Source organism: Podarcis cretensis (genome assembly GCF_951804945.1).
Source record: "Podarcis cretensis genome assembly, chromosome: 4".
Lineage (NCBI taxonomy): Eukaryota > Metazoa > Chordata > Lepidosauria > Squamata > Lacertidae > Podarcis > Podarcis cretensis.
The window spans coordinates 26,276,797-26,420,975 of NC_137173.1; the positions used below are offsets into that span (position 1 = coordinate 26,276,797).

General features: G+C 42.8%; 3 protein-coding genes and 2 long non-coding RNA genes across 9 annotated transcripts; 2 read left to right on the forward strand and 3 right to left on the reverse strand.

Moving 5' to 3' along the window:
* Positions 1 to 16,407: 16,407 nt before the first annotated feature.
* LOC307215170 lies at positions 16,408 to 20,899 on the reverse strand. Its single transcript, XR_013838343.1, has 2 exons — positions 19,913 to 20,899; positions 16,408 to 17,224 (listed from the first exon to the last, which is right to left on the reverse strand). It is a non-coding gene; the product is annotated as an uncharacterized lncRNA (long non-coding RNA).
* Positions 20,900 to 21,271: 372 nt separating this feature from the next.
* WASF3 (WASP family member 3) lies at positions 21,272 to 55,284 on the forward strand. Of its 3 annotated transcripts, none has more exons than XM_079973883.1 (9): positions 21,272 to 21,938; positions 36,808 to 36,950; positions 38,075 to 38,209; positions 45,704 to 45,857; positions 46,964 to 47,081; positions 49,397 to 49,572; positions 51,749 to 52,012; positions 52,606 to 52,976; positions 54,247 to 55,284. In XM_079973883.1, the coding sequence occupies exons 2-9, from the start codon at positions 36,818 to 36,820 to the stop codon at positions 54,402 to 54,404; spliced, it is 1,509 nt and encodes a 502-aa protein (XP_079830009.1). In that variant the 5' UTR covers positions 21,272 to 21,938; positions 36,808 to 36,817; the 3' UTR covers positions 54,405 to 55,284. The 3 variants fall into 3 exon arrangements, with proteins under 3 accessions (XP_079830009.1, XP_079830010.1, XP_079830008.1); XM_079973884.1 differs by lacking the exons at positions 21,272 to 21,938; positions 49,397 to 49,572 and adding exons at positions 22,037 to 22,807; positions 50,936 to 51,102; XM_079973882.1 differs by lacking the exon at positions 21,272 to 21,938 and adding an exon at positions 22,040 to 22,807.
* A 20,864-nt stretch (positions 55,285 to 76,148) lies between these two features.
* On the reverse strand, positions 76,149 to 78,766 carry GPR12 (G protein-coupled receptor 12). Its single transcript, XM_079974063.1, has 2 exons — positions 78,663 to 78,766; positions 76,149 to 77,785 (listed from the first exon to the last, which is right to left on the reverse strand). Exon 2 carries the CDS (start codon positions 77,768 to 77,770, stop codon positions 76,766 to 76,768), a length of 1,005 nt encoding a protein of 334 aa, XP_079830189.1. The 5' UTR covers positions 77,771 to 77,785; positions 78,663 to 78,766; the 3' UTR covers positions 76,149 to 76,765.
* A 5,903-nt stretch (positions 78,767 to 84,669) lies between these two features.
* On the reverse strand, positions 84,670 to 85,865 carry LOC307215165. Its single transcript, XR_013838338.1, has 2 exons — positions 85,647 to 85,865; positions 84,670 to 84,936 (listed from the first exon to the last, which is right to left on the reverse strand). It is a non-coding gene; the product is annotated as an uncharacterized lncRNA (long non-coding RNA).
* A 45-nt stretch (positions 85,866 to 85,910) lies between these two features.
* LOC307215085 (sperm microtubule associated protein 2-like) lies at positions 85,911 to 96,614 on the forward strand. Of its 3 annotated transcripts, none has more exons than XM_079974252.1 (7): positions 85,911 to 85,979; positions 87,843 to 88,117; positions 88,820 to 88,851; positions 90,239 to 90,305; positions 92,010 to 92,136; positions 93,920 to 94,004; positions 96,371 to 96,614. In XM_079974252.1, the coding sequence occupies exons 2-7, from the start codon at positions 88,080 to 88,082 to the stop codon at positions 96,385 to 96,387; spliced, it is 366 nt and encodes a 121-aa protein (XP_079830378.1). In that variant the 5' UTR covers positions 85,911 to 85,979; positions 87,843 to 88,079; the 3' UTR covers positions 96,388 to 96,614. The 3 variants fall into 3 exon arrangements, with proteins under 3 accessions (XP_079830378.1, XP_079830380.1, XP_079830379.1); XM_079974254.1 differs by lacking the exon at positions 85,911 to 85,979 and adding an exon at positions 86,629 to 86,719; XM_079974253.1 differs by lacking the exon at positions 85,911 to 85,979 and adding an exon at positions 86,755 to 86,918.
* The last annotated feature ends 47,565 nt before the right edge of the window (positions 96,615 to 144,179 follow it).

The following is a 144,179-nucleotide window of genomic DNA, read 5'->3' on the forward strand; positions in this document are numbered from 1 at the left end:
TCAGGAGGAAGGAGCGGAACCACTGTATGACAGTGCCCCCAGCTCCCAGCCCCTCAAGACGGTCCAGAAGGATGTCATGGTCGATGGTATCAAACGCCGCTGAGAGATCCAGCAGAACTAGGAAACAGCTCTCACCTTTGTCCCTAGCCCGCCGGAGATCATCAACCAGTGCGACCAAGGCAGTTTCAGTCCCATGATGAGGCCTGAATCCCGACTGGAAGGGATCCAAATGGTCCGCTTCTTCCAGGCGTGCCTGGAGTTGTTCAGCAACCACTCGCTCAATCACCTTGCCCAAGAATGGAAGGTTTGAGACTGGGCGATAATTGGCCATCGTGGCCGCATCTAGAGATGGTTTTTTAAGAAGCGGTTTAATAACCGCCTCTTTCAGCGGGTCTGGGAAGGCTCCCTCACGGAGGGAAGCATTCACCACCCCACGAAGCCCATCGCCCAGTCCTTCCCGGCTAGCTTTTATAAGCCAGGATGGGCAAGGATCCAGGAGACAGGTGGTTGGCTTCACTCGTCCAAGCAGCCTGTCCACATCCTCGGAGGTAACAGGTTGGAATTGATCCCACACAACTTGACCAGACAGGACTCTAGCACTCTCCCGCCCCGGCCCTGCTCCCACGGTGGAGTCTACTTCTTCCCGAATCTGAGTGATTTTATCTGCAAAAAAATTTGCAAAATCATTGCAGGAGAACATGTGGCCCGTACTGGGCCCCGATGTTACAGGTGGTTCCGCTAAATTGTGAACCACCTGAAAGAGTCTCCTGCTGCTGTTTTCTGCAGATGCAATAGAGGCGGTGAAGAAAGTCTTCTTCGCCGTCGCTATCGCCACTTGGTAGGCTCGACGTTGAGCTCTAACCTGTGTCCGGTCAGATTCAGAATGGGTTATCCGCCACTGGCGCTCTAGCCGTCTCAACGATTGTTTCATTGCCCTCAGATCCGTGGAAAACCACGGGGCTCTCCGGGCTCCATGCAATCGGAGAGGGCGCTTTGGAGCCAAACAGTCAATAGCCCTGGTTAACTCCACATTCCAGCGGGCCACCAGGGAATTGGCTGAAAGGCCATCAACATGGGATAAAGCATCCCCTACCACTCTCTGGAAACCATTTGGATCCATTAAGTGGCGGGGGCGGACCATCCGAATTGGTCCCACCTCCCTGCAGAGGGGATGGGTCGCAGAGAAGTCCAGTTGCACCAGGAAGTGGTCTGACCATGGCACTTCTTTCGTTTCACTTTTACTTAGTGTCAGATCACCAACATCCGTAGAGGTAAACACCAGGTCCAAGGCATGTCCGCGGCTATGGGTTGGGCCAGACTTATTCAGGGACAGCCCCATGGAGGCCATGCTTTCCACGAAGTCCCGAGCGGCCCCTTGTAAGGTCGTGTCGGCATGGATGTTAAAATCCCCTAGGACGACCAAGCTAGGTGTCTCCAGGAGAACATCCGCCACGACCTGAAGCAGCTCGGGCAGGGAATCCTTGGTGCAGCGGGGAGGTCGGTACACCAAAAGGAATCCTGTACTGCCCCTATTGCCCAACTTCCAGAACATGCACTCAGAAAACTGGGTCTTCCCAACAGGACGCCTGGTGCAAACTAATGACTTCCTAAAAATCACTGCAACCCCCCCTCCTCGCCCACATGACCTGGGTTGCTGTGTGTAAGAGAAACCTGGTGGACAAGCAGCGGCAAGGACAGGCCCATCTGCTTCATCCAACCAAGTCTCTGTTACACATGCCAGGTCAAGTCCTCCATCCATGATCAAGTCATGGATGGCAGTGGTCTTATGAATCATTGACCTGGCATTGCACAGCAACACTTTCAGGTCATGTGGGTATCCCTTGCTGATTCTAGTATTCATCCGGTCAGGGCCAGACCCGGAGGCAGGGATAGTCCTCAGACAACGACTAAACCTGCCTCCTCTGTAATGACATGGTCTGGTCTTAGCGTAACTCCTCCTCCTACCCGTGATCACTGAGATCGGTTGTCCCAGTGCATTCCCCCCCCGTGAAACATATCCCAGCCATTTTGTGGGCTGGGGCCCATTCCCTGGCAGTTGTTCTACTAACCGGACCCTATAAAAGGGCTTCTGCTAGTGCAACAGGACTTCCCCACCTTCTCCCCATGTACATGCCCCATATTGGCTCTTTGGGTGTCAGGGAGAATCTCCAGAACAGCACAAGGGGGGGGGGGGGAGAGAGGTTGCTTCATTGGGCAAGGAGAAATGCTTGCACTGAATGAAAGCCTGTTTTAATTCAACACTGAATTCCTCCATGTTTCTAAACTTGCATGCATGCATACAAATAAGCTTATGCAAAGTTCGTGAAAATCTGCACTCTCCTTTACGTTTTTATTGGACAAAGGTAATGCGCTTTCCTCTCTCTCTGGTATCAGGTTTAAGGTGCTGGTTTTAACCTTTAAAGCCCTATACGACCTAGGACCCTTGTACCTACGGGACCGCCTCTCCTGGTATGTCCCACAGAGGACCTTATGGTCTTCAAATAAAAACATCTTGGAGATCCTGGGCCACAGGGAGGTTAGGCTGGCCTCAACCAGAGCCAGGGCTTTTTCAGCCGTGACCCCGATCTGGTGGAACTCTCTGTCACAAGAGGCTAGGGCCCTGCGGGACTTGACATCTTTCCGCAGGGCCTGCAACACAGCTGTTCCACCAGGCCTTTGGCCAAGGCACAGTCTGACCCCCTACTTCTGTAAACCTCATAGAACTCTAGCCCAATGGTTGCCATTAATTTGATTCTGAATTGATTTTAGAATGAATTGATTTTAGAATGTATTTCAATTAATTGACTGTGATTTTATGTAAACTGTGCTATTTTTACTGTTGTTAGCCACTCTGAGCCCGGCTTTGGCTAGGGAGGGCGGGATATACCGGTAAATAAAATTATTAATATTATTATTATTACCCTTTTCCTATTATTTTTTGTCTCTCCTGCTGCTGAAGAAGGAGGGCCAAACTAGACAGGAGTGCATCTTCGTACTTAACCTTTAAAAATGGAAATAGCAGTCACTGGGGAAGGGGGATAATAGGAGATTTCCTCCCAAATGCGAATAATAGCTTCAAAGGAACATTTTTTGGTTAGGACTGCAGCAGGGCAGGGAAGGCATTAAATCCCCCCTCAAGGCCTGCTGCGATCCTGATTATGATTACAAACACCCAACAGCTGCTACTCCTGTCTAGATTGGCCCTTAGGTTGTAAGCTCCTTAGGTTAGGGGCCTAATATAATCAACTGTTTTATATTAAGAACTGCTGTTTCTATTACTAGAAGTGAACATTTTATACCATTTTATGACCACTGCTTAGAGGTTTGTTTGTTTGTTTGTTTGTTTAATTGATTAAGTGGTATATAAATGTTGCTAAATAAATAAATTTGAAACAAACCTTGCTAAGCAAACAGATTTTGGGGGCTGCTTCTTTAAAGCACTGTGTACATTGATTACAGAAATATGCTCTGTACAGGATGTTTGAAGATGGCATAGAAACTGCAGCTCAGTTACTGGCCAAGTCTAGTACATAGGTTAGAGCATGGTGCTTAGAATGCCTAGTTTGCAGGTTCAATCCCCATATGGGACAGCTGCATATTCCTGAATTGCAAGGGGTTAGACTAGATGATCCTCAGGGTCCCTCTCAACTCTACAATTCTATGATGCCTTAGAGCAGGCTGAGTGACCACTTGGCAAAGGAGTGAGTACCTGAAAGTCAAAGGGATCAAGAGGCTTACAAGTAAATGGCTCCTTGGGTGTAAGGGATCCTTCAATAGCAGCACTGAGTGCTTACTGCTGGTCCTGGGTGGAGCATGAGACACCAGACCATACAGCCCCTCGTTGAGGTCTGGTAGGTGCTGGAACAACACTGGGCTTTCACCTCCCAGACCATGGCAACCTGACTTAGTGGCTTTGCTGTATCCATCTATCTCTTGACTGGCCTGTGCTGCTGACCTCTAGATCTCTACTCCACAACTTTCCCTTTGGACTATGCTCAGTTTTGACCATAGTGTCACCTAGATTCTGCCTTGCTCCTGATTTGTGTTATTGCTTTTTGGAGTTGACCTGCAGTTGACCTTGTTGCATGGACTTGCCCCAACCAATGCTCAAGAACTGAAACATAACCTGGAGCAGGAAAGCCATTAGTTTTGCTTTATACCTACCATATGATGACTTTCCACATTATTTTCCCTATGTTCTGCCTACATAAAACACAACTGCATTACCGATTTTCTCGCAACATTCATGGAGAAGAATGGAAAGAAAATCAATGGATTTAAGAACTAAAGTACACTGAAATGTCAATGGCCCTTTTGAGGGAAGAAAATAAGCCAGGCAGGAAGCTGCAGTGTGCAGTTGTTATTAAGATAGATTTTTAAACTGAAATTTTGGTCTTATCCTACTTGATGTTTCAGTGAACTTTCTGTTCCCTTCTTGCTTCATTTTGAGCACTACATAAACACTGACAGATGGAGACTGTCGAAAGAGTAAAGAGATCTGAGGAGTGAGGAAACTGCTAAGAAGCTGAAGAGATGGAAACAAAAGCGGTCTGTGTGTGTCCTGATTTGGCTTCAGGGAATTAACAGCTGATCCTTCACTGAATCCAAGAGCTCTGGCTGTACATACACATACACACACACACTCTTTCTCTCTTTGTGAGAAAGTGGGAGAAATTTAGACTTTAGGACCCAATCATTGCTTGCTTAGTGCCAGGAAATACTTCACAAAGAAAGCAGTTAATCTGAGGCCATATTGTGCCTGTACATAAATTCATAACTAACAAGAAGTTCATGGTATATATGGATCACTGGAGAAAGGGTTCGACTATTCTCCATTGCTGCACCCCCAGCCCAAACTGGCAGCCCTTTCTTTAAAGGGGCAGCTGCTTCCAAAAGAAGAAAACAGAATATCCATCTAGTTAAGCCAAAAGTCTCTGATTACTGTTGCATCTAGGGGTGCAATATAAGGTAATGCAAAACAAGAAAAAAACAACAACAACAACAATTTCCCCACACAAGTATCTCTTCCATGAAAGGAAAAGCACATACATGAGATGACCACAGAGACACAGGTGTATCATATGGTGTGCGGAACCTTTGGCCCTCAATTTCAGCAGTAATCAATTCACAAATCCCCCCCCCAATTTATTAAGTGTTATGCATTCATTTGTATACTGTCCAGTCAACAAAAGCTTACTTCTTACGCATAAGTCCCCTAGGTGTAGGATGGAAGTTTATCAAGCATTCTGCATCCTTAGGAGTTATGTCTTTCTGTGTGCATCCGAAAGTGGCTCAGGTAGCACCTTATTAAAGTCAATTGGAGCATATCCAGTTAAGGCTGGGAGAGAGTCCTGTCTGAAATCCTGCAAAGACTATGACAGTTAGTGTAGCCAATACTGAGCTAGATTGACCAAGTGTCCAACTCAGTGTAAGGCAGCTTTCCTCTAATGTTCCTATATCTGGCTGCTTGAGGCAGAGCAGCAAAGGTCCCCCTGGCTCTCCTCCAAATCAAGGTGCAGAGAACACAGTAGAGCCAATTGGGTTATTTAGCACCTGAGACAGACAATCCCATAAGCACTACTCCCCTTCCCCGGCAATAAATTAAAAAATTGACAATTTCCTGCCATTTTTATGACACCCAAAGTCAGGTGCCTCAGGCAGCTGCCTCACTCTGCCTAGTGGTATGGCTAGCCTGTTCTCCAGTTTCACTCACTGCTCTGTAGATTAGACACTATTAGCTGAGCCAGAGATTAATGTCTCTAAAGAACACTCAGTTAATCCAAGTGACAAGCAGGCACTTGTAGGGCTAGAACCTGAAGAATAATAATAGATATTATGCATGTTTACATATTGGTAGTTCGCACTGACTGAAACCAATGCTAAATGTTATTTTTAAATGGTGGCCAAAAAAAAATGAAAAATATGTAAATTGAAATCCCCCAAATGCCCACAATCTTCATGTTTAATGCCTAGGAATTTGAAATGTTACAACCCTTTGCACAGCTGCTTCTTAGGATCTCTCTCTCTCTCTCAATAACTGCCCTAGAGATCCCTGGCATGTTACTGTAGGTTTCCACTTCTCGTGGAATGCTGCGAGATTTTGTATGACAAAGTGGAGATGCATAGTTTCTTTGTAATATTTTTATTTTATTTACAGATGCAGGACTTGTGGCAAACAAGCAGGCTCCTAAAAAATAGGCAGGAGATCTGCTAGGTGGACATCAGATTTCCAGAGTGTAATCCTCAATCAACTAACAGCTTTCTATTCCCCACAACTTTCCCTCCAAGTTGAAATGGCAAAACAAGCATTAAGCTATTTACCTGCCCATCCCTTTAGCTCTGAAGGGTGTCAGCTTCCCAAACTCTGGTGGATATTGCATCCCAAAAGAGAGAGGTGTCCCAGGTCATTAATGACTGACTATGTAGAGGTGAACAACATCTAGGCACACCTTTGGACTGATGTATTTTTCTTGGGTCTTTGGCTTTGCCATATCTGGTCTAGAACCCACTCACCACCCTTAGGTCCAGCATGCAATTGCTCTTACTGGCTTTTGTGTACAGCCACACAGTTCAATGAATGGTCAAATAAAAGGTTGCATGCAGCCAGTTGTAGTTCTGCAGCACTCTACTGGATGAGCATCACCCCGACTTCCTTCAAATTTTGTAGCAGGTGATGACCTCAAATGCACAAAGTTGATTTTGCTTGACACTACTTATTTGACCATTTTGAGGCAACTGTGGCTTGCAATTTAAGACAAAGTGGCTGAGAGAACAATTCATAAAATTCCTCCCTTAACCTTCTTGTCTAAAGCATTAATACTTTTAATCTTGGAAAGCTCTCTAAAGGATGAGCTGCCAGGAAACAAGTGGAGCTACAATGCCATTTGTACAAATTGCAGAGTTCTAAAAGACTATGCTTGACAGTAAAATTGCAGATTGTCTACCACTTCCCTTCTGCAGCTGTGAGCCGTTCCCTATTTAAATGTACACGGCTAGAGAAAGGATGAGAAATACAAGCAGGTAATTGCAAGAAGGTACAAAGGTTGGGCTGTGTGTATGCTGTACCGCTTGTCTTTCTTCATATAATACAAATTGTAGCTATGCAATTGCAGATGGTGAACAAGATTCAGCAAGTGGCTATAAGTGCGGTGGGATTTTTGACATTTCCTCTTTGAATGATAGATCCATAAACACATCAAAAAATGCTTAGGGAACTTCGCATGAGAGGCTCACATTTGAGAAATATCACTGACATGTACAGAACTACTTGTGTGACTCTTCAGCTAGAGAGATACTTCATAATTAATAGACTATATATTACAAAGTAATAATGGCACTTAGAATTATAATAGGTCTTAGGATAATCAAAGAAAGAAGGTACTTAAAAGATAATCAAGTCCAACTCCCATAATAGGAATACTCCTCAGACATAAGTGATTCCTGATTATGCTCCTTTCATTGATGCTTTAAACATTATTATTATTATCTTAAGGCAGAGCAATCATTTCCATGGAGAAAATCTGAATTGAGGGTAATATGCAAAGTGTGGTGTTTTTGGGGTTTTGTGTGTATGTTCCTTTGTATAGTGACAACAAAGACATTGTCTTGATAATGTATTAGTTATCAAGCTACAGATCAATCCAATTGTAGTGAGGAGGGGCATATCTATAGTGAAAGAACTGTCATATCCAAGCTCTGCTTGGCTTGTACTGGCCAGCCAGAAGCTGGAGGAAGACAGAATCTACTTTGATCATTCTAGCGTCCTCATGTTTCTTTCTTTTTCCATTTCCATTCTAGGACCATGCTGGGGGAAGAAGGAGCTTTGGATCCTGTGGATTCATCCAAGTCTTCCCTTGATCTTTCCCTGGCATGCTCCCTTTTCCTCCTTTGTGTTGTCAGCACCAACTGTAGGGTGGGGTGGTTGCAATCCTGTACCCACTTATCTGCAAGCAAGCAAGCCCCAGTGAGCTCAGAGGGACTTACCTTTGAATAGAAGAGCACAGGCCTGCACAGTCCAGTCTTTACAGAGTGGAAAATGCTTATTCACATACTTCAAGTTACATCAAAGCCTCAATCCATGACAGGAAGATTTTGCTTTCGAAAAGGCTGAGCTCTGTGCAAAATATTTAGTTTCATTCATTCAGTGCTCAAATATCACTCTCAAGGTCCCCACCCCCCAAGCTGCAAGATAAGCTCCTTTTAACTACATCTTTTCACAATAGCCTTTTCAAAGGGCATGACAACTATGTACAATATAATGAGCTTTGGCTGCTAAACCTCTGTCGTAAATAATGATGCATGCTATAAAATCTGACCCTCGTGTCATGCAAGAGGGCATGTGTTTTCAAGGGCTGGGTTAGGAAAATATGTGGCTGATAAAGCAATATTTATTACAGATGCAGATGGTCAGCTGAATGTGGAATGGTTTGAAAAAAATAATTCAGTTAGTTTATTTTTCAAAACTTTTTCTTGCCTTCACTGTACCTTCATTTGGAACTGATAAATGCCAGTCAGTATTTGAACCAACCAGTCTTCTTCCAGTATACAGTCCATCCACAACCACCATTCTCTGTCCCTGCCCAACAGACACTCAACATTCTGGGGCCACAGGGCATGCTCAGTCACCAATGGGTTGGTTGGGGATGGGGTCCTTTAATATTTCCCCAAAATATACATCTACTTCTGCAAACTTTAGTGTTCCTCCCAAGCATGCTGATTTATCTTGTTTTTCAGTGGTTCTGTTTGGGCTACAATTCTATCAGCACCCACCAGCTGAGTTTACTATTAGAGGAAATAATTAGTCAAGTATTGTCATTTACATGGTGTTTTATAGCAGGTTCCTGCCTGGTTTAAGGAGCTTATTGAATAATGACTAAACCAATCCTTATGTTAAGTAGCAAGCAGCACCTAAGAAACTCAGAAGAGTGGCAAAATGTGAGGAATCTACCATTTCACCTTAACTCCCTCTGCTATGATAGCGTGATTTATTTATTTACAAGAATCTTTATAAACCATCAATTCACAAAAAAGTATCAGGGTAAAATAATTACAGCATCATCAAACTTTAAAATCTTAAAAATAGAATCGAGAACAAATGGCCAAAACTGAATCAAAGTAATTCTTTAAAAATTTGCTTGATCATAAAATATAAGGATTTGAAGATAAGTTTTTGAGAGACCACGAAGAAGATCTTCAGAAAGAAGCAGAATCTGGAGAGGAGCCAATTTCATCAGGAAAAGGAATACTGGACATAGCAAACTTATCATTTGGACTGAAACCACCGACAGAAGAAGAACAACTACTTGGAGCAGTAGGAGGAGAAAGTAAATAATCTCACCATGGCTCTGCAACTTCTAAGCTGGAATTGTAATGGTTTAAACATACCCCGGAAGAGGAAAAGCGTTTTTCATATATTAAAGAAAGAACAATTGGACTTGATTTGCTTACAAGAGACACATGTGATGAGGTCACATAGGAAAATACTTATTAATAAAAGATTGGGACAAGAATTTATCTCATCTGACAGAGTTAAAAAAAGAGGAGTGGTGATATATGCAAAGGAAAGATTGTCGCCGAAATTAATTTTCAAAGATGAACAAGGAAGATTTCTGGCAATTGAAATTCAAGTTCAAGGAGAGAAGTTTTTGATTGTGGGAATTTACGCACCGAATGAGGGGAAATCTGAATTCTTTAAGAAGTTGCATGAGATTCTGTTGGATTATTTGGATTACAATTTAATTTTGATGGGAGACATGAATGGAGTAGTATCTACAAATATGGACAAAGCACAAAGACAGGTTGTTTCTAAAGATGGAAGACTACCAAAAACCTTTTTTGAAATGACTGATAATATGGATTTGGTTGACATTTGGAGAACAAAAAATCCTCTTGAGAGAGAGGGAACCTTCTTTTCTGAAGCCAAAATGACCTGGACCAGAATTGACCAAATATGGGTTACTAGAGGAATGGCACCAAAGATAAAAAAAGTGGAAATCTGCCGAAAAACTTGCTCCGACCATAATGCCGTAAAGATGGAGATGAAGCAAATAACAGCTGGCACCTTTAGATGGAGGATGAATGACACCTTATTTAGAGATGAAGAAGTTTATAAAAAGGCCCAAAAAACTTTGAGAGACTATTTTGAAATCAATATGAAGACCAACATTGAAAAAAGAGTAATCTGGGATGCAAGTAAAGCAGTCATGCGAGGATTTTTGATACAACAAAATGCAATAAAAAAGAGAAGCCAAAATGAGAAGAAAGATAAGATTCTAGAAAAGATAAAAGGAGAAAAGAAATTAAGATCAAAACCAAAGTCTCATGAGATCCTGAGAGAAATTAAGTTATATCAAGCACAATATATGGAATTGATGAATCAAGAAATAAAATGGAAAATTAAATGAGACAAAAGACTTTTGAATCAGCAGATAAATGCGGTAAACTATTGGCCTGGCAATTGAGGAAGAGACAAAAATTAAATACGGTGTAATGGGATAAAGGGGCTACTCGTGCGTAAGCGTTTAAGCCCTCAAGGCTTTGCAACCAGTTTCTAAACTCTCCCAGTCCGCGGAGCCATGGTGCATGGCTACCTCAATCGCTGGCAGAATCCGTCAGTGCGTGCTTCCGGAATTTACACCAACATAAGAGTTCCTTAACGGAAACTCTCCTTCTGGATTCTCTGCGTGACAGTTTCCTGCGCGGAGTAGGCGTCCCCAGCGGAGGTCCTGAGACCTCCCCGCTGTTCTCACTAGAAGTATCTTGGAGCCATCCCTCCGACTGAGTTTCTGCGGGAACTCTCCCTCTCCCCCTGCTGGTTCCTTCCTCAGCATCCGAGGGTCTCCTAGTCTCCTTGAGCCCTTCCACCACCTGACTCTCCGATGGCAGTTCCGTGACATACGGTTACAAATTTAGAAGTGGATGGAAAGAACATTTATAACCCAATTGAGATCAGAAACTGCTTCCAGAGATATTTTAAGCAGCTATACTCACAAGGGCCACAGAAGGATTTGGACATAGATCAATTTCTTGAGAAAAATGGATTAAAAGAAATCTCCAATGAAGGCAAAATAGTTTTAAATCAGAAAATAACTGAACAGGAAATAGAAGGTGCCATTCAAAACATGCAATTGGGCAAATCTCCGGGACCGGATGGACTGACTTCCAGATACTATAAAGCTTTGAAAGAGTGGTTACTACAACCTTTGAAGGAAGTCTGCAATGAAATTCTTGAGGGGAAAAGAGCACCAGAAACGTGGAAAGAGGCTTATATTACACTTATACCGAAGATAGAGACTGAAAAGACCCAACTTAAGAACTACCGCCCAATCTCGTTACTAAATGTGGATTACAAAATCTTTGCTGACATTTTGGCTAAGAGATTGAAAAAAGTCCTGATGGAGGAGATTCATAGAGATCAAGCGGGCTTTCTCCCGAGAAGACATTTGTCAGATAATGTAAGGAATATAATCAACATTTTGGAAATGCTAGAAGTGAATATAAATACTAAAGCAGTGTTGATATTTGTGGATGCGGAGAAAGCCTTTGACAATATTTCTTGGAGTTTTATGAAGAAGAATCTCCAGGGGATGGGGGTAGGCCAAGGGTTTGAAAATGGTATAGGTGCAATATACTCTGAACAGAAGGCTAAATTAATTGTAAATAATGTGGTGACGGAGGAATTTAAGATAGAAAAAGGGACACGACAGGGGTGCCCAATCTCCCCATTGCTTTTTATATCGGTCCTGGAGGTCCTGCTGAACATGATTAGAAAGGACCAACTGGTTAAAGGGGTTCAGGTCGGAGCTAAACAGTACAAATTGAGAGCTTTTGCAGATGACCTGGTACTTACATTACAAGAGCCAGAATCTAGTACTAAAAGGGTTCTAGAATTAATTCAAGAGTTTGGTCAAGTAGCAGGATTTAAACTGAATAAGTTAAAAACTAAGGTATTAGAGAAAAATTTAACAGTCATTGAAAAAGAGAGGTTCCAGAATGAGACAGGTTTAAATGTGGTTAAGAGTGTGAAATATTTGGGGATTAATATGACAGCTAAAAATGTGAATCTATTTAAAGATAACTATGAGAAATGTTGGATAGAGGTGAAAAAAGACTTAGAAATTTGGTCAAATTTGAAGCTTTCCTTGTCTGGTCGAATTGCGGTCATAAAGATGAATGTTTTGCCTAGAATGTTGTTTTTGTTTCAAACATTACAAATTGTGGACAAGATGGATTGTTTCAAGAAGTGGCAGAAAGATATCTCTAAATTCATCTGGCAGGGCAAGAAACCCAGAATAAAATACAAGATTTTAACTGATGCAAAGGAAAGGGGGGTTTTGCCCTGCCAGACTTTAAACTTTACTACGAATCAGCAGCTTTTTGCTGGTTGAAAGACTGGCTGCTCCTTGAGAACACAGACATTTTGGACTTAGAAGGTTTTAACAATTTTTTTGGGTGGCATGCATATTTGTGGTATGACAAGGTGAAAGCACACAAAGCTTTTAAAAATCATATTGTCAGGAAAGCATTATATAATGTCTGGACTAAATATAAAGACTTGTTGGAAAATAAAACTCCAAGGTGGTTGTCGCCAATGGAGGCAAAGGCAGTGAAAAGGCTTAATATGGAATCTAAATGGCCGAAATATTGGGAAATTTTAGAACAAGAAGGGGATAAATTGAAATTGCAGAGTTTTGAGAAACTAAAAGATAAAGTGCGAGACTGGCTTCAAATAATCAAATAATCAAATTATCAAATAATGGAGGCTTATAAGTTGGACAGGAAAATTGGCTTCCAGGTGGAAAAATCAAAATTGGAAACAGAACTGTTAGAATCCAAAACTGGGAATTTGTCAAAAATGTATAACTTGCTGTTGAAATGGAATACACAGGATGAAACGGTTAAATCAGCTATGATTAAGTGGGCACAAGATATCGGACACAATATTATGTTTGCTGACTGGGAAAGGTTGTGTACCACCGGTATGAAATTTACGGCATGTAATGCCTTGAGAGAGAATATTATGAAAATGATTTATAGGTGGTACATGACCCCAGTCAAGCTTGCAAAGATCTACCACTTATCAGACAATAAATGTTGGAAATGTAAAGAAAATGAAGGTACATTCTTTCACCTTTGGTGGACGTGCCCAAGGATTAAGGCTTTCTGGGAGATGATATATAATGAAATGAAAAGGGTATTTAAATATACCTTCCTGAAGAAACCAGAGGCCTTTCTTCTGGGTATGGTCAGCCAAGGGGTGCTAAAGAAGGACAGAACACTTTTTATGTATGCTACAACAGCAGCAAGAATACTTATTGCAAAGCATTGGAAGACACAAGATCTACCCACCTTGGAAGAATGGCAGATGAAGATGATAGACTACATGAGACTGGCAGAGATGACTGGCAGAATCCGGGACCAGGGGAAAGAGACGGTGGAGGAAGATTGGAAGAAATTCAAGGATTATCTTAGGAAATATTGTAAAATTAACGAATGTTAGAATGACATGGGTTTAGAAATTAAGCGGTTTTCAGCGGCAATGATTAAATAAAAACAAAAGAAAGGTTAAAAATTAAATCGAGAATAGGGGAAAGGATTTGCTGATTTAATAAATAGAAATTGGAATACAGAAAGGGGAGGTACGAGGAGGTTGGGAAAGTAAGTTACAAGAAAAAAAAGAGATTGAAATTATACTTGTTTTTGTTTGTGTTTGTATTGTTGTTTTGTTTGTGTGAAAAATTTAAAACTTTAATAAATACCATTTTAAAAAAAATATATATAAGGATTTGAGATGCCTGTCTGCATTCAATAAACACAATGATGGGGATACATTTATATTTACAGTTTTTGTTACAGAATTTGTGGAAGAATGATATACATTCAATAGCTATTTTTCTGGAGAGTTGTTCATTTATAGTAGATCCAAGTGGTGTTGAAAAAGCATTTCTTTTAACCCGGGGATAGAAAATGAACATGCCTGATTTTAAGGCTTATACTTAAGCAGGAAAGCTTGTGATTAGTTTGCTACATTTGCATTAAGTGAGCCACTCACAAGAGAACAATTGTTCCTCCAAATTTTAGAAGACGGCAAAGAAACAATGCCACTATTTCTGCTGTCTGTTCTATGGCACCTAGGTAATGGAGGTGGTACTCTCCATGGTGCTGAATAGATGCTTGTACTACTATTGAATGATCACTTGCTTGATAAATGAATGGAATGCACTTTAATCAAACACACAATTACATAGTAAAGCATTGGTGCTGTTTTTAAGCCCCATAAGTAATTAGCCTTACTGCCACTGAAGTATTGATTTCTCAAAGGTCACCACAAATTAAAGGGATACATATAATATTGTTGTTCTCTCTTGGTTATATGTAAATAAGGATATCTGCTAATGGGTTAATCTCACAGAATTTGCAACAAAGCTTAGACAAAATGATATATTCTACTGACCATAGGTGTTCACCACAGTAACAAAACACAATTTGAGGGTGATCACCATTAAAACCATTAATTACCAATGGTAATTCTGCTGCTGACTTCAATGGGGATATTTCATACTAATGGCTAGCCTCTGAAGCCTTGTTGAAATAAATTGACTGGAGGGCAGTAATTTCAAGTAATTTATCTGATCCAGAAAAGATAGTACAAGAAATGCCTTGAATTAGTAATGTTCCACAGTGACCATTATCAGTATTCCTGATGCTACTCCAATAATCTTTTATCATACACCCATAAAAATGCTGAAGCAATTTGCATATTTTCACTAAAAAAAAAAAAAACAGATCTGAGATTTACATGGTAGATGAAGTCATATCACACAATACTTTAAGCTTGTTTGTATTTTAATGATCATTTACTGCAAAGCTTTCCAAACTTTTAATGTGGGTGACATTTTTTAGACATGCAGCATTTGACTACACCGTAATTCAGTTTTACTAGCAAACTGGAGGTTAAACTAATCCCCTTCCAGCCCTGGAAAGAACATGGGGAGCATTCATGCAACACACCTACAGCAGTCGACACACTAACATGTCACAACACACAGAGTTTGGAAAGCTCTGATTTACTGCATATTTTCTCAATCTCTGAGTGTAGGAAAACTGGATGCGAATGACAAGGAACTGGATGTTGCTACTGCTTTAGTGCTCTTTCAGCAACTCAGTCAGCCAGGCCTTTTGTAAAATAAAGTACCAGTCTGGATGGAGAGTGGGTTTGACGTGATAAATTGGTTTTTATTCCTTAATCTGTTAAATGTGTGTACATTTGTCACTAAGAGAATGTAGATGGTAACACAATGTATCCACAGTGGCAAAACATGTTATATGTTCTCTTGCAAACACCTGCTACATTGTGTACTTGAAATGCCAACAGTTTTAATTTGGTCTGAATTCAAACCGTATTCCAACAGCATGGGGGCCTCTGACAAGGCAAACTGCACGTGCATACTCTGAATTGTTAGCTACTTACATGGTTTGGGTCGTTTCTAACTGAACACAAGAAATTCCTGGAAAATTGAATGGGTCTCTGGTGTGAACTAGAAGGGTGCCCCTGCATATCATGCAGAGCTGTACCCACACAGTTTGCCTTCAGTTAACATTGGCCATTGATTCATATTTATTTAATAAGATTCCAAGAGTGCCTAGGGAATATCTCTTCACACAATGCTGTGTAAACTCATCAATGCACAACAACAAATTCCACCAAAGTCTTGAATACTAGTCTTATAGCTACAACATGATGCAAAGTGCTATGTGTGTAAGTATTCAGCAAATGGTGTGATTCCATCCTAACATGCTGCCTGTTGGTGTCCTGTACATGATTGGTCCCTAGTCTTGCTTCTACCACATCCCTGTACTATGAAATGCCTTTGTGCCATGCCACATCCAGTAATGTTGATTGTTGTCAGCCTAATAGTACCAACCAATGACGGTGCACCAGATATCCAGTTCTTGATGCAACAGTTATTGTTTTGCCCTATTCTAACTACTATTTTCTAGATGTACGTTGTCAGGACATTAGGCTATGAACCTAAACACACAAGAGGAATTCATCTAATGAGTCCTGTCAGCACAAGTCCTGTATGAGAGCTTTCACTTGTGCAATGGGTTTTTCTCACCCCACCCCTGGGGCCCCCTAAAATTTGCTTTGGATGCATTGGGAGAACCCCCAGAACACTGTGCTTGGGGGGATCATTCTGTCTGACAAGCTTCAAATCTTGTGCTGACAGGACTTTCACTGTAGTGTGTCATTGAATTCCACCCCTGCATTTCTATTTACATAAGTAGGGCATGATGCCCTTTGAATATGTTTAAGAGTGAGACATTAGGTATATAAAAATTCAGTACACTATGGGGAAAAACCCACGTTGATAGTTACACACACACACACACACACACACACACACACACTGTATATTGTATTTTGTTATCTTTTTATTATTGTTAGCAGCTTTGGGAGCCTAGTGCAGAGGATATAATTAAATAATGATGAAATGCTTTTATTCATCCCACAAAGAACTATACAACATGCAAGAGTGTAAGTTCCCATCACAATAGACAATGTAAACATTGTAAGGTAAGAATAAATGAGTAGAATGTAGACACATTTGATGGCTAAAGATAATCTTCTGAAATTACTGAAAGGGAAGAAAATGTTTTTAGTAAGCCAGGTATTTTTCTGTCACTTGTCTCCTCCAAGTTCTAAGCAGACCCAGCCCTTCTAGAATGTTTTTATTCACCTCATGGGACATCAAATCTATGCTCCAAAACTATATAGCATAAAGTAAATTGAAACAGAATTATTTTGTTTTCTAGGAAATTGCCTGATATACAGATGATGTTGATGATGATAATAATGATAATCCGGTTTAAAAGTTAAATTAAACAATGTGCTTTACCCCTTCAAAGCTTTGCTCTCTGCCTGCTATTTGTGTTGCAGTTACTTTCCTTTTCAGTTTTAACAGCTACATTCTCTTATTTTTTTTCTCAAATAAGGGGCTTTCTTTGCCAAAAACGTCTACCTCTACCAGTTTAGCACAATTACAATTATTTTATCAGCTAAAGAAAAGATCTGCTACCCAAGACTTGACTTACATTTCTATAGCTTATTTTTCACAGTTATTCCGTTTTCTATTCTGCAAACAAGGAAGCCGTGTAGAGAGGTTTGTCTATATGTGCCAGCCGATCACAACTTTCTTTGACTGTGTTGTGTTTCTGGAATGCTCTAGAAAAAACAAACATGACAGGTTCTTACGTAAACCATCAGCACAAATTATGTTCACATTTTCATTAGAATTCTTGCAAGCTCTGGATTCATGTCTGGCTGCATATGTGACATAACTTGAATAGATATAGACATATTTGAGTAATTGGTTTGAATTGCATTGTATATTGATTTGCTTCATCTTAGATATTACCTTTCAAATGGCTGAACAGAAAAAAATTGAATAATATGCAGACCCGTGCAGAAGGGAGCAGCCAGGTACACTTGCTGCGGGCCTCAGAGAGTTAAGCTGGCCAGGAGCCTACTGGACTTACACTGTCATGCCAAGAACAAGACTCCTACTCCATGCCTTGGACAAGCTCTGCTCAGGCCAGAGAATATGCATCACTGGAACTATTACAGCATTTCCCTTAGGTGATTGAAGAGTTTGACCTTAAATAAATGTATGTTTTTTGTATACTGAAATGAAGTGATCTCTTACTATCTAAAAAGATTAAATAAAACGTATATTTCAATTGTGATTATAAAATTATTTTGACCAGTTACTTTCTGCATACTGGGGGAAAATAGAATTGCCACAATGTCAAGCAAGTACATGCCATATTTTAAATATATTTTATTTCTCTGTTTTCTTCCTGCAAAAGACATGGCTGACAACTATATGCTTGGGCAGCTGCCTTACTCTGTCAAGGGACAAATTATCAATAACTGAGCACTGTGCTAAACAAAGTGAACATTTTAAGCATTGTGATGTTTCGTGTGTTCACCCTGTCATTGTTGACAGATTCTATTGATTTTTTCTTGGGACCTTTTTATTGATTCTTCTTTTTAAAAAATTAACACACCTAGAAAAAAATATTGAACTGGAATGTCTCACATACAACTCATCCAATATGAAAATGAAATGCACACAGCAAACTAGAATAATATCACAATGTCTACCTTAGTAATAATACTGGAAGTAACACATCAGTTACATATCATTTGATATTATGTATTTTATATCACCCCCCCATTCAATCATCTCATTCAAGGCATGTAGACATTTTTGAAGAGTCTAGAAGGAAAAGTATTTTTTTTTTTCACAAGCTGATTCAGCACTAATCTCACCTTATCCACATCAATGTTCCCTTAATAATCATTGTGATACACTGATTCTTCTGGGAGCTGTAAATAACATATTTACTCAAATGTAATGTGCACCTTTTTTAGCCAAATTACCATGCATCACAAAAATTAGGGTGCACATTACATTTGATGGTGCATTAGATTTGTGTCAATACGGTAATTTACTCTATTTTAACACCAGGTAACTCTAACTGTTCTGATGATCCAGAAAAAAATATTTTTTGTTGTTGTTAATTTATAAACCTGTATATATGCAGAATATATATATATATATATATATATATATATATGAATGCAAGATAAAGTAACCAAGCTCTGCTTAAGTCAGAGGCGTATGCATTAGTAAGCATATAAAGAACTGGGGCACAAATAAGTATAGACTTCAGGCTTCGATAGCCAACAAATCTGCCAAGCTGCTTACTTTTAATCAGGCATGACAGAGGCCTTAATACCTTTTATTGTAGTCATTCTGCTACCTGTCCATCTCCATCTCTATACCCTTCCCACCTGCCTTCTCTCTCACAAATCCCCAGTCCTTTGCCCTTTTACTAAGGTTTACAGTGATTAACTGATGGGCCGTGCGTACTGCCATCCACATTTATCCATTTTTGGCTGTTTGTGGGTTATCATTTGATTTTAAGATAACTTAAATCACCATTACTATTAATATTATTATTTGATATATTTACCGGTATTTAAATGTTGTAAACTATTAAAGTTCAACTGGCTGCTGATTTCCACACCTGCCCAAATCTTACACACAAGATGTCTGATTTCCTTTCTTTGTAAAGGAGCCTGAAAAGTACTAAACAAAAGCCTCTGTTAACAGGCCTGGCTGCAAAGGACAAAACAAGAAGAAAGCAACCAAGGAAAGAGAGCTTTGACCACATTATTCAGGCACTGTTAGCTTTCACAATGCATGCACGATCGGGGCCTCCCTCCACTATTCTCTCCTTCTCTAACCAACATCTCACCCTCTCATATACTCAAAGCCTGGGGTCCTGTTAGCTGCAACAATGCAAGCACCCATGACAGCAGTGCAAAATTAAAACCCTTGCTAAACCCTTTGGCGCTCCAGTATGGTGCTTTTACGTTTTATAGATGTGGAGAAACAGGAACATTATGATCCTGAACATGGTTTAAAAAAGGTAAAAGGACCCCTGACCATTAGGTCCAGTCGTGACCGACTCTGGGGTTGCGGCGCTCATCTCGCTTTACTGGCTGAGGGAGCCGGCGTACAGCTTCCGGGTCATGTGGCCAGCATGACTAAGCCATTTCTGGCGAACCAGAGCAGTGCACGGAAACGCCGTTTACCTTCCCACCGGAGTGGTACCTGTTTATCTACTTGCACTTTGATGTGCTTTCGAACTGCTAGGTTGGCAGGAGCAGGGACCGAACAACGGCAGCTCACCCCATTGTGGGGATTCGAACCGCCAACCTTCTGATTGGCACGTCCTAGGCTCTGTGGTTCAACCCACAGTGCCACCTGCGTCTCTGAACATGGTTTACTGGGAAACAAATACAAATGATTTGAAAGGGAATCACTTCAGGTCGCCTTACCTCAGTGAGGATAGTATGGTGTTGGAAAAGGTTCAAAAAAGGGCAACCAGAATGATCATAGGGATGGAGCAACTCTTCTGTGGGGATTTGGGGCATTTAGCTTAGGAATAATGGGTAAGAGGTGACATGGTTGAAATGTATACAATTATGCATGACATGGAGAAAGTGGATAGAGAAAGGTTTTTCTCCCTGTCTCATAACACTAGAACTCGTGAACATATAATGAAACTGAATGTTGAAGGATTCAGGACAGATGAAAGAAAATGCTTATTCACACAGTGCATAGTTAAACTGTGGAATTTGCTCCCACAGAAAGCAGTGTTGGATGGCTTGAACCTTGGATGGATTTAAAAGAGGATTAGACAAATTATGAGGTAAAGTCTATCAGTGGTTACTAGCCATGATGGCTATCAGAGGCTGTATGCTTCTGAATACCAGTTGTTGGAAACTGTAGAAGGGGAGGGTGCTTTTGTGCTCAGGTCCTGCTTGTGGGCTACCCAGAGGCATCTGTTTTGCCACTCTAAGAACAGGATGTTGAACTAGAGGGTTGGATTCTCTGATGACTGCAATGAATGTAATGGTAGATGAGCAGAGAAGATGCCTGAAACTTTGAGGAGGCAGTCTAAGGCATTCATAATGCTGAGGCAGATATTTCAACTGGTGCCCCTCATAGCAATAAAAACAAACCGATTCTATATTTGTACAGTATCCAGAAAAAAAATGTGTTTCCTGAAGTGAGGTGCTTCATTCTGTCTAAGGTTCTATAAATAGTATTGCGTATTCTTTGGATTTTTAAAATTGGTTTTGCCAGATACGTGCATGGTAAGCTGTTGTTTTACAGTTCTTAGGATGTGTTTTTCTTTTGATAATATATTGGGGATTTTTAGTCTGTTCATTACAGCAATGAAATGAAGCTACAGAGAACCAGGCAGAGGACCTTCTTGGTAGTGGCGCCTGCCTTTGGAACGCCCTCTCTTCAGATGACAAGGAAATAAACAACTATCTGACTTTTAGAAGACGTCTGAAGGCAGCCCTGTATAGGAAAGTTTTTAATGTTTGATGTTTTATCGCGTTTTAATTATGAATATTCTGTTTGGGAGCCGCCCAGAGTGGCTGGGGAATAAATAATAAATTATTTATTATTATTACTACAATTCTAGGGTTACTGAAGTGATTTTTGAAATATTACCTGACATATAGACGCTTTAAAATTAAACCCCAGCAGGGGGGCTACTACTGTGGCTCCCCACCCAGCAAGGGAATCTCTCCTGCAAACATCCCCCAGCCCTGTTTGAGATGCTGGCCTTCATGGTCTAATCTCCTGACCCCTTTTAGACACAGGTACTGTATTTGACTTCCCCTAATTCTAAAGGGATGCGGCGTTTGAGGCCCTCGTGGCTTGTTCGGCTGACTTCCCTCCCCCGAGGTCCTGCCCTGAGGGCGCTCCTGACGGTCCTGAGTGAATAACGGAGGCTGGTGGGAGTCGTGAGGAGAAAGAGCCCTACAGGTTGTGTGTGTGAGGAAGACAAAACTTTAGCGGTCGGGGGAAAGCGATAATGTGCGGAAGGAAAGGAAGCGAAGCTTGTGAGAAGTCGGGATGGGCGAGAGCCCAGGAGAAGCCAATTCGGTTCAGCTGCCAGAACCTTAAAGCGAAGAGGAAAAGGGATAACGCAAACGCCGTTTGTGTGTGCGTGTGTTTTAAAGTAATCCCTGAGGCAGAAAGCAGCCCTTCTCTTTTCTGCCCCGCTCACTGGCTACTGAGAATGCCGATCAGTTCTGTTGCTCGGATACAAATCCTCCCTCCCTCCCGCCCTCGCTTTCTGCCCGCCTCCATCCTTAGCCTAGATAGGACCGAGTGGGCGGGGACTAGTCCTCGACACGCTCGAGGGCGCCGAGGGGGAGGGGATTGAATGGCTCCCGAGCTGAGCCCGCTGCCTGGCCGCCGTTGCCGCCTGTGGGGAGTAGACTGGGAGCCCCGCGCCCGCTTGCTGTAGTCGAGCCAGATGGAATGTGGCGCGCGCGCGAGGTATGCCGCGGGGGCGGGGGCGACGATTAGAACGCGAGAGAGGAAGCGCGCGCCCACCCAAAAGCCCGTTGGCGATGCGGTTGAGGGGAAACCGTAGGGAAGAGAGGAAAGGCGGCTGGGTGGGGGCGGGGGGCGGGAGAAGTGGTTTTAATTCGAAGCGTGTTGCTCCATGGCTTGGGAGCGTAGGCGGCCCGGCGTCTTCCCCCGCCCACCTTCCTTATCCATCTCATAATCCCGCAGAGTTTTGCGACTGGGGAGGTTTAAAGCGAAATGGTCACTCGATGCTTCCCGCCCGGAGAGTGAGCGAGAAGGCGCCTTCATAATCCCCCGAGGTCCCCTTCACACACACACACACACACACACGCCCCGCCTCGCGTGGGTTTAGCGCAACTCGGAGCCCCTTCGTGCTGTGTGAGGGGGACGAGGCTGGCCGACCCGGGTCAGACTGACATGAGCGGTATCTGTTTCTTGGGGCCAGCGAGTTGTGTCGCCTTGTCTTTCGGGACGGCTGCCCGCTTGATATATAAACGGCGCAACTCTCAGAAAGAGTTGAGACTCTCGTTCTCCCGCTCCCCTCCCTCCCAGACAAAGTGCGGGGAGGGGGGAGAGAGGGAGAGGCTGCGCCCCACCCCCTCCCCTCACCCCATATACACATACATTAAGTCGCCCCCGGGGAATTCGTGACCCGCTTTGCTGGCTGCTTTCTCCATTCTGGAACAGGCGGTTGTTTAAAGGGAGAGATTTGCATCATTCTTCAGGCTATCTTCCTCCCACTCCAGATCGAAGTTCCTTTATTTTGCTTTAAACCGGGCAAAGGGCTCGACCGCTCCATCTGGCTTAAGTGTGCAAATCTCTAGCCCTGAAAGCAGGTAAACCCACAGTCGTTAAGATATTTAGTATTGCTTTCTGTGGGTTTGTCTTTTCTTCTTTTAATACAACCAACCTCTAAAGAAATTTACTTAGGGTTTTGGTTTGTGTGAGATTAGGATCCTAGATAACGTTTTTAATTTTGTTAGAAATAGTTTGTCTGTGTGTGTTTATTGACTTGGGGTGTGTGTGTGTGTGTGTGAGAGAGAGAGAGAGAGAGAGAGAGAGAGAGACCCCCATAGCTTTGAAATCTAGGTCCCCCTTTAGCTCCCTAAGAAGACTACAAATAATTATCTTTTTAAAACTACCCTGTTCTTCCTTTTGTTGAGTGAGTGAGGGGTTGGTGTTTTTAGTTGCCTATTCTGCCTTTGTGCTGAGAAAATGGAGCAAGTGAAGGTTAGCTAGTGGTGAAGCAAAAAGTGAAGAAAAGTGTTCTCTAAAACTGTCAAAGTATGCAGAATGTTAAGATAACTTGCTATATCAGGATAAGATCCTGATTCACTAGAGAACAAGTTTGTTTATGATATCCGGTTATCTGAGCATGTGACTGGACAACCATAGTTCACTTTTTTTGGAGGTACTATTAAAAACAGACCTATTTAGCAGGCACAAAGCATTCTGGGTCAATTCAGACATGATGCCAAACTATGGTTAGGTAAACTTAATTGGTTAAGCATGTCTGAATACAATCATGGTTTGTCAGCTGTTTGCCAGCCATCTTCAGAAACCATGGTTTGGAGTTGTTCACCATCCAAGATCTGTGCTAATGGATGTTTGATGCAATGTCTGAATTCACAAACCATTATGACGATTGCTCTATTTCCTAAGGCTGCTGAACCATAGAGATGGTAGTGAGTTTATGAAGCTATGATGGTGAGTGCTGGGTAGATGGACAGTGACAGTAGCTTTCAGTCATGGTTTGCTTTCTAAACTGGGTAGTGCAAAACATGTTTGGTCATCGTGTTTGAACTGAGCCAGTGGATTATTTTTTTGGCAGTGTTGGATCACTGGGACTTTAACACTCAACATCTGTATTGCCTTCTCTACAATCATTTCAAACACCCAAAGCCAAGGGAATAGTTACTATGGGGTATGTGCAAATCTACCAAAAGTAGATGCACCCTTCTACGATTAAAAAATGGCAAACAACTTTTAACACCTTTAATAATTAACATATTAATACCTTGTATGCTCTCGCCTGTGCTCATCTGTTGCAGTTAGACTCCCGATGGGATGTGTACATTTGATGCTGAAGTACTCAGAAACATAAGAAAAATAAATGCTAAGTGTATGTGCTTGCCCATTAGTATAAAAAACAGTATGTTGTAGCTGTTGGTGACATCAATAGCAGACAGCACAGATTGATGGTAGAGCTAATGCATGAGCACTGTAGATGGATGAGTGCATCTCCCAAGGCACTGTAACAGATATGCCAACATGATCTGTGGCTGCTTTGACATAGCGAGACATTTCCTTTCAGCAGATTTTACTGTCCTCCTCATGTGCGCTCAAAGAAAAGTAGTTTGAAGTTGGTTAGTCAGCATTTTAGGAAGCTTGAGGAGAACCGTACACAAAGCTATGGAGTAAGGAAGGTATTGATACTTCTGAATTTTTTCCCAAGTCAGGAAAATGTCATAGAGATGCTGCTTTCCATTTGATTAATAGATCTGTGTGAAGTAGCCTTGGCTACTTAGGTGGAGTCCTTGTTTTGGGGGAAATTGTGACCTACTCTCAGAACCTAGAGCATTAATTCTAAATACAGTAGTAAAATTGGGGAGATAATAGTAAAAGTTATTTTTTACTTGCTATTATTAGGAATAATCCTTTGTTAATCATTATGCATTCTTGGCTGTCTCCTGTCTCAGGAAAAATACTTTGGCAATTCCACCTGCCACTGAATGCAATGTGTTTTGACTATACACAATTTTGGCTTTATGCTCTATCCTGAAATGTAACCGCCGCCTAAGTTGAGAGTCGCCTGTACTACATTTATTTCTCAAATTATTTGAACAAAGGTAGGGAATCATAAAGGCTGTCATCAGTGATATATGTTCTTGGTTTGTTTAACAAACCCTGATTCAAGAGATCTTAATTCTTTGGCTGTGGTAGTAAGAAGGTAAAATATGCAGAATATCATAGAAACTAGTTTCTATATTGTGATGTCAGCTTTGTTAGACTGTTGCCTTATTCTAAGTAAACCAGCTTATGTCTAAGGCCGTAGTTCTAAACCCATTTACCGGGGAGTAATTCCCATTGAACTGAATGGGTTTTACTTCTGAGTAGATATATATAGGCATGCAGTATAATAAATGTGCACCACCTGTCTTAAGGTCAGTGACACAGGCTATCTGGAAATTTTTGAATTGGAATACAGTCATACCTTGGGTTACAGACGCTTCAGGTTGCGTTTTTTCAGGTTACAGACCGCCAAAACCCGGAAGTACCGGAGCGGGTTACTTCCAGGTTTGGACGGTTGCTCATGCGCAGAAGCGCCGAATCACAACCTGCACGTTCACAGATGTGCCACTGCGGGTTGCAAACGTGCATCCTGCATGGATCACGTTCGCAACCCGAGCATCCTCTGTATGTAGTCAACAAAACTAAAAAAGTCTTGTGATTATCTGAAAAGTTTTTGTTACTGCAAAAAAACAACAACTGAAATATCTCGTTAGGGGGAAAGTTAGGGGAAAGAGTGTGGATGAAATGTAATATTCAAAGTGTTATTAGAATACTAGTAAATATATTTATATGCCAACTGAATAGAATGTACTTTTTACATTGGGGTCACTGATATTGTGCACTCAAGGTGTTCTGAGCTGCAACTCCCTTCAGCCCCAGCCAGCTGTACCAATTGTCAGGGATGCTGGGAGTTGTAGTCCAAAACATATGGAAGGATCTATATTGGCTCCCTCTGCTTTACATTATACTGTGTGTGTGTGTGTGTGTGTGTGTGTGTGTGTACACACACACACACACACACACACACACACAGAGTGGTACCTCGGGTTGCATACGCTTCAGGTTGCAGACTCCGCTAACCCAGAAATAGTACCTCAGTGAAGAACTTTGCTTCAGGATGAGAACAGAAATCGTGCTCTGGCAGCGTGGCGGCAGCAGGAGGCCCCATTAGCTAAAGTGGTGCTTCAGGTTAAGAACAGTTTCAGGTTAAGAACAGACCTCCGGAACGAATTAAATACTTAACCCAAGGTACCACTATATTAACAGTACGATCCTACATCACTCCTCCAAGCTCAGTGGAATTTGGTCCCTAGTAAGTGTGCTTAATTCTTCAGCCTCAGAAAGTGGTCAACACTGTTAGCATACTAATTTTAGCATGCCTAAAGAGCTTTATGCATAAATATATGTGCTTCCTAGGAATAGTCACCTGAACAAAAAGAGTTTGGCTTTAGATCTGTCTGGCATTTTATCTATTCCTGTTGTTCAGTTCAACTTGTATTGTGTTCCTGCTTTAACTGCATTAATGGTTTATTGTTATGTGAATGAGTCTCTGGCTTGTGCCCCCCCCCCCTTTCCTTAGATGCAGCTGTGCGAAGGAGATCAGAAGTTTTTCCTTCTGTTCTCAGTTAACAACATTTTAGTATTAGTTATAAACATGGAGAAACTGTGATTAATTTTAACTATGGAAGCAAGTTCAGGAACTATGATTTGAACTTGGTTTGTTTTAGTAAGCCACAGTAGTAACATCAATTTGTTCAAGTTCAGATAATCATCTCTCCCCCATGCCTGATGTTATTTTTTTTTTTAAAAAAAACCATTAATGTGTAGTTAAGCTGTTAGAAGAATCACAAAGCTTTTCCTAAGGCCACCTAATACGACATCTTTGAAAGAATGTGAGCAGTCATCAGTGGCAAGGGTAATTGTTTTAACTTTTGTCTGCTTAGATACCCAAACCTGCTTGTGAACAGATTTTGATGGCAGGTTCAGCAGCACTGATAGCGTGAACACAAAGTGGAATATGAAATAGCAAAAGGAATATGTTTCAGGGCATGGTCAGAATGCATGCAAAGCAATAACAGTACTAAAGCAAAACAGTTTTGGTCCTTATCAGTGCTTTGTTAAGTGCACATTCCAGCCAGGCAAAAATACTTAAGGAGTGTATGAAGCAGGCGTGGGGCCTTGGAAGAGGATGTAGCTGAGGAGAGGGTGGGGCCTGAGGAGAATCATGTGGGCCAGATAATGAGGACTGTATCATCTAAGGTTGCTTTTTTTAAGGAAGACCCCAAAATTGTTGAGCTTTTTTGAGCTGTTTCCACTGCTTTCCCCATCACATTTTCATACATTTTTACATCCGAAAACCAGGACATGTCAGGAATTTTCCCGACGTATGGTGAGCCTGAGGTTCCCACCACTTCTGTACATGCTTGCCTGGGATTAAGTCCCACTGAATTTAGTGAAATTACTTCTGAATAGATTACACTGTTTCTCTGCATTATAGTCCACAAAATATTGTGCCATAAGAAATTTTTTTAAGTCTTATGGTTCTTTGTTGCAACAAAAGCAAGCATACATAGGTACTCCACTGAAAATTGATTTGCCTTACATGTCTTGGCTTATGTTTTTAGGATTTTGGCAACATCTGTTTCAAGTGAGTGGTAATTAAACAGGTGTTGGAATACTTTTTTATGGTGCTGAATTTTTAAAAATTTATTTATTTATTTATATTTTTATACCTCCTTCCCACCTTTTTCTGCAATGAGCTCATCTAATCTCCCCTTTCTCATCTAATCCCCCACAACAACCCTGTGAGGTAATTTGGGCTGGGAGGCAGTGGCTGGCCTGAGGTCACCCAGTGTGCTTCATGGCTGAGGGGGGATTTAAACCATGAACTCTCAGTTCCTAGTATAATAATACCTTTATTGTCAATGTACGACCAGTGTACAATGAAATTCAACAGATTGAATTCCCTTCTCTTGTATACATGGACATCTCTTTCAACTTTCCAGAGGTGTTGGAATACTTTTTGAAGCCTTTATAGATTTCATATCTCAGTGGATATGAATTAAAATAATGGAGCTATTCATAATAATAAATTGTTTGTTATGTTAAATTGATTTGTCCCCATTTATTTCTGTGGAAAGAGAGCCACAGTTCTCAATCATTCTCTTCTCACCCTTTAAAATATATCCAGTATAACCTCATATTGTTTCTATATTCATGAAGTATGTTAGGAATGTGAGGCAGAGTATTCTTCGTGTCTTTTTTTTCTTTTTCAGTATTGTGACCCTAAAGTTCTGTGTGCATTGTTGGTAGTAGATAAATAATCATAATAATTAAACATACAGCTTCTATTCATTTGTGGGACAGTCTCTATTCAAAGTCCTTATGGTTCTCGTGCTTGGTTCTTTTCCATAATTAACTGAAAGAACTTGGACAAAATGCCCATACTGCTGAATAGCCTTTGTGCATATTTGGCTACATGCTAGCTTCACAATTTGTCTTAAGCATGGCCTGCATACAAATAGATCCTTTTGAATACTGCCTTCTGTATTTATTGGGAAGTTCTGCTTTGTGGAAGTGTGAAGTGACACTACACTTTTGAAATACTCTACCAATAACAGTAGAAAATATCACTGACTTTAGGAACCCACAGACTTAACAAATGTACTCTGATATAAAAAAATAGTGCTACAGTACGGTTACCATATTTTTTCAGTGAATCCGGGGACAGTTTTCAACTTCAATAGATTTTGCATGGGGACTGATCTGTAAATCCAGGGACTGTCCCCGGGAAACCTTATACTACAGTGCTCATAGTTTTGCTTCCCTTAAACTGGCAGTTTTCCTTTACAACTGATGCATAAAACCTGTAAATATATCTACACAGTGGTCTGATACCTCATTAATAATGGCTTATGATATGTGCATGGTTGTTGCTTCTTAATCAGTCTAGAACTGACAATCATTTAGTTCTATATTGTTGATTAACATCAAATATTAAATACTGTGCTATAGCAGCGAAAGTGAAAAATGTGTATGTAAAAGTACTTTACTACACTTTAGTCACTTTTGTAACTCTCTCTCCATAGATTTGTGTCTTGAGCTGTGGTGGCAATCATGGCTAACATTTCTCTGTAACCTTGATAATATTGATTAATCTTGCATCCTTATATTGCTCTTAACTGAGTTAACACTTATGGACCTTCATCCATAATGGAAATCTTTGAAAAGATTGAGTTGCAAAACATTTTGCCCTGAAAAATGCTTATGCATTAGCTTTGAAACCTGGTCTTAGGAGTTAGGCTAAAACGAATACTAGCGGTGAAGACCAAACAAATGAATGAATAATATCTAATATTTAGTAAATAAGAGATTGTGACTTCTATTAATAAGCTAGCAAATCATTCTTTTTAAAAAAAAAACTCTTAAAAAGTTTTAAGTTGTAAAGTAGATTTAATATTTGATGCTTAAAATATTTTAAAAAATGATACATCCAGTTTCTTTGCAGGCAGTTGAGCAAGGAGGACACAGAATACAAATAATATGTTCAACAATGTTCAATTTCTTTGTTGAGTCATGTGCATAGTTTCTACTCTTCAGTTTTACAGTAGTTTATGGTAGCATGTAAGTAACAAAGAGAGGCACCTCTGTTAAAAAAGAGAGCTTTGTTTCCAATTGTTCCTTAGTAGTGGGGGAGAGGGAAATCTGAGCATGTTTACTATGCAGACCTGCTACTTTCTTTCAGGAACCAAAATGTACCTTCTCTCTCCTCTGAGAGTAGATTGTATTGATTCTGCATCAGGATGTGTAGTTTCAATGCATTAGTTGTCTATTGTCTGTTCTCTTTTTGATTGTGGTTTTCTCCCCCACCCCATTTATTTTGCCCTTTCAAGCCACCTTCTCCTATACAAAAAGCAGTTATGCACCAACAGGATCTCCCTTTCGTTATGGACTGTTTGAAAGATCTTTAGTTTCTTAAGTTGCATTTTTTTAAAAAAAGAATTGTTTCTTCTTTGTATGAATTTATGTGGTCTTGAACTGAAGAGAATTCAAAACATTCCTGTTAAATGTATACATTCCATTTGACATCAGCCAGCAATATACATACTTCATGCAACTGCAAATTATTGTTCTTGGAGCAAAGTTCAGTGTGCATTTTCTTTTAAAAACAGTGGTTGTTGGGAGCATCTATATTGTCTGCCAAAACCATTGCATTTTTGTCATGTGGAAAATTTTCTCTTCAAAACATGTTGCAGCCAAGTGTTAAGTGTTTTGCAAGCACAACTTGAATTTAGAAATAGAATATAGCCCTTGTCTATCTTCTAGATAGAATAAATCAAACCATGAAGCATTTTGTTGCTGTGTCAGGGGATTCAGGAACAGTGACCTTTGTATTTGGAGCTGTAGATGCTCAGAATTCCCATTGTCAGCATATTTGACTGGAAAGCAATAAAAGGCTTATGATATCCAAATAGAATATAAATACCAGAAGACTAAACTTCTGTCCATACTTTGCCAATGGACCAGTAACACTCTGTCCTTTTGGGTTCTTTGCAGTTGCACGTATGGATTTGAGCCTTTGTTGACCAAAGTAGTTCTAGAACTCTAGTTTCTGAGTAGTTCTAGAACTTAGCTGATTTCCTCTCCTTGTTGGTGAACTTTGTTGCTAATATCATGAATTAAGTCAGCACCTTCTTGCTCAGACCATGTCATAAGGATTGCAGTTAAGAACTCCCTACTCTGACATTTCTCTGCCACTGGCCGTGATGGATGCAGGGACTGGGATGTGTTATCTGTCTTCCTTCCATATATAGAAGGATGGAATGTATTGTGCCCTCCGTTCTTTATAGTTGTAAGCAAATGCTGCCAGACAGTTATTGCCTGTTGTTAATAATCAGTTATAATATTGATTATTTTAAGGCATTTTTTGTTAATAACAAAAACCTCCAGAGGACATGCTGTGCTTATGTAATGACCTCTCCACACCAACTTTTTGTAGCCTCTCACCACAATTACTACCAAGCTGTCCTTTCAGTCCAGTTTTTGTTGCTCTGTGGTTTTTTCCCTTGTCTCTGCACCTGCTACAATATTTATTGTTTCATGCCAGCTGAGAACCACATTCCTTGATGATTAAGCAACTACATTTTTGCTTTTGTTGCTTTCTTCTTAATCTCTGGCATTTTTATCCACTTGGCCTCTAAGTTGATGATCTTTCTAAACATTTCATATATATATGAAGAACAGTTCTGGATCAGACTGAACATCCATCTTGTGAAACATCCTGTTTCCCACATTGTCCAAATGGATGCCTATGGGAAGCTGGGATGTTTAAGGTGTAAGTTAAGTATCAACAAAATCACTATCAAAATAGTTTTATGCTATTGAAATGCCCAATAAAATAAGAATAAAAATAAATATGAACATTTAATGTGATGAAACACACTGCGGACCACCTGAATGAAACTTGCAGGGTGGTCTGTGGTTAAAGTTGAGAACCCCTGAAATAGGCTATTGTCACTAGAGCATTAGTGGATAATTTAGTTAAAATTGTGCATATTTTCCTTAATTATTTCATGCTTGTGAAACTAGGATAGATGAATATGTCAGTTTCAGAATCTTTCAGTTTGTGTTTCATTTTTCCAATCTTAAGTTTGGTTATCCACTTTTTCACATCAGTTTTTGAATTTTGGGAGGGAAAGTTTTCATGAAAATTCATTAGCATTTTAGGGCAAAATATGCCTAATATACTCAATTTTGTATGTATTTTTGCAGAGTAAACACATTTTTGTGGAGCAGTTTGCCATGATATGCATTTTTGTGTTCTTTTCACCAATATATGCATTTCTATGCATGCGTTACCCTAGTATATGCATTTTTGCATACATTACTTGGAGACCACCATAGCAAAATTTGAAGGATGGCTGTAGTTTGCCTTTAAACATGAACTGAATAGAATTTCTTCTCCCATCCCTGTGTGCAGCCACTGGAGATAGAGCATTACTCCATCGTGTTAGGAATATAGGAACCAGCCTAAGATCTCAATGCTGTATGCTCCCACTTGTGTCTTAACTTGTGATCAAGGGAAACATTTGTGCTGACTTTAACTGCAGTTATCTTTTGATTCTCCTTAACCCAAGGTTTAAAATATATTAGAAGGTTATTGTTTATTATTTTTGGTTGTTGTTTTTTTAAAAAAGGCTTCACTCCCATTCAGAGGCAGCACCTGCACTGTCAAAATGTGTCAGGGCCAGGATTGAGTTGAATGGTAACTTAGTGGGTGACAGAATTCCACTGGTGATGAGTTGTTCTTCATATGGGACGGCATATGTCTGCTTACTTGCATTGTCAGCAGCAGTATCCTACTGTTAATAGAACTTTGTCTTAAAAGGTTATTAGGTTTAACATGACTATTTGTATTTGAACAGCATTTTCAAACTCCCTTCAGGCACCAAATGTAGTAAGTGCACTGCAGGAGTCATAACTATCTGTTTTGATTTTCAGGGCTTTTAATAGTGGCATAAAGTTTGAATGTTCAGGGAAAACCTGTTTAACATTATAAATATGATTTGCAGTACTTTGCAGTTTCCATAAGTGACTCAGAAGGTAAAATATGGGTATTCTATGTTACTTTGATGATTTAATGCAAGTCGAGGTATGTTTTAATTCAACAGCTTATAATATTCAGGAGTTCTGGTTGGTAGTCCATTCTGTCTTTGGACAGAGTTCATGGATGGTATAGTATCTTAGTTTCATACCTATAGGCAACTCTTCATGATACAGAATGTGTGAGGAAAGTTCTAGATTTATGTACTCAGTCTGAAGTACTTTAATAATGGCTCAGTTCACATGACTTTCTAAGCCAAACCTTGGCTTGACGACAGTACATGAATATGTGGGTTCCTGGAGGTCCTCCTGGACGATTTTGTGGAGATAAGAATGGAGGTCACAGTCCCTTTGCTCCTTTCTGGTCACTTTACTTCTATAGTTTTCTTATCAGGTACAGTGGTACCTCAGGTTACATACGCTTCAGGTTACAGACTCTGCTAACCCAGAAATAGTGCTTCAGGTTAAGAACTTTGCTTCAGGATGAGCAGCAGCAGGAGGCCCCATTAGCTAAAGTGGTGCTTCAGGTTAAGAACAGTTTCAGGTTAAGTACGGACCTCCGGAATGAATTAAGTACTTAACCCGAGGTACCACTGTATTGTTTTAGTTATCTTTAGTTTTATTATTTCTGTTCAGTGTTGCTAGAAAAGCTGTTGTATTCAAGTTCTAAGGAATGGGGTGGGTGCAGGGGGATAGTGCATTTGTTTCATTTGCTTGGTTGCTGATATGGACACACACAAATTCTCATTTCTATTAAGCAACATGAGTACCATAATGAAACACTGATTACAGTTGTACAGCGCTAGTTTACAGTTTGTCATTATTTTCATCAGGGGAAAAAGAGAAATGATTGTTTTGTTCCCCATTCCTCCTCCATGTTTTTAAGGGTCTGTTACTTATTTACTCTGTTGCCTGTCAAGCTTGGGCAAGAGCAGTGATTATTTGCTATTCCAAGTGGTTTTTCTGGGAAGATGGGGTACTCATTCTTTTTCAATTAGGCCAATTACAGTTTTCGTATCTTATTATTTAGATTTGTTGCACATAATGGAAAAATTGCTGTAGTAGTCTTTCAGAACTGAAGAGAAAATAGCATTGAGAGGTCTGTTATTTTCTAGAACAGTAAGTGAACGTTAACAAATGCTGAATATCAACAAGATTTATGGTTTTGTCAGGATGACAAACTATTCTGAGCATGTTTGACTTGAAAAGTGCAACTTCTCTGTCAACCCAGTATCTCTTTTCCATCCCACTCCTGCAAAAGTAGCCAAGTGAACTACAGTTTGATTTGAAAGTTTGACTTTGGTACCATCATTTGTGAAAAAGAAGTCTGTACAACATTTTGTTGCAGTCTGAAGATCTATATACTTGGTCCCCACTCATGGTCCAAAAGCATGTGACACACTAAGCTTTGTGCTGGCTGGGAGCCTGTTTAGAAGCCCCACATACACCACCATAGATTCTGTGAAAGAAAGGAAACACACACACACTCCATTATAAAGGAACCTAAGCAAACCAGGGATGAGAGCAACGAAACTGACTACACATAGACTGTTTGGAACAAGACCCTAGTAATTTCCACCGACAGCCACTTGTGCCACGTCTCATAATATTTCCAAGGCTCCCTCGTTCCACAGATGAATTTGGGTTGGTAGGGTTGTAGTGGGATGGGGATAGGAAAGCCCTAATCCATGAATAGAACAAATTATTATTTTGGCTACATCCCAGTATTTCATACTGATGACCTTGAAATGAGTAAGATTGGTACACCTAGCTTGGCATCTCTATCAGAAATGCACTGCTTTGGGGTTTTCATCAGCTGTACATCATAATCATCACAATTATAACAAATAAAGGCTTGACATATCTCGCTTTGCATGTCATGAGTCTATCTCATATATTAGTTTCACCTTTTAAGTTGAATTATTGAAATAAATGAACTTTTCCATGATACTCAAATTTTTCGAGTTTCACCTGTAAGTGTTTCTTGTTGAAACCAATGCTACATAAGTGACTGACAGGATTGTCCCAATTTATTTTATATAGAATTCACAACAACTTGTGAAGGTGTTATTTATGCAATCTGGGTAACAAACATTTATTCCAAAGATCATTTAAGAGTTTCAAGTGGCCTAGGATATATTCTGCCTGTCTGCCGTTTCCATCATATGCATTGAGAGCCATCTGGAAGATAAATACATGCAGATGAGCAGCCCTTACAGTTAAGAACTGGATTAACTTGTTAGCACCTTTTGTTAATTCTGTAATCTGATCATGTAAGAGAACAACAATACAAAACTATGTTTGTATATTGAGACTGGGCAGTTGAATAGTTAGCTACCCGCATATTCAAGATTCCATATAGGAGGGGAGGGAAATTGTAAAATGATAAAATACTGTTTTATTTTCTCTACTAGCTTTCCTTTGCAGTCAGGCTATGTCCAGATGATTGAATAGAGAGGATTCCCCCCCTCAGTTTATAGCTAGTTTTGTTAAAGCTACTTTGGTATTATTTGATTTCATCCAGGTAGCCATGCCAGTTGGGGCTAATGGGAGTTGTAGTTCAAAACATATGGAGTGCATTAGGTTGGGAAAAAGTAGTATAGGTAACACTACTGGTTCTCTGTGAAAATAAACACACGTGCCCTCGTTATTCAGTGTTTAGCTCTACAACTGAAAGTGTGAGATGAACTGTATATGTGAATTATTTGTATATTCTTCCTTTGAAGGGGAGAGGATAGCACAGAAAGGTGTGCACATTTGTTGCACATTATGTTGCAGGCATGCTGGAGGCACAGTAACCTTTTCTAAGGCTTTATATGCAAAACTGACTGGTAAAATTGTTTCATTATATAGGGAGTAGGTATTTAAGAACCGTTGTTCAAATCCTGGCTGAATCTGACACTAGCAGATGCTCATCTTGATCCTATGCTTGTTACAAAGATAAATTCCACTTGAAATCAAAGGAACTTTGTAATGTGTTTACATTATATCTGGTTGGCATCTGTCAGTTTCAGGAGATAATGGAAGAGTGTGCCTTCAGGGGTAAATTCAAACCACTGGAGAGTTACAGTGCCTGCTGTGACTGTAGAGACATGATTTGTTGCAGCTGGAGCAGATGAAGGTGTCTGGTTGTGCTGATGCAAGTGTACCATAGTGTTTCTTCTTTCTGCACTCCTTCCAGCGGTCATTCTTTCTCTGGTCACTGTTGTGGATACATGACCTGACTGATTGTCTCCAGATGTTGTGGTGGTCTTGCAAGAGATTTCTACATGGCAGGGTTAATGTTGTCAGCCTTCATGTCATGTTTGCAGATGTCATTATAATGCAGAGTTGGTCTGCCAACTGGCCTAGTACCTGCAGCGAGCTCCCTGTAGAGTATATCCTTGGTGATTCTGCCATCTTCCATTCTGTGGACATGACCAAGCCAGCATAGACATTGCTGGGACAGGAGGGCAAACATACTGGGAATGTGGGTACACTATATCTGGATAATGTGTACATTATAGTCTACCTAAGGAATTCATTTAAGAAAATCACTACTGGATCCGACCAAAGGTTCACTATTTATTCATATCCCAACTTTCCTACATGAGATAAAACAATTAAAACATCTTAAACAATTCCAATACAGATGCAGACTTAAAAGATCTTTCCTTAAAAGTCTTGTTGGAAAAGGAAGGTCTTCTGTAGGCACAAAAAAGACAATAGGCAAAAGCTGTCTAATATCAAACAGAAGAGAATTTCAAAAGCATTCAATCTAGTCCCACATCTGTTTTCCACAGTGACCAGCCAAATGCTTCTGGGAAGCCCACTAGCAGGGCTTATAAAAGCAATAGTTTTGCCTTGTAACTTATTCCCAGCAACTGGAGGTCCTGTTTAGGTATGACAAAATCCATTGGCTTTTGTTCTAACACTTTCTGCTGTTGCTTTCTTAATAAATGAAAGGTAAATAATACCTTGAAAAGGAAGTAGGACAACTCCTGAACATGTCCTATCCAATACTTAATTTACAAAACATATTTAAAAATATTTAGGGACTTATTTGCTATGAGAATCTTCATTTCTATTCTAATATTTGTCTTCAGAGGAATGATAGTGGTTTATATTTTTCTTGGGATTTCTCCTGAGAATTTAGTGATGGGCAGAAATCCCAAACACCTAGGTGGTGGTTATGTTATATTGAGCAGAGGCATCCATTCCGCCTGCCAAATGGGCTGGACACCAGCAGAACTCAGTGAAAGACCCTGAAACAAGGCCTTGTGGGGCAGGACTGAGCCAGCCCTTTTTCTTCCCTGCCTAGTAATAGTATTCAAACACCATGGGTATTCAAGCCATGCTGTATTATTCTCATACTGCAACAACAGCTGCTGCCCTTTATAAAAAAGTTTTGGGGAGTATGGTGGTGGGGTGAGACTAATGTTTTATTCTTTTGTTTTGGCAGACATTGAATCATGCCGTTAGTCAAAAGGAACATTGAACCTCGACACCTCTGCAGAGGAGCTCTGCCTGAGGGAATTACTAGTGAATTAGAATGTGTAACCAATAGTACTCTTGCTGCTATCATACGCCAGCTAAGCAGCCTAAGTAAGTAACTGGATGGCTTTTAAAATGTGTTTTTTTCTTTTTAAGGGAAACTTGAAGAGTATACACAGTTTCGAAGCTGGCTTAAGTGACATGATGACTTTGGGTTTAGCAGTCTCAGCACCTTTGCATGTGAATAATCAAAATAAGTAAAATCAATGCCTTTCCACCTTGACTTCATATCCTGTATGGCCTTGTGTCCAGTGTTTCCCTCTTTCTTTTACCTTCCTTTGTGACAGTGTGATGTAGTGGTTAAGAGCGGTAGATTCGTAATCTGATGAACTGGGTTCGAGTCTCCGCTCCTCCACATGCAGCTGCTGGGTGACCTTGGGCTAGTCACACTTCTCTGAAGTCTCTCAGCCCCACTCACCTCACAGAGTGTTTGTTGTGGGGGAGGAAGGGAAAGGAGAATGTTAGCCACTTTGAGACTCCTTCAGGTAGTGATAAAGCGGGATATCAGATCCAAACTCTTCTAAGGCTAGGGAGTGTAGAGCAGTCTTTTATGGATTTTTTAAGCTTTGGCCATGTGGATCCACCCCCTCTTCCCAAATGCTTGTTTCCCTTTGGGTATCTAAAGATTTGGAATCAGCACTGGCCTAACCACTAGGCAAAGAGAAGCCTTTAATTCATCACAAATGCCATATGTAGTATATGGAATTACGTTTATAATATTCATTTACTGAGGGTAGCAGCCGCCTGTTCCTCCTGAGCCATTTCTCTCTGTGGGATATCACAGACCTGTAATATACCCCTAAACTAGTCTGCTGCTTTCAGGTGCACTGCAAGGAGAGGACACTATGCTGTTGCTGGTGCTGAAGTAAGATTCAATGGGGAAATGCTAACTTGTCCTTTACCACAGGCAGCAAAAGTTGTTGGGCTGGCCCTGCTTATACCTGCTCTGACAGTGTGTGGCATTCCTGTGTGTAGGATTGTGTCTGAAAAGAGCAGTTTTCAGTCACATTGGATAAATGTGGGAATTCTGTGCTTGGCAACTTGCATAAAGCACCAGAAGCATAGTGAAAACACTCTGAAGAAACTTTGTACTGTTTCTGTGTGCAAATACATGTGCATAGTGTGTGTCATGGTGATTAAAACACCTGGGGAGATGTTGTCTTCTTTCTCTATAGGCAAACATGCTGAAGACATATTTGGTGAGTTGTTTAATGAGGCCAACAACTTCTACATCAGGGCAAATTCCCTTCAAGACAGAATTGACCGCCTTGCTGTCAAAGTTACCCAGCTGGATTCAACTGTGGAAGAAGGTAGGTAATTGTATTTGAGCATTGAGCCAGAAGTGATATTGACAAGAGCACAGTAATTAATTGCACAGCAATCACTACTTTTTCCTTTGGAGTTGGTACTGAGTGATATTTCATCTTGGTTGTGTTTTTTTAAGGTAGCAGCTTTGGGAGGAGGGAATCTGTGGCGGTTTGCAGGAAAAAAGGGGAGGAAGAAGAAAATATTTTAGAGCTATTTAATATTTCCCACTAGAAGTCCATACCCTTATCTCTCTTTGCAGGAGTCCTACTTTTAATTATTGGATCTATTGCTTGGGTATATTTCATGTATTATTAATTTGCAGTACATAGCTGAACATGAGCAATGCCCATCTCAAACCTCTTATTCCAGAAGAGTAATAGATACATATCACCACTGAAGGATAAACTGTTGTCCAAGAAAACTGATCTTTTGGTATTTTATAACCAGATTGTTAGAACACTGGATGCAGTCTACACTGCTGTGTGCTGATACAGCCCATTGATTTTATTGGGCCTAGGTTACATCTCAAGATTCAGTGGCTGTGTCATGGAGATAAATTGTGTATCAGTATCAATTGCTAGAGTCTCCATGGTCAGAGGCAGCATGCCTCTGAATAACAGTTGCTGGAAACCGCAGAAGGGGAGAGTACTCTCGTGCTCAGGTCCTGCTTGTGGGTTTCATACAAGCATTTGGTTGGCTGCTGTGAGAACAGGATGCTGGACAAGATGGGCCATTGGCCTGATCCAGCAGACTCTTCTTAAGCTTGTCATGTAGAGCCACTTTCATAACTTATTTCTGTGTGTTGGCTCTTTGTATGTCGGAGGGAATGGAATTCCACCACTGACAGTGCCTACAACTTCCACACAAAGAGCTCAAGGAGTGCTTACACATGGAGGTTGGAGCCAAGGCCAACAGGGCATGGTAGTGATTGATGAGTGTGGAGCCACCAGCATAATACTACTCCCTCCTCGCATAAAATGAATGTGCTGAGGATGAGATATGAAAGGGGTTAGAGTAGCAGCACTACTAGCTATGTAACAAAGCACAAATTTATGACCATAATTGTAGCTAGTTTATGACTACATTATATTTTGAGAAGGACTGTAGCTCAGTGGTAGAGCATCAGCTTTGTATGCAGGTCTCAAGTTCAATCCTCAGCATGTCTAGGTAGGTCTGAAAGTGACACCTGGCTAAATTCCCGGAGAACCGCTGTCAGTCAGTATAGAAAATACTAAGCTTGAGGACCAATGGTCCGACTTGGTATAAGGCAACTTCCTATGTTCCTGTTTGCATCACTGTCTTCAGTCTTAATGCAACATCTGAAGTTCTAATACTTCACTGAATACAGAATGACTGCTTATATCTTTGCTTGCTTGTGTATACTTACAAAAGGAATGCTTAGTTGTGTTCATGAGGATGCCATTCTAGACAACTGAAGACATTTACAGGAGCAGAAGTTTTGTCATTTTTCTAGGACGGCAGTTACAGAAGCAACATATTCCCTTTGGTTTCTTGGCAGAAGCTGCATAGAAATGAAATTTAGTAGCCTCACTTTCACATTCTGCTTCTGAAAATTGATTCATAGTCAATATAACCCTTTAAAAAGCTTAAATAATAGATTGCATAATTTGTAAATCTAGTGTTGAATACACATTCTAATCAAATATGCAGAAGTATAATGCATTTATTTAAAGCTGGTTTCATTGATATATTTTGTAATTAAAAGCAGATGTGTGTTGCCTTTTAAGCCAGGTAGCATATCATGTTACAATATAGGTCCCCAAATGTCTTGGCATTTTTCCAACGAGAGTTTTCATGGACTCCATAATTAGACCCCTCCTATCGGAGAGATTAATCAAGGAGACGGTACAACCTTCCCATCCTGAACCACAAAAGAGGGCTGAGCTGTACACCTCATGTCGGGGCCAGTCCCATAGTACCCCCACTCCTACAACTAAACACTATGATTGTGCCAGTAACTCTTTGACACCCCAGGAGGAAAGAGAGCTTATCGCCTCCTTTGGAGAGTTACCAGCAATGGAACAACAAGAAATTATAAATAGGCTGGACTCACTTAAACTTCAGCTCCTAAGTATCGCCTGCAACGGAGTTACTATGAATAATATCCACTCTAACTTAGCGGTGCCATGCCCCATGGAGGTGGAAACAACAATCCCCCAATATCCAGCATATAAGGTGCCATCGGCATTGGATGGGAAGGTCTCACTGCTGGGGGCAGACTCTTCTCCTCCCCTTCACACTGGTAACTCATCCCTGCTTTTAATAGACTTATCTGTTCCCTCTGAGATTAACCGATCAAAGAATGAATCTCAGGATAACACTCCCCTGGATAAATCGTCGCCCCTGCACCCCTCCATGCCGGACTTGGAATCAACATACATCGAAGACCATCCACGACCTGAGACAGTAGTGGCCACTCCAAGTCAGGCTTCTCCACCAAAAATCCAAAAATTACGTGAGGAAGACACTATAGTGTCGAGAGTCAACACAGAGTGGACTGAAGACCCAGCAGGACATATAAATCAAATGATCACAAGTGTTTCGGTTAGATCCCCAAAGAGGACGGCTCCAGCGGACTTGGCAGGAGCCTCTTCAGAGCCTAGTTGGGCCCGACAGCTAAAATCGTCAAATATTATCTCTACCCACCAGGATGCTAACTCTTTTCTGCCCCCCCAAAATTCTGGCCCTTGCGACTTGATCGTGCCACAATCGGCTCGCACCAGGGCAAAAGACCCACCACAACCAGCGCGCACCAGAGCAAAAGACTCACCACACCAGGACGTCAACCCTCAGCAAAGGAAAATAACGGACTTCTTTAAGGGAGCGTCCTTGCTGCATAAGAGCCTCCCACAAGAATTTAAATGACGGTTAGCTGGACAACCCAAAAAACCACCAATATCGATCCTCTGTTGGAACATCGCTGGCTGGCGTAGGAAAAAATGTGACCCAGAATTCCAGTCGTATATCAATTCGTTTCATATCATTCTATTGCAAGAAACTTGGGAGGAGGGTGAAATTGTTATAAACGGATTCGACCTTCTATCTCTTCCAGCTTGCCCCTCCCAGAAAGGAGGACGGCCGAAAGGTGGTCTAGTAATTGGTATCTCACTGAAGCTGCATTTCAAATTTTCATTAGTTTTGACTGCTCCCCCCTATGCTTTATCCGGGTTGATGTCGGGGGGGGGGAAGTATCACTGCTAATCTCCAATGTCTACCTCCCGCCAGGGGGTTCGTCCCTTGAACTGCATGATAGATGGGAAATATTAGAAGATCATTTAGTATCATGCCGTGTTAAATATTCCAATAGCCAATCCTTAATTGGGGGTGACTTTAACGCACGCATAGCAGCAAATTGGGTCGATTTAACTAAAGCTAAATGGTGGTCTGCTCCATGCCTCGACAATTATGATTTGAGACATGCCGTGAGGAGAACCTCAAAAGACTCTAAAGTAAACGAGGCGGGAGTACTTCTCTACCAAATGGCTATTCGCTTAAACCTAGTACCCCTGAATGGTTGCTGCCCTCCCGATATACCGGGGGAGTATACCCACCTAGGCATAAAATCAAATAGTGTACTAGATTACCTTTTAGCCTCGAGTGATCTGATGCCGAAAGCTCTCTCTTTTAAGATTGACAATATTCAGTTCAGTGACCACCTTCCACTTGCTGCTATGTTTGACCTAGACTGGCACGGGGACGAGTACAGTCATCCAACTCAATTAGACACTAACACAGAAAACCCGGTAGAGGGCATTAATACGGCATTACGAGTGAAGGGTATAAAGTGGTCTGTAACGCAGGCTCAAAAATATTCTCAATTTTTTCAGCAGGAGATCATACAAACCTATTCAGCCCTTGACATAACCTCATATGAACTCGATCAAACTATTAATCTATTTGCCAATCTGTTGAATGACCTCACGTCATTCTTTACTGTCCCAACCCACCAGGTAAATCGGGCCCACTCCAAGACAGGTGCACTGTGGTTTAACCGTAATTGCAAACAAGCCAAACAACATCTTTGTGCTATTTATAATGATTACAAATCCTCAGGGGCGACTATGCTTCCCAAGGAGTACTATCAGGCAAAATCAGCTTACAAATATGTGCAAAAAAAGGCCAAACAGGAATGGCAACTGAACCGCTGGCATGCACTTATAGCTGCCTCAAATAACCGTAACTCCCGAAAATTCTGGCTGTTGGTTAACAGAAAATCTAAAAGTTACCCACTAACCGTTATTCCTGCCCCAGTCTGGGAATCATTTCTAAGGAACTATTTTGCCTTACCAGACCTTAATATTGATACAATCGATGGATTCTATGAGCAGCTCCCTCTTTGGCCACCCACTGATCCGGAAGAAATCCACGGACTCATTTCCAATCTCAAAGTTGGTAAAGCCCCCGGTCCCGACCTAGTCCCGGCAGAAGCGATAAAACTTCATGCACACTGGTGGGCGAAAATCTTGGCCGTTACTTTTGATGCCGTAAACAACAGTGGGAAGGTTCCAAGAATTTGGAAGGATGCGATTATTATTCCAATTCATAAAAAGGGCTCGACAGATGACCCGGGAAACTACAGGAATATCAGTTTATTGTCAATAACTGGGAAAATATATGCACGGTTCTTGTTAACTAAGCTTACTAAGTGGGCCGAAGAGAACAACCTGATTGGGCCTGAACAGGCTGGTTTTAGACCGAATCAGTCAGCGGTTGATCATGTCTTAGTTTTATACCACCTTGCCCGGAAATATTCCGCCCCAAATAGAGGCCAACTTTGTGCGGCCTTTATTGATTTAAAGGCCGCTTTTGACAGCATCCCCAGGGGATTACTTTGGGGAAAACTAGCACGATGGGGAATAGACAAAAGACTTTTGTGGCTAATAACTAAATTGCATGACGGATCAGCCGCAAGGGTGAGAATCACTCCGGCCGGCGACCTCTCAAATTCAGTAACCATCAATAGAGGTGTCCGTCAAGGATGTATCCTTGCTCCGACCCTTTTTAATCTATTTATAAGTGATATGAGGGTGCCTCTGATAGATTCTCAAGAAACGATCCATGCCCCCCGCCTTGCCCAATATCGTTGCCCCCTTCTACTCTACGCAGACGACGCAGTGATCCTATCTTTCTCAAGAGTAGGCCTTAGGAGGGCACTGAAAATTTTTGATGCTTACTGCAAATCAAATTTTCTTACAATTAATCATGCCAAGTCCAAAGTTCTAATTTTCACCAAGAGTCGAAAAACCTATAATTGGAGAATAGACGGAAAAGCCATTGACCAAGTCTTTAAATTTCAATACTTGGGAGTCCTTCTCCAACACAACATGGGCTGGAAGGTCCATCTGGCATATGTATTAAATAGAGCTAAAGCCCTTTCCTTTGCGCTACTGCGTTTTTTCTTTTCAGATGGGGCTTTCCATATTCCATCAGTGTTAAAAGTTTTCAAGGCAAAGGTGATTGCAACAATAGCATATGCAATCCCAATATGGGGGTCCTTTGTTAATCTAACCCAATTGGAGGTAATCCAAAACCAGCTGCTAAGAAGGTTGCTAAAATTACCCAGGTGTGTAAGCAATACTGCTATACGTCTCGAACTAAATGTTACAGCTCTAGAAACCACATTATGGAAATGCATCCTCTGTTACTGGTTGGCATTATGGCATAAACTTCCAAATCTCCACTTGATACAGTGTCTCTGGAGAGACGACTTCCCTAGCCCTTGGGCAAAAATAATACATGGGAAACTTGTGTCCTTAGGACTATCTCCATCTGAACTACTAAAATTGGATTTAATTTCTGCCAAGAGAATTATAACTCACAAATTAGAGGAGATGGATTTACAATTTAATATTGCGACAGGTGGTGGCACCTGTTCGCCAATAAACCTTGGCTTAACACCACCAACGAAGCTTCCATCTTATTTAACTACCTTATCTGTGGTGATGCACAGGTATGCCTTTATAAAGGCTAGATTCAATGTTTTCCCATCAAATGTGTTGGGTAACAGACTCTCCAACGGACAGATCTCACTCCTCTGTGACTGTAAAAGTGGATCTATAGAATCGTTATATCATATAATCTTCTGTTGTCCTATACATTCGGCTTCACGGCCCAAGTTTCTGGCCCCATATCTAGCGAGAATAGCTGACAGACCTCAGGAAGCCCATATAATCAGCTTATTAAACGACGAAGACTCAAGTAGATCCCTTGCAGTCGCTAGATACCTGATTAATGTCTTATTTCATAAGAGGAGAAATGGATCACTGTATGACTCTGACAGCTTAGCCAAACTTAAGAACCATCAATAAGTGCCAGAACTAAGACGCATATCCCCCAAAATCTGAGGGATTTGAATTGCGGTTGACATAGAGGGAGCTTATTGTGTATAGTTTTCTTAATTGAAGTAAAATTGGTTTTATAGGGGTGTTTTAACTTGGAACTGTTTAAATTGTATTGTTTATGGATAAATTTTGATGTATTGTTTTTAGATATGGGCCAATGGCCATAATAAACCAATCAATGGGGTCCCTAAGTGACACCTTCCAGGGTTTCTGCCCCTCCCAAATTTGTAAAAGAATTGAGGGGTTTTTTTGGGAGAGGTTGCCTATTTTGTGGACAGTGTTGCATTGCTTTTTTGTCTCTTTTTTGGAGTGGCATAGGTATGTTGCCTGCTTTATTTTCAGCTGGGTTAGGAGCTGTTCTGAACAAGACCAGTTTTTCTGTGAAAAGGGTATTTTGTGGCCCAAAACAGTTTTTATATTTCCAAATCTGCTCCAAAAGTTTGATGTCAGGTTGGTGTTATAACAACAACTTACAGTTGAGGTCAACGGTACTTATGTCCTATGGATACACAATTTGAAATGGTTTCTATGATAAATAAAATACAACTGTTTGCAACCAAATAATCCAAAACACTAGTTGTGCAGCTCAAATGCATTTTGCAGTATGTATTTATATCCGTTAGGGAAGCAACTGTGAAATTAAGGGTTTCTGCTTGGCTTTCTCCTCACTTGTATGGATGCTAGGCAAAGGTCACTTACTTGAAGACTAATTTTTCAGAACTTAGTTCGAAAACAAGAGCAGGTTGTCACTGGGCAGATCAGTTTTTCTTCATGATATGCAATGCACCTGTTTATGCTGTTTAACATAGCACCTAATGTGCATACTGAGTTACTCTATATATAACCTGTTATGTCATACATAATCTTGTGGATTTGGGGGACAAATATTTTTACTTACACAATCTTGTTGGGGAAATATTACCATGTCTGACTTGTTAAGAATCTTGCACCCACAAATTGTGTGAAGGGCATGTTTTGTATTCTATATAGGAACGAGAATTTAATCAGTTTTGCTCCTCACTTCTTCCTCTTATCAAATGTGTTCAATTTTTTGATTTGCTTTACTCCTGGATATTGTGGTTAGCATTTTCTCAATTTAGTTCTGTCTACTAATTTTGTTGTTTTTATCAACAGTGTCATTACAGGATATCAACATGAAAAAAGCATTCAAAAGTTCTACAGTACAAGACCAGCAAGTGGTTTCAAAGAACAGCATCCCCAATCCTGTAGCTGATATTTATAATCGGAGTGACAAACCACCTCCATTGAATATCCTTACTTCATATAGGTACAGTAACTAGAAATGAATAAATAGGCCTGCACAAGTAATGATGTAATCAATACTAGATTCAAGCTACTGAATATTGCCCAGTTAGCTTTTCTTTGGAGTCTGATATAGACAACAGCCCTGAGGCATAGCTCAGTTGGTAGAGCATGAGATGCTTAATCTCAGGGTTCTGGGTTCAGCCCCACATTGGGCGATAGATTCCTGCATTGCAGAGGGTTGGACTAGATGATCCTTGTGGTCCCTTTCAACTCTTCTATGATTCTAAGGCTCCATATCAGTAACCCAAAGATAGTTCAGTTGATTTCTATAACGCTGCCTAAGAAAGTAAGAAAGAGTCAATTTAGCCCACAGTATGCTGACAGGCAGCATATCTTCAAGTTAAAGTATCTCTCTAGTGCTTGAGAGTTTTTGTTTTTTAAACAATATTTTTACGTGCAAAGATGCTGAGCTAAGGCACCTCTCAGAGTAAATATGCTAGAATATCAAAATCTATCTACGTGGGGGGTGGTTTAGCTTGCTGATTTGAAGACAATATACTTCTAAATTTAAAATAATTGTTTGAACATTGCTTCTTGTCATTTTCAACTTACCTCAAACACCCATTCATACTGGGTTTTCCCAATTGATACCTTGGCACAACCAGATGCAGTTTGCACCAGGCCCTGAGTGAAGTGGCCAATGGGTTCTGCACTTATGGGTTTGGTTGCAGGAAAGCCAACTTCTCATTAAAGTGTAGGTCTACTTCCTATGTTTTATCCTATGTAGGTTTACTTCCTAAACCGTTTTATCCAAACAAATGTAATAAGTATTGGGCCTATTCTTAAGTAAGCACCTCATTGTATCATTTGAGTCAGCAGAACCTGACTCAGTTCAGTTGGCAAAGTAGCTGGCTTGCTACTTGAAACAGACAGAACTGTTCCTTTTCTTTGGGAGGTAGGTCTTCTGTCTCGAAATGGCATCCTATGCAGTACATTGGCACCATTGGAGCCTTTCCCACTAGGTTATCTGCAGAGTCATGAGTACGCTAGAATACTTGCTTGGTCTCTAAGTATGCTTTTAAACAATAATCCTCCTGTTTTCTCAATATCTGTTCATTTTGTTCACAGAGATGATAAAAAGGATGGGCTGAAGTTCTATACTGATCCCTCTTATTTCTTTGACCTATGGAAAGAAAAAATGTTACAAGATACAGAAGACAAACGAAAAGAGAAGAGACGCCAAAAGGTAAACAGGCACATTTTAAAATGTATGCACGTGGTTTACCAGCCATATTTTGGAATAAAAATGGTACATTGTTTAAATGTTTTTCTTGACATACATATGACTGGAAAACTAGCAAGATTATTTCATACTTTTATATTTCAATCTTAAATGTGTGTCTTAATTTCTTCTCTTAAAAAATTCTAGCAAAAATAGCCTACTAGTTTCAGAAAACATATTTTTGAAAAATAGATTATATGATTATAAACTTATTTCATAAAGTTCTTTGAGCTTTTGATGGTTTTCATTAGATTGTTTCCACTCTAAAATGCAAATTGACTTTATTCTTCTTATTCTGAGAATATGTCTATCTGCTTTTTATGGGTGAGTCTGAATAAAGAATCACCTAAGGTATGTCATGGAAGAGTATATAATGGAGCAGTTTTAGGAATGATGTTCATTGCTGTCATCCCTGAAGAATGTCACTAAGCAATAAATCAGCTATTTTTAAATAGAAAATGTACGTGCATTTCTGTGTGGCTATGGTAATACTGGAACTCCCAGACCACCTGCCTGACCTAGGCAATGTACAAAAGTAAATAAGAACATCACTAAGAGAAGAAGGCTTTTTTGTTTACTACTCCTTCTGAAATAAAGCAAAGCACCATATTCTGTGACCAGGAGACTTGGATGATTCTTTGCTTGGTGAGGGAAAGCTTGTTGATGTGGTGAGGATATGTGAAGTGGGGATGGGAGGGCAATATAACATGTGTGCTAACAAGGTTGAGTTTTTCTGTATGTAAAATGCCCGTTTTTAGTTTGACTTTGCCTAAGAATGTTGAGGTTTTAATTCCAATGAAATGGTTACTGTAGCATACTTTATCCTCCTTCTGTGAACAGATGGTCTTAAATGGGCTTGCCTGTTGCTGTTATCACTAACCTCGGCTGTCTTCCCATCTGCATAAAATATGATGACTGTAATTTAAGAGTTTGCAACAGAATAAATGTTTGAGTTATAAGCAAAAACACTGCAAAAAGCTCCCTCCAAACACTAAAAAAACCCAGGCAGAATGTATTGGTCACTGGTATCAAATATTGCTAGGAGACCCAGGACAATTAAATCATCCTTCCTCAGTCTTCATCTAGCTTAGGTCATTGACAAGGTGACCAAGGCAGTTTTGGATCTGAAATCAGCCTAGAAAACGGGTATATCAGGAATAGATAGCCTTTGCTGTCCTAGGTGCCTACAACTATACAGGAAGAGAAAAGGTGAAGAGACATGCTTTATGCTTCTTAGTAACTGTGTGATTAAAGAATATATTTTTATGATTTCATTGCAATTTTTCTTTCATAATTGAAAATCAGTTAATCTAACCGTTCTCCCCAAATGCATTTACAGTCACACCTTGGAAGTCAAACAGAATCCGTTCCGGAAGTCCAGTCGACTTCCAAAACATTTGGAAACCAAAGCGCGGCTTCTGATTGGCTGCAGGAAGCTCCTGCAGCCAATCAGAAGCCGTGGAAGCCCCGTCAGACGTTCGGCTTCCAAAAGAACGTTCGAAAACCGGAACACTCACTTCTGGGTTTTGATCATTCGGGAGCTGATTTGTTTGGGAGCCAAGGCATTTGAAATCCAAAGTACGACTGTATTTTTATCATTGATTTTAATATACTCTAATGAGTCGTTTGTGTTGTGATCCATTATCCTTCCATGTGCATGACACCTATTTGGTATTTGTTTGGCAGGACAGTATAAGTACTGAGCTTTTTCCATTTGCAAGGATGAATACCATGCAGCTCTCTGCTGTAAGGTAACTGCTTAAAAGAGGAAATCAGTTGATTTCAGAAAAGGTACATGTGGTGTTGAAGGGAAGCCAAGTTTATTCCAGTGCCAGAAAAAACACACCAACTCTTGTTTGTAGGTGTATCTTCACATACCCCTGGACTCTGATGGGAAAATATTTCCATGCCACTTGCTGTGATGCACTGTGAACCTTTTTATTTGCTTGTTTGAACACTAAGATTACAGTAGCTCTGTAGAACTACAATTTAGCATGGTATTGTTTAAAGCAGGCTTTGCAAACCATACAATTTTACAATTGTGAAAAAAAACACTAATATGTAAATTTAATGTGTGTGTTTGCTATGTATATATTACTGCACAGCTGATTTCTTGTCAGATGTATAACCTATGAGCTCTTTAGAATATGGCTTCACTATAATTTGCTTGGCTCACCTATATATCTACTTATTTTCATTCTCTTAACAGCATTTAACTTGCTCTTTCCTTCCTTGTCTCTTCCTTTCGCATGCCTTGCTTTCTTGTTCTGTAACATTAGGAGCAAAAGCGTATAGATGGCACAACTCGTGAGGTGAAAAAGGTTAGAAAAGCAAGGAACAGGCGCCAGGAATGGAATATGATGGCTTATGACAAAGAGCTTAGACCAGACAACAGGTTGTCTCAAAATATATACCATGGAGCATCATCCGAGGGATCTCTGTCCCCTGATACTAGGTCTGTTTACAACAAACCTTTTTGTTGTATTATACATTCAGATATGCATAGTATCCTTATATTCTTAATAAGCTTAACTGTAGAATTGCAATGAAACATTCAATTAATGTTACAACAGGCATTTTCAAAATTATTTGAAAGGCCAGTGTGACTTAAATCTGTTACTTGTTACTATACAGCCACATTGCACGTATGTTTGTGTTTCTGTTCTAGATTGCCATATTGTGCTGCTATAGGCAACTTAGTACATGGATTTTTTTTTTTTTCAATTTAATGATTTTACTGATTTTAAGAAAAACATATTCTAAACTTTTGTGTAGTACTTAGAAAGCAATGGTTCTTCACATGCAAGGCAATATACCGGCTTCATATTAGTAGATTTTGCTAATTGAATAAAGTGCACTGTTCATATAATTGGTATTCAGAGAGGAGTTGCAGAACCAGAAGCAATATTTTTAAAAATGGTTTTGAACAGAAACATATCCCTAGTGTGTACAACAGTATTTACCACCAGTATTCTCTCTCTGTGTTATACTTCTTTGTGCTAAGTGGGAGGTCTGTGTTCAAGCAAAGTGGAACATTCAAGTTGATTGGCCAAGTGGTCTCTAGAGACATTTTTGTTTTCATATTTGTTCTCCAAATTAATTTAATTGGAAGGAAGGAACAACCCACAGCAAATAATGCAGACTGCCTAACAACATTTCACAATTCCACTAACATCTATTATGGCTTGTTTATGTCATCTTGTAGTTATTTTTAAAGTCCAGGCTGTTAAAGCAAAAGAGGATTGCAAGAAGAGCCCAGAAGCTGACTTCCATAGAAAGCCATGTTTTAAAGAGAATTACTTCTGTATAATATTTCTATGATGCTATTCAGGATGCTTTGTCTGTACTAGGAAAATATTCTTCTTTCATGCTACATAACTTTTTTTCCTGAGCAAAACTGTTCTCCAACTTAATAGAGAGGAAAGCATTTCTGTGATTCCCAGTCACTTGTTGAAATTCTACTCCTCTTGAACCATGGGAATCATATTCTTGTCAACTCTGTTAACTGGATTAATTCACTTACTCCAGTCATTTTGTTTCCTTGACTGACATGTACATTTTTTTACTCCTTTTTTGTAGCATGAAAAATTGCCTTGTGAATGAATTGTAATAGGAGTATCGTAAACGCAAGTGTTACATTCAAAACAAGCCTACACAAATGCGCTTCTTGTTATAATTTTGATGCACTGCTTATATATGCATAAAAATGATAAGCAAACATAGCAATTTTATGTAACTATTGGAATTTGAAATTCTGATGTTTCCGAATTGGCGAGTCCTATTTACAATGCATTTATGCTATGCCTATTGTGATTCAGAAAGAGAGACACAAGCTGAATCCAAGCCGGCACCAGCAAATTAATGTGAGGAAAGTAAGGACAAGAAGAGAAGAGTGGGAGAGAAGGAAAATGGGCATTGAGTTCATAAGTGATACAAAGAAACAAGAGCAGACAGGAAGCACAAAAGAGGCCAAGATGCCCAAAGGGTTTGTCTTTTTGTTTTACTCAAACCTCTGGTGCTTTGTTGCTTGCCTAGCTTCCTGTCTGAAAAAGATGATGAGCATCTATTTTACTGATACCTTTTTAAACCAAATTACTATATGACACAATTTGTCTTTACTAATGCAGCTTTTTGCAGCTCAGGCATGCAAATAAATTGTCTGTTGGCCCTAACTGATAAGCTCTACAGAGTTAGTATCTTTATAAGTTCTGTGTTCCACTAATAGTTCTTTTTTCTCTGCCTCTTTAATCCAGTTGTAATTATTTGCAAAAAAAAAAAAAAAAAAAAAAAAAAGCAACTTATAAAATATTAAGCTCTTGGAGTTGGGTTGTTTTTGATAAATGAAAATATTCTCTTGGTCTCAGCTTCTAGTTTTGCTTTCATCTTTTGCTTTTCTTGGTAATAGTACTTCTCTATCACTTCTCATAGAACTAATATCGCCTTGTATGTGAGAGAATGCATACACTGCAAGTTTACGGTTTCTGTGTATTAGGAAAATCGATGAATTTGAAAATTCAGATTTTGTAAATATAAGCTGCACTTTGTGGCTGTAGAAAGTTCTTTGCAAAGACAGTGAAACTATTATGGTACATTTCCTCCTAATTTCTGTATTTTCTCCACTTGTATTTTAGATCTCATGCCTCAGATGTTACCAGCTATTCATATCCTGCTACTCCAAATCATTCCCTCCATCAGCAGCCAATGATGCCTTCATATGGAGCAGGAGATGGAGCTCAGTACATGCTTGCAAGCCAGGGCCTTGAGCATGAATTTAGGCCACCTTCTACAACAGTGCGGCATGCTACCTTAAACAGACCTCAACAACCACCTCCACCCCCACCCCAAGCCGTAGATGGATCCCTAGGGACTGTGTCATTGGTACCAGCTGATTATGGGTAAAAAATTCCTTTTGTTATTTATTTAAAATGTGTTTACCTTGCTTTTCAGCTGAAAGGCTCCCAAAGCAGCTTACATGAGATCAGTTAACAAGACAGTCCCTGTCCTCAGGCTTACAATCAGCAACGACATGGGGGAAAGGGATGGGACACATAGACAAAAAGAGTGGAAGTAAGAGGTCTTAAGTATGGTTAATGTTCAGTGGGGGATATACTTGAGCTGTATTGTTGTATGATTAGGTTGCTACAGTACTTGAGGCTCACATGCTTAGAGAAAATACTCCAGCAAACTAGGTAAGGACCCTTTACTGCTTCCCAGTGCTATATTTAAACCAAGGTAAAAATGGATGTGGGAAAACTTGTTGTTGATGTTGAAACAGAGAGATGTGTGCTATGTGTGTTGTGTGTTTAGTAAGAGGCAACTGGAAAAGTTTGAGTTGCCAGAAAAAGTGAAGAAAATCAATGCAGTGTAACCCAGTATTTATTATGCAATCATATTCATTACCAAATGAAGCATATGCTACTGGGTGCACACTGCAAATCTGCTAGCTCATATGCCAGTTAACAAATATTGTGTTCTATTTTATATATAGGATGCTTGCAGCTCAGATGGTGGATTATTACAATCCTTCAGGACCCCCGCTGCCTCCCCCTCCACCCATGATTCCTTCTGCACAGACCGCTTTTGTTAGTCCTCTCCAAATCCCTGTGCTACCTTCCCATCCTGGACTAGTGACTGGATCTATATATTCTGCTGCTCTTCATCCTCCTTCTACTGGGCTTGTTGTTACAGCTCCCCCTCCTCCAGGCCCGCCTCCTCCCCCTCCAGGCCCTCCTGCTGCAGGATCCTCTCTCTCATCCTCTCCGATGCTTGCGCCTGCACTGGCTGAAGCAAAGCGGCATGAGCCCACACAGTCACCCATCAGTGATGCTCGAAGTGATCTTCTGGCTGCTATTCGGATGGGTAAGGGTACATTAAGAATGGTCAGGCTTAAACAGACCAGTGTTTGGGTTTTCCATAACTTTGCATAAGCCGTGCTTTTAATTTATAAGTACAGTCATACCTCGGGTTGAAGCAGCTTCAGGATGAATATTTTCGGGTTGCGCTCTGCGGCAACCCGGAAGTAACAGAACACGTTACTTCCGGGTTTCGCTGCATGTGCAGACGCTCAAAATGACGTCACACACATGCGCGGAAGCAGCGAAATGCGACCCACAGATGCTCAGTCGCGTGTTATGTTCGCTTCAGGATGCGAACAGGGCTCCAGAACGGATCCCGTTCGCATCCCGAGGCACCACTGTACAGTGTTGCATCTTGAAAGCTAAGTAATGGCATTCAAATTCTTGCTGTTGGGACCAATGCCTTCTATTCTCCTGATATACAGTAATCTGCCACAATGAAGTATTTGATTTTGTTCTTGGGCAAACAGATGGAGACACACACTTACATGCATCTATACAATATATGTCTGTGTTCATGTGTATATAAATACCTATAGGAAAAAAAATAGTTGGTTCCCTACCAGGGAAGAATGGCAGATTCAGTTGATAGATTATGCCAAATTGGCAAAAATGACCAGAAGAATCAGAAACCAGGAAGACCAAAATTTCAATAAGGAATGGGGAAAATACATAATTTACCTTAAAAACCATTGTAAACAACTAAAATCATTAGTAGGATTGGAACAACACTTGTAATTCAGTGTTGAATTTTTGATATACTAGAGATGGAAAAGATTTGGATTAATGGAAAAGATGCAGGAGGAAAAGATTAATAAAAGGACCCACAAAGGGGAGGAGGGAAATTCAGGAGCTTCTTTGGAATTCGCTTTTTATGCTGGTGGTTGGATAATTGATTGTAAAATTTTAAAACCTAAAAACTAAATAAAAAAACAGCAGATCAAAGTAAATTAATAGCCTCTGGTAACATGAGAGGTATTTGAATTGCCTCCTTTTCTCTTGGGGAATAATGACTGTTTTACATGATAGATGAAGTTGTCATTTCTATTGAAAAGTACAGAGGCCTGTGGAAAAGCCAAAACAATCACCAAGAGCATATTAACTCTTGGAATTCCTTATTTCTGTGAATTCTCATTGTGTTTTAAACCCTAAGGTATTTTCGTTAATTTTTAAGTCCTGTGTACTGTACTTGTAAGCTTACTCTTGCTTTAAAAAGAAAAAAAAACTTTACCTATGAAAATAAGTGTGATAATTTGTCTCATTGCTTTCTTCAGGAATCCAGTTGAAAAAAGTACAAGAGCAGCGTGAACAAGAAGCTAAGCGTGAACCTGTTGGAAATGATGTGGCAACAATTCTTTCCAGACGCATTGCTGTGGAGTACAGCGATTCAGAAGATGATTCGGAATGTGATGAAAATGACTGGTCAGACTGAAAACTGGAGAACCAAAGCATTCTATTAATTTCTTAAGGAAATTGTTCATGTTGTGTAGGCACTGATATATGTTGAAACAGGTTAATTAAATTGATGGTATTCAGGATGCTGTCAGTAAGTTTGGTGATAATCTAGAACTCTTTTATTTTCAGTATTTACTGCATAATACTGTATACAAGTGCCACTGAATGTAGCAAATCATGTTCTGCCCCAAGAGAAGGCAGTGTTTGTTCTTGGCCAGGAGTACATGTAAGTTATTTAGATTGTTTGAATATTAACACCAATTTCCCCAGGTACTTGGAAATCTTTCAAAGCAGGTGCTTGATCTTGGAGCACAACATGACAGAACAATGTCCTCCACCATAAAATGTCACTAATTTGCATTTTTGGTCTAGCTTCATGGAGAATACGTATAAAACTGGTAGCAGTTAAATGTTTCTTGTTTATTTTTAAGTCTTACTCTGTCCGTCCCATATATTGTGAGTTTATTTTTAGCATCATAGCTACACTTCAAAATAATCAGGGGTTGGAGCCATACTGACATTGTTAGTGAATAATTGGGTGACATTAGGTTAAGTGCTGAATTCCCTCCCCTTATTTATCTGTTTGTTTGTTTGTTTGTTTGTTTGTTTGTTTAGTTTTCATAATCAGTTTTAGAAAATAATATAGTTTGTAACAGGCATATTCAAGCAGATGGTTAAATGGATCCTAAAATAGAAATCATACTTCTCTTAGGAGTCGTTGAGCTCAAAAGGTAAGGTTTGTTGAGAACCATGTTCAAGCTGTGTCTGGCTCATGGGTGACTGGACAAATTCTTTATAGTTACAACACCTAAATAAATTTCACCTCAAGTTGATAAAAATAATTTTGTTACCTCTCATATGGTTTACAGTGCTGCATTTATTACATGTGGATAGACATGTAATGCCTTTGTCAGCTTAAGAGTGCAGTTGTGTCATATTTATTTTTGTATGCCCCTTTTTAAAAAAGTGGCAGTTATAATCTACATTTTCAATCTTATATAATATTTCATTTTTAAAGGCTGTTTTCTTTCAGTTGTTCTTAGTTATTCACAATTCAGTACTGTATTGAAACTAATTTCCTTTCTTGGCTATGATTCAGGATCTTGTTATGCTTGATTATGTTTCATAGAATTGAAGTTTAGAAGCAGTCAGTGCTGGCTTTGGCTTTTGTTTGTGGGGATTTTTCGAGGGTGGGGGGTGGGGTGAGACCAGGCAAGTTGCCGTGAATGGTCCATGTATTTAAAGGTGCCTGCAGTTGCCTAGAGGGGAAAAGCAAGGTGAGCAGAGGTTGTTCCTCTTCCTCTTTGCTCCTGTCACTATATGCTTGCTTAGGAGACAGATGACTAGGTAGCAATAGCAAAGTGTAGGAGTAGTGGAGGTCTGGGGTTGTCAGCCCTCTGTTGGAGTGTGGGCTTCAGCAGTGCTAGTCCCTGATTCCAGCCCTAGAAACAATCCATTGAAAGCCGTTGCTGCACAATTAGATTTGTGTTAAGTTTGGTGGGTGGGGGTGATAGATCACTTCTAAATAAGTGAGAAAAATGGAGTAATTCACATCCAATAAGCTTAAGTAGTTTTGCTTTGGGACATGAAGCAGTGTCCTTCATCCACAAGCTCTTTGAATTCCGGTTTCTTCCATTCCTTAGCCCTATCAAATGAAAGAGAAGACAAATAGTCTCTGAGATGAAGAGAACTGCTGTGTGATGGCTGTTGTTGTTAAATAGGACTCTGGAATAGAGAGTTGTCACCACCAGTCCAAGAAAATGTAGTTTTGTTTTGGGACATGAAGCAGTGTCCTTCATCCACAAGCTCTTTGAATTCCGGTTTCTTCCATTCCTTAGCCCTATCAAATGAAAGAGAAGACAAATAGTCTCTGAGATGAAGAGAACTGCTGTGTGATGGCTGTTGTTGTTAAATAGGACTCTGGAATAGAGAGTTGTCACCACCAGTCCAAGAAAATGTAATCTTGGCCCAAGCAAGCTTATTTTATTCTCTTCTTTCCCCACCTATTCTACCTTGACTTAAAAAACAGTCTTACAAATTGTAATAACATTCTAAAGTAGCTGTTGTTAAACTTTTATATATGATATAAAATATCTTTTCTGTACAGCAACCACTCAGTAGGAACACAGAATATAAGTTGTTGGTCCCCCCCCCCCCAAATAAGAACTATGGTAATATTTCATTACAGCAGTCCTCCAGATCCACCAGGGCAAGCATTTTGTCTTGCCAGGTGGAATGATCCCCCCTTTCCCTCCCTTTGTGCTGTTCCAGGGGTTCTCCTGACCCAAGTCAATTTCAGGGGCATGTGAAGAGAGGAAGGGGGAGTACCCCATTATAAAAGTGGAAGTCCCACCCTATAAACAGGTATCTGTATTTAGTGTCCCTATTGAGAGCACAGCATTCATTGTTAACAATCATGGACCTTATATCAGTACCAAGACTGTTTCCTGAAATTTGTAAGGAATAAAGTGACCCTTAACAGGTATAGAGTGCCTTTCCCTTAATACTAAATAAGTATAGAGAATCACCTCACTCAGGTCTTTGAAGGGTTTCCAGAGAGACTTGAGCACTAGCATGATTCAGGAAGGGCCAGGGATCCATAAGCTGATCTGACTCTCTTCAAAACATTCAGTCTGGCATTGAACTTATACCTACAAGAAACATTAAACTAATTGGTTTTTAAAAGAAGAGAACACGTTTTCAGTTAAAATGCACAGAACCTACTCTTTGTGCATTGGTTTTTCATTTCCTTTACTCATGGATATCACAATAACAGTATTGTCGTACCTTGTTTTGCAACTGGGATCGGTTCCGGAGCCCCATCCGCTAGCCAAAAAGGACGCAGGGCAAAACGCTGCATCTGCGCATGTGCAATATAGCGCTTCTGCACATGCGCGAGCGGCAAACCTGGAAGTAACCCGTTCCGGTAATTCCGGGTTTGCCGTGGACGTTCTCTGGAACGGATGCTAGACGAGGCGGATGTTTGCGGATGTATTACTGTATTTTGCATTTAATACACATGCAAATGTGTACATTGCCTGCAGAGGGATAACGTAATTGGGAAATATGAAAAATGGAGACTGATGGACTGAAGTTGCACATTACTTCCCATCTCACACATTGAGGGAGGGCCATTCACTCACCATATAGCAATCCATGCGAATTGGACAAAATATGCAAGTAGTATAGGAGGGTGTTTAAAAAGGTAGCTCTGGATTATAAGTAAGCAAGCCACATGGAGGAGGGAAAAGTTGCTTAGGAAGTGTGGCTTATGGCTTGACTTTGAGCGCTGCAACCCCCGAGTCATTTGTGACTGGACTTAATTGTCAGGGGTCCTTTACCTTTACTCTGGAAGAAATTCCTTCCTAATGCAAAATATATTTATTAATTCTGAAGTATAATTTTATAATACATCCACAGGCCAGTACAGTACCATGCCACTCCTTGCCACACTGTTATTTGCAATGCAGAAAGGCACAACAAATGTTCGGTAAAAGACCTCTTTGTACTTCATGCACTCATGAGATGGAGGTTCTTTTCTGTTAAAGCTTATGCCATCATAAAAGTTTTGAAAAGGTGCCACAGGACTCTTGGGCTCTGTGTGCTTCCTGCAACAGACTAACAAGCTACTGCTCTAGAACAGCTCTCTTAAAAAGCTGATTACACTGGTGTTTACTTGCCAAGCAGGCACTCAAGCTGTGGGTAGGAGATGATGACAAAGAGCATGCAAAAGTAACTTTTTTCATCTTAACTGCAGTGCTCAGACGAGTGAAAAAGCACCTTAACCCTGCGTGCTGTGGAAAGCAAAATACCGGAAAGGGAGAGCAGCACCTTATGCTGATCTGTACATAGCTCATTTTTCTTTCTCCTCTTCTTTCAGAGGCACTGCTAAAGAGCTCATGAGCACTAAGCCGCCTTTGCAGTGCCAGTACCTTTGGATTTAGAGTCCAGTGACTGTGCCTCCTCCAATCCAAAAAACTACGCAGTCTCTTTGGCTAGCCCTCCTTCTCTTACCACTAAATGGGGTCATTGTTTGTTGCATGTCAGGCAAGCCTTGACGTTACAATAACTGCTCTTGGCTCCAAAGTTCACAAAGCCAATATCTACCGGTATCTACCTTTCCCCCCAACAAGTTGTTCTTATGTTTGAAACGAGCATTTCTGAAACAATATGACCAAATAAAAGTCTACCACCTTGTGCATTTTGTACCTTTAATAGTAAGGGACAGCATAATGGCAAACACTTCTTTTCCTTAATAGATTCCCATTAAGAGTCTGAAGATATATTGAGTAGCACCTAACAAAGCACAATCTCCAACTCCTTTATGAAGGCCCCAAGGTCACTCAACACCTTCTAGACTTTGCCTTAAAATGTGAGGAAAGCTGCATTTGACTTTGCATGTGGAAATGAGACATCGTGGACTATACAGAAAAGGATCTGAATCTTCATTACTGTTGAGGGTGATCCCACATCTGCATAGTAATGAATTATGCTATATTCTCTGAATGCTATAGAACTAACCTCTAGGAAACCAAAGGGGTTCATCTGATCTGTGTTCCTAGTCTGTGTACAGTACTGAGAACAACTTGGCCGTGCTAATGGTTGCTTCTGCTTCTGGGGATATTAGTGAAGTTGTCACATGATGCATTTATTGCATGATGATGTCGTTCTGCATCATTCATGATGTGAGAATATGGTTCTATATGTTCATTTGGTTGAACAAATGTAGAGTTGCAAGGCAAGTCATACTGCATGTTTTCTCTACACCCCACCCTGAATAAATGTCAGGATGTTCAAATGGCTTTCTGGAAATGTTTTTTGTTTGTTTTTTAATGTTGGAAGTAAAATATCAGTTTCTTCCATTGTAAGAAATGAATATATTTTAGAAGCACAGAAACTGAATCACAGAATATTTGTATTTTGAATTTATTCTAAGCTACTAAATAAGTTGTAGTCACAAAGATTTCATAGTTAGATGACCACCTTTTTTCTTCTAAACTTGAAGTATTTTCTCATCTGCTTTCAGTATTTTATCAATAAAAATGTAAATTAAGATTACTGAGCTAAATTTATACTTTAGGTAATTTTGTTTGTTTATTTTATCCTGGGTTATGTAAAAGTAATAGTTATAAATAAAGCTCACATTTCAACTTTTGTCTTCACATTCTAAAAGTTTTTCTTCAATTTCAATAGATTCTAGTTAACAGGAGCACTATTATGTAGTACTGAACTATTATGTAATTATTAAGATATTGTTAATACTGGCTGGTTTCACTGTTTATTCTTCATTTCCCTAGACATTTTTGTGTAGACAACACTTCATAATTACTATGTCTGCCTGACATTGCACTTCGAATTTGTAACCCAAACAGCATGATACAGTCATAATTAACGCCTTATTTCAGTGGGCAATAGTTTAGCCACATTGCCTAATTCTTCTTCTGAAATAAATGTGGCATGCAGGTGCTTAGCTGAATTCTGCCCATTCCTTGTGCAGTCTCGTTACAAATGTCAGATGAAGGATTCAGTATGTTGGGGATACCATCAATGGTAGTTAATAACACTGGTAGTAATGGTAGTAAAAAAACACAGGAAGTTAATAGTAAATTAATTACGGTATACTGTGATACATTGCTTGAACAACTTGGCCACTCCAGTCTATAGAAAAGAATTGCACAACATCCATCAGTGTACACTGTACACCAAACATTTTCCTTTTCCTTGGGTAGCCCTTGGTTGTGCATATCACTTGTTGATAAGAGTGCTTTAAATGTGGCAGTAAAAACTTGTTTTACAATGGTGTCTACATAGGGATTACAGTGTTTAAACTTTAAATAGGCTCCATTGTGTGCAGAAGGCATTAGGAATTCCTGTGGAAAGATATTGACCTCTGGTGGTCACTTGTGGTAATTGAGACTTTGAAAATTATTCAAGTGCTTTCCTTCCTATATCTTGCACCTCCTCCCACAACAAGGAAATGAAAAGCAATCACATTATATAATGCCTACAGCTAAGCCCTAATTAAAGACAGTTGAAAATGTATTTGACAAAGAGAGAAACACATCTAGATAATTTGTTCCCTATGGGGAAAAGATCGAAATTGCAATTTTCTTGCACAGCCTTCCCAGCTTTGTACTCTCCTAGCCCAGATTCATGTCTTTGTTCTCATTCAAGCCTACAGTTTATTGGCTATTAATGCTGATCTGTGAAGCAAAAGGACAAAATCACCCTGTCTTTGTTCTCAGAGCTGCCTTTCATTTCTGAGTGAAAATAACTTATTTACGCTTGGCGTATTGGAGGAACAAAAATAGTTCACTATCCTGTTTTCTGGCTGCTGAAACAGAATGCTAGTTTGGGTGCCACTTAGCCTGATAAATTAGGGCTGTTCCTAAATCTTAGGCTCTAAACATGAGTTCAGAATTCTGGATTCAATCTGGTGAGACTGGCATGATAAAAATTTCTTCCCAAATGTCACCCTTTAAAAATCCTGTTTCCCTGGTTGCTGCTTCTCCCCAAATTAATTTAAAAATAATGATCCATAATACATATAGAACAGAAAGTAAATGTGAAACAAGAATCATTATTCCTGAATTATTCACATGGGTGACCACCCAGTCAGTGATTGTTAACTGAAGGTTGCCCCTACTTCTGATGTAAAGACATCATATGTATGTAAAGACATACAAATTATCATAATCCGAACCAATCCAATTCACCGATAAGACGATGTAACTGAGCACAACTGAGAGTAAAGGTGAATGCTAGCTGCTTAAATGAGTAAATTAACATTACAAGGAGTGCTGGGGGGGGGGCAATTTAAAAAGGAGGTGAGTTTTTGTGCTGTTCACTTAAAAACTGAACAGCCAGGCAAACACAATCAAGGATGGTGCAAAACGGCTGGGGAGAATGTCAAGAATCCAATAGAAGCCTAAATGATGGACACATTTAGACCAGAGGTTCCCCATCCCTGATATTATATAAAGTTCATCATGCATGGGAGTCAGTTTCTCTTTCTCTCATCAAAGCATCAAAGGACACTAGGAACATGCATTATACTGAATTAGACCATTGGCCCATCTTGCTCAGTACTGCCTGTATCAACTGGCAGCAGCTTCTAGGGTTTTTGGCAGCCATACCTGAAGATGCTGGGGGTTGAACCCAGGGACCTTTTGATGTGCAAATTATGTGCTCTTCTACTGAGCCATAAGCTATTGCTGGTGGTCATGACAACTGTTCAACCCCATTGCACATTCTGCCAACCTCCAGAAATATCCTTTATGGAACTAAATTGGGTTCCTTTGATCTGCAAAACAATTGGGCAGCTGGATGCGGGGATGCTGAGTTTCATCTAGTTTTGGCCCACTGTAGCCTGTTGCACCACCGTGGAGCAAATACACAAAGGTAGACCTGATCCCGTGTGCAAGTTGCTCTTTCTATAAATGGCTTTGTACACTATGGCCCCTTATAGAGTACCCTTCTGCTGGAGTCATAATGTGCAGAATGATGCTTCTTTTCATGTTCGTTTGCCTCTAGCTGTGCAGCTGCAGTCATACATTCTATCAGGGACATCTTTCCCTCTGTGAAAACACTTCCAATAGTAGCAAAGCCCCACCTCCACTTTAGCTGTCTTTTTATAGCAGTTTGCTTTGATGCAGGGGCGGAGGTGGTGATATTGCTGCTGAAATAAAACACTTCCATCATAGTAAGTGCCATCCCACAAGGCCCTGTCGCAACATGAAACACAGTTAAAACTGAGTCGGCCACCCACGGTATTCCTTCCCATTTTACACTGATTCACAGCTGGAAGAATGGAACTGATGATGTGCCTTTAGAAGGATGAGCTTGTTATGGAACAGAATTTATCGGATGATACTAAACGTGGAAGGCTTCATACAATGGGATGACGTACAAGGACTTTTGAAAGAACTTTTTAAAAAGCTCATTTGCAATAAAACATCACAGGAAGTGGAAGGGCCATAGCTCAGTAGTAGAGCCTCTGCCTTGCAAGCAGAAGGGCCTGGAGAGCTGCTGCCAGTCAGTGTAGACAATATTGAGATAGGACTCAGTATAGTGTAGCTTCCTATGTTCCTAAGCAGTGCAATAGTGAGGGTAAGAAAGGTAGAGGTGCTCTTAATCAAAATCTGCAAGCCCCTTTGTATCTCTCCTCCTCCTCCTCCTCCTCCACCACCTCCTCCTCCTGTTCTGTATTGCCTTTTTCAAACAGCAGACACAGCTAGCAGTAAGGCAGGCCAGCCCCCTCTGTAATTCAAGCACTAGTAGGTTTTGTTTTGTTCCTTTCTGCTGACTCCCAGGTCCTAGCCCAGCACTCTAACCACTACACTACATACGCCATCAACCTTATGTCATGGATAAGGCTGGATGCAGAGGAATAGTGGGATTCACCAGCTGGGGAACCCCCAGGGGAAGAAGGCTCAGAGCCAGGGGATTGGTGGTGGGACGACAATGAGCGGTCAGAGGGAGAAGAGAGGGAAGACTGGGAGGAGGATGTGTCGGAAGCTGAAGAAGCAACAGGGTTTAGTGAGCAGGAAGAGGCTCCAGCAGAGAGCACTGCAGACTCAGAAGCAGGAGAGGAGGAGGGCCAGGAGAGAGATGTTGAAGAAGCCAGGGGATCTCCCTGCTGTGACCAGCTCCCCTCCCCCAGGTTTTCCAGAATATGCAGAGAAATGAAGAGGGTGGAACAATAAGAGGCAAGACAACAACACCTTAGGTTTTTGGGGAAGAAACCAGGGGAGGAGCCTTAGAGAATGGTAGGAAGGTCAGGACATTCAGTCCTGGCAATTGCCTCATTGGGGCAAGACCTACTGGGAAGAGTTGCTGTGACCACTAGGATTGAGCTGCTTTGTTTCTTTGAATAAAGAGTTAACTTCACAGACATTTGGTGCTCTACTGTTTTATTGCAGGCCTACGCCTGTCTCCAGCTCTTGACACTTTATAGCCCAGCACCCTCCATAGAAACAAAACAGCTAGGCATTCCCAGTGATGGTTCAGCAATTACAGTTTTGATCATGCTATGCTTGACCATCTGTACCTGGGTAGATGTTGAGAGAGTGAACTTGCAACAGGGAAGAAATGGAGGAAAGATGCCAACGATGCATCTCAAAGCTGTGGGGCAGAACAGTCGGCTGGGAAACACTGCAATCATTCAAAACATACTCAACTTTTGTGTGTGCTACTCATTCCCATCTTGCAACAGTCTGCGCAGCATCATGGCATTCCACAAAGGAATGCAGCTGTCATGGTTGCAAACAGAGCATTCCTAACAGAATAATGTGGCTGAAGGATGGTGTGTTGAAAACATCTGTTCTAAGAGGCATGGGGAATTTGTGGCCCTCCAGAAGTTGCTGGACCTCAACTCCTGCCAGACCCAGCCAACATGGCAAATGGTTAGGAAGGGTGGGAGTTGTAGTCTAACACCATCTGGACTCCCCCATCTCTGTAGTAGAAGATGTTGAGATTTCCATTCCACCTTAAGGAGCAGACGTGTGGAACTGTTGCGTGTCACATGTCTGTTTACATTCCAGCACAGCTTGCTGGGAACGTCCATTGTGTATAGCTTTTGCTTTTCCTGTTCTGAGAAGACGAGAGAGACTACATGTTTCTTTGTCCTGATTTATGATTAATAAATCTGTAGTTGTATGCTTCTACAAGCCTCACGCCTATTCTGTGTGTGCAGTTCACTCTGCTGATAGTGTGCCTTGGCTTTGAAGCCCGGTCACTGATTTACTTCAGGGTAGAGGCCGATGGTCTTCACAGCTGGATGGCTGGAAGGAAACAGCCCAGCTGGGGCTAGCCAGCTGGCCTGCCGGCCCTCTGCATGTCAACAGAAGACTGGTAACATCAAGGGAGTGGCTAGGTGACTTGCACTGGGTGTGTACCATCTTTGACTTGGCCTTTGGGTACTATTTTACTTCAGAGGACATCAGCGGGTACCCACCTGATTTATGCTACTCTAAATTGTGACTCCTAGGAGAACAGGAAGAAGCTCCTTTTTGTCTGACTGCATTTGCTGGACGAACGTGCGCCTACTATCTCAGTGTCAGCTACAGGTTTTTTTGGGGGGGGGGGGTTGAGCAAGGCACTCACAATAAGCTTCCTTCCTAGTGACTCCACCTCCTCACTGCCTTTACTACTGCCATCTGCTGCTGCTCCTCTGCTGCCCAGAAGAATATTGACAGAACATAACTCCCTGCGATATATGGATCAACAAGACATTTTAAAAAAGAAAGGGGTCTTGCTCGTTCCTTGCAGAAGGAACACCATATGAAGAAACAAGATGCAGTGCTGTGATTCTCAAGACGATTACTGCTTAGCAAAGTATCAACAGTAAGGGATCTATCTAAAGATATATATTTGCAGCTTCTGCTGACACATCGCCTCTGAATCTGACTCGCTGAATGTCAGCTACGGTGACTCACATGGGATACAAACAGCAGAGCTTTGCACACGGAGAATAAGAAAGCAAGAGGGTACAAGTCATCTCTTGTTTGAACATCTACCTTCCCCATCCCTTTCCCCCTTCTTTAACACCCAGCCAAAGGAAGATTCCAATGAGACAAGTATCAGATAACGTTCATTCTATATTGACAAGGAATCTGTATTTCTGTGTGGCAGCACTACTTATTGGAACTCCCTGCCTATTGATATTAAGCAGGCGTTTTCACTGTAGTGCTTTCATCACCTGATAAAACCCCTTTTCTTTCAGCAAGCCACCTAATCAGGCAGGCCTGTTTTAACATGTAATTTTATTATGAGCCTGTGTCTGATGCTCTCAGAGTTATGTTGCGACTTGTAGGAAGGAGTTAGTGCATATGAATACACATCCATTGATAAGGAAGGGAATTGTGAATTGGATTGGCAGTTACCGCCCCTCTCCCTAACTCACGCCCTGGACAAAGTTGCAAGGTCACAACTCTTACTTTGTAGGGGATGGCTGAATGATCTCTCATGTATTTGTGTCCTTTTGATTGCACGTTTATCCCAATTTGTGCTCATTATGCCATTGGGGCAGTTATACACAATTGTGTTTTCACTACCATTTGAACTGCAAACAATGCAGGACAGTTGTGCTACTTTCACTTGCAATGGACGCATGCCATGGAGTTTCCTGCTAAAATCCTGTAACTTTTCATACTACAAACCTGGGGTGTTTCGTTGTTGTTGTCGTCCCACTTTTGTTGTGTTTTACCACAAGAATGCTCCTCCAAATGGTAATCATATGGTAACATGAGGGAAGCATCGAAGAACAATTAAGAATGTGGAATGATGTGTGGATTGTCTACCACTAATGCACTCTTTTTGTGTCAATGACAAGTTGCAATATGCACCGCAACCACCACCATGCCAAGCCTAGAGCAGCCCATCACTGTAAAATGAAAAAGTTAATAAAACTAAGGCTGAGATTCAATGTAGCATCAGCAGGGACTCTGCTTGCGCAACAAGGCTCCTCCTTCCTCTGTTTCCCCTGCACTCCCAAATTTACTCTGAAGGATTAGGATTTTTCCTTAGAAGACACTCTGGAGTAGATGTGTGGGCACAGAGGGCTGGAGGGCAAGGAAGCCCCATTATGCAAGCAGACTGTCACAAATGGATCTCACCCTATGCTTTTATAAAGGGGCTAGGTCAGGATAAGTGTACCTACTGGGTTTTGTAACCATACACTGACTTGCAGAATTTCCTAAACAAAGGGGCTTTTAATGTTTGCCACCCTGAATCCCAACACGGGAAAAGGTGCAGTATGAATAAATGATGATGATGATGATGTTATTAGATAATCACATCCTATTGTTAAGTTACAGCCTTTCAGCCAAGAGAATTACACAAAGACAGCTTCCCACTTCCATCCTATCCTGACCTAATTTTTTAGACTCTCCAATTATTTCTTTTATGAAAAATACAGCCTTGCCCTTATTATAACTAAAACATAATAAAGAAGCACCTTTTATGAACTACTGAAATCCTTTACAAGAGGTTCACTGTGCAACCCTATGTGCTTGCTCAGAAGTAAATTATACTCTCTAAGGACATAGCTTCCTCAATTTATAAAGTTCTAATAACACTAGAATATGGTAATCTATTGTACACAAAAATGCCATGGGAAATGGACCTCGATGTGCAAATACCAAATGGAAAATAGATGGCTTTGTAGTCTGGGAGATGGTTGAAATAGGTTTCTGCAAAAATAAGGGAAGCCTCATTAAAACTTCTGCATAGGTGGCATTATACACTAGTGAAGCTATCCCAAATATGTGCAGAAGTCAATCCCAGTTGTCAGAGGGGATGCACAGTCAAAGGTCCATATGTGGTGGTGCTGTGACATCACCAAACCCTTCTGGAGTACTGTCTTCAAAGAAATAAGCTTGATATACAACAAAACAATTGAAATGTCCCCCTGCACTAGCACTACTTGGGCTTAGGATTCCGTCTGCTCATGATTATCCTAAAGATGACCTCTTAGCCTTTCTATTGACTGCTGTCCATATGGAGATAGCCAGATGTTGGAAAACTGGTGCTGGGCTGAACATTGATCCTTGGTATAACAGAGCATGGTCAATAGCTTTGGCTGAAAAACTAACATGCCAGGTGAGAGTGGCAAAGGGCAAACACAATCCATATTCCTTTTATAACATATGGCAAATGTTTATTGAATGCAGGAAGGAATCCAACCAGCGCTTATGTGATGTGATCTCTTCAAATGAAACTTAAACACATCACATGTGTTTTATCGGGATAAGTTATTTGTTGCTTACTGTTGTAACGGTTGTTTTCTCAAAATTTATCTTCTGTACCATGAAAATAAATAAAAACAATATTAAAAAATAATAAAAAAGAAGTAAATTCTATTCAGTAGAATGAATAGTTCCACAGCACTGAGAAGTTAACTTGTCCTCCCAATTATGTGAAAACCAGTTTTCTGTTGCAAAATGAGGAATGATATAGGCTGCTAGACTGCCAATCCAACCCTAAGCACATTTGCTTAGGTACATTTGGTCTCACTTCCAAATACGTGTACATAAGCTTGCATTTCACCTTGTTTTGCAAAACACCTTAAGACAAATTCCTCACTGTGCTTTGTTTATATAATCCAATATGAATTTTATTATGAAAACACAAACATCTTATATAAACCTCCTGTAAGAAGCAGCACAGTGACAGTTCTAAAATGCATGTAGTCATTTTAAGGGGAAGCGTCTAGTTACATATTAATGCTATTCATACCTTTTTCTGTGAAAACCATAAAAATAACTTCCTACCTCAGAAAAACATAATTTGAGACTAAAATGAAAATTTCGCTGCAGCCCTGTGCAATGAAAGAGATGTGTACAGTAAATAAAAAGCATCAGAGTGCAATCCTGTTCACGTCTATTCAATGGAACTTGCTCCCAGTTAGCTTTGTAGAGGAATGCAGCTGCATAATTGTTTTCCCTGGGGTGCTACAAGCAATCTTGATAATACCACCCACACTCTCATTTCAACTCAATCCTTCTTGTCCAAATACTAATCTTTGTGCTGCTGATCTATACACATATCTGCACCACCTCTTCTAAGAATGATGGGCTGCTTGCAATTCTGTCTGCTGCTGAACTCAGGCACACACCAGAGATTATGCCGTGTGAGAAGTGAGGTGGCAACCTTGACAGGATTCCATTAAATCAAGATTGCGCAGGGGCAGAAACGCCTCCCCCCCCAAACCCCCCCACCAGTATTAGTAGAAGAGATTAGTTCATAGTGAACTAACAGACTGTTGCAATTTTTTTAAAAAATCAGCTGAGTTGTCAACCCCAAAGAGCAGCCAGTTTCCAGACACAGAGGAAGAAACAGCTGAATCAGAAGGGACAGTGGTACCAGCTGAGCAGAAGTTGAACCCAGACCCAGGACACAACACCAAGCCTGGTTAGGAGCCTCTCAGCCTTGGTCTTCTGAAGTCCAAGACCCCTGGGATCCCCAACAACAGCACACCCTGAGAAACTGACCCCTTTTACACCAGGGGCCTCACATTATCAAGTGGCTCCTGATCGACACAGACCATGCTCATGGCAGGAGATGGCCAAAAACAACTGAATGCTAAACTCCAGGCTGGAAAACTACCCTGGTCTGACTCTCCACTCTTCAGGAAGTGGGCAGAACCTGGGAGGTTTGGCCAAGAGGAATTCTTGCCAGCGCAAGATGACATCTAGGAGCTGTCCAAGGTGCTGATTATCTGTCGTGCTCCCTAGACTCCTGCTCATATCAGGACAGAGAGCACAGTACAGTACAGTACAGAAGTGAGAATGGTCAGGGAGCACTGCAATATTTTAGACAACACAAGTTAAAGGATGCAGCATTGATTTAACAAGCACTTTTCTTTGAAGACACCAGGAAGTGGGGTGCAAATCAAGGAAATGGATGCAAGGACCCAGCTCCTGAGGGCAGTGGCAGATTGCATGAAAATGACCTGAAGCACAATAGCCTAAGAATTGTGATGGCCAGGAGTCAAAGACCTGAATATGTGGGGGCTTCCTGCATCTATTATGGGAAAAGAATAATGAGGACAGTGCCTTGTTTATTTGTTTAAAGTATCGTTGCCTTTTCCTTTGTAAAAAAATCATTTAAAAATCTCAACATAGTTTAATAAAAAATGGGAGGGGGGAGAGAAATTGAGATTGAAAAGCAATTCAATACTGCTGAGAAGGCATGTCTGTGGATGTGACCTTGACCGGTTTTCATGTCATCAGCTGCTTTTAATAATCAGAATTCACCTGGGCTGTTTATAGCACATCACACGCTTGGCTGTGTTGACTGCCTCTTGACTGTGTCGCTCTCTTGGTTGCTAGTATTTTATTTATTCATTTGATTTCTTACCTGCCCTGCACTGGAAGTCCCCAGCGCTGGTTGGAGCAATATATTATAAAATGATAAAAAAAAAAGGATCAAACCGTTACAACTGCAAAACAAGTAAAATAGTTCTAGACAGATCAGAACAGAAGAAATTCAACACAAGGGGTGAATCCCACAAAATTAAATGCTTCAACAATCACAGACCAGTTAACGACAAAATTGCTCTTTATTGTAAACTCTTATTGTGAACCCTCTATGAAGGGTGGAATGCAAATAAACAACTTTAAATATGTAATAACACTTAAATGTATACGAGCTGTTTCATTCAGGATTTGTTTTCATGCCCTGAATTCCCACAACCCCTACAAGTGGGCAGAAACACTGCCTGCTTGGGCTGCCTGAGGTGTCGTTTTGGTCCTCCATTACTGCTCTAATGTTACTGTTCATAACATACCTTCATTTTTTTCACACCTTTGTAGGTCAGAGTACTTGGTATTCAAGGGCTGATCAGACCCATTTTTCTTTCTTTCAAATGTTTCAGACAATTGGTCCATCCAGCTCATTATTGTCAACACTGACTACCAGCAGCCATCCCTGGATTCAGATAGAGGACATTCCTTGGAGATACCAAAGATAGAACCTTCTGCACAGACAGCAGATGCTCTACCACTGAGCTATGATCTTTCCCCAAGGCTGAGGCCGTGACACCTCTTTGTACAATATGAATGCTTCAACATGTATTTTCAATATGCATTTAACGCAAATGCTGAGAGACTGGTCTGTTACTTGCATTCATTCTGCTTTGTGTGCCCCCAGTACATGATGTATGTTGCGTGATGACATAGGACAGGGCCAGGGCCAGATTTACCATATTTTTCGTCCCATAGGGCGCTCCGTCCCATAGGACGCACCTAGGTTTTTTTTTTTGGGGGGGGAAATAAAGGAAATTTTCCCCCCCTTTATTTCCCCCCAAAACCAGGTCGGGGAACAGCGGTATGGTGGCGCTCCGCCTCCCCGCTGTCCCCCGAGCTTGTGGGGCTGGCCGATGTCTGCCCGAAGCGCGGGGCGCTCTGCTTCAGCGTGCCGGGCGGCAGGCTGCTATCCGCAGCCTAGGGAGCCCTGCGGGAACTCCTACATACACCAACTCCAGAACCTACATACACCAACAGTGTTTTGTTTTGTATAGGCTCCTATGATGTAAGTAATGGGCCCACCTGCTAGCCTGCTCCCTAAAATATCACTGGTTTGCTCTTTTCTATATATATGGTGCCTACATTCTGCATGGACTGGTTGCATGGCAACATGTAGCATGCAGCTGAAGACTGCAATGCAGCACAGTTGAGTGTAGGTCAAGCTGTTGTACCTGTTATCTAATATTAAAAAATGCTTGTAGACTGATGATCAGGCAGCATAGACAAAGGGTATGAGTCTTATGCCTACTGATTGGTTCCATGTAATACATAATTTATTTATTTTGATCCCATTTGTGGCTTTAGATACCTATTAGGTCCATAAATTACCATATAGCATATATTTAACACGAAAAAGTGACAATTTGTTGTTGACAAAGGACAGCTGGACATATAAAGGACCCCATCACCTTCAGTAGCTTAGGGCGTCATCAAACCTAAATCTGGCCCTGAACAGGGCTTTCTCTATGGTGGCCCCAAAGTTACAGAACTCCCTCCCTAGAGATGCTTGCTTTCCTCCTTTCTCATTGGCTTTTAGTAAAGGTATCTAGATGGTCAAGGTTCCTCTCTTCCAGAGGGCTTTTGGACTGCCCCAATTTCCTCCCACCACCTCACCCTGTAGTTCTGCTGCATTGTCTAGTTTTTATTGAGTATTTGAAAGAAGTGGTAAGCTTTTAGAAACGATTCCATGTTGCTTTTTGATATGTTTTATTAGCTGCCTCGGAGACTTTTAATCAGAAAGCAAGCTATAAATATTTCAAGAAATCAATCCCTCTTGTAAACCTGACGGCGTTTCTTTCGCTTGCGGAATGCTTTTTAACATTTTCATGGTAAGCCACCTTGCGAGGGCTCTCCTCTCTGCAGGGCAGAGATATGTTCTGTCAACCTTATGTCAACCGGCTGTGCCAATAGTCAAGCACACTGGCAGCTATTTGCTGGCCACTTCTCTAAAACACGAGGGGGGCTAGAAAGCAGCCCGAAGGAAACAGCAACAGAAAAGAGGGTCAAGTGAAAAGAATCTTGCATATATAAATACAGTACTTTAAAAATCAAGATGTGACTCATGCTTTTGAACATCTGGGGATACACAGTGCTGCAAAGGCTCTTAGTCACTCTCAACAGGCTGAAAGACTCAGCTGGTAAGAAAAAGGAGTTTCTCCTTTCTTAACCTGCTGAGACTTTGTATTTAAAATGAGTGCTGTACACACAGTGCAGAGTAAAGGATGCACAGCTCACATAGTGCTAGCTCATGATCCTTGGGCTCACATTTCTTCCCCCAAAGACTCTCATACGTATCTTTTAATGCAAAAATTCAATGTGAGTAAGCCCCTCTCATGGCATTGCTCCATCTCCTTTTCACAGCAAGCACATTTCTGATTTGCATTTAGAGATCTATGTGCAGTGGACAGTGGTGCTGGATGTACTCATGTGTCTAACTTACACCCAGGAGCTGTTTACAACCCACACAGGCACTAGAACTGGCCTACAGAAACAAACCCTAGTGCACAGGTCTACAGAATCTCTTCTCCTCGGATTAAAATAATCTTCTTTAGTGTTACATTCAAACAGAGTCATGTTTTGAAAGAAAGGGATAGTAAAAGAAAAGAACCAATTATTATCCAATTTATAGAAGCTTTCCTCTCTGGTCAGCTGAGAGAGATTCTTACTTGTCCTAGGCAAGGAGGCAGCTACACAAGTTTGCACACTGAACACATCAGACTCCTGGGCATGTTAGAGAAAGACAGAGAGAACAAGAAGTGGTTTTGGCAACATTTGAACAAGATTCTTTCTTTGTTTTACTAGGGCAATACAATCAAAATAAATTGACTTTTTCATTTTAGCAAACAAGCCTAACACGTAGTTGTCATACATTGTATACACTTTGTATAAAAATCAAGAGCATTCATTCTAGAACACATTAGGAGATGCTTCCTTATTAATAGTGGGAACCTGGAAACCATCAGAATTGCCTTAATATACAAATGTAGACAAAGAAACGCGTTATAGTATTTTGAGATGTAGATTGTTGCTCAGATCTACCCATCTGATGAGTCTGGAAGAAACAGCGGTGTTCAATACACCAGTCTTGATAAGTCCTTGTAGTTTTACAAATTAAAACTTTAAACAAGAGAGTTTACATTTGGCATAAAAACTAAGTTATTGCAATTGAAACCCCTACGGCCTCAGACAAAACGAGACCTATGCACACACATGAAATTCTGTTCTGTGTTTAGCTTACAAATTGTTAAAAACCACAGAAATGTGCCACAAAAGCCACAGTCGTCAAAATAGCCACATGATAAGACAGGGAGCATGGACCGATTCAAACACGTTTCACTGAGGAGGTACAGCTTGGACAAAGTGTTTGTACCATCTCAACTTTCCACTGAGTTGTTCTGTTGACAGTTCTCCCTGCGAAAACAGCGCCACAAGTGAGAAAGTTTAGCACCCCAGACAGGAGGCTAGGCTAGAAAGCTCCCCACCCGAAAAACAAGGCAATAGTTCCTACCGCACAAGAAGTTTGTGCTACAACAAACCCATAAGATTGAATCAGCCCTTTGATTAGTAAGATACAGTGTCAGCAATATGGAATATTCTTCCATCAATATATATCATACAGTGCTTTTTTAAAATATAACTTTCAATATTTCTTTTTTCACAAAGGAAAGGTAATGGATTTATACAGAGAGACGTCACTGAAACAATAAGGTATATCGCTTTGACATTCAGAAGATGTGTAAACTCCTGTCAATGCATAGCACCCACACTCTTGGGGAGATATTCTGGGTCCAAGGTCAGAGGTTTTTGTTCCCCGTTATATTGCACCCCACCCCTGCAAGCAGTTCCATTCCCTTCTTCTCTCCCCAACCATTCCTGGGTTTTGAGTCAGCTCTTCTCCTCGCTCAGAATGCTTGCCTGCTTTTCCCTGACAGAGGTTTGGTGCTTCGAATTGCTCTGCAGCAGGCAGACATTCATCAGGAGCCGCTTTGTCTGGCAGACGGATGCAATAATGGGGGAGCTGGATTTTGTCGAATTTCTGTGTGCCGCTGTTAAAGAACAGGCAGCCAACATCAGATGTTCTGAATTCCAGTTGCCATCAGCCACCATCAACATGACCAGTGGTCAAGGAGGATGGGAATTGGAGGTCACAACATCCAGAGGGAACCACATTGGCTGCCCCTTTATTAAAGGCACAGAGTCTCAATTAGAATAAAAGAGAAAAGAGGCTCTCATTTGAGTTCCGCAGAGCTGCTCAGATATTCCCCTTCCTAGCCAGAAAACCCAGATTTGCTCCCCTCTGATGGCTTGGGAAATAGGGCAGTGATGTCTATGGCTGGGCCTCTCATGGATTCATACCCTAAGAATCTCCCCTCCTTGGCTCAGAAAGCAATACAAATGCCTACATTTCATTAAAATAGGCCAAGCTGCCAGTAAAGCAGTAGTGGGCAACCTGTGGCCCTCCAGAAGCTATTGGACTACAGCTCCCATCATCGCTAACCATTGGTCATGCTGGTTGGGGTTGACAGATGTTGAAGCCCACCATCTGGAAGATCACAGGCAGAAAACCACTGCATTCTTAAGTCCACGTGAGAATACTGCTTAATTTTTTAAAAACTTTTTTATAGATTTTTTTTATAATCCAAAACTTACAATACCCTTTCTGGCATGAGCACCCCCCTCATAAACATTTCCAAGTGCAGAAAACAACAACACGTTGTCTTCCACTACAGCCCATCGCTTAACTATTCATTACAATAACCTCCATCTTTCACACTAGAGCTAATATCCTGAAATGAAATGGAATTATATGAATACAGTATTGTGCTTCAAAATTGGGGGGGGAGTCACTAGAATTTTTTTTTTTTTTTAAATGTTTCGTGTGCATTTCATTATTCGGAATGACAATCTGAGCTCATGCACTCAAACATGAAAATGTCAGATTTCAGAACTGGAGGCCAGAGCAGAACAAAGTGTGTCTCATGTAAAACACATACAAATGTCAGTGACAAATCTTACCAAGCTGTCCTGGGTTGAGATTAATGCTGAATTTAAAGCATGTTGTTTCATTGAATTGTTCTTGCAGCCTTGAAGATGAATATATTTTTTAAAAAAATTACCAGCCCCAATATTTTTTTCACCAGCCTATCCGCCTGCCATCGTGTATTTTAAGCGTCACAGTAGTGGGTTTGGCAATCTATGTGATCAGAAGAAACCATTTCTCACCAAATGTGAGTGGGCAAGTGGCTAACTGCAAGGCTGGCTGAAAAAAATTGATCTGTTGTAAAAACAGAGTATTCTGTGCTTTATTGCTTTATAACAGTCTTAGTTATTGCAAATCAGCTGTCTAGGGTGCAGAATCATAAACACAAGCACTAATGGAGCTACTGAAGATTCCTGTTGGATTTGCAACCTGGTTAACATTAATGGAAACGTGAGTTAATGTTTCTTGCCCACTCTTCAGTTCACACATAAGGTAAGCCAAACTATGGGTTGGCACAACTGCAAAGGTTCTTGAGAGACTCTCTGCACTCCTCCCCTTGTTCTCGTCCTGCTGCACTGCTTTGAGCTAAGCTATTCTTTGGCTTGGTGTGTTATCCACACATGGGATCATGGTTTGCTCTCACAAGACAAACCACAAGCTGTAACACCCCCCCCAAAAGAAATATTAGTTAAAACCAGTGCTTTTCTCCCCAGGGGGTACTCAAGGGTACACAGTACCGGCACCTCTGTTGTTGTTAAAAAGTGTGGCACTTACTGCAACAACTTCATGGTGAGTACTGGCACCTATTTTTATAGGGGGGAAAAGCACTGGTTAAAAATAATGGTTTGCCTGAAGCAGGACAAACCTCAACTCCAGGGTTCAGATGACATGCTAAGTCAAACCATGGCTTAGCTCTTGGCAATGCAGGAGGAGGAGGACCAGAAGAGGAGCGCAACAGCTACCATCTCTTCTCTGGGAACCTGCATACTTACACTAACCCATGGTTTAGCTTACTCTTATATGTGAACTAGGTTGAAGACCAAAAGGGACGGGGTTTTTCTTAATACTAAAAAAAAAAAAGCATAACTGGTCTCAGTTGCGTAAACAACTGGGGAAAAGACTAATTTTTTGCTAATTTAGAGATTTATGGGAAACGGTGTAACTTCTGAGGTCACATTTTAGGCAAACTTCTCTGCATGGCTTCCCTTGATAGAACAGGAACCAAACACGCGCATCTGATGTGGATATACATTGGCATGAAACTGTGTGGTGGTGAAATCTCAGCACCACTGCAGGCCACTGTGTACACCCCAGTCTGGTATCTCAAGCCACTAGTTCCTGTTGCGGATGACTATCTCTTGACCACAGCCCACCTCATTTGCTTGTGTCCTAAAATGCAAGTCTGTGGATCTGTGTCTCTTAAATACATCAGAAACAAGAGAGAGAGAGACAAATTCACAACCCATTTACTCTGGATTAGTCTTATTAAGACGTGGGTGGTGCTGTGAGTTAAACCACAGAGCCTAGGGCTTGCCGATCAGAAGGTCGGCGGTTCAAATCCCCGCGACGGGGTGAGCTCCTGTTGCTTGGTCCCAGCTCCTGCCAATCTAGCAGTTCGAAAGCATGCCAAAGTGCAAGTAGATAAATAGGTACCGCTCTGGCGGGAAGGTAAACGGCGTTTCCATGTGCTGCTCTGGTTCTCCAGAAGCAGCTTAGTCATGCTGGCCACATGACCCGGAAGCTGTACGCCGGCTCCCTCGGCCAGTAAAGCAAGATGAGCGCCGCAACCCCAGAGTCGTCCATGACTTGACCTAACAGTCAGGGGTCCCTTTACCTTTACCTAGTCTTATTAAAGTTAATGAACTTGTTTCCCAAGTAAGTTGGGTTGTGGACTTGCTTGCTCCTGAAGAGGAACTCAGTGTGTACCTCATCCTACATTTTGGTGCAAGTGGGTTCTTGCAAGTGGCGCCCATGGGCAACTTTCTCTCATAGGGAGAAATCAGATCTACATCTAACATCCCCTCTCAACTGATACGGTGAAGCCTGGGAGTAATAGTTGGATCTAAGGGAATTAGTTCCCCATCCCCAACAAGAGCAGAATATAAGCAACACTCAAAAGTTGGCAAAGAGGTGATTTCGCTTTTAGGCATGATCCTGAAACTGCACAACATGGTTTATTTGGGTCAGCAGGGTTTTCCTTTCCTTTCCTCCCTTTCTTTAAAAAAGGTCAATACTCCCTGTGGCTCGAGTGTGAATCTGTTATGTACAATGCAATGAAAGCAGCAAAGCCATGTAACACAACGCTAAATGAACGTCCATCCTCTCTCTTAATCAAACATCGCTCGGAGATCTTGCCCGTGCCGAAAGGTTGGAAGGAATGCAGCCGCAGCAAATGAGCCAAAGTGCCTTTTGGATTTCTTGGTTTCGGAAAGCATATATTACAGGGTTGATGATGGAATTGTACGTGGCCGGGAGGAGAGTCGCGTAGGTGTATATTGAAGGATAGGTGTAGTCGGCTATTAAAGAATAGAGTGTGAAAGGCATCCAGCAAGCGGCAAAGGTCCCCAGGATAATGGCTAAGGTGGACACTCCTTTTCGGGTCGTCACATAGTGGGAAGTGGCCAGGAAGTGGTGCTGCAAGGCGATCTGATGGGCATGGCGCATCACGATTTTGCAGATCTGAATGTACAGCTGGAGCATGAGAGCAAACATGAGCAAGAAAGAGACAGAAAGGATGGCCGCGTTATTTTTAGTGAGTGGCCGGATTACACTGCAGGTGGACTCGTCTTTCAGGCAGTTCCAGCCCATTACAGGTAGCAGCCCGATACAAATGGAAGCTCCCCAGAGCAGAACCAGCATGATATAGGTGAAAGTGACAGTCCTCTCCGAATTGTAAGTCAAAGCATAATAGAGGGAGAGGTAACGGTCAACCGTGATAGCCAGCAAGCTGCAGACAGAGGCAGAGAAAGAGGCAACGATCAGTCCAACCGTGACCAGCTTGGTAGATTCCGACTGGAGAAGGTAGGCAAAGATAAAATTGAAGATCAATCCGATCCCTGCCAAGAGATCAGCCAAGGCCAGGCTTCCTATCAGGAGGAACATAGGGGCACGGAGACTAGGATTATGGAAGATAATAAGGACCACCACGGCATTTTCACAGGAGATAAGGGTTCCTGAAGTACACAAGACAATATCCCAGGGGTTTACTATGAACTCTGGCTCTGGGTCACCGACAGGAATCAGGGAGGTGACTGCAGCCGTGACATTCTCTGCCGGACTGGCTTCTAAGTGATCCGGAGGCAGCCACGTTAAATTAACCGTTGGGTCTTCGTTCATATTTAAACCCGTCCTCTTCAACGAAAAGACAATTTTTTCATTTTATTGCTCAGAGAAACAGCACTTTTAAAGGAGCATGCAAAATTATTATTATTTTTTTAAAAAATAGCCCCCCTCCCTCCCCCACCTGCCGTAAAACAGCCTAAATGTACCGGGCAGGCACCCATTACATAAACATGACTGTACAAAATGTGGGTGGTGAGAGGAAACACAATGGATTTGAAACAGGATTTCAAAGGAAAATGAAAGGAAGGCAAACGAGATCAGAGCAACACTTGCCCCCCCCCGCCTGCTCCTTCATATCAAAATAATTAAGGACAATTGCATGTATCGGAGCTATAGGGTCCTGCCCTCGATAATAAAATGCGATAGGACGGCTAGAACTGTTGGAGATAAGGATTTTAAAAGCACACGCACGTAGACGACACCCAAGTTTTATTTAAAGACCGAAAAGCAGCATGGTGCTCGAAGCATAAAAACCCACATCCACCATTTCGGAGCAATTAGTTAATCTGTAACCTTGCAAACAGGCATGAGAGCTTTTTATCAGCGAGCCCTGAAATATAATCGATTTAACAGAAGAAAAGAAGTCTCGCAAGTCCCAATACAGTGGGGCGGGCAGCCTATCAGCACCCAGGGCTTAAATAGATCTTGGAGGCACTGATGCTGCAAAACCTTGGCAGCGGGGGAAACCGGAGTGAGGGGGGGGGCAGGTAAACATAAAAGGGGGGAAAGGAAAATGTCATGCAGGGTGACGGGGGCGGCTATCGGCATAACCTCCCCACCCGGGCAGACGCATGGAGGAGATGGATGGCACACAGACACACAGATAGATAGATATGATCACAACACAGTCAGGAGAGCGAGACGAGCCCTCTTGCACGGTGGTCACCTTGGCTTCTCCTCTGGAAGAAGAGGAGGAGGAGGAGGAGGATCCCCGCTTCCTTTCTATGCAGCTAGACTTGCCGCCGCCGCCGCCGCCGCTTCGTGCATGCTCATTGTTTGCGCGGCGCAGGCAAGGAGGGAGGCAGGCAGCCGTCGCCGCGCCAGCTCCAGGCTCGGGGCTTTGCAGAGAGAAGGAGCGCAGGTAGGAAGCGCCCCCCTTTCCGTGCACGCGGCCGCCTGGCGCATCTAGGGGCGGGGAGCGGAGGAGGAGGAGGGGGCGCGAGCACGCGCGGGAAAGGAGAAGGCGCGCCTCTCTTTCTCTCCCGCCGAGCGGGGCACCACGTGAGCCGCGTGGCGGAAAAGGCCGGCTGGCGGCTCCGCAGAGGCGGCGCGTTGGTAGACACCTGTTGCTCTCCAGTGCGCAAGCGCCGCCTTTGGGCGCCTTGGACCCGGGCGACATTCCTCCTGCCTCGACGTTCCTAGTCCGCTCCGGTCACATTTTATGTTCTGCTTTTATATCCCGCTTTTTCTCCAACGGTTTGGGCCCTGAGTGGGGATTGGAACCGGCGTCTCCCAGGTCTAACCAGTACACCACACTGGCTCTCCCTGCCGCCTCCCTTCTCACCGCTGCTTCTAAGAGCCCTCCCTGCTGCTCTTGCTTCAGACCCTCATCCCTCTGCCTGGAGAAATTGTTGCTGTTTAGTCGTGTCCGACTCTTCGTGACCCCATGGACCAGAGCACGCCAGGCACTCCTGTCTTCCACTGCCTCCCGCAGTTTGGTCAGACTCATACTGGTAGCTTCAAGAACACTGTCCAACCATCTTGCCCTCTGTCGTCCCCTTCTCCTTGTGCCCTCCATCTTTCCCAACATCAGGGTCTTTTCCAGGAAGTCTTCTCTTCTCATGTGGTGGCCAAAGTATTGGACCCTCAGCTTCAGGATCTGTCCTTCCAGTGAGACTCAGGCCTGATTTCCTTAAGAATGGAGAGGTTTGATCTTCTTGCAGTCCATGGGAAATAGTCTCTGCCATAAACTGGTCAGGAGGCAGCTGCTGGCAGACCCGCTTTCAGTCATGTATGATGCAGTGATTCCTGGGAAGGTGACCTTGGGCATGTGCAGAGTGCCTTCCTTTCCCTTTGAAAAGCTACAGCTGCCCCCCACCCGCCAGAAATGAAAAAGAGACATCAGCAGGAAAAGTACGGTAGTTTGCAGGTGCAGCTCACTTCCAGCACTCTTTCATTCTTCCCTGCCTAGGGCAGACATGAGCAACAGAGGGGTGAGCAGGATCTGCTTTGCTTCTTCTTAAGGCTTGTAGGCCCATCGGTTGGAACCAGGCTACAAAAAAAAGTGGCTTTGAAAAAATAGCAGAATTAAAGAGCAGCAAGGTACCATTGTGTGCATCCGTGTTCCTTCTTGCAGTGAGGTCCAGAGGGTGGCAAAATAAGAATAGGACTTTTCAGTGGTGGCTCCCCAACTGTAGAATGCTGTCTTCAGAGAGATGTGCCTCGCACCATCATTATCAGTTTTTAGGTGCCAAGCAAAGATGCTCCTGTTCACCCAAAGTGTTTGACTCTTAACTGGTGGATACACAAGCTTCCACTGTATTGGTGTTCATCTTTGAGTGGGGTAAGGCAGAATTTCCCCTTTTTAAGTTACTGCAGAATCAACACTTTCAGCCAATTAACATTATTTTATCTTTCTGGTGTATTTTAAATTGTGTACCATGTATGCTTTTAGTAATATAAGTCGCTAAGAGTTATTTTTGTAATAAGCAACAAATAAACACAATAACCAATCAATTGTTTTATTTGTATGCCGCCTTTCCGAAGTTAAAACCATTATTCATGGTTTCTTCCACTGACTCTGCCATCCTTGCCCTGGACTAGAATAATGCTTTCCCTGGCATTTGCACCCATTAATTTAACAGAACCTGCATCCTGCTTAATTGCAAATAAAACCTCAAAGATGTCTCCCTCTTTCGGGGTAGGGAGATGGACATCTTAAGTTCCTTCTGCGAATTAGGGTTCTTCCAGGTGAGGCCTTGATATTATAAATGGGCCATGCAGATATCATAAATGGGTTCCTGGCAACAGATGTATCAGATATCCCCTGGAAAGGGTAAATCTGGATTAAATTGGGTGGGTGGAGAGAAACGTATGGCATTTTCATGCCGACGGTGTTAGGTGGATGCTGCAAAAAACTTCCATGTGTGAGGAGCACTGATCCCACAATAAAAACATGTCTAGTCCTCTGTACCAGTTTTTCTCTCCTTTCAGTTCGTCTCCCAGCTGAAGGCTGAATTCTATCAAAGCAGCCAGCAGCGCAAAAATGCACATGTAGAGTGGTATGCAGCTAGGGTGTTCCATCAGCACAAGGATTCACACTTGTGCAGCGGAGCTTCCTCCCCCCCCTCTGCACCTCCTAAATACGTTCTGGGGTTTCCCTCAACCCTCTGAAGCAGATTTGGGGAGGGCATGAGGTGAGCAGGGGGAGAAGAAAAAAGAATTTCCATTATGCAAGGGCAGATATTTGCATTCACAAAACGAGTTCCTTAGGCCTACATTGCATAGAACCCATAACTTCCTACACAGAGATAATCTCTGAAAAAGGGGAAAATAATTTACAGCCTTGTCACTTCTGATGTGCAACATATATGGGCTTTTTTGGCCAGACATGGAAAGAAAGGGAAGGGGCTTTGAAGCAATGACGTAGTATGAATTGACAAGGCAGAGGCCATAGATTTTTGGCTTCAGTTCTCTGATATTTCATGTATCTACCACCACCCAGATAACCCTGCATAGCCTGTTGGCAGACTGTATTTGAGATGAAAACATTTCTGTGGAGGATGGGGTCACAGTAAAAGCTGCCTCAGGTCAGGCTCTGGGCAGTAAAACACTTGAAGCTTATAATCTGCAGGTCATTACATTTGCAGGTCATTACAAAATCCAGTTAATGCCTGTATGCTATTTGCTTTCTGGACCTCCGTACCAAATCACTGTTGAGGTTAATTTGTGAACTTAATAAATGTATTCTCTCAAAATTAGCAAAATGTAATGTGCTGCAGATCTACGGTACTTCCACTCTATTGGGTGCAATCAAAGGGATGTAGACTGTTGGGTTAAGGCATGGCAGGCTTGGGTTCAAATTCTTGTTCAACTATGGAACTGTGTGTGTGTGTGTGTGTACACATATATACACACACAGGGCTGCCAACTTGAATAAAATATTGAGGGGACCTGAGTAAGCCTCACCCTGCATAATTGATCACATGATGCAGCACATGCACACCATTGAATGGCAATACCCATCAACTTTGGGCGGGGACAGCCCCCCAAATATTATATGGGGGGCAAAGGAGTTGCCCTACACACACACATATACACAATGTCACCAATGGACTATTCCTCTATTGTAAAATCCATTTGTGCCAGTCATTCAAATGCATCCTGGTAACATTTCCATGAAATCTATCCATTGCAATCAAACTTTCCTGTTCTTGTGATTTTAACATGGTGAATGTATCGCTGTGGTGGTGGGGAGTCCAAGAATTCATCCGATTACATAGCAACAAATCCTGTGCCTTTTATTCTGGTGGCTACATGCGTCTGTTCTATACGCTGTTGTATATCACTTGTTTAGTTGGCTGAAAATCGCCCGTCGGGGAAATCAAAGCAACTATAAAAAGCTTGCCTGAAGGATTTTAAATATAGTAAAGAAAAAAAGAAGAAGAAAAAGGACTCGTTTCTCTGGCAAGGGCTGAACTACAGAGTCCCACTCTCAGCGGAACAAAAGCAATCGGAAATGGCAGTCATGGGAAATCTTCAGCGAAGCGGCAGTCTGCATTAATTTAAAATGTGCACGCCCGCCCAGGAGTGACATATGGATTTTGTGCCTTGCAGTGCGATGAAGCTTGTGACACCTGTTTCATAAGCACACACCAGCCTGCTTTTTATTTTATTCTCTCTATAAACTGAAGGTAATAGCGCTGCACCAATCTGACACCAAAAAATTGTGCGGAAAAGTCATCGCTAAATGCTTGCTTTGGCTATTTTCAGACTAATTCTAAGAACTCAGCACTTTTGGTTAGAATTCCTTTTATGGTCTATTTTTCAACCAGCACCTCTAATTTGAGGTTGGAATGCACACTGTATTGAGTTTGCACACCCATATTGGGCGATATTAGCATGTTAAATAGCACAATTTGTCACTAAACCTCTTTTTGTCCCTAATTATCCAACACAAGTGAAGATCACACATATGGAGGCATGATTCCCCCCGCCAGATCCTTAATCCAGAGCCATTTTGCATTTAAGGATGATATGGAAGAGTACTATAATTGCATACATTCCTTGGGGGAATTAGCAAGAGCCATTGATTCCCAATTTGGCTTCAGATTGGAAAGTTTAATCTGTGTGCAGAGTGGAAATGGTGGCCAGAGAGCAAAAATAGCTTTGCGGATTGAAACACCAAATGCAATGTTTGCAGAAGATAAAAGATGGTGAGCTGCTCAAGTACAAATTTATGCAAGCTGCCCTAACCCACATTTCCTGGACTGCCGATTTATGCTTGACTATGAAAGAGACTGAGACAGACAGGTGAATAATATTACTGTCACTGTAAAAGGGGCGAGGAGTGGTGCTGAGGATTTGGCAGGCTGGAATGGAGCTGTACAAGCCCTGAGGGGATGCTTAGGTGGAAATGACACAGGTTTGGACATGATGGCAGGTAGATAGGGAGATTTAGAGAATAGGGGAGGTGAAAGGAAAGCATGGAACAATAATCACTCCTTGACTCTCACTATAACACTACGGTTTGGTGCTCAGTCTTCAGGGCTTCATGGAAGAAGAGTTTGGATTTGATATCCCGCTTTTCACTCCCTTTAAGGAGTCTCAAAGCGGCTAACATTCTCCTTTCCCTTCCTCCCCCACAACAAACACTCTGTGAGGTGAGTGGGGCTGAGAGACTTCAGAGAAGTGTGACTGGCCCAAGGTCACCCAGCAGCTGCATGTGGAGGAGCGGAGACGCGAACCCGGTTCCCCAGATTACGAGACTACCGCTCTTAACCACTACACCACACTGGAGTGGCAGACCATGAATTCTTGGGCATTTTGCTATTTGATGACTAGACACCTCATGGGGTCAAGAAATATACAGTGGTGTAGGGAACTCTCCCTCTCTCTTCCCCTCCTTTTCTTCTTTCCTTCTCTTTTTCTTTTCTCTCTTCTTTCCCCCTTTCTTTTTCCTTCCCTTTCCTGCTTCTACAGTATCCTCTATATCATACACCCTAGCTTAGTGATGTTGATTATTATTGCTATTCATTTTATTCCAATGCACTTCTCTTAACTAATTTCCTTTGTGTGTCTTTTGTAAACGGTGTGACAAGCACAGTTCTCCAAATGGTGGAAGAATGATTCTGTGAATCCACCCTAATAATTTTTAGCTTCCCTCCTTGGATGTTGCAGTGCATGTGTCAATTGGCCAAGGGCTATGAGAACAATGTCAGTACTCTTTTTTTATAAATATTTTTTTTCCTGTTTTTCAATTTAAAATACTCATTTTTATATCCTTAAGATATCAGTGACTTCCTCTCTTCTCTTTCCATGGTTCATTCTACATATCATAAATACCTGCATATTTTACAAAAACTATACCGTTCAGTATTCCATTATTACATCCATCAAAACTTATTTACACTGTTGAATTTATCTTAATGCTGCCAGTGTCCTCAGCTGTACACAGTTATATTCAATAAACATTTTCCAATCTTCTCTAAACGTATGTTCTTCTTGTTCTCTTATTTTATTTGTTAAGTCTGCAAGCTGCGCATATTCTGTCAATTTAAGTTGCTATTCTTCTTTGGTTGGGACCTCGCTCTTTTTCCATTTAACATTGTCAGGACTCTTTCCTAGACTGCTCTATAACTGGCTTTGGTATGGCCTACACTGAAGACAAGAAACAGTGCTATGAATAGTCATCATTTGGAGGGAGTGGGGATAAGTATACAGTGCAAACACACTGATGATACCATCTTTAATGGGCTGCGTGAGTTTTCCTTGTGAGTTTGTCTTCTTCTGCATTGTATGTCAGAGTGTATGTGTATCTCTGAGCTGTCTACCTTAATTTCCTCAGTTGTCTCTTTCATCTTTGTCTCTCAGGGGAATACAGAAGGCGACAGGAGGGTGTACTCCTGCTCTTGAAGCATGCAAGTGGGTGGATGCACTGCTCAGAGCATGGCAGGGCGTTCCATGGCATATCAGTTGCTGTGACTATTTTTGTTTTACTGCTACAAGAAAACGAATGTTTATGACATGTTCTTCATGAAGGAAAGCCCTGAAGGACATGGTCACAGTCGAACCTTTATTATGCAGACCTTGGTTATATAAATCGGCACTGGAATAATTCTGGAGGAAAGTTCTTAAATATATTCTCTCCTAACAGGAATATACTTGCAAACAATAACATACATATTCTCAGAGATTCTCTCCACCTCACCCCCGGCATTCTAACATTAGGAGAGAAAGGTGAAGCAAGGTGTAAGAATGTTTAATTATGCAAGTGCTGACCTAGGTGTCATCTGAACCTGGGTTCATGGTTTTGCTCTCTCAAAACTAACCATGAGTTTTATTCAAGAATTGTCCTGTGGTTTATGACTCATGGTTTTGTCCTGCAAAGCTAAACCAGGTTCAGATCACACATTAAGCAAGACCATGGCTTAACACAGCACGGTGCAGCAACAGAATGACCAGGGAGGAGCAAAGCAGCCACAATCTCATCTTGTGGAGCCCACGTACTTGCACGTTCACTATAAACCATGGTTTGGCTTAACATGATGTGGAAACTAGGTCAGTTATTAACAGGTGAAGCCATGGGAATGCAGGAAGAGTGTCAACACCCACTGGTCTGTTGTCTGTTATGCAGCTTTGCCAGGCAGAGTCTGGACCTGGACAGTTGGCCAACACCATTGAGGGGTCTTTCCCTTCAGAACCCGCTCACCTTTGATGCAGTTCAATAAAAGCTTTTACTTTTACTTTCAGAGGTCTTTGGATGGCACACCAGCAGAGAAGGGCTTCTGTCCCCATGTCCACCATGTGGGCTTCTCCTAGAAGGCATCTGGTTGGCCATTATGGAGAGCAGGGTGTTTGATTCAATGGCCCTAATTTAGTCTCTCTTACTACATCCTTATGCCCCTTTGGCTGTTCCTAGAGTGCAGCCTAGACATTAGGTCTGCAGGAGCTCCCCCAGCAACGGAAGATGTGGTCACAGTCCCCATGGCAACAGCTGTTTGCATCGCTGTGTTCTATTGAATCATGTGGAGACTTGGGACAGGTTGGTATCAGTGGTGGGGGTGGGTAATAAGCAGCAGAAAGCATGCAAGAAGGAGTCAAAGGCAGAGAGGGAGAGGTGGAAAAGCATCCTCTGTTGCAGGCTGGGAAGCAGGGCAGAGATGTGCCTCTAAATCCACAAATCTACGTTGGCGGGGACGACTTGCCAGAACCTTTCCCTGTTGGTATTCTCCAAATTGACTTTGGAGGATACTGACTTCTAAATCTATGAAAAAAGGAAGGTTTAAAGTTTGGACATTTTCACCTGCCAATACTGTGCTAGCCACCTTTAAAACCAACCAACCAACCAACCAACCAACCAACCAACCAACCAACCAAGCGATAGCCTTTCCAAAGTAATCAGATGAGCAGCTCATTGTAAATTCAGTGGATACTCGGGTTGCGAATGTGATCCGTGCGGGATGCACGTTCACAACCCACAGCGGTGTGTCTGCACACGTGCGGGTTGCGATACAGTGCTACTGCGCATGCGCGACCCCCAAAACCCGGAAGGAACCCATTCTGGTACTTCTGGGTTTCAGCGGGTCCGTAACCCAAAAAAACACAACCTGAAGCATCTGTAACCCGAGGTATGACTGTACAGAAAATATGTTATTATGATTAACAGTTATGTTTGCTATAAGCTTTGGGTCTTTCCCATTCTTGATATGAATATATTGAAGATGGTCATGGAAGGGCAGCCAAAATGATCATGGGACTGGAACAACTCTCTTATGAGGAAAGGTTGTGACTTTTTAGTTTTGGAAAAAAAAACAACGAGTAAAGGGAGGCATGATAGAATTGTATGGTATTACGTTTGATGTGGAGTATTGGACAGAGACTTTATCCTTCATAATACTTGAACTTGGGGCCATCCAATGAAGCTTGAATGGTGGGAGTTTCAGGATGAACAAAAGGCAGTACTTCTTCACACAAAACACAGGTAAATACTGCAATTTGCTGCCTCAAGGTGTAGTCATGGCCATCAGCTTGGTTGGCTTTGAAAAAGGTTTAGACCAGGGGTTGTCAACCTGGTCCCTACCGCCCACTAGTGGGTGTTTCAGGATTCTAGGTGGGCGGTAGGGGGTTCTATGGCACAAGCTGAATCCTCCTTCCATCGAGCACTGGTGGGCGGTAAGGAAATTTTACCATCAGGAAAGATGCATTAGTGGGCGGTAGGTATAAAAAGGTTGACTACCCCTGGTTTAGACAAATCCAGGAGGATAAGGCTGGGTACCTGTCCGTGGAGGGTATATTTTGCCTCCACTGTTGAAGGCAGTAATGCTTCTGCAAACCAGTTGACGGGAATTGCAGGTGGGGAGAGCACTCAGCTCCTGTTTTTGGCTTCTCATTGGTATATGATTGACCACTTTGAGCACAGGATGCTGCACTAAGATAGCCTTTTGGTCTGATGCGACAGGACTCTTATTACTAACAAAAACAACAATGTAAGCTAAATCCATCTAGCACCTGGTGACACATCAGAATACCATACCCTCCAACATGTCCAGGCCCAAAACCAGGCCGCATGGCTTCTGAGCAAGTCACATGACCTGCGTGAGATTTCAGCCCCACCAAAAGTGCTTTTTTTCAGGACTGTGTGCTTCCATGAGAGCACAGCACCCAAAAACACACATTTGGGGGTGCTGTGTGAGATCATGGCCTTGAATAAAGCACTTTTGGGGTGTGAGATTGTGGCATCCAAAATGGCTGCTGGCTCTCACATGAAAAAATGGGATGTCCCAGTTTTCCCAGGACAGTTGTGGAGTATGGAATACTATTTTTAGTAAGTAGACTTATATATTACTTTTTCAAAACCTTCCTTCTTATATAAACTCTCCCCTTTCTTTCCTCGCTCTCACCCAAGGAAGGCCCTCAGAAATTTTAGATCTTGGGGCAGCTTGCCCTGAGGGCTGAAGATGGCCCTCTGAAAACAAAGTCTCAGGCCAAAATCCTAGACGTCCCCAAGACATCTAGTTGCCGAAATTCACCACCTGGCTGGAAACATAATTGTGATTCCTAGAAGGAACACCGTTTCCAGAGCTGGTTGCTCTGGCAACACATACCTTTGAAATGGGATTAGAGGACAGAGGATTGGATCAACATGCTTGGCCAGGTGCAAGATAACCAACAATTTAAGAGGTAAGAACTACGTCTGTTGTCCTTTATCCCAATATCAATGCTCATTGGTGTTGGGGTGAAATGTCATGTTTGTATTAAATCAAACTTACTTACTTCCTCTGCTCTTTCCAGACATGGTCTACAATTTAAAGCTCTGTGTCTGAGCAGACCCCCATTTTTTTAATATATTTTTTTTCCTCCAGAGCTTTCCTTGCAAAAAACCCTCCACTCTTTAAAGCTCAACTGGCGCAAATGGTAATCCTCATAAAATCCGAATTGACGTTTGCTCAGATTAAGCTTTCAAGAGTGGGTTTTGGAAGGGAAATCTGGGGGCAGAACAAAAATGTTCAGACACAGACTGCACACCTCTGCCGGGAAATATCAGAGGGAAAGGTAAGTGTGGATAAGTCGTTTGTGGTCTCAGATTTCACTGTGCATTAGTTAGCCAGCTTATTTATTTCTATATGCTGCAAAGCTGCGGGAAACTATTTGATTTAGTAGATCTAAAGAAAGTTTCCGCCATAAAGCACTGCCACTGCTAAGGGGAGGCGGGAGGAAATGCAGCAATTCATCTCAGAAACAGCTTGTTGTTTTAAACCAGTATAAAACAGATACGTGTTCTAGTGTAGATCTGCCTAGAAGAATATCAGAGCTGGGCACAGAGACAGGAGTGATTTTGCCAATGCTTTTAACACACTCTCCCCGCCCCCTGTCTCTCCCTAGGCGTACATCAGAACGTAGAGGCACAGTCCCAGGCAAGTTGTCAAGTATTTGTGCTCTGATCAGTGCTGTCAACAGAATGGGGGGGGGCGCTGTTTGGGGCATGGCAACCTCTGTGCCTTTATCCCAGGAGAGCTAGTAAGCATCACCTAATCTCTTTGGCTACTCTGTGTAAAGTGCAAACAGCAGTGTTGTTTTTAGCACAGTGGATCCTCAGCTGGCCTTGGGGCTTTGGCAAATCCTCAGCCTTGTCACCCTCTGAGACTCGTTCTGGCTCTGATGCTTTAGAAGAGGGGCCAAGAACCTGTGGTTTTTCAGATGTTCTTGGGCGACAACTCCCGTCATGACTGACCATAGGCCATGCTGGTAGGGGCAGGTGGGAGTTGTCATCCAGCCGCATCTGGAGTTCTGCAGGATCTCCATCCTTGGTTTTGGAACATTTTCTGAATCCTAGCCTACTTTAAGGCAAGTCGCGTTGGCATCACCACCACCATTTCCATTTCCCATTGCTGCCTAGAGTGTTTTTTAAGAGAAGGAGAAAGGCGGAGGCAGAGGTAGAAATTTGATAGGGCTTCGTAGAACAAAGCCAGGGCAGTGTGTGACGAGGATTCTGGCCTGCCTTATTTCTACCATCGCAGACAGTGGAAATTTAACTTGCTGGATTGATGGGCACTATTTAAATGGGCACTATTTATCCACACTTCCTCGTGTCTTGCTGCTTTCTCCCAGGGAAAACCACTCTTTAGTGCTCAATTGGACCAAACAGCAATTTGGGTTTTCTCCAGATTGACGTTTGCTCCTATATATCACTAAAGGATGGGTTTCCTCTGGGAAAGCAGCCAGGCCAGGGGAAAACCACTCAGACCCATGCCTCAAAAGCACAGGTCAAGTGGAAAACCACTTGGACCCAGGTATTCTAGGCGCAGGACAAATGTGGGCAAGCAAGCCCTGACTTTTGAAGGAGAAGGGGTACGTTGTCTAATGAAGAGAGATGGTGACGTTGCCCCAGGCACTGGGAATTACAAAGCGCCAAGATATTTCCTTTAATATTCTCTCTGACTTTAATATTCTCTCTTACTGTGTTTTGGTAAAATTGTAGGCAGATGAAGATGTTGGATGGTGGGTGAAAGACCCTGTGTGAAAGGCAGGGAAGGGAGGGTCTCCCAGGGTGAGAGGCAGGGGAAGGAAAGAGATGCTGCAAGGCGAGAGATGGGAGGGTGCATCCTTCTCCGTATGGGATAAAAATTAGGATATACTGGTGAGATAGTATTTCTCCCTCCCTCCCTCCCTCCCTCCCTCTCTCATTTTTTTTGTTTAGATTAGTTTGTTGTTTTATTGTAGTGAAAAGTCTTAATAAAACTTTATATATAAAAGGCCCACTAACACAAATACATGTAAATAAATTTAAATACTTCTCTTCAGTCTTAACTCCTAGGCTAGAAGAGCTGGCTAAATGCAAAACTGTACATCCACGTTATAAAGCAGACAGGTGAGGAATAAAGTGACCAGAAATAAAAATCCACCCTGGATTGACGGATTTGTTTACAATGACCGAATTAACTCAGTATGCATATATATGAGAAAGGGAACGGCATGCTAAAGCTGGACAACCAATTTTATTATGTTGCAACACAGTTTCAGAGCAAGATTCGCTGTCCTTTAGATCGTTTTCTTTATGCCTCCCTTCAATGATTTCTCCAGGGTGGTTTACCAGAAGGAATGAAGGAATTAAAATGTAAGTGCAATATTAACTATAAACTAAAAACCACGAAAAAGCAGCATAATACAGCAGGAGGAAAAATGCGCCTAAAAAGCTCAGGAGAATCAAAGCCTGGCAGGGCAATAAGTCTGGTGATTGTGGTTTCCCCCAGTACGAAACAGTCCTGTGATCTCACCATTGTAGGGCCATAGCTGGCGGTATCCAAATCCACACCTAGAATGTGTGCATTACAGTCCAGGGTTCTTGTGCAGGAGCTGGGGAGGCTAGAGCAGTGATGGGAGCTGCATACCCTCCAACATTTTTCTGATGAAAATCGATTTTGGTCAGGACTGCATCAGGGGAGAATACCGTTGATTCCCCCTCCCTCCTTGCCTGCAGTGATCTTACAATTATCAGCCCTTCCAGAGGTTGCTATTGCCTGTTACCTTACCTGTATTATAAAACGCATGAGCAGTAGATGCAAACAATCATTTCAAGGCTGCTTCAGACTAGATGCATACCCTCCAACATTTCTCCTGTGAAAATAGGGACGTCCCATTCCATAATGATCACTTTACTATTTATACCCCACACATCTTACTGGGTTGCCCCAGCCACTCTGGGCAGCTTCCAACGTATATTAAAACATAATAGAACATTAAACATTAAAAAAACCTTCCCTATACTGTACAGGATTGCCTTCAGGGGTCGGATAGCGCTATACCCTCCAATATTTCTCCAATGAAAATAGGGACACCCTAAGGAAAATGGGACATTCTGGGATCAAATCAGAAACCAGGACGGCTTCTGTCAACAACTTTGTCCAGATTTCCCCTTTTGGGAGTATTACAACCCTACACTCGGAGGGTCTGGAGTTGGGCCCTAAGATGCAATAACTAAACAATGTTATCTGCCCTTTATCTGTACCGACTGTACAAAAGTCAACAAGAATTCAGTAATCGCAGCCAAAGAAAGCAAATAACATCTGTACAAAACTGAACTGCAGGCTCTGCCTTACAGCTATTCAAAGCCCCCAGCCTCAAAATGCAATTGCATCCTGAAAATTGCAGGCACGCAACTGCAAAATGCAGTGAGACCATTTGTCAAGGAACACAAGTCTCTTGAGACATTTCCTCCTAGACTTTGATCTTCTTGCAGAGATAGGAGCTGCAACTGCATGATTTCTTCCTCGGCCACTAAATAGCTGGTGTGTGTAGGAGGAGACCCAGAGAGCTAGATCAAATCTTGATGTGGGCCTTATCTGTGCTGTAGGCTGGGGAGATTCCACACCACTGATCTAGTTCTTTTAAGAGGAGGGGGGAAGCATTTATACTGCAGGCATTGCAAAACCATGTGGCAAGCTGTTCCACAGGCTGTGTATGAACTATTTCCTTTAATATGCCTTACGTTTCCTGCCATCAATTTTATTAGATGTCTGAGAGAGACATAGTGTCTCATGCGTTGCTGCTGTTTTCCTTTTGTTGGCAAACCCAGGCCCACCGCTGAATGGTTCGTGACAGAAGCAGCTCTGAGGGCGCAGGCATCACCCAGGTTGAAGGAGCTGGCAAGGCCTCGGCCTTGCCCAGCTGGCTGGGAATTCCACCGTTCCCCTTATTCTGTGGTATGTAAGTCCTTCCCTAGCCTGCCTCCTTTTCAGCCCATCTGGCGTGATTGCCCCAAATGCTTCCCTGCGGTTGAGATTCCACACAATGGTGTAGCTGCTCCATGTTGGCTCACTGCGTACAGACATTTGTGGCAGCCTCATACTCTGTTGCTGTAACATTCGAATAAAGCTTCCGTTCCCTCTCTATAGCAGGGATTGGGAATCTCCAGACCGTGAACAGGATTTGGCCCATGAGGCTTGAAATATACTCGGAGTCCAGAGTGGATTTCATGCTCTTTATTCAGCTCATAGTGGTGAGGAGGAATGGAAGTTCCCCCAGAATGTCTGCTGTACATTATTTACACAATGGGCCCCACGTGACTGGCTAATTCCGGGATGCTCCTGTAATCCAATCAGGTTGCGGATTCACTTCCACCTGGAGCTGGGTTGGGTGGTTCCTGTGGACCAATCAGACTGCTGCATTCTGAATCCTGTTGTTCTAGGACCAATCAGACTGCTGCATTTTGGATACTATTCAACTCAGTACATAACAAGGCTGTTCCTCAAAAACCACATCCACCTCTCCCACACCTAGCATGGTCAAGTGCTTCCACTCCAAAAAATCAGCTGCTGCTATCAGGGAGAGAGACAAGCCGATGTCGCCATGATGAGTCCACTTCCTGTGCCACAGGTTGGCTACATATGCAGTAGAAATCCACAGAGCAATGAGCAGAAGCATTTTTACATGCAGAAATCACCAAATCTTTGCTTCTGATCATTGGCTTTTGGGTTGCCCTCCATATACTCCAACTTGTGCCCCTCTTCTGTTGACCTTCCACTCTCAGCTCCATGCCACCTGCCAAACTCTCCTCATCTTGTCATGCCACTTCTTTCCCTTCCATCCGTTCAATTGGTCCACCACACCACCTCTGCCCCCCCTGGTTCTTGCTTGTGTACTCTTTGCTGCGTGAATATTATTACATTGTCTCTCCTCATGATCCTGCTCTCCTTCATCCAGCCTCTTCTTCATTCCTGAATCCTAATATGACAGGGATGGGGTTCTTGTGGCCCTCCAGAAGGTACCAGACTCCAATTCCCATCATCCCTGGCCATTGGCCATGCAGGCTGCAGCTCATGGGAGTTGTGTTCTAACAAGATTTGAGTGACATCGGTTCTCTATCCCTGTGACAGAGCGTATCTTCAGAGCAGATTGTTCAACGGGTTTAGCAATCATTCTCTGTAGTACTGGCATTAGGGTTGCCATATCTTGAAGAGCAAAAAAGAGGACAGCCCGAGCCACTGCCAGTCAGAGCAGGGAAAAGAGGTGTGTGAATGTGCCTACACAACCCTACACAAATCCAGAGTAGAGTCCCTAAGACGGTTGGTTGACGTCTTGTACGCCTCCTTCCAGCAACTCCTGCAGCAAAGCAGGTGCCAAACGCATTGCTTTGCTTCACTTTGGACCACATCAGTAAGGCCGAGAGGGGGCAGGTGTTGGCATCTGGGCAGCGCAGGACCTCCATACACACTGCCCAGGCTTGCTCCCCAGGGTGGTCACTTCAGTGCTGCTAATGCAGTGGTTTGACTTCACCCCCAGAGGCACACTCCATTGTCTCTTAAGACGAATGGATGCCAACAAATAGTGAACCTCGTTGGGCACAGTTTTTGGAGAGCTGCTGCAAGGGGAATTTGATTGGCTGCTCCTTCGTGCCACCTGCCACCCTCTCTTTGCTTGTGTGCAGTCCTGGCGCACAGATGTAGAGCATCCATGGAATATGACATCCTTCTCTCTTGTCTTCAGGTGACTCAGGCAGCAAAGAATGCCGTAGCCTCAGAGAGGCTACTTGCTCTAGCCAAGCCAAGGCCACAAGCCACAGAAGCAAACAGTAAGCCTATCCTTTTCTTGGTTACCATTCTGTGACAGGTTGAGGGGTTATGCTTTTCCTTGCTATTAACCCCCCTCATTCATTCATTCATTCATTCATTCATTCATTCATTCATTCATTGAATTTCTCTATTGCGTTTGTATCCCACCTTTTTCTCCAATGAGCTCAGGATGGCATATCTGGTTCTCTCCCATGTCAATTACTCCCCACAACAACCCTGTGAGGTAGGGCCAAGAGGAAGCAACTGGCCCAAGGTCACACAGTGAGCTTCATGGCTGAGTGAGGATTTGAACCCTGGTCTGCCATGTCCTTGTCTGACACTCTAACCATAACACCACATTGGCTTTCTTGTCCATTTCCAACTTTTTGTACAAAAGTCCCCTACTCTCCCCCCCCCCCCAAAAAAAAAATGTTTAGAGTGCACCAAAACATCATACTTCGTTCAACTGCTTCGGGAGTTTTTTGGCTCTTTTCCAAGGACTCCTCTGTTGAGCCAAGATTTAGGAAAGAATCAAACTGAGGAAGGAGCTTCCCATTTGCGTGGACAGGCGGAGTCCCCCCAACCCCAGGCGACTCCCGAGTGAAATAATGACTCAAGACAACGTGCTATGGGATTAAAATTGGCCACAACTTTATTAAGTTTCAGATGTAGGGAGACCTTGGCTCAGGCATTGGGCGTTTATCCTTCCCAGTCCCCAGCTGGGGATCTGGGGGACACATCAGGGTTATCCAGAATGTGTGGGGATTGGGCTGGCTCTGGAGATCATATGTTCAAGCAGAGAGCACGCCCCCTGTTTCGCCGCTGTCGCAGGGGAGAGCAATGACAACCTCTCAGCGTATGGCCAATGCCTCCCCTCAAGACCCCTTTAATGGGGAACTCTGGGATCGCCACCGCAAGGGGGCGTGGGTCACCGCTTCATGCCCTCCCCCCCCCCCATTTAGGGAAGATAGACTAAAGGATTTCGCCCAAGGCCTGAAACCACCAAAGTTGTGACATTTTGCTACGGGGATGTCAAAGCCTGCCAATGCAGGAAAATTCCTTTCTAGCCATTCAACAGTGACCATGATGTAGCAGCGCCCACGTACCTGTGGAGAAGAGGTTAACCTGCAAAAGAAGGCTTAACTGAGGGAGGGCAGGGTGGGAAAAGCTCTGGAGCCAACTGATGATTCCCAGGTAAGATCCACCTTCTGTTGTGTGGACAGGGCGGTCCCTCCCCCTACCTGGCCGATCCTCTGGCAATGCCTCCCCAGGTGGGCGGGATTGGGCAATTGGCTGAAGTAGGTGGAGACCTCCAGGTATCCAGTCTGGGGAGGGCGAAGCCAGCAGCCCGTACTGCCAGAAGCCGCATGGGATCCAGGGGGCTGTGTGCAACCACGCAAAAGGCGACCCCCTTTTGATGTGGGGAGCGGTCATTGTTTCCCAGAGCTCAGAAGACACAGAACTTTACAAATCATTGTGAAAAATCCTTAGGACTCAAAGGACAGCTGTGCAGGCAGAAAGTGGAGAAGGTTTTACAGTGGTACCCCGGGTTACAGACGCTTCAGGTCACAGACACTTCAGGTTACAGGCTCCGCTAACCCAGAAATAGTACCTCGGATTAAGGACTTTGCTTCAGGATGAGAACAGAAATTGCGCGACGGCGGCAGCAGCGGGAGGCCCCATTAGCTAAAGTGGTGCTTCAGGTTAAGAACAGTTTCAGGTTAAGAACAGACCTCCGGAATGAATTAAGTACGTAACCAGAGTTACCACTGTATAAGATGTTCCAGAGCAGGCCCTTTTTGAAACCAATGAAACTTAATGTCAAGACATTTGTTATTAATTTTAGTAGTAGTAGTAGGAAGAGGGAAGGCAACACTCTCACTCTGGCCACACCATACATTGAAAGCACTCTGATACCACTTTAAACAGTCATCATGGCTTCCCCCAAAGAATCCTGGGAGCTGTAGTTCATTAAGGATCCCGAGAGTCATCAGGAGACTCCTAGCCCCCTAACAGAGCTACATTTCCCAGAGTTCCCTGTGAAGATGGACTGATTTGTAATTCACTCTGTTGATTGTAACTGTGAGGGAAATAGGGGTCTCCTAACAGATCTCACCCCAGCATCATCCAGGGAAGCTGTAGCAATGTTGATATTGGGAGGGTGTTTCCATGGCTCTGCCCCACCAGCTTGGCTGTTGCTGCCTAAGGGGAGACATGACAAAGCCAGCCTTCTCTTGGCACTATAATGCAGATGAGATAGCTCAAGTCCTCTCAAAAGGCTGAAAATCTGAGAAGTTTTGCTGATTGTGACCTCACTGCATCTTTAGGAATGTGTTGCTGCCCCTGAATTAAACCCCAATCTAACACTTCTGGCTTGCTCTTGCAGCAAAATCTGGAAAGTAAATCCAAGGAGTAGTTGTTGAATTTGCAAAGCTTGGCAGACTCTCTGAACTTCAGATCTACATCTTAGGCGGTGGCAATCCTTACCAAGTTTCTGAGGCTGCTCTTCAGTATTTACCTGGTCCTCACATTCTTGAACCATCCTGGGAGAGTAAAGGCAAAGTGGACATTACTCGGCCTTGACATTGACCAACTTGAGGAAGTGATTAAAGTATCTTGCACCCATCAAATACGTAAAGTGGGAATGATGTTTCATCAGTTTGGGAGGCACCAGTCTATTGCTTGGTTGAGTAATATTTTGGGCCCACTATTTCCCTATAGGGGACGCGGGTGGCGCTGTGGGTAAAACCTCAGCGCCTAGGACTTGCCGATCGCATGGTCGGCGGTTCGAATCCCCGCGGCGGGGTGCGCTCCCGTCGTTCGGTCCCAGTGCCTGCCAACCTAGCAGTTCAAAAGCACCCCCGGGTGCAAGTAGATAAATAGGGACCGCTTACCAGCGGGAAGGTAAACGGCGTTCCGTGTGCTGCGCTGGCTCGCCAGATGCAGCTTGTCACACTGGCCACGTGACCCGGAAGTGTCTGCGGACAGCGCTGGCTCCCGGCCTCTAGAGTGAGATGAGCGCATAACCCTAGAGTTTGTCAAGACTGGCCCCGTACGGGCAGGGGTACCTTTACCTTTTTATTTCCCTAAGTTGGTGGGGGGGTGGAGGGCCTAGCTCTTATCACAACTTTGAGAAGTTCCTATGTCTTGCAGGGTCAACATTATTTGTTTTTCTATTTAATGCTTCTAAACCACTTCCCCGCTAATGTTTTTCAAGCGGTGCACAACAGAAATATATATTTAAAAACATGAGTGATATTCAGCTAAGTTTTACTCAGAGTAAACTCATTGAAATGAATGGACCTAACTTAATCTTGTTTATTAATTTTAATGGGTCTCCTCTGACTAAAACTTAGTTGCGTATCATCCATCTATCTATCTGAAAAACTGTAGAGATCTAAAAACATGGATCTTTGTAAGCATCACATTGCAAAAATTCCACATAGTATGCTGTTATCAGTTTGTGGGTGCCTGGACTCCCCCAATCTAATTCCTGGGTGCCACACACTGGATTTAGCATGTTAAAATACAAACCAGGAGCTAGCCTGGTAATGACCCTCTAAAGATGAGTCGTTAGGGGCACAAAGGGAATGGCCCTTCCCCCAACTCATAATTAATTAGAAAGACAAAAGCCTTTGCAGTAGCATTTTTTTTAGAGTTGGAAGGAGAGGAGTTGTATTTGGGATTGTAGTCGGGGATGCTGCGGGCTGGAGGAAAAATAGTTGTGTCAACAAGCTAGAGGGGAAAATGGCAGTCTGTTAAAACGCAGCAAGCTAAAGAGGAGGATCAGAGCCACGCTTGATCTTTTTGAATCCAAGGCTGCAGCAAGGGGAGAAACAGGACCCTCTCAAAGTGTTCATGCCTCAAACTCCTCCATTGCAGGCTCAGGTTGTATATATGTGCAAATAAACCATATATCCTGAATACACCACATTCTCCGCTGTGCCTTATTTCCAAGAGGAAACAGGAACCCTGGGCAAGCGCCTGGAACCCTGGAATCTCACACCTCTCGGAGACTGGGGTGGTGTGTGACAATATATATATATATAATCTGGGTCGTTCTCCTTTAAAAGCTATGCTTTCAGCAGGGCAAAAAGCCCAGAATTAAGTTTAAAATATTAACTGATGCTAAAGAAAGAGGGGGGTTTGCCCTGCCAGACTTAAGGTTGTATTATGAATCAGCAGCCTTTTGCTGGCTGAAAGACTGGCTGCTTCTTGAAAACACTGATGTGTTAGACTTGGAAGGATTTAACAATGCTTTTGGATGGCATGCATATCTGTGGTATGACAAGGTTAAGATTCACAAGAATTTCAAGAACCATATTGTAAGGAAAGCAGTGTTTAATGTCTGGACAAAATATAAAGACTTATTAGAAAACAAGACCCCAAGGTGGCTATCACCTATGGAAGCTAAGGCTGTGAAAAGACCCAATATGGAGGTCGAATGGCCGAAATACTGGGAAATACTAGAAAGAGATGGAGACAATTGGAGATTGCAGAGTTTGGAGAAACTAAAAGATAAAGTGTGAGATTGGTTACATTACGCTCAGATTAAAGAGGCTTTTAAATTGGATAAAAAGTTAGGATTCCAGGTGGAAAAATCGAAATTGGAAACAGAACTGTTAGAACCTAAGACTAAGGTACTTTCAAGAATGTATAACTTGTTGCTGAGGTGGAATACACAGGATGAAACGGTCAAATCAGCTATGATAAAGTGGGCACAGGACATTGGGTATAATATTATGTTTGCTGACTGGGAAAAGTTATGGACCACCGGTATGAAGTTTACGGCATGTAATGCCTTGAAAGAAAACATTATGAAAATGATATATAGGTGGTACATGACCCCAGTCAAGCTAGCAAAAATATATCACCTGTCAGACAATAAGTGTTGGAAATGTAAGGAAACTGAAGGAACGTTCTTTCACCTCTGGTGGACTTGCCCCAGGGTTAAGGCCTTCTGGGAAATGATATATAATGAGCTGAAAAAGGTATTTAAGTATACCTTCCCTAAGAAACCAGAGGCCCTCCTTTTGGGCATTGTTGGCCAGAGGGTGTTAAAGAATGATCGAACATTTTTCATGTATGCAACAACAGCAGCAAGGATACTTGTCGCTAAATATTGGAAAACTCAAGATTTGCCCACGCTGGAAGAATGGCAGATGCAACTGATGGACTACCTGGAGCTAGCAGAAATGACTGGCAGAATCCGAGACCTGGGAGAGGAAGCAGTGGAAGAGGACTGGAAGAAATTCAAGGACTACCTACAAAAACACTAAAAGCTATGCTTTCAATTGCTGCATCAAAGCAAAAATGCTAGGTGCTTGTCAGAGTGCGAAAGGAAACGGATTCCAACTTTGCCTTTAATTGAGGTGATTCGGGGTGAGGGAGCTGCTCTCCTTTACTTCTAACACCAGCCATGTGGTGTAGCCAACGCTGTCTTGATAATTAACTATGGTGTGTGTGTGTGTGTGTGTGTGTGTGTGTTTGTGCTAACCTTTTAAACTGGGGGTTTAACTCTGTGACATTGGGGTCTTTATAAAAATAATTACTGAGCTCCATTTGTCATTAATGTTTATGTTTGGAATTTGGTCCTTCCTATTATAAAAATGACTCAGGTTACACTCAGAAGCCACTTGGGACTTTTATTTCTATTTATATAGTAGTGATGATTCCTCTGTTTGCATCTATAGGCATAAATGGGTACATTCAAATCTTACGCAAATCCTGACCCTCCTTTCTTCAGGCGATGCCTTTCCCTGTTTTAGGCAAATTTAACTGGTCTGTGGAAACTTGGTTGTAAGAGCAACCCGCCCGTCCCCCCTTCCTCTTCCCTCTTTATTTTATTGGATGGATGCAGACAATGAACAAGAAAGAGCTTTTGGATGAGAAAATAGCCACAGATGGCATTTCTGCAGGAAACTATCTTGTGGGGCGAGGAGCCTCTCCAACATTTACAACTTGTTCCTTTGTATGCTGCTAGTTCTGCTGCGAAGCAGCTGGCCGATGTCCTGAGGAAGAAAAGACAACAACTCCCTCTATCAATGGCAGGTTTTAGGCTAGAATGGAAGCAGTTGGCTCCAATGGAACTTTGCCTTTGGGGTGGGATGGTGCCAGGAGTGCTGTACAATTAAGGGAGGAAAGAATCACACACACACCCCCGCCCCCTGCTTCTCCTGAGAGTTACAGACACAGAGATAAGTGAGGGATGGAGTAGATGATTCACTGGAAGAGATGGGGGAGAACCAGGCTTCAGAAAGACAATCTGCTAAATAATCTGTCACTCAAGCATTCAAACTGAATAAAATTTCCTCTTGTTTTAGACAGTTCCAATACAAAGGATAGCATTCTAGAGTAAGATGAACCTTCGTTGACTTCTTGCCATATTTTTTTAAAAAAATATTTTTTGTTTTGTTTTACAAGTATATATTTATAACAATACATCCATTCACATCCACATTTACAGATTCCTCTGAATCTCTGGACTTCCCACCTCCCCTCCAGGGGTCCTATATTTAAACCTTTTCTGTTGCATCTTTTCCAATAATCTATATTTTCTATAACTGCATTGTCTCCATAGTACTTGCTAAATTATGAGTGTTATCGTTCATTCCCCCCCAAAAAAATATAGTCTGGCCCACCACATGGTCTGAGGGATGGTGGACCAGCTCATGGCTGAAAAAGGTTGCTGTTCCCTGCTCTAGACATCTTTTTTCTCTGTTGTGTGTTCCTGATACTTTGTGCTCATGATGCTTTTCTGGGCGGTCAAACATGACCCTGCTTCCACTACAGTTTGCGCCTGCAAAGTTTTGGGGTGGTCAGATGGCTTCCTTTCCAATCAGTATGCATCCCAGAACTGAAATGCTGTAACCACAAATGTTCTGGTTTATTTTTGCTCTGCTTCTGTTGTGCCGTAGCCCCTCCAGACAGCAATAACGTGTGGTAGCATTGGGGAAACATCGCAGAACAAACAAGAGCAGAATAAATCCGTCACCAGTGCACTGGCATTGTGTGAAGAATATGTTGCAGAATACAGTCACAGTAAAAGACCAATATGGAGGGACCCTTATTTATTTACTTCATGAAATTTAAACACCACTTGATTATTTTTTTTAAAAAGCCTCAAAATGGTTTACAAAAAGATAAAAGAATAAAATCAAGAAAAATGTGCAGACCTTAGGTGGAAATACCCACCCACCCACCCACCCCCCTGTCTGCCTATAGATATACAAATGATATATACAGCCATATTTTTTTCAGGAGGTACTCAATGGTACACAGTACCAGCACTTTTTTTGTTTAAAAGTGTGACACTGTAACATCTTCATGGTGAGTACCAGCACCCATTTTTCTAGGGAAAGAAGCACTAGATATATGTCTGTCTGTCTGTCTGTCTGTCTGTCTGTCTGTCTGTCTGTCTGTCTGTCTATTTCCACAGTGTAGACACTTCCTTTTTTGAGAGATGATAGCACACTTGCAGTTCTTTTGTATGCTTGGGGACATATCTCTTCCAAGTTATGCAGTGCTGTTTGCCCTGTAACTGGAGGCAGCAGAGGTCCTATAATGAAGTTTCACGATTATGGTGATCATTTGGTAGGGTGATTAGCTAGAAGAGATGGAGGAGAACTGAGTTTCAGGCATGCCATCTGCTAAACAAAACATCACCCCAACATTCAAACTGGATAAAAATTTTGTTCGCTTCGGAAAGTTTAGATGTAAATGATGTAGGCATCCTCTGAAAAATGTCAATGTTGCAAAGGTATGAATTATCCAGGAAGTTCATTTAAAATATTTTAAGACTGCTTTTCTGGGCAAATGCCCATCCAAAACAGCTTATAATCAAAAGCAGCAAAAGCGGAAAAGAACAATAGTACAACATTTCAAAACATACAGCTGCCACTCAACAATCCATATAATCTTTCCCACGCCCCACCCCGCTTTAAACAAAGTTGGAAATAATATCATTTTGTCAGACCACTCTCCATCTAATAAATATTATGTCTGGAAGTCCGGAAAAAATGTTGGCCTTGGTAGGTATGCTATTTCTCCAGGATTGGGGCTTGCATAATAATACAGCGCCGCCTGCAGGGGCGTGGCACCCAGGAAGGCAGCCGCGATGGCACCCCACTGCGCTGCCGGGGGCGGTGCGCTCCCCCCGAATTCCTCTTCCTCTGCCAGTGCAAATGCCTACACTGTTTACTGCAAAAATAGGCTATTGAGCCATTTACAAATATAAAACAAATTCCATAAGCATTAAAACATGCATATCCATAATTAAAATATGCAATAATGCACTCGTATCAAGACGACACTGTAATTAAAACAGGAGCCTCAGGTTGAGAGATCAAAGTGTGCCTTCAAAAGCTGGCAGAATAGCAATAAAGATGACATCTCTCATGTTTCAGTAAGGAATACATTCCGTAACACTGATGCCAGCAGTGAAAAGGCTTGTTTCTGGGATCAGCACAAGCTGATTTAGACATTATTAAGGATGCTCTCGGTTAACACAATTGTGATGGAGGAGGCAGTCTTCCAGGTATGCAGAGGACAAGCCATTGAGATTTTTCTATATCTTCCATTTGCATTGTGTTCTATGATCACGCTTCATTATCAAGTTAGCAGCAGCCCTTCCCTGCTCCTTGTATGAATGTTGGAGTAGGGATCTTATGGCCTTCATGCTAATTTACCATTCACTGCAGATTAATCATTTAATAAAGTCATGTTCCATTCTTCATTTGCCATCAATCATGCTCACAGAGCTCAATGCATATTTAGACAAACTCATTTGCTCCATTGTCATCAGCCTCCTACAGCTGGGTCCCTGCATTTACCCAACAATTATGAATATGTATGAGACCATTAATTAATGTCCACCTATTGAACTAGAAAGTCAAGTGAGCTGTCAAAGAATTATCGCCAAGTGAGGGATGACATGTTAAAGATGCACTCATTTCTTTGACTCCAGGCATATTGCCAATGGATTCAGGAGCAGCTATAATGATTCATTCATTCCTTTACTCTGACCTGCGACCCCCCCTTGAAACCTAACAGACCCATTTAGAAAAATGTCTCGTATTCTCCAGGTAGCCTTTGTTCATGGAGATCCACAGGGCTTTTTCGTGACTTTTCAGATTATTAATTATGACAAAAGAGGTTGAATAAAGCTGCAATCTTTTGCCAAATGTCAATAAGGCAAGAAAATAATGGAGGTTTTGGAACGATTACTGGAGCTGATAAACAGGCACACAGACTCCCGCCTAGAAGGCTTTCCAAATAATGTTTATTCATGAATTAGAGTGCTCTTAATTCAGAAAAGCTGCCATTATTATTTTATGCATTGAGATTTTTTGTTTGCTCCGCAGTATTGATTTTTGTTTTGATGAATAGGGGAGGGGCCATGGCTCAGCAGCTAGAGAATATGCTTCTGCTGTAGTTAGCCCTGGGTTTCTTTATAGGTACCTGCCTCAGAGTTCTACTGTTGACCTGAGGTGGGCTCTGATTGAGACAATGCACCAGTCAGTCCCACTCAAGGGGAAGCCCTCAGCACCCACCATTTTTGCATTGCTGTGACCTGAAATTGGGGCTCTTCTCTCATCTTCAGAATCTGATCCCGCTGCAACCTCTTCTAATCCACAACCTTGCAGCCTGCAAAATAGGCTATAGATGTTTTCAATACGGCAAGCAGCTCTCTCATAGGGATGGAGCCACTGCAGACTTTTTTAAGGCTTCAGATGAGCCAAACTCAGCTGGGAGCTGTCCAGGGTCCTGATTTGCCTCAGACCTGAGCTGGAAGCCAGTGTGCTATTTGCTCCCACTTTCCCCAGCCCCAGACATATCTCTGGTTAAAAAGGTAACATTTCTGGGGAAGAGCTTGGCTCAGAGCACTGGGGAGCAGTGAAAACAGGCAGTGTGAGCACTCCTGTCTTGCCCGAGAGCCCCAGAGACAGGAGGAGAGCCAGAATCCTCTGAATGCCACTTACTGGGAACAGATGAAAGACTACTTCATGCAGCCCATAGTGAAACCGTGTCATTTGATGCAATAAGAAGTGGTGACAGTCACCACCTGGGATGCTTTTCAAAGGGATTAGACAAATTCACGGAAGATAAGGGCTATCAATGGATACTAGTCATTATGACAATATGTCACCTCCAGGATCAGAGGCCTCTGAATATCAGTTTCTGGGGAACAACAGCTGGAAAGGGCATAATGTCTTCATGTCTTGCATCTGGGCTTTCCCTCCAACAGTTGGTTGGCCACAGTGGGAAAAAGAATGCTGGTCTAGATAGGTCTTTGATTGTTATGTCAAGAGGTCAAGGAGGAGGGGCTTCTGTAGCTCTTTCTATGGTGGTTAAGTCAGGACATGAGTGCAACAGCACCTTGCCCACCTGTAATTCCAGCAACTAGTATGCAGAAGCATTTTGCCTCCGACAGTGGAGGTAGAACATAACCACCATAGCTAGTAGCCATGATAGTCTTGTCCTCCGTGAATTTGTCTAATTCTGTTTTAAAGCCATCCAAGTTGGTGGCTATCGTTGTCTGCCCTGGGAGCGAATTCCATAGTTTAACTGTGTGCTGCATCAAGAAGTATTTTCTTTTATCTGTCCTGAAATTTTCAACATGCATCTTCATCAGATGTCCATGCATTCTAGTGTTATGAGAAAGGAAGGCAACAAGGGGCCCAAAGTGCTCCATGTGCACCTTCTTCCCAAAGTTTGTGCGCTTGTGGTTAGAGCAATCTTCCTCAGCCTGGTGTTCAAACATTTCGGACTACAACTCCCATCGGCTCCAGACAACATGGCTAGTGATCAGGGATGGTGGGAGTTTTAATCCAAAATGTCTGGAAAGTCCAAGGTTAGGGAGGGCTAGATTAGAAGATTGGACTAGGGTCTCGAGAAGGCAGTAGTTCTTCAGTCTCGATTGGCATGCTGTTACCTGACTCACTCCCAAGAGACACACACATTCAAACATCCTTTGCTCTCCCAGTCACCAACCTATTTTACCAAGCACTCAGGAGGTGAGACAGCTTGTCAAAGCTGCATCAAATTTTCATAGCTGACAAGTTCTATTTCCAGACTCAACATGCTTCTTTGGGGGAAGAGAGAGGAGGGGAAGAAGGAAACCGTAAGATGAAACCCTATTGTGAAAATAAACAACTATCTGCACAAGGCTGCATGTCTAACAGGGCTGGCTTGACTGAGGGGTGGGGATAAATTGTTTTTACATCCAATTTGCACCTCAGTCATTTGATCCAAGAACGGAGTCCAAAATAGTAACTGGACAGACGGGCAGAACTCCGGGGATTCGATCTTGCAGTCATTGCTCAGGCAAAATTGTCACAGGCAGGCAACCTTTTCTGAAGAGTAAGTGATATCCACAGACAACGAACCCATCAGCACCTGCTATGACAACATTAAAACGAAACAAAACACTGCACAGCCACAGTGGGGGGGAAATATTATTTACTTAGCACTAAGGTGTTTTTTATTTGCATCTATTTGTTGTTTTGAACATAAGGAAAGCCCTGCTGCGTCAGACCAAGGGTCTGCCTGCTTCAGCATCCTGTCTCTGCAGGTGACCCACCAGATCCCTATGGGAAGCCAGCAAGCAGGATATAAACACAAGAAGGCTCACCTTTTGAAAAGCCCTGTGAAGCCAACCCTTACAATTCCTTCTTTACTTAGGCCACAGCCCTGTGAAATGTCACATAACCCATAAGAAACAAATAAGAAAAAATTGAATAGTACCACTTTGTACAGCCACACCTTTGGAGGGTTTTTTGCATCTAAAGGTAAAGGTAAAGGGACCCCATTAGGTCCAGTCATGGCCGACTCTGGGGTTGTGGCACTCATCTCGCTTTATTGGCCGATGGAGCCAGCGTACAGCTTCCGGGTCATGTGGCCAGCATGACTAAGCTGCTTCTGTTGAACCAGAGCAGCGCATGGAAACGCCATTTACCTTCCTGCCGGAGCGATACCTATTTATCTACTTGCACTTTGATGTGCTTTTGAACTGCTAGGTTGGCAGGAGCAGGGACCGAACAATGGGACCTCACCCTGTCGCAGGGATTCGAACCACCGACCTTCTGGTTGGCAAGTCCTAGGCTCTGTGATTTAACCCACAGTGCCACCCATGTCCCTTTTTTTTTGCATCCAGTCTTTAATAATTACCAGACTTTTTCCTGGTAAGAGAAAATCTGCATTAACAAACAGGGAAGATTTGGAGGCATACAACTCATACATGATGCTGTGCAGATTCCATCAACACTGCCCCCCCCCGACCCCTCCCATAAAGAGTGCCTGGGACACTGCAAATGTGCTGTAAATGGTTGAAAGTGCCCCTGCTTCAGAGTAGATATGCGCAGGATTGTGCTGTGAAGATTGTAGCCCTAAAAACAGTAAATGTTTTTTTTTTAAAAAATGGCATTTAAAAATAATAATCAAGAAGTTAAACGTTCTGTTTGTATGCTTGGCTTTACATATTTTTAATGCACTCATGAGGAATCAATAATTTAGGCAGTCACCTTCACTGTACTGTTTTTGGTGGCTGCTAAAACCCTTTTTGTTTAGACAAGCCAGCCCAGATATGTAAAGCTGACTTGTATTTTAATATGTGATATTATTTTATAATGCATATTTTAACTGATGAGTTCATTTATATTTTGTAAAAAAAAATAAATATATGTTTTTAACTCTTCCTTTTATCAATAATTTTAATGTGTCTCTTATTTTATGAATTTTGCTCAGAGGTTTTTACTATTAAGCAGTATACAAATTCCTTTAAATAAAAATAAAATAAATAATGGATCAGGAGCCAGACAGTTTGTATCATTGAACTTTAATTTCTCCCCCCCCCCTTGTCCTTTCCAAAGCTTTTAACAAGAAGTTCTCTATCTTGGGTGACATTGCCAGAATAAATTATAAGTTGGCTATAGATTTGGAGGGAATCCTGGAATGCTGCATAAAGTCTTAAAATTAATTTTCTCGGAGCTGTAGAGAGGCCCATTAGATTTATATTGATCACAAGCTCACTGGGTGATTTCCAAAATACATATATCTTCTTCCCTGCCAAGGGTTATGGAGCAGCAATTAACGCTCTTCGCCTTAATGTGAAATTGGATTTAAATAGCCAGCGTGGTCTTCTGCCCTGCGAATGACAATTAATTATATGGCTCAGCAATACATAATTTGCCGGGATATCTGCAATTTATAGCTTCACAGACATAACTCTTGCAGAGTGTCAATATTAAGAAGACAGTTTGGATGATAAACAGAGGACGCTTAATATAATCTAACCCACAGAAATCTATCGTATACTAAATGATTTCCCCCCATCTCGCCCGCACCAGAAAGGATTTCTGCCGTTATTCTTTTAGCATGCCTGTGGGAAAATGTAATGAGTCTGGGAATCTGATTAATATACCCTTCCTTCTGAAAGGTAGGCAAAGTTATCATTATGCTGGAAGTTGGTAGCAACGGCACCTCTGGCCACACATTAAATTGTGTAGAGAGGTCCTTCTGGTTAGGGTGGTGATGTGCAGGGCCGTAGTGTGTGTGTTGGGGGTGCTGCCACGGCGATTGCCCCAGGCACATTTTCCTGGGGGATGCGCTGCTCAGGCCACCCTTCCTGATCAAATCCCCAGCCTCACAAAGTGGTTGGGAAGGGTGGCATGAGAAGGACATCACAGCCATGTGCCCTTTGATCCTAGCGCCTTGAGGGCAAGGCTGGAATTGAAGGACGCATGGTATCCTTCTCACACACCTCTCCCCGAGCTGCTTTGTGTGGGGCCCTGCACCACTTTGTGTAGCTCGGAGCTGTCTAGTCCAAATCTGGTTTAAAGACAAAGGTCCCTAAGTGGGAGGAGCAGGAGTTTTGGAGTCACAGCTGGACCTCAGACAAGTCACCTGCTCACAGTCTCCTCCAATATGGTGAGAGGTACTGTGTTTCTATTTAAATTATAGTCATTCTTTCTAAATTTCCACCAATGTCTATAAATTAGCATTTGCAAATTCCTTGCCAACCTCTGGGTTGTATCCAATGCTGCTGTTCTGTTGAGATGACAGATGTTTTGCTTGCACCATGGGACATCCCCTTCCTCTCTTATCTCCTGCAGCCCTCCAGGCACCCTCAAAATCTTCTCCAGAGGGTTAGATGACTCTCTGGAGCAGATTTGGGGGGGGGGGAGAGGAGAGGAGAGGAGAGGGGACCCCTGCTACACAGCTTTGGATGCAGTCCATGATTTCCTTTTCACCCTCTATTTTTGGTGATGTTTAAGTGGTCCGTAGGTGTGGGTGTGTAGAACTGTCTGAGGCCAAGCTTGCCAATCCCATTCCTTTGTCTAGGTAATGGCTTTGGTTGACCAGTTAAGCCCCATCATTAGCATAACCAAATGAGTTGCTCTGTGCCATAGTGCAAATGTGTGCTCCCCTCTGCCATCTAGCTACTAGGTAGGAGAACAATAGCCTGAATTTGGGGAGTGAGCTGAGCTGGAAGCTGGAGACACAGAGACATGCTTGCTCTGTGCTGGATCCAAAGCTGCGATTATTGGCGAAGCAATATCTTTTGGGGTGTTAATGCTAGGAACCCCTCCCAGGCAGAGGTTGCATATACAGTATGTGTAACTAAAACCATATATCCTAAAGACATCATGGCTTCTGCTGTTCTTCAAGGAAACTGAACCCACAGGAGTCTTTCTCCTGAAACTGGGGTGGAGTGTACCAATATATTAGGCAACATTGCACAGGGAAATGTGCACAATTTACACTAAAGTGACGAATTCTCATGAGGTCTTAAACTTTTTCACAAAGCGATGTCGAAATGTGGGGAAGTGAACTGGAGACATGAAAAATGGGAAGCCGCAAGAAAACTGTCCCTGTCACATTCCGCGCCCATCCCTAGTTGTAAGGCACCTTTTATGAGTGAAAAGGTTGGCCAAAAAGAAACAAACACATGGAGGGATGTGGCTGCAATTCACTTTCCCCCTCCCCCAACATGAATTCGTGTAACATCTGGAAGGAGCAGGTGCAGTTCCTGAATGTAATGCTCTCTCTGGCTAAAAGTGAAAAAAAAGGAGGGAGAGAGCAATATTTTAGCTCCCTTCCTGCATTCGGAAGAATGAAATATTCTGCTGTGCAGAGTCAGCCATCCAATTTAGGACTAAATCACTACTTTGCAAAGGCCAATGAAGTAATAAAATATATTCAATACCAATTTTTCATCCAGTTGGCTGAAATACCTAGCTACTCAGAGAGAAACTGCTGAATATGTCCATAAATTATGTTCATTTGGAGTCAGATAGATATTTTAGCACTCCCTTGCAAGAGACAAGGCATGGTGACTGCGGTTTCATTTCAGAAGGTTTTTTCCCTGGCATGTTATCTCCAGCCCAGCCCAGTTTTAAGGCCATATAATTTCTAATTAGAATTAAGAGGGAGGCAGTGATGTGGCCACTCTTGGAGGAAAAATCCCACCGTTTATGCCCATTACTGCCCAATCACCAGCACACTTTTCTTGGGCAAGGTGGAGGCATGTTGAATTTCTGAAACAGAAACAATCTGTTTCACATTAATGCTCCCATCCTAAAAACCTATTTTCTTTCATGTAGTCTATTGATTTTGATGGGGTTCATTCTTCAGACTGCTATTTCCCAACTGATTATTCAATTATGGGGAGGGTGAGCTACTTGTCTGGTAGGACGTTAGTCGTCCCTTCCCCTGTGCTGCCAGGGGAGCTACTGTACTCCTTTGCAGAGGATAGTTTTCTATTAGGTGGAATCTGCCTACTGAAGTCTGAGTTCAACTATCAGAAGGGAGAGCAGGAAGGGGCTTGAAGTGATCTATCAACAGTAAGCTCCTACAGAGCAGGTCAACAGAGCAGGTCACAGTCTCCCCCTCTATTTAAATTATAGCAGTTTTTCCCCCTTCAAAATTTGTATACAGTCATACCTCATGTTGCGTCTGCTTCAGGTTACGTGTTTTCATGTTACGTCCTGAGGTAACCTGGAATTACCAGAATGGGTTACTTCTGGGTTTTGCTGCTCGTGCATGTGCAGAAGCACTAAATCGCACCGAGCGCAGACACAGCGCTTCTGCTTGCATCAGTTCCGTGTTACTGACAGTCCTCCGGAATGGATCCCGTCCGTAACACGAGGTTCCACTGTACATACATATAAATTCACAAATGCAAACTTTATGCAAATTTGGGCTCTCTTTTTGACCTCTTTCCAGTGATGCATTTCCTTTTTTTCAGTAATGCCCACGTCAGTACAGTCGTACCTTGGAAGTCGAACGGAGTCCGTTCTGGTAGTCTGTTCGACTTCCAAAATGTTTGGAAACCAAAGCGTGGCTTCTGATTGGCTGCAGGAAGCTCCTGCAGCCAATAGGAAGCCGCAGAAGCCCCGTCGGATGTTTGGCTTCCAAAAATAGTTCGCAAACCAGAACACTCACTTCCAGGTTTGCATCATTTGGGAGCCAAAAGATTCGAGAACCTAAGCTGTTCAAAAACCAAGGTACGACTGTATATGTAAGGTTCCATTCAGTGGCGGAGGAAGGGGGCTGGGTGTCATCACCCGCCCTGGGTGTCATCACTGGGCGGGGGGGGGGGGGGCTGACAAATTCAGTTGTTTTTTTTAAAAAAAATTGGGCTCACAAAACTTTTTAGAAGTGACGTGGTGTCTTAGGCACCTGCAGGTACCACACTGCCTGAAACGGCAGCGTGGGACTTGCGCCTGCCTCTCCCTCAGCCGCCCTACAGCTGAGTGGGAGGCCAAGGAGAGGCTCCAAGCGTCGGAGCGGCTTGTCCTGCCCCCACATGCGGATCACCCTGCCCCCATGGGCAGCTCACCCAGCCCCCACGGGCAGATTGCCCCACCCCCATGGGTGGCTCGTCCTGTCCCCGGCTGCAGGACACCCCCCCCCCACTCCAGGCACTTGAGTGGCTAGCTACGACGCTGGTTCCATTCAGATATTGTTTCCTGCAACAGTGACAGAAATCAAGCTGCAATTGCAGATAAACTTACCTAGGAGCAAATGGGAATTCAAAAAATCTGCAATTTGTCTAGCTTATGTGTTTGCTCATCTATTGCAGAAAGGCCATCTTTCTATAGCTATCGCTATAAAACATATCATCTATCCATAGATATGTATAGATATAGGCTCTTTGCATGTGTGTACTTCTTTATGATAATGAATCTGCAGCCTCCCAGTCTCTTTTTGCATCCTGGCAGACTGAAGACATGGAGACATCTGTGCCTGAAGAATACTTGCAAATGAGAAAGAACTGGTGAGTTGTTGCACTTTCCCCAAATGCTTCTCTATTTTTTCCCCTATTATTAGAAGTCTGTCATCTTCAATGAGCTGTCTCTTCACTATTTTTATTCAGAGCTGTCAGAATGTCCCCATTGTGTTTGATAGTTTCAGTTTCCTCTTTTTGGTACTTGATTTCTGTGTACTAACAACTGAATTATCCGTTATGTTTGTGGTGGGGTCCTCTCACACGTGCCTTTTTTGCTATTCTATTGAGAGCAGTCCTATTCTGTACCCCTCCTTCTTGTGCTTGGTTTCAATGGTATAGTTAGGTCATTTGAGACCCTGGACTTAATCATAATGTGTATTACTTTAGTTGTGAAGCACAAAATCATCATCCCATCCTTTACAACAGCTTCTACATTCCTGATGCATTAGGAGCAAAATAACAAGAAACAGTTTGCCAAGCCTGACTCACATAAATACATTGATGCCCTGAGCATGTGCAGGTCTCACATGTTAACTTCACGCAAAATCATAACACCATCATTGTTACCGAAGCAAAACAGGGGTTGCATCTGAGGCCCTGATGCTAAACACTTACTTGGGAATAAACACTTACTTGGGAATAAGCATAATTGGTTTGTAGAAAAGCCAAAGGTGCCAAAAAAAGTAAAAAGAGAATATAAAATAAGCATCCATAACCATGTATACAACTGGTCAGCCACACCCTTACCACAACTCTCTTCTCTTTCTCTCTCTCACACAAAGAATTTGAACAAAAGTATGCTAGGGTGGGGAAGCGGGTGGCGATGAGGGTTAAACCACAGAGCCTAGGACTTGCCGATCAGAAGGTCAGCGGTTCAAACCCCCGCGATGGGGTGAGCTCCTGTTGCTCGGTCCCTGCTCCTGCCAACCTAGCAGTTCGAAAGCATGAAGTGCAAGTAGATAAATAGGTACCGCTCCAGCGGGAAGATAAATGGCGTTTCCGTGCGCTGCTCTGGTTTGCCAGAAGCGGCTTAGTCATGCTGGCCACATGACCTGGAAGCTGTACACTGGCTCCCTCAGCCAATAAAGCAAGAGGAGCGCCGCAACCCCAGAGTCGGCCATGACTGGACCTAATGGTCAGGGGTCCCTTTACCTTTACCTATGCTAGGGTGACCAGTGTGCCAGACGAATATCATGGTTTTTTTCTTTTTAATATAGTTACAAGGTTGGTGGATCAGGGGAATGCTGTGAATATGATATATCTTGATTCCAGTAAGACTTTTGACAAAGTCTCCCATGGTATTCTTGTGGAGAAGCTGGAAAAATGTGGACTGGACAATATAACTATTAAGTGGATTTGTAGCTGGTTGACTGACTGAACCCAAAGAGTGCTTACTCATTAGCCTGGAAAAACATGACAAGTGGGGTGCTGCAGCATTCTGTCCTGTGCCCATTGTTGTTCAGCAACTTTATAAATGAATTGGATGGAGGAATTGAGGGGATGCTCATCAGATTTTCAGGTGTCGCAAAACTGGGAGGGGTAGCTAATGCTGCAGAAGACAAGAGTCTGGATTCAACATGACCTTAACAGATTGGAGAACTGAGCCCAAACTAACAAAATGAATTCCAATAGGGACAAATGTAAGGTTCTACAGTTAGGCAGGAATAACCAGCTGCACAAATATAAGGTTCTATCAATGTCCATCAATTAGCACAAGCAAATTTTATGCCAGTCTCTGGATTGCATAGAATCGTCCCATCCAACTCAGTATTGTCCACATCGAGGGCTTGTCCACACTTCTCCCTGTCCTAGAATCCTAAAATCGTAGAATTGTAGAGTTGGAAGGGACCCTGAGGATCATCTAGTCCTACCCCCTGCAATGCAGGAATATACAGCTGCCCCATATGGGAATTGAACCTGCAACCTGTGTTATCAGCACCACACTCTAACCGAGCTATCCAGGCCCTCCAGCTTATGTGTAAATAGCTGCACAGGGTGGATAGATCTGAAATGTTTCCGGTGAGCTATTCTTTTCTTCCCCACACCCTAAAACCTTATCCTTACAAGACCTCTTTAAACTGACTGCTGTGGACTTGATGTGCATTTGTGACTGCTCGCAGCAGACAGTGCCCTCCCCACTGCACTCAGATCTCTGTGGTCCATCAGCGTTTCGGGAGAATTTGAGGAAAGCCTGCTGTTCTGCTCTCCAGGGAGGAAGAAGTGAAGGTTGAATGCTCTCTCATCTCCATAATTAATATTAATCACCCCTAGCCATGAGAATCTGCTCCTACCTCAAGGTTAGAGAGGAAAAGGAGAAGCTGGTTGCAGTGCACTTAATGTATTCTGCTTAGTTATTTCCCTTCTGAATCCCTTCCTGGGAATCATCCCAAAGAGATGAACGATAAAATGGCTGCAATAAAAACCTATCTGAATGCAATTTCCAGTCCAATGCAGATACAAGCTGGGGTAAAAATATCAATTAAAAAGGCTCATTGGAAATGGAAGATCATGGAAAAGGAAGATCTTTGACATGTTCCAAGAGAGGATAGAGGCAGCACCTGCCTGATACGTATTGGGAAGGAGTTGCAATAGTTAGATGTCACACACACTATAAAGGCCTGGTATCCAGCAGCGTAGCGTGGGTTGTCAGCACCCGGGGCAAGGCAAGTAATTTGCGCCCCCTAACCCGGGGCAAGGCAAGTAATTTGCGCCCCCTAACCCGGGGCAAGGCAAGTAATTTGCGCCCCCTAACCCAGGGCAAGGCAAGTAATTTGCGCCCCTAACCCCTAACCTGCCGCCGCTGCCAGCTTCTTCTTGCTGCTGCCTGGGCTGGTCGGGTGTGGTTCTCTCCCGCGCTCAGCGCTGCGCTGGGCGGCCGCTGCGCTGTCCCTCCCCCAGATAGTCCCTCCCTCGCTCTCTCTCCGCTCCGCACAGCAACGCACGCCTGGCACCCTCCCCCTCCACAGTGGGCGGCGAGCCGGCAGCTTGGATCGGATTCGCACAGCCAGCACTGCAGTGAGAGAGAGTGAGTGAGCCAGGTAGGGGCAGAGAGCTGCGAGTGCGAGTGCGCCCCCCCCCAAATGTTGTGCCCGGTGCGGCTGCCCCCCCTGCCCCCCCCACACTACGCCACTGCTGGTATCTAATGGTTGGAGATGCAATCCGATTTTACCCTCTGAATCGGATCTTATTGGATGTGTGGGAAATCTGAAGAGAGATTTTGCTTAACTGAGCTTCAGTTCAGTGGGTAAGATGAAATTTTTGCAAGGCACAGCTGTGGAACAACGAGTAAATCTCTCAGACCTGGTGGAATTAAACAGCACACAACATGATCAAAATGTGAGTCAAGTGTAGATGAGCCCTTAATCACTCCACAGGTGCCAGGCAAGCCCCCAGGGAAACAGATATATTAAAATCTGCCTGCCTGCTTTTCAGGAACTGGTGCCAGTTATTGACATTAAGTTGGAGAATACGGTTAATGTGTGCACTCTGCAATAACTCTGATCTGTCCCCAGTGTATGCGGTGTTGGCAGCTATATGCCAGCAGCTGGGAACATATGGTAATTGCTGCTCATATATACATATTAGGCCCAAACCTCCTGCTTGGCTTTGCCATGCCTTGCTCTGATATGCCAAGCTTTGTGCCACTCTTACCCAGCAGCAAAAGCCACAACATAAATCAGCCATAATTGTGCACAATATTTTAGCTTAGGGAAGTGATTCATCATGACCTAGAAGCAGTACAGGAACACCATCTGCCTGCTGGTTCAGATTGTGATGGAATATAAGGGGAGTTCTCCAGAGACTCATTCAGCAACTGGGACGATGCCTGTAATTTCATATTCCGGTTTCCTTTGCTACTGAGCCACCTGATTGCATCAGTGATGCTGTCCTCCAACCCTATGAACAGGAGTAAAGGTGCATCTAGGCTGTCACTATTTTATGGGAAAGATTCAAGCATATACCTGAAATTGAGGTTTGAGCGATTAACTTGCACTGCCACCCTAACACAACAAATCCACTTAAAACAACAAATTTGGGTGGTGGGGAAATGCACTTGGAAGTGTGGGGTGAACAAATGATTGACAGGGTTTGAGCTCCACATTGGAGGAAAGATTCCAGCATTGCAGGGGGTTGGGCTAGATGACCCTTGTGACCCCTTCCAACTTTGATTCTGTGATTCTATATAGACACCCCCCCCCAAGCAAATCAGAACAAATAATTGATCAAGACCTGACCTAGTCTCACATCTGCGTGAGTTTTGAGCAAGCAAATCAGGATGAACACTGGTGATGTTTCTTCCTGGACTGAATGGAGGATAGAAAGGGATGAATGAACAACCTGTTGCTCCACTCATTTGTACTCCTGGCCCTTCCCAGCACTGGCATGTGGCCCCTAGAAGGTTACCCAGTTGGGAATATGACCCTCCGGCTGAAAAAAGGTTTTTCCCCACCCCTGGATTAAATTATATTCAATGTCCCTCCATAAATCTCTGCTCTTCTTTTTAACAGATGAAACCAGTTTAAAAGGGAAGGGCAACTCTACTTTGGGGTGCTTCTCAGGCCATGACAGACAGTCTGGGCTCCAGGCTTTGGAGCACTCCTGAGCACAGAGCAGGGCCTCAGATACTGAGCCAAAAATCTGGGCAAGTTTCTTCCTACTGAGTTGCCTTTAAAGATACAGGAGCTCAGATAAAAACATAAGAAGAGCCTACTGGATTAGGCCAGTGGTCCATCTATAGTACAACATCCTGTTCTCAACATGGCCCACTACACCCCTATGGAAAGCCCCCAAGCAGTGGCTGAACGTAACAGCACTCTCCGCTCTGGCCATTTCCAGCAACTAGAAGCATGTTGCCTCCAACAGTGGAGACAGAATATAGCCATCAAGGTTAGTAGTCATTGATAGTGTTGTGAGTTTGTGGGTGCTAGATACCCTAAATTCCTAGATTCAGTAATTGTTATATCAGTGCTTGGAGTGTTGAAACTGGATGCCAGTCACTGGATTTGGCAAGTACTAAAATATAAGCTGGACCAGCTTCCTGTGTCAGGAAATCACCTAGGAGACGAGCCATTGAGAAAGATAAAGAGAAGGCAATGAGCCATTAGGAAAGCCAAAGACAGCGGTGTCTGTGCCAGAGGGCAAATGGGAGAGGGCCCTCTCTCAACTCAGAGTTTAGTTTGGAAGACAAAGCAGAGTTTAGAAGTAGAGTTTCAGATTTGGCTATGAGGTGACCTAGGGGGGAAAGGTTGCAGCCTGTAAAAGTCAGCAAGTTGCAGAGAGTTAGAGCCATGGTTGGCGCCTGCAGCAATGGGAGAAGCAAGACCTTCCTGGAGTGCCAACCCCTCCATCATAGTCTCAGGTTGTATATATGTGTAAATAAGCCATATATCATAAAGACACTGCAGTCTCCACTGCGCCTCATTCCCCAAAGGAAACACAGACCCTGGGCAAGTGCACATGGAACCCCTGGAATCTCACATTGCTTGGAGATCGGGGTGGCATGCAACATTAGCCTTTTCCTACATGAACTTGTCTAATCATCTTCTGAATTGTGGAGATGGCAATGGTACCCAGCAGTTGCTTATCCGGGGTTGGGCAACCTGTGGTTCTCTAGAAGTTGTTGGACTGCACCACCCATGACCCCTGGCCACTGGCCATGCTGACTAGGACTGATGGGAATTGGGAGCCCATCAACATCCGGAAGGCCACAGATTGCCCACCTCTGGCTTATACGTTTGCTGTAGTCACCTTTAATAAATGTATGTGCTGTGCTATGTTCCAGCTACTGGTACAAGTTACGCATGGAATTGTATCCTGTGTAGCAATAAGTGAGTGATGCAGCTGCTCTCTTCTGATTCCATTTGAACAAGGAAGTCATTTGGAAGCAATGACACACAGAACACAAACCACAGACGAAGGACTTCTATATTGAGGCAACTTCCACACCAGGAAGATGCCCTCGTAATGTGGCTAATGGGTCTTTTAAACAGATCTGGCTCCAGCAGTACGGTTCGTAAGGCATGTGTCTGTTGTACTCAAAACTGCACGTAGTTGAATTTTGTGTTCCTTCTTATTGGTGTAAGAGCTTATTTCCCTTATTAAAGCAATCTGTCCTTGGTGATTACCTACCTTAAGGGCGTATGATAATGATGCCCATTTTTATTATGAAACATGGAACATGTTCACAGATCTACCTAATCTCGTATGTGCCTGAGTCTCTCCTGCGATGCTTGGAGGGTTTGAAGAGCTACTCCAGTATAGTGAGTAGAATGTTGGACTGGGACTGGTGAGTCACCAATAACTTAATAAGATTGGTTTTAGGAACATAAGAAGACCCCTGATGGGTCAGGCCAGGGGGCCAGCCACTCAAGCCAACCAGCCACAAGTGGGACCTGAGCACAACAGTGTTGTCCCTATGGGATGTGACATCAATATAGCAGTCAAATACAACATTTCCTGTTTGCCCAGAGTGGACACAAAGGGAAATGTTGCTCCAGCCAGAACTTCCTGTCACACCTGGTCTGGAGCATCCTCCCCCTGCACGTGACCAGGTAGATGGGTGTGACCCTGGCTGACCATATAAAGGGGCTAGTCATGCAGCCATCTTCCTCTTGACCCTTTTTCTTTTGACCCATCTTGATGCTTTTGCTGTGTGCTGGCTCTCAGCCAGCAGCACATAGACTCACGCCTCACAGCGGATGGACCCATACTTTTCTCTGTAACTACAAGCTAAAGCCTGCCTTCAGGATCACTGTGGACTGAATGTGAGTAAACCTTATCATTACATTAAAAGAAGATTATTGTGTCATTGTTGTTTTTAAGAGGGAACTAATGGGATTTACCAGGAAAAATCCAAACTGTACAAGCCAGACTGGATTGCTTAACTCAAGTGATACTCACGAATCCACAATCAACTAGCTTCCTGCTATGTACATGGGAATGTGCTCTGCTACGAGCTCACTAGCGTAAGTGAGGAAGGATAATATTAATCAATATATCATATTATCCTCAACATTCCCACAGTCCCCACCGGCAATTCCCATCAACGGGTATTCAGACACAGATTGCCTCTGTCAGTGGAGGCAGAAAATAGCTATTGTAGCTACCAGCCGCTTACGCCTTAACACCCATGAATTTATCTATTGCTTTTTCTGTTCCTCCTGGCCTGGAGCATCCTTCCTTGCATGTGACTAGTAGGTGGGCGTGACCTTTCCAGACCTGGTAAAAGGCCAAGTCACGCTGCTACCTTTCTCTTTTCGAACTTCCTGCTCATCCTGCCTGCTTCCTGCATCACCTGGACTGTACTGCTGGCTGCCAGAGCAGTTCCTCCGGTTATCTCCCATACGGGTAACCCTGTTTGTACATGTTTGTAACTTTAAGCCTAAAGCCTGCCTTCAGGGATCACACTGTGCTCTGCCTGATCGTGAGTTGTTACGGAAGGGGGGGGCATGTCTTCTTCACCTTCTTCGCTACAATATATTTGCTCAATTTCTCTAGGACTCCATCACCCCTCCCCTGTCCTCCATAATCCCTCAAGCAAGGTGTTAAGACCCTAATCCTGTCAAATCGCTCTGATCAGCCTTTCCTCCAGGCAATGTCAGGTGCCAGACTATGCATATTTGGGACCATTGTTTTCTCATCCCCAGGAAGTGTTTATCTGTGCATATCTCCAGCTCTGCATATTCCCCCCTCCCTCCTCCATATGTTAATCTGTGTAACCCAACCTCCCTTTAATATATTCATGATGTAATCTGTGTAACCAAACCTCTCTTTAATGTATTCATGACGTGTTTTGCACTGTATTCTGGGACATGGAGGGAGTTTCAAAAACTCATGTCACCCCTTTCTCACGGTTCAATCTCGCCTTGAACCTGTTGCGCAATAAACTTGGATCTTCTGCTGTTTGCTCCTGTCTCCGGCTGAGCTCATTTTCTTCCGCAGGGACCCACGGACTTAGTCCGATGAGCTGGGTGGCAGAGCAGCCCCGCACCCAGATTTTAGCCGTAACAGATGGCGCCCCAACGTGGGGCATGCGGTACTCCCGCGTTGCTGACCGGGGGCCCCGAAATCTTCAGCCGGCACCAGGCCATTTTGCCTGGGAAGATCCTTTGGACCCCCGGCCATCTTCCGGGCGGTAATCGAAAGCCCCAGGAGTTCAGCCGGGGAGCAAAGAGGGATCCAGCCGGCTTATTCATCAATCCCGGGATCATCATAGAAGACACGTGAGTATAAGGAAAAGGAAAAATCCAGTGCACTGGTGGGAAAGGGGTGGAAATCTCCTGGCAACTGAATTCTCTGCCCTCCTCTCTATCGCTCCTTCTCGCCTGTCTCTTGGTCCAATTGGTGAGAGAGACCGTGGACTGCTGCTCGACCCAAAAGGGGGTTCTGAGCTCTATCTCTTTCTCCTCTCAAACCCTCCAGTCAGCTGCACCAATTGGGGGTCCGAAAATAAGACGGAGAGACCCGGCTTGAAAAGATAGCCGACTCCCCGCAACGGACTCTCTCAGTTGAAGCAAGGGTCTGGAATTCTTCTTCCGAACTTCCCGAGCGCCCTTACGGAGGGGGCAGGAAGGGGTCTGGCTTTCTGTATCAATCCCAGCCTCACTGGTCGGTGCCACGTAACACGTGTAGCGTGCGTGAGCCCGCTTCCAAAAGCAAGGGGGATTTTCGGTTCAAAACTCTATCCAGGGATCACCCGATCTGGCACCGCACGGCGCGGGCGTTCAGTAGGGCCCCTTTTCCTGAGATTGTGGTGATAGGTAGGAGGTTGCCAGGAGGGATAGCCCATGAGGAATTGGGCAGGATCGGCAGAGTGGAAAAGGACCCCAGGTTATTGACTAAGGAAATAGGAAGGAAATATAAGGAACCGGATAGCTAGAGCTCTTTAAAAACCCACTAAGGAAGTCGCCAAGCGACGAAAGACCCCTCTTTACTATAGCCCCCTGTACAAGTTACCCAAATCCTAATCAACCCCTCTCCTTCTCCCTTCTCTATCCCCCCCCAAAAGAAAACAACAACAAAAGAAAACAACAACAACGCATGCTTATATAAAAGGGTACCCAGTCAACTAAGCATTGTGAGCCCTGCCAGTTTGGTTAACTGGTGGTGTTTGAAGAGGCAAGGAGGCTCTTAAAACCATGTGGGACCTTCCTACTAATTTCACTTAATGAAGCTAAAGGAAGCATCCCAACTCCTTGCAATAACCAACTAAAGGATAAGAGTATATATGTTTACATGTTGTCTGTTATGTGTGTTGTGTGTTAATACATATATGAGAATATGTATGTTTACATGTTGTCTGTTATGTGTGTTGTCTGTTCCTTCTGTCTCTGACAGACTGCCTTTCTTAAGCGCGCATAGTTTAAACTGCAAGCTTGCTTCAAAATTTAAATCTAAGGAAGCCATGCTGGACCTTATCAGTCCTAAATAAGACAAAATGAGAATGAAGGGTGCAAATGTTTACCCCACCTCTTGCTTTATTTGAGTGGTTATATCAACTGAAATAACCCTATGCTTATAAAATATTCTCTCCCAGATTCTCTTCCTATTTTATCTTAGGAAACTGTTCTTCCTTTAGAGGGTTCTGTATAAAACTGGATACTTTTATTTTCCTCTTCCTTAGTACATGATAGGAGCATTGAGTGTGCTCTCTTCCCCAGTAGTGCCTGTGTACATAAGTATGTGTGTGTCTCTTTGGTAGTACAAATCTTGCTGTGAAATCTTGCTGTGAACCCTATATTTTGGAGGGTTGGACTAGATGACCCTAGGGTCCCTTTCAACTCTCCCAATTTGTGGCTGTGTGGAAGGACATGTGTCCGCAAGCATTGCAGGGTAATTCTTAATTCTGGTGTGGTGATGGAGTTAAAATTCAGCCTAGCTTTGCTCTTTAGTTTTAAAAGGTGAGAGGTGAAGCTGTGATGTTTTGAAGCACAACTGGTAATATCAATTTTGTCTACTATTTAAAAATCAGACTTTAAAGTCAATTCAAAGTTTAAACACATACAAATACATATGGGCCTTGACCAATCCTGTAAATAAAGGGGCAGAAAATTTTTTGTCTGCAAATGGGAAGGCCGAAATAACTTAGAATGTTAAAAAAAATCCTATGAATTCTGACTCTCTGGCCATTTTCCCCATATATAAGGGCGTGGCATTGTTCCGCGAATGGCCAGAGGGATATTAGCCCTTTCCTGTACATAAAGGAAGCAGTCGCTTTGCTTGGGCTGAAATTGCTAGCTTTTGTTGGTGAATACTTCAATTGCTGAGTTTCTCTTTTTTTGTTTTAAATCTAAACCCTCTTTTAAAATCTACTCCTCCTTACCCTTCCCCTATTCAAATTCTAATTTTGCCAAAAGATGCGACATTTCAATAGTATAGAAGATTTGCTGAGACATGAACTCCACACATGCACAGAGACTAGATCAGCTGAAAAAGAAAAAAAAGGAGATAGGAAAGAGAGAGAGAGAGAGAGAGAGGAAGGAGGGGGAACTGTAGGGGGGGGGGGGAGAGGAGGTTTATGTAAAACTTGGAACCATTGAGAGAAATCACCCTTAATGTGTCCCAAGTTTGAAATCTTAACATGCCAAATTCTTTTCACAGGTAAATATCAAAGCATTCCACCCCTCAATGGGATTTAAGTCACAGACTTTGTTTATGTGCAATTTTAGGAACAGCATTTCCTGACAGGCTTCTCACATGAAATAATTTTCCCTTTTAACAGGATATGTGAACCCCGATAACAAAGTGTTTGTCCCTTTTCCTCCCACAACAACTTTCTTTCTGTTCTGTGAAATCCCTGCTGTATTAGTGACTTCCATCTCTTTGTGGCTTTGACACTTTTAAAGTTACAAATAATCTGTTTCCATTTATTTAATCCGTTTTATAATAATAATAATAATAATTTATTATTTATACCCCGCCCATCTGGCTGGGCCTCCCCAGCCACTCTGGGCGGCTTTTTCCATGATGTCTATGAAATTAATCGAAGCATAACCAAACATTGTTTGTGGAATGGTATTTGTTTACCTTTTGCCTGAGCATTTCTTTTTAATTCTGTCATTTGGCTAGTTCAAGGTACTTGCACAACTTTAAATTGCCATTAAGTCATTTTCCAGTATTTTGCTATTAACATTCTAGCCGATGTTGTCACATCAAGAAACACTCTTTTATTTTCATTGTTACTTCGGATTTCTTAAAATTCTGTGTCTTAGCATTTATTTATTTTGGTTCCTCATAGGTCATTGTGTGTGTGTGTGTGTGTATGTGTGTGTGTTTTATTATTATTTTAACTGTGTCTTTTAAGTCCACCCTGCCCTTACAGGATATCACTTCTACAAGTGTGTTACTACAGATCCAATGAAAAGCTTCGCCACCACAACAACAGACACCAAAGTTTTCAAAGTGGCCACAGCTATCTCTTTCAAAGGATATAGACTGCCGGGGGAGTGGGGCTGACAAAGGGGGGTGGAGTTGAATTACAAGGACATTTTCTGACTTTTGAACCTCAAGATACATATATAGAATATCCCAATTGTCTCAAGATATGCAACTGATATTTAATTAGTTTGTTTTGTATTATGTGTTATTACGTAGGAATGTTGAAATGTGTCTGACAGTGTGTCATTTCCACAAATGGGGGGGGGGGCTATTTTTGTGGCTATTTTTGTGTGTAAGTGTTTTATGTCTAATGTCTTATTCCTTACACCCCAGTGGAGGATCCTCATACATTTTATGCCTTTTAACAGATCAGGCTATTATGTAGTCCAATGTTTAGACTTAGATAAATTTATAACCATATTTCGTTGTTTCACCTGGCACTCTGCCAACTTCCCTACCCATTTTAAAAATGTGCTAAAACTCACTTTACCAAGGAGAAGCTTCAGGAAGGTATATATGCTTTGGTTTAGCAGGAATAATCCCTTATAGAGTTAAATTGACTTATTTGGACGAGTGCCCTTTAAGAGTGGTTTTATTTTAACTGATTGATTTTGGAAGTTGAGAACCATGGGGCAAGATAAATTCAAATTGGACTCAGTTTGAATTGGGCAAGTATATCCAGGCTGCAATTAGCTTTTGGTCCTGGGCGCCATCTGTTACGGCTAAAATCTGGGTGCGGGGCTGCTCTGCCACCCAGCTCATCGGACTAAGTCCGTGGGTCCCTGCGGAAGAAAATGAGCTCAGCCGGAGACAGGAGCAAACAGCAGAAGATCCAAGTTTATTGCGCAACAGGTTCAAGGCGAGATTGAACCATGAGAAAGGGGTGACATGAGTTTTTGAAACTCCCTCCATGTCCCAGAATACAGTGCAAAACACGTCATGAATACATTAAAGAGAGGTTTGGTTACACAGATTACATCATGAATATATTAAAGGGAGGTTGGGTTACACAGATTAACATATGGAGGAGGGAGGGGGGAATATGCAGAGCTGGAGATATGCACAGATAAACACTTCCTGGGGATGAGAAAACAATGGTCCCAAATATGCATAGTCTGGCACCTGACATTGCCTGGAGGAAAGGCTGATCAGAGCGATTTGACAGGATTAGGGTCTTAACACCTTGCTTGAGGGATTATGGAGGACAGGGGAGGGGTGATGGAGTCCTAGAGAAATTGAGCAAATATATTGTAGCGAAGAAGGTGAAGAAGACATGCCCCCCCCTTCCGTAACATGAGTAAAACTACTTCTTGTTACTTATGAATAAGATTGTGGTCTTCCTGAAAGATGAATGCTTTAAAAAATGGCAGAAAGAGATTTTAAGATTTATCTGGGGGGGGGGGGCAAAAGGCCAAGGATAAAACATAAAATACTTACAGATGTAAAAGATAGAGGCTGGTTTGCCCTCCCAGACCTTAAATTGTATTACGAATCTGCTTGTTTGGTATGGATCAGGGACTGGATGAGATTGGACAAGCAAGAGGCATTAGAACTAGAAGGACATGACAACAGATTTGGCTGGCATGCATACTTATGGTACGGGAAAGGGAAGATTCATAGAAGTTTTTACAACCACATAATCAGGAAATCATTAATGAGAGTATGGGAGAGATATAAAGACCTATTGGAACAAAAGACTCTGTGGTGGCTTTCACCACATGAAGCATTACTGCTTAAACCACTTGGAAAGAAAGGAAAATGGCACACATATGTTGATTTATTAAAGGAACATGATGGAAAATGGAAATTAAGAGATTATGATGAGATCAAAGACCACTTTCAGAGTTGGTTGCATTATCGACAACTACATGAAACATATAAAGAAGACAATATGAAAGGATTTAGTTATACTAGATCTAGGTTTCAAACGGAAGTGATTGAAGAGAAAGTGAAACTACTGAAGGCCGCATATAGCATATTATTAGAATGGGAGACGAAAGATGAAGAGGTAAAATCAGTTATGATTAAATGGGCACAAGATGTAAGTCACAACATTATGATGGAAGATTGGGTTAAATTATGGAAAACTGACTTAAAATTTACAGATTGTTCCCTATTGAAGGATAATTACATGAAGATGATGTACAGATGGTACACAACACCAGTGCAGTTAGGAAAATGTACAAAACTAGTTCAAATATATGTTGGAAGTGTAAGGAAAAGGAGGGAACATTTTATCATATGTGGTGGGACTGTAAAGTAATTTTAAAAATTTGGGAAATGATATACAATGAATTGAAGAAAATGTTCCATTTAACATTTGTTTAAAAACCTGAGGCATTTTTGTTGGGGATTGTAGGGAAAGATCTGCCAAAAAAGTTGGAAAACATCTTCATGTACGCGACAACGGCCGCGAGAGTTCTGGTAGCACAAGGATGGAAGACTGAAGAAACCCCAACTAAAGAATCATGGCAAGAAAAATTGATGGACTATGCAGAACTGGCAAAATTGACATATAAGTTATGGGACAAGGATAACTGTGACTTTAAGGATGAATGGGAACCTTTCACAAAGTATTTGAAGACGCAACAAAGCAAACTGGACTCCTTGGCAGGTTTTGAATAAACATTCACAATTTTTTTACTGATAATAATTAGCTAAACAGTTTGAAGATCTATACAACTCTGTAACATGCAGAAAATAGTGTTATTGGAGAAACCAAAGAGTGGAACTGAGGGAAGTTGGGGGGCGGGGTGGGGGGATGGGTTCTGTGGGGGGGGGGGAGGGGGGGAGGAAAAATGGGGGGAAATAAGGATATGTTTTTGGAAATTATGTTTTGTTATAACTTTGAATAAATAAATAAATAAATACATACATACATAAATAACTGTGGTATCTTTATTATTTTAGGAGGGAATCGCAAAGGGTCTTCTCAGGAATATTAGAACATATCTCAATCTGGACAAGCTGGATTGAATTGCTTATTGTCTTAGGAAACTCACACGAGTTTGCAACCAGCTTTCTGCTGTGTAAGAAGGGGAATGCACTCTGCTAAGTGAAGAAACTTGCTAGCGTAAGTTAGGAAGGATATTAATAAACAATATATTCTCTCCTGCCACCCTCAACATTCCCACATCTTCTCTATGTCCCCCGTCCCAAAGAGGTTCGGAGGGTGGCAACAAGAGAACACGCCTTTTCTGTGGTGGCTCCTGAATGCCCCGTGGCACCATAGCTTTTTTCCTGGGGGTACTCAAGGGTGTGCGGTACCGACACCCTTTTTTATAGAAGAAAAGCACTGCCTGGCGCCATCATTACATGTCTTTAAGCTTCAGTCAGAAACATTCCTCTTTACCCAGGCCTATGGCTATTAAATAATCTATAGCCTTTAAAAATGGGGGGGGGGGAGAGAGAGAGACTGTTATGATGACTATTTTATTATTAGATGGTCTCAGTGCTTTTTTTCTTTAAAAATGTTTAGGGGTACTCTCATTTTCCTACTCATATTGAAATACTGCCCCTCAATGAGACCAAACTTAGATTCACAAAATGTTTAGGGGTATGCGTACCCCTGCATACCCCACCCCGCCAGAAAAAAGCACTGGACTGTCTGTCAGTATGCTTTTTATTATGTTTTTATCATTCATGTTCTGTAATGTGCTTTTAGTGTTGCACATCACCCCAGGATCTTTTAAGAAAGGGTGGCATATAAATTAAAACAAACAACAACAACAACAGTAACAACGTCACAGTTCCATTAATAATTCCATAGTTTTAACCAGGAAACTGCTATGGTCAGACTCTCCATCCCCCTAGCCCAGTATCTTCTGCTTCTGGAGTGTACAGGGTTATAAAGACTAGGACTAGCCGCCTGAGAAACAGTTTCTATCCAAATGCGATTTTGGTTTTAAACGCAGTGTAAAGTAGTCTCTGTGGGAGTATATTGTATTTAATTATGGGGTATCAGAGTTTTTAGGGGGTTAACCAGGTTGGGATAGCTGGGATAGCAGGCTTGTTGGTTTTTGAATGTCTGATGTAGATTTTTCAATTTCGTTGTTCTGTATGGGACAATGACAATAAATATTATCGTATCGTATTGTATCGTACAATTCTGGGTTCAGGCTTCTACAGCTCTTTTTCTTCTTAACCTCCTTCCATTCTCTGTGTTTTCTAGGTTGCCCTGTATGCTACATGGGGTGAGTGGAAGAAATAGGTCACTTGAATAATGTCTCCCATTAGCAACTCTTTTGCGTGTGATGAATATTGTTGACACACTAAGATGTGCCCTGGCTTGTTGATTACAGAGCCAGCCTGACCTACTAGCAGACAGGAAGTCTTTAGGCAGAGAAGCAGAATTACAGCAGCACAGCAGGCCAAATGCTGCACAGGCTATTCTGCCAGGCAGAGAACTGCTGCTACCTCTGGTGGTGATGATATTCTTGATAATGCATCAGATGCTCCAATAAAAGTCACTTCCCAGGAAGAAGCAAATTGCGTTATGGAGTATGCTGGCCGTGCAGGATGAGGAGTTGAAAAGAAGCTCCCATCGGCATTTATAGGAGGGGAAAGGACTTCAATTGCACAAAATCTGCAGTTCTGCTGTGTGCTTGATTCCCTCCACCAAATACTGACAGTCTGGACCCCACTTGAGATCGTTGCTATCTCTTTTGGTGACCAGTTTTTAAGTGCATAGACTCTCTCTCATCAAAAGATGGCAGTATTGGTACATATCAGTCAAATCGCCACCCCAGTACATTTTGGTCCAAAGTGCAGGATCTGAAACACATAATTCTTAAGGGATCAGTGTTACTAAAACAAGAGAGATGGAGTTATACTGGGTGATGATAGAGATAGGAATATGAGGTGCTCCCTTTACCCTCCGATTCTTGTGCCTGTTATGAGATAGTTTTCCCTGTTTCCTAGTAATGTTTCAGGATTGTCAGCACTGGCTCTGCGGGGTTTCAGGCAGGATTCCTTACCAGCTGTGCCAAGAATTTAACCTTACATATACAAGGGATGTGGGTGGCGCTGTGGGTTAAACCACAGAGCCTAGGGCTTGCTGATCAGAAGGTCGGCGGTTCGAATCCCTGCGACAGGGTGAGTTCCCATTGCTCAGTCCCTGCTCCTGCCAACCTAGCAGTTCGAAAGCACGTCAAAGTGCAAGTAGATAAATAGGTACCACTTCAGCAGGAAGGTAAATGGCATTTCCATGTGCTGCTCTGGTTCACCAGAAGCAGCTTAGTCATGCTGGCCAGAAGCTGTACGCCGGCTCCCTCAGCCAATAAAGCGAGATCAGCGCCGCAACGCCAGAGTCGGTCACGACTGGACCTAATCGTTAGGGGTCTCTTTACCTTTTTATACAAGCTATGCAGTCTGCCACTGAACTACAGCCATTGCCCACGCAACCAGAGCACTAAGTCTATATCGCAAACACTTATTTGTCCAATATAAAGCAATGCTTAGATTACTTCAGGTCCTGCTTTTATAAATATCATCAGGTGCTATTTACGTAGCACAATTCTCATATCCATTTGTTGAAAAATGCAGTGACAACTGGCCTTTTGAGCAACACACTATTGTGAGAATAGAAAATAGAGTGTGTCGAATTCAGTAATTTGTACAAGGGGATGTGGGTGTGTGAATGCCACGTCGGCTAGGTAGAATAGGGAAGTAATAGGTAGAATAGGGAAGTAATGAGTAATTCCATAAAAGGGCAGAGTTAGAATAGAGAGTGTAGATTGGCTATTGTATTAGTGCGGTGTCTAATGATGCTAGGTAGATTGTAAGCCAAGCCTCTAACGAGGGGCGGCAGCTATAGGGTATAAATGTTTGTGCTGGAGTATGCTCGGGGCTCTTCGCACCAATTCGGAGCGGAGGGCCCGCCTTTGCAAACGCGTACCAATAAAGAGGAAATCTAGATTCCTGACTTGGTGTCTCCTTGTCCAGTTGTTGAATCCACGTAAGTAATATATAACAATTTTGGCGCCCAACGTGGGGCCCTCGATGATCTGCGTATCGGGGTATTGGAAGGGGATCAGCCGGCACTCCGGTATTTTCGGAGAGATCCGCTATTCAGACCCCGGTAGCGACGGATCCCGAGGGCTTAAAGAACGGAACACCAACTCAGAAAGCCGAACAGGATAGTGTTGGGAAGTGTTGCAGTCAGGGACTGCATCGCCCTGCAGGGACGCCTGCCAGTTTACCAGCCGACCGAGAAGGAGGCGCTAGACTGAGAGGGGTGAGTATATAAAGGAATCCCGGGAAGGGACGGGTGTATGAGTGGTCTCAGTGCGAAAGAGAGGTTCCAAACGGACGCGTGAGTGTGGACTGGGGACCAGGACCCAGCGAGAGGATTAGCTTGCGGTTCCGTATTCCCGCGAGGGGAGCGGCCAGGCGATTCCGCGTAATTGTGTGAACGAGAGTTGCAAGAGACATATCTAATTTGAGGATGGGCAAAGGACAGAGTAAATGTAAAAGGGGGCCAAGGATTGAGGACAGGGATCCGATAGATCCAAATAGTCCCCTGGGACAAGTCCTATTAGAATGGGACGAAAAGGAGATTAAGCCCTATAGTCAAGGATTATTGAAGACAGTAATGATTAAATTATGTAGGGTAACCTGGCCAGAGTATCCCATAGGTCCAGAAGGGGAGTCCCGGTGGAGGCCAGATGGGGAAACAGATCCATATTGGATAAAACAGATGAAACTGTATCTAGTGAAGACCAAAAAGGAAAAAGAGAAACCTTATATAGAGGTTTGGTCCCGAGTAACATTTTTCGGACCAGATCCCCCGCCTTTTAAACAATTTCCCTTAAAAGAAAAAAAGGTGGAATCAGATGAGGAGGATCGGATTAGATGGGAGGAGATTAAGAAAACTTTAATAGCCAGCCCCGCTCTGGCTTTGCCAAATTTGCAATTACCCTTCCACTTATATGTAACAGTGGCTGCCCAGACGGCAGTAGGAGTTCTGGCTCAAAAGAGGGGAGGGCGATATCAGCCAGTGGCCTATCTAAGTTCTACCTTGGAACCAGTGGTCAGAGGGTGGCCAGCATGTATTCAAGCCGTGGCCGCTGCGGCAGAGCTCGTTTTAGAAAGTCGAAAATTGACTTTTGGAGGGGCTCTGATAGTGCACAGTCCTCACCAGATCGGCGCAGTAATGACAGGGGCTGCGCCCGCCTGGATGACAGACAGGCGTTTGGTACAATATGAAGGTATACTCAGGACAGGTTCTGATATAACTATTGGAACCGACAGAAATTTAAACCCAGCAGAGTTTCTGAGGGGCGAGCGACAGGAATGGGAACCTGGGGAACATGATTGTCTCAAAGACATAGAATTGATGGCCAAGGTCCGGGAAGATTTGAGGGAAGAGCCTCTGAATGAGGGTGAAAGATGGTTTGTAGATGGATCAAGCTATGTTAAGGAGGGGAGGAGAAGATCGGGATATGCGATAGTGCGAGAAGATGGAGAAACCATAGAAAGTGGTGCACTCCCTAGCACTTGGTCGGCCCAGAAATGTGAGGTAATGGCATTAGCCCGGGCATTGGAATTAGCCAGGGGGTTGGATGTGACGATTTGGACGGATTCAAGATATGCATGGGGAGTGGTACATACTTTTGGAAGGACATGGAAAGAAAGGGGATTTATAAAGGCAGATGGAAAGCAAATAGAACATGTAGCTTTGCTTGAACGATTATTGGAAGCTTTGATGGGGCCGCATAAGATCAGTATTGTACATATTCTGGCCCATACCAAAGGACATAGCCCAGAGCAACGAGGAAATGCATGGGCGGATCACCGAGCGCGGGAAGCGACGGAGGGTGAAATAAAAAAGGAAATAATTAGGCAATGCACCTTGCGAGTGCCTGTAGTAGAGAACCAGGACCTGGAACACCTGATATTTAGTCCAAAAGAGAAGGAATATATGGAAAAAGAGGGATGGAAGAAAAAGGGAAATAATTGGGAGACTCCTGAAGGACAGACAGTGCTCCCAAAATTGGTTATGTTAAATTTATTGGAGAAAGTGCATGAGGGAAGTCATTTCGGTACAGAAGGGATGATAAATTTGATAAAACCATTATATTGGAGTAAGGACATGTGGCCAATGGCGCACGCCATTGCATGGAAATGCCTGCTGTGTCAAAAAGTCAATAAAGCTCGGGCAAAGAAAGTAGAGAGAGGAGGAAGACCCTTAGCGGTATGGCCGTTTCAACGGGTACAGGTAGATTTTACTGAATTGCCAGAAAGAGGGGGGCAAAAATATCTGTTGGTTTTTAAAGATCATCTGACCGGGTGGGTTGAGGCTTTCCCTAGCAGGAGAGCAACGGCCCAAGTGGTCAGCAAAGCAATTTTAGAACACCTTCTCCCTCGCTACGGGATAATAGAAGCAATAGATTCTGACAGAGGGACACATTTTATACAAAAAGGCCATGCAAGAGGTGATGAAAGCAATAGGAATCAAATGGGACCTTCATACACCGTGGCACCCTGAGAGCAGTGGGAAAGTGGAACGGGCAAATGGAGAGATAAAGAAACATTTAACTAAATTGTATTTGGAAAATGGGCTACCTTGGACGAAAAACCTCCCGCTGGCGTTGTTAAGAATGAGGGTGGCCCCACGAAAAGACACGGGTCTATCGCCTTTTGAAATGATGATGGGTCATCCCTACTTGGCGGTTGTAGGAACTCCTCAGGTGGAATTTAGGGATCAATTCATCAGAAAATATCTGCATACACTGTCCCAGTCTTTATTGTCTTTTCATAGGCAAGGCATATTAGCACAGCGGCCCCCGCTATTGGAGCAACAGCACACTTTTCAGCCTGGAGATTTGGTCCTGATAAAAGCGTGGCGGACGGAGAAGCTCAACCCGACTTGGGAAGGCCCATACCAGGTCCTGCTCACTACTGAATCAGCAGTACGGACCAGAGAGCATGGATGGACCCATTATCATCGGGTGAAAAGAGCTCCAACGGAGGATTGGGCGGTGACCACCAGTCCGGACAATCCGCTAAAAATAAGACTTACTAAAGCAGGGACCAAAGATAAACAAGCGTCACAAGGGTGATGAGTTCTTACTATGTGTTTCTTCTGTGATTGTAAATGCTTTTTTGAATGCTGTTGCTGTAGTCATTGCGAGGGGTGTGTGCTATGTGTACATTGCACAGAAAAGTGTAATCTTATATGCATTGAGGAGATTATACTAGAATTCTGTAAGATAGAAGAGGGAGGACGGATAACGTGCCTATTAAAAGAAACCCCAACGGTGAAGCAAGCATTAGCCCGTCTAGATCCCGAATATGAAAATTAATTGGCAGATTCTGGGTATAATGATAGGATGCATAGTCATAGGGGGAGAATATAAGGACTCAGGTTCATGTACCGAGTGTATTAAAATCACGAGAACTGGGAGGAAAATTACACAAACATTGATGTATTATAATGTAGCCCCGGAATGCATCCAATATATGGAGCCTTGCATCCACAACCAGACACAAAATAATAGATGTAAAGTAAAGGGAAACAAAACGGAATGTTATGAACCCCTGGCAGTAGGACCCATCACCTCTAGCATATATGTATATGGATATAAGGGAGGAACTGCCAGCAAAGGAACAGATAGAGAAAAAAATGTTTTCCATGGCTCAGACTCGACAGGGGTACATAGCACATAATACAACAAGAGGATGAAGGAGAAAATGTGGCCCATGAACTTTTATGTGAATTCGAGACAAGATACAAAAAGAGGGGGGATTGTGAGAATAGAAAATAGAGTGTGTCGAATTCAGTAATTTGTACAAGGGGATGTGGGTGTGTGAATGCCACGTCGGCTAGGTAGAATAGGGAAGTAATAGGTAGAATAGGGAAGTAATGAGTAATTCCATAAAAGGGCAGAGTTAGAATAGAGAGTGTAGATTGGCTATTGTATTAGTGCGGTGTCTAATGATGCTAGGTAGATTGTAAGCCAAGCCTCTAACGAGGGGCGGCAGCTATAGGGTATAAATGTTTGTGCTGGAGTATGCTCGGGGCTCTTCGCACCAATTCGGAGCGGAGGGCCCGCCTTTGCAAACGCGTACCAATAAAGAGGAAATCTAGATTCCTGACTTGGTGTCTCCTTGTCCAGTTGTTGAATCCACGTAAGTAATATATAACACTATCAATCTATATTCTTAGGTTTGATCATAACCATTCATCGCTGTTGCCATTGTTGTAATTTATCTGGCATTTTTAGCCCTGCCCACCATAGTTTTTAGTAAACATACAGAATAGATGCAGTGGCCATAGCCCTGTGGAAGGAGGATGTATACGGTCCACACAGAAGGTTCTAAATTCAGTCCTTGGCATCTCCAGCCAGCTAAAACGACTAGACTACTGATACATTATGGGTCAGGGACCTGACTAGATTAAAGGCAGAGTACACACACACACACACACACACACACAAATTTTCAAGCTAAAATACAATGAGAACCAAGCTAGTCTACAGAACAAGAATATTTTAAAAAACCAAGAAAGCAAGAGAAAAAAGAAAGAGAGAAAAAAATACACGTAAAGCCCTTTACCATATTTATATGATATATATCCTGTCATTTATCTACAAACATAGAGGTGGACTCTCCCATTTCCCACCTGGGAGCCTACATCTTCTCCCAGACTCTCACCCTGGAAAACCCTTTCTACTCTGCCTTTTATGCAGGGACACCCCCCCCTCCTCCTCTGACTGTCCCCTTCCTGTTTGTGCCCTCTTCAGCACAAGGTAAAGGATTTCTCTTTTCCCCACCTAAGGCATTTATAAATGTTTCCAGTACAAATTAGTAAAAGTACAAAGAGAAAACACTGGAGGCAGCTTCAACTGCATGCGCCATTTTGTAAATGTAGCAACCACAATAAATCTATACAGGTGCAAGGTGGAGAGTGGCAATGTTAATTGTTTGTTGCAGCGGGCCAGGGAATTTGAAGATGTGCCCAGCCTGGAACTTGCATACATTCCCAGTGCTGAGGACGCTGCCTTTATCCATAGCACAAATGTTTGCTCTGAGAAGTAAGTATTAATGAGGCTGTATTGACACAAGTAGATGTTGAACTAATTTCATATACTGGGAGGTTTACAGCCACATCAGTTAATTTGTCATTTTACTGGGCCTCTTAAGTGAGCTTTAAGGCTAATCTAAATGTAAGTAACTTTACAGGGTTGACTACCCACTTTACAAGCTTGTTCTACACAGAAGTGTCAAATTAGGGCTATATCACTAGATAAAGGGGAAGAAAATAGAGCCATTGATGGCCTGGTCTTTCACAGCTGATATCTTTATACAGTGCTATAAAAGCCAATTACTCTTAATTTAAAGAGGGGGGAACTGTTGACATCGCCATCAGATTGTACTCTTTAGGAAACTATTAAAGCCAAGCCTAATTTGAGGGAATCCTGTACACATCACATTGAAGCATCATAAAAACCAAAAAAACTTCACAAAAGCATGTTGGCGTATTGACACTTGCAGATAATCTGGGTTATTAGTTTTAAGATGCCTGGGGCTTTTTGCAAAAGGCTATATTCAGTCATTTGCATAAAGCCACAGAATAAATTATTCCAGTTCCTCATTGGAAGAAAAGAAATAAGGCAGATGGGATATGCTTGCGGAACAGGAGACGCAAGCAGTGAGAGCTAGCCTTTCCCTAACGCTGGCTTGCTTTGCACAAATGTACAGCCTGGAAACTTTAAAATACCCACTCTTTGGCCCAGTTACTTTTTAATGCAACTGAAAACAGCCTGATCTTATTCCTCCACTTTAAAATATGTTTATTTAATTTTAATAATAACAAAGAGGTTACAGAAAAAAAGGGAAATGAATCTTCATCTTTAGATGTTTATGTAAAGTAAGTCTGCAGCTTGCAAGCATTTAACTTGTGCGCATTCAGTTTTATGCACATGGCAAAAACAAACAAAACAAAACATAAAAGGGGGCAAAAAGGAGGCAGGGTTCTGGGGAAAATGACTTTGGCAACCCCGCTTACCATTGAACCCAATGGGTTTTGAACCTATATGCAATTTTGGCTTTAGTCATGATTCCCAGTAAGTTGTGGGTTAACTGCATTCTAATACTTTTTTTGGTACTATATTAGCCACATTTTTGCACCCAGCATGACATATACAGTAAATTAAAATAATACAGACATTAAAAATCAGATAAAAACAGCAAAGCACAAAAACTATGAGGCTCACCCAACTGTATATTTAAAAGAATCAAGATCTACATACCCTCCAACATTTCTACAATGAAAATAGGGTTATTCTACCATACCCCCCAACATTTCTCCAACAAAAATAGGGGTGTCGTAAGGAAAAGCAGGAAATTCCAGGATCAGATCAGAAACTGGGATGGCTTCTGTAAATCCAAGACTGTCCCTGGAAAATAGGGACACTTGGGGGACTTCCGGTCGGCGCCAGTGCTTAATGGCGGCTCTCTCCCCGATCTCCGGAGAGAGGGCTGCTTCACGAGTTCGGGTCTGACCGCTAAGGCGAAGCGGGGACCCCTAAAATCACAGGCGCGGAAGCCTGTGAACAAGGAGACTCGGTGGGCACCTTTTGCGCCCCCCCTTACTGCAAAAGAGCCTTTTTAAAGGCTCCGGAGGAGCATCGGGGGATCGTGCGGTGCTGAGAGTCGCTACCCAGCCCGTGAAGTGAAGCCGCGTCGCCATAAGCGGAGAGCGCCGATTCCTTCCTGAAATCTGGACTGAAATTGAAATACCCGTAAGTAGGATTGGGAAACCTACTGGGATTATAAAAAACGTTTGAAATTTGGCTGAAAACGGGGATGGTAAATAAAGGAAGTCTGCCTCCCCCGGTTTGCATGGCTTTTAAAGCAACAGAACTGGAAAGCTGCAATTGAAGGAAAAGTAACTTTGAACTTTAGAATTATTTAACTTTGGCATTGAACTCTAACTACCCCTCCAGCAAGCAGGAGCAGGGGGGGAAGAAAAGGAAACTTGGCTTAACCTGCGTGAGAGGAAATTTAAGTGATTAATTCCTGCTGTCTCTGACTCTGGGAACAGACTGCCTGGGTGAAGCGCTTTGACAGGAACTGTCTGACAAAACCTGCTGCAAAGCGGAGAGCTCAAATAGATACAATTTTTGGGACTTTACAGAAATATTACTGTTGCAATTGGAAGACTGAAAGTTTCTAAAAGACTGAAAGTTTCTAAAAAAACCTCTCTCCAAGAGGGTTTTTGGTTTCTTTGTTTCTTCTGCTTATTGGACACAATGTATTGCTCCCTCTAGAGGGCTGAAAGATTACAGTTGTAACATAGACTGTCAAATAAAAACAAGTCACTGGATTTTGCTACTTAAGAGCTGTTCCTGTGGGAACGACCTTGGGACATGAGTGGTTCCGCAGAAGACATAACAACAAGATCTAAGGCTAAAGCTGCACAAAAGAAAAGAGGCTCAATATCAGGCTTACTGCCAACAGGCACAGCTGGACAGGAGAAAGGAATAAACATATTCATGGATTCAGTGACTCAAGCATTACTTAAAATAAATGAATCTTTAGAAAATTTGACTAAGCAGAGCACGGAGAATACCAAACAACTGACAGAACTTACAACAAAATTGGACTTAAATACCAAAAGCATTACATCTAATACAGAAACCATAAACAAATTGGTTCAAGAAAACGCTGGTCTGAAAAATTGAGCATAACAAAGGCCACTTATATGTAGTTAAACCGTAAGCCTGGGTAAATAAGAATGTTTCTACCTGGACCCTAAAAACAGACAGTGATGGTGCCAGGCATGCTTCCCTGGGAGCTGCATTCCACAAACGGCGCCACCACTGAAAAGGCCTGTTCTTATGTTGCCTCAAAGAGGACGCATGAAGGAGGCCCTCAGATGATGAACGCAATGTCCATGTTGGTTGATGTGAGGAGAGGCGGCCCTTGAGATACTGGAGTCCTGAACACATAAGGCTTTATAGATCAAAACCAGAAACTAATTGGTTTTTAAAATGGAATTCAAGTCAAAAACGACAAGAATCGCTTCAGAATATACATGGGGGAACCATGGAATGAGAGCTAACAAGATCAGGTTTGGTTAACCATGACCACCCCATCCCTGAAGCCTGATATCAGCCTTCTGGAGGCAGAGAGATGCAAGATTCTGTATCAACCTTTGCCAGCTTGGTGCCATCCATTGTGCTGGCTGGGGCTGATGGGACTTGTAGACAACAACAGAACAGAACAGAACAATATGCTGATGACAACGTAGTGTGCACACACTCAGAGGATGACCTCCAAACCGTCCTAAATATCTTTCCAGAAGCTTATGAAAAGCTTGGCCTATCATTCAACATCCAAAAATCCAAAGTGCTGCACCAACAAGTACAATATAACCCCTCTGCAGCACCACAAATCTAACTCAATGGTGTAAAGTTGGAAAATGTTGATCACTTCTCCTACCTAGGCAGTTACCTTTCCACAAGGGCCAACATTGATGCCGAAATCCAGCATTGCTTGAGCTCTGCGAGTGCGATTTTCTCACGATTGAAGTGCAGAGTGTTTGAGGACCAGGACATTTGCAGGGAAACCAAAATGCTTGTTTACAAAGCTATTGTACTACCAACCCTACTGTATGCTTGTGAAACATGGACCACTTATAAGCGCCATCTCCAACTCCTCGAAATATTCTATCAATGGTGTCTCCGAAAAATTTTACACATCAGTTGGGAAGACAGGCGAACTAATATCAGTGTACTGGAAGAAGCAAAGATCACCAGTGTTGAAGCAATGATTCTTCAGCATCAACTTCGTTGAACTGGTCATGTTGTGCAGATGCCTGATGATCGTCTTCCAAAGCAACTACTCTATTCCGAACTTTAAAATGGAAAACGTAATGCTGGTGGTCAACAAAAGAGGTTTAAAGACTGTCTCAAGGCAAATCTAAAAAAAGTAGTATAATCACTGACAACTGGGAAACACTGGCCTGCGAGCTCTCTAGTTGGAGAACAGCCTTTACCAAAGGTGTCATGGGCTTTGAAGACACTCAAACTCAGGACACAAGGGAGAAACATACTAAGAGGAAGGCACGCTTGGCAAATCCATACTGTGATCAATTCCCAGAAACCTATGTCCCCACTGTGGAAGGACGTGTAGATCCAGAATTGGCCTCCACAGTCACTTATGGACTCACTGTTAAAACCATGTTTATGGAAGACAATCTTACTTGGCTATGAGTGATTGCCAAAGAAGAAGAAGTCCAACAACATCTGGAAGGCACCGGTTGACAAAGGCTGCTCTATATGCTTTCTATGGTAGAAATGCCAGATTGGAAGGGACCTCAAGGATCATCTAGCCCAACCCCCTGCCCCTTCACTCTGACAACACCCCTGCTAGGTGGCTATTTAGAAGAGACTGAAACAGCCCTGTGAGAGAATGGTACCATCACACTTGAATTGTTTGCAGGATCGTTTAAAATACAGTGGTACCTTGGGTTAAGAACTTAATTCGTTCTGGAGATCTGTTCTTAACCTGAAACTGTTCTTAACCTGAAGCACCACTTTAGCTAATAGGGCCTCCTGCTGCCGCCGCGCTGCCAGAGCACGATTTCTGTTCTCATCCTGAAGCAAAGTTCTCAACCCGAGGTACTATTTCTGGGTTAGCGGAGTCTGTAACCTGAAGAGTATGTAACCTGAAGTGTCTGTAACCTGAGGTACCACTGTAAGGATATATCTTGAAACATGCTGTGGAAAGAACACAGACCTAGCAGACTTGGGTTTAGTTAATATATTCCAAGCAAAGCTATGTGACCAAAGCTGCGATAAGACAGATGACCTTGAGTGAGTTAGTCAACTTGGTTATCTGAAAGCCATCTACTTAAAAAAAAAATCCCTCTTATCAACAAAGCGGAGGATTATAGTATCACCTTACAGGTAGAGGACACAACCTATGTCCTCTGGCACATCTAACATATGTGACCATAATGATAGCCTAGGCATGTCACTCCGTATGGGGGCCCATGACCCCTAGATGCTTTTAGAGGTCAGAAAGCTTTATGTTGGATAATCCTCCTAAATTTTCCCAGGGGGTGGTGTGGGAAGAGACAGGGCTGGTGCATTATGCTTCAGTTAGCTTCCAGTGCAATCCTAACCATGGTCTACTCAGAAGTAAGCCCTATTGAATTCAAGTGGGACTTACTCCTAGGTAAAAGGGGTTAGGACTGCAGCCTTTTTTTAGCTACACTGCTAGAGCAATGCAGAACAGCATCCTTACTTGTGTCTTCAGTTTGATTTTTTAAATTTTATTTTAAGTGTGTTTCTGTGCCTTTTGTTCATGAGCCTATCTTTGGATGCAAATATAAGGAATGTGGAGAGAAATGGATGTCCCTGCTGTGCCTAAGTCTCTGGGCCACAGCAGGTTTTACAGGAAATGACCGTGACCTTGGAAATCGTTGCTGTAGCAGCCAGATGGCTTCCTCACCCAGGTCGCTGCTGATCTCTCTCTCAGTTTCTTCATTCTGTTATCAGGCAGAACAGAAGGTACACTGGGGTGGGTGGATTTGAGAGGGAGCGGAAACAATGCAAGTCAGCCCATATAACATTTAATGGGGAGGAGCATGCAGATGATCATATGAAAAACACTTGGGGATCTGCAGTTTGCTAAGGTGCATGCTTCCTGCTTGCATAAAATGTGCCACACCTTCAGATACAACAGGAAAGCTGTGGTATAACTGCATGCTGTGAGATTTGTCTTTCCCAGTGCACTCAGCTGTCTTTCAACAGGTGACTCTTGCACCTTAAGCAGGGAGACCTTTGGCTGAGAGAAGGAAAGAGTGAGAGTTCTCATGAATCAGGGAAAGAAGTCAGGCAAAGCCTTTGCTTCCAACCGACTATATTCAGGCTCTGGGTACGGATGGGGGAGAAACTCAATTCAGTTTGCATTCAAACGCAAACCTACAGATTTTCCGCATTCCAAAACAACAGGTGGACCAAAAGCACAGACCATCCTCCAAAATTTGCATTTTCGTCTCGAGGCCCCAAGACCCACCCCTAAAATAAATACACATGGACACTTATATTAGTTTAAGTTTTTGGGCAACATTTTTGGCCACAACTTTATTGAAATACAATCACGTGAGCAGTATTGGCTTAGGCATTGACTCCCCACTATAACTGGCTCCACCTCTCAGGGTGATCGTCAAATGGGGTAAACCAAACGAGGGAGCTAGGTCAATGAGGACCAACCTAAGCTCACCCCGGGGTTCCTGTGGTCCTGGCATGGCCCTAGCCCCTCAAGCGGGCTTCGGACAAGATCCAGGACCCCCAGATTCCTTTACCGGAATACCCAGTTCCTGGAGGGGCAGGTGATGGCCGCACCTCCCCTCCCCACAATCCAACTGAGCCAATGCCTAACTGCCACCTTAAAAGTTGTAACGATTTGCTAAGGGGTAGGCGAAAACCAAATGGCTAAAGCAAATCTGTCAAATGGAAAAATTCCTACCCAGCCCCTGTTCCAAAACAGGTGACCCAAAGCAAGGCCAAGCGACTCTACCTAAACTAGGGAGGGTGGGCGGGTGTTCAACAGTGAGAAGTAAGTGCCCCTCCTTCATCACACTGCTGTTTTTAAAGCCCCTGGGATCACGCCACCCACTGGCTATTGGCTAAAATCGCCTGGTGTGATCCCAGGGGAATGGCCAGGACTTCTTGCTCCCCTCCCCCCCCATTTTAACCCTGTCAGGTGAGCTCTTGGGTCCCGTGCACAACCAGGACCCTCTGCTATGAGGATCCCATTTCTCCAAATTCTGCAGTGCACCTGCTCAGCCAAGTAATGGGTACAAAAAGGCATATACTGGGGGCAAATTGTCCACAAAAACACATGTTACTGAAAATGACATGTGGAAATGCATCATATTAGGGAGAATTTGTCTGCAAAAATATTTGGCAAGACTGCATACGATCAGGTAAAATGCTTATTGATTTACATGAGGAAATATTCGGGGGGGGGATGGCAAACTGATGTGAAAATGTAAATAAGTGAACTTAAGAGATGGAAAATGGGGGGGGGGGAATGGAGAGAAACCGAAATGGACGGATTCACCCATCCCTACATCAGGGTACACTCACACATACCCCACATTAACAGAAGCCTGTTCAGTACAGTGTTGACTCCGTGGGAGAGAATGTGCTTTGTATGCAAAGGGTTCCATGTTAAATCCTTAGCATCTGCAGATGGGGCTGGGAAAGGACTCATTTTGCCTGAGTCTTTGGAGACTCTGGAGAGCTGGTCTCACTTGGTATAAGAGAGCGTTGTGTGTTGCTCTGTTTATTTTTTCATAGAAAATCCAGTAAGTTAATAAACTAGTGGTGACCAGTAGGGCAGAAGGCCAGGAGGCCAACACTAGGTGGAGCCAGACAGGCTTATTCACCCCCTGGACTAGTTTTAAGACAGGTGGGGGCAGGCTCAGTTTGCTACTGAAATACAGTAGAGCCTGTTGTTGTTTAGTCATTAAGTCGTATGTCCGACTCTTCGTGACCCCATGGACCAGAGCACGCCAGGCACTCCTGTCTTCCACCGCCTCCCTCAGTTTGGTCAAACTCATGCTAGTAGCTTTGAGAACACTGTCCAACCATCTCGTCCTCTGTCGTCCCCTTCTCCTTGTGCCCTCCATCTTTCCCAACATCAGGGTCTTTTCCAGGGAGTTTTCTCTTCTCATGAGGTGGCCAAAGTATTGGAGCCTCAGCTTCAGGATCTGTCCTTCCAGTGAGCACTCAGGGCTGATTTCCTTCAGAATGGATAGGTTTGATCTTCTTGCAGTCCATGGGACTCTCAAGAGTCTCCTCCAGCACCATAATTCAAAAGCATCAATTCTTTGGCGATCAGCCTTCTTTATGGTCCAGCTCTCACTTCCATACACCACTACTGGGAAAACCATAGCTTTAACTATACGGACCTTTGTTGACAAGGTGATGTCTCTGAGCAGGAACCGGCAAGCCACTCGAGTATCCCTGCCAAGAAAACTCCATGGACAAAAACAACAGGAATATAAAAGTTATGACGCTGGAAGATGAGCCCCTCAGGTCGGAAGGCGTCCAACATGCTACTGAGGAAGAGCGGAGGACAAGTACAAGTAGATTCAGAGCTGATGAAGCGGCTGGGCCAAAGCCGAAAGGTCACTCAGTTGTGGATATGCCTGGAAGTGAAAGGAAAATCCAATGCTGTAAAGTAAAGCCTGTTGCCAACAACCAATTTACATTAGCTGAATGATTTGCTTGTGATATCAATTCCCCATCTGGAAGCCTCTGATATATTCACTGGTTGCATATAACTTTTTACAGGATCTCCTTGAGTTTTATCGTTGACTTCCCAGTCTCAAGCATCAAATAACAGCAGCACTGATAACTGAGAGGTTTAAGTGGCAGCCTGTGCATTCTTACGACCATTTCATAGCATCTTTACTGCCCTATAAAAATCTTATCCTGTGGAGCACCGAGAATGGAATGGTGCAGTTTGAATGGCACATGCTTAGAAACTGAATCTAAAGGAAACGAGGGCTGGGCTGGTGTGCTGAGCACCCGAACCCTGACTGAATAGGGCCTGGATTGGCTCCACTTGGCTACTGCGATTGATATCTGACAGTAAGCTCCATGGGTCTAAGTGGGATTACTTCTGAGTAGATATGGATAAAAGTCAGTTGCCTTAGGGCAATCCTCTGTTTAATAATAATAATAAATTTAATTTATACCCCGCCCTCCCCAGCCAAGACCGGGCTCAGGGCGGCTAACACCAGGTATAAAAACAATTGATTAAAATACAACTTAAAAACACGATTAAAATACAACATTAAAATGCAGCCTCATTTCAGTAGAAACTCAAATCAATAACTTTTTGGGGATGAAAACGTCAAATCTTCACCAAGGCCAACTATCCAGACTGGTCCTACATGGGCCAGAAAAAAGCCAGGGAAGTCCCCAAATAGGAGTTCCATCACAGAAGGAGAAAGGAAAAAGGAAAGAGGGGAAGGGGATCAAGTTGATTCCAAGCCAAAGGCAACTCTGTATTACAGGCCTTGCGGAAAGAAATCAGATCCTGCAGGGCCCTGGTCTCATGAGACAGAGCGTTCCACCAGGCCGGAGCCAGTGTTAAAAAGGCCCTGGCTCTGGTTGAGGCTAATCTGACTTCCTTAGGGCCCAGGACCTCTAGGGTGTTGCTATTTAGAGCTGGGGCATAGCATGGGGGTGTCAGAGGGGCTGTTGCCCTGGGCAGGGATTTTTGAGGGGACGCGAAGCAGGGTCCCCCATGCTGGCACCCCCAGTATGACCCAGCCTGGCTCTCCTCTCCAGGTGTTCATACCTGCCAATTGCACGTCAGCTGGCTGGACTCCCTCCTGCGCAGGTGGGAACTGTGCACCCTTCATTCCCCACACGGGGATGACTTCCATTCAAACCACGATTTGGCTTCTGGCCAAACTGCGAGCTCTCTCTGCCTGTGCTCCAACTTAATAATAATAATAATAATAATAATAATAATAATAATATTTATTTATTTATTTATTTATTTATTTATTTATTTATTTATTTATTTATACCCCGCCCTTCCCAGTTCAGAAACTAGGCTCATGGAGGCTAACAACAAATTTAAAACACTTAATTGATGCAACAAAAAACAGTATAAAATACAGTATAAAACGTGAATAACAATAAATTCAGAATTCAAAAATCAATTTAGGGGGGAAATCCATCCAATAAACATTAGATGATCACCAGGGCTAGCTGGCTAAATTAGTCCTATTTGGGCCAGCGAGGAGACCAGGGCAGAATTAGCTGTGGGATCCCAGAGTGGGTAATCTTCATAAAAAGGGGAGGGGGAGGGAAGGAAGGGGGATAAAAGATCAGGCTAAGTTCAAATTGAAAGCCAGGCAGAATAGCTCTGTCTTACAGGCCCTGCAGAAGGAAGTTAAATCCTGCAGGGCCCTGGTCTCATGGGACAGAGCATTCCACCAGGTCAGAGCCATCACTGACAAGGCCCTGGCCCTGGTGGAGGATAATCTGACTTCCTTAGGGCCTGGGACCTCTAAACTATGATTATTCATGGATCTTAAGGTCCTCTGGGGGCATACCAGGAGATAATAATAAGATTGGCTTATGTGGTTGTACAGATTACAAACAGATAATGTGGTCGAAGCCTTTTGAAAGTGTGCTTTTAAATACTCAATATTAATCTATCATGTCGTCCTTTCTTTAGATGCTTTATATGCAGCTCTTTGCACAAACCACAGGGAGGTTGACAACAAGATCAATCCATAAAACAAGGCAATCCATAAAAATAATGATTTATTTCATAAAATATACATAACTTCTTGATTGTAAAAAACAACAACCACAACCTCAAAGCGGTTTGCAACCATTAGAATTATTGCGTTGAACAGTGACACCAACCTTAATAAATATCTCCAATGCAACTAGATGAAAGTCTCAGCGCTTTGCCTTTATGACATGATCTGTAGTGGATATTCCTCCCCAGCACTGCAAAAGGGCAGAAAGGCACACTGGGAGTCTTCTGCCCCATTCCCCTCCATCTTATCAAGGTGATCATCTGCCCTTTGATC

Excerpts from the sequence above, each read along its gene's own strand:
- WASF3 (XM_079973883.1), top strand. The coding sequence starts at position 36,818 with ATGCCGTTAGTCAAAAGGAACATTGAACCTCGACACCTCTGCAGAGGA. Across the intron at positions 47,082-49,396 it reads AAGAGAAGAGACGCCAAAAG|GAGCAAAAGCGTATAGATGG; the intron begins GTAAACAGGCAC and ends CTGTAACATTAG. Across the intron at positions 52,977-54,246 it reads TCTGGCTGCTATTCGGATGG|GAATCCAGTTGAAAAAAGTA; the intron begins GTAAGGGTACAT and ends TGCTTTCTTCAG.
- GPR12 (XM_079974063.1), bottom strand. The coding sequence starts at position 77,770 with ATGAACGAAGACCCAACGGTTAATTTAACGTGGCTGCCTCCGGATCAC.
- LOC307215085 (XM_079974252.1), top strand. The coding sequence starts at position 88,080 with ATGCTTGGCCAGGTGCAAGATAACCAACAATTTAAGAG. Across the intron at positions 88,118-88,819 it reads GATAACCAACAATTTAAGAG|GCGTACATCAGAACGTAGAG; the intron begins GTAAGAACTACG and ends GTCTCTCCCTAG. Across the intron at positions 92,137-93,919 it reads ACCGTTCCCCTTATTCTGTG|GTGACTCAGGCAGCAAAGAA; the intron begins GTATGTAAGTCC and ends TCTTGTCTTCAG.